This window comes from Capricornis sumatraensis, chromosome 3 (genome assembly GCF_032405125.1).
Source record: "Capricornis sumatraensis isolate serow.1 chromosome 3, serow.2, whole genome shotgun sequence".
NCBI lineage: Eukaryota > Metazoa > Chordata > Mammalia > Artiodactyla > Bovidae > Capricornis > Capricornis sumatraensis.
The window spans coordinates 6,462,993-6,605,355 of NC_091071.1; the positions used below are offsets into that span (position 1 = coordinate 6,462,993).

Here is a 142,363-nt window from a genome sequence, read left to right on the forward strand (position 1 = left end):
CCTCCGCCGTGGACCTCGGCTCCACACGCGCTCTGGCCAGCCCCTCAGACACACCCACCCCCACCCCCACGGCCTCGGCCACGCCCACGGCCTCGGCCACGCCCACGCCCGCTCCCGCCGCCACCCCCACCACCGGCATCATCTCCTCCGGCCCCACCACCCACCGCACACACAGCACCTTCCCTGTCCAGGCAACCTCGGCCAGCACGCCGGCCGCCACCTCCATCTTCACCACTCCCCGCAGCACGGCGACTCCCTTCGGCTCCAGCACCATTCCCGCCACATCGCTAGGCGCCTCCTCCCCGGCCTCCGGCAGTACCAGGGCCAGTACCACCGCGGCCGAGGGGGCCAGCCCACCTGCCCCGAGCACCAGTGGGCCGCCCCCGCACCCCACCACCACGGGCACTCCTCCCACTGACGCCTCTAGCCAGCCTGTCGCCACGGAGGTGCCCTCTCCGCCGTCCGTCACATCCTCCGCCACGCCCAGCAGCACACTCTATGCTCCCGCGTCCACCACCTCCACTCCCGTGGCCACCAGTAGCCCGACCTCGTCCACGGGGGTGCCTCGCTCCCCTCCACCCGCCCCCAGCACACAGCCCGCCTCCGCCTCCACCCCGAACACCAGCCCTCTGCCCACCGACATGACCACACTCCCCACCACCCACGCCACTGCCGGCCCCTCGCCTCCCGCCAGCACGCCCACCGGGTCCAGCACGCAGGTCGCCACTCCCAGGGACACCGCAGCCCCGGCCACCTCCCTCACGGCCACTCTGCCCTCTGCCGCCGCTGCACACACCACCGGGGCGGCTAGCACCCTCCGGGTGACCACACCCATGCCCACGGCACCGCCCAGCGCTCCGGTCCTCACCTCTTCCACCATCTACTCCAGCGGGAGCACCCTCACTTCCGCCTTCACCTCACCCCTCCCGGCCTCCGCCACGCTGCACACATCCACGACTCTCCCTCCCTCCTCGGTCAGGACGCGAGCCCCCAGCTCCACGCCCGCCACCACCGAGGCCACATCCACCGGGCCCGCGGCTCCATCCACCAGCGCCCCCTCCGCCGTGGACCTCGGCTCCACACGCGCTCTGGCCAGCCCCTCAGACACACCCACCCCCACCCCCACGGCCTCGGCCACGCCCACGGCTTCGGCCACGCCCACGCCCGCGCCCGCCGCCACCCCCACCACCGGCATCATCTCCTCCGGCCCCACCACCCACCGCACACACAGCACCTTCCCTGTCCAGGCAACCTCGGCCAGCACGCCGGCCGCCACCTCCATCTTCACCACTCCCCGCAGCACGGCGACTCCCTTCGGCTCCAGCACCATTCCCGCCACATCGCTAGGCGCCTCCTCCCCGGCCTCCGGCAGTACCAGGGCCAGTACCACCGCGGCCGAGGGGGCCAGCCCACCTGCCCCGAGCACCAGTGGGCCGCCCCCGCACCCCACCACCACGGGCACTCCTCCCACTGACGCCTCTAGCCAGCCTGTCGCCACGGAGGTGCCCTCTCCGCCGTCCGTCACATCCTCCGCCACGCCCAGCAGCACACTCTATGCTCCCGCGTCCACCACCTCCACTCCCGTGGCCACCAGTAGCCCGACCTCGTCCACGGGGGTGCCTCGCTCCCCTCCACCCGCCCCCAGCACACAGCCCGCCTCCGCCTCCACCCCGAACACCAGCCCTCTGCCCACCGACATGACCACACTCCCCACCACCCACGCCACTGCCGGCCCCTCGCCTCCCGCCAGCACGCCCACCGGGTCCAGCACGCAGGTCGCCACTCCCAGGGACACCGCAGCCCCGGCCACCTCCCTCACGGCCACTCTGCCCTCTGCCGCCGCTGCACACACCACCGGGGCGGCTAGCACCCTCCGGGTGACCACACCCATGCCCACGGCACCGCCCAGCGCTCCGGTCCTCACCTCTTCCACCATCTACTCCAGCGGGAGCACCCTCACTTCCGCCTTCACCTCACCCCTCCCGGCCTCCGCCACGCTGCACACATCCACGACTCTCCCTCCCTCCTCGGTCAGGACGCGAGCCCCCAGCTCCACGCCCGCCACCACCGAGGCCACATCCACCGGGCCCGCGGCTCCATCCACCAGCGCCCCCTCCGCCGTGGACCTCGGCTCCACACGCGCTCTGGCCAGCCCCTCAGACACACCCACCCCCACCCCCACGGCCTCGGCCACGCCCACGGCCTCGGCCACGCCCACGCCCGCGCCCGCCGCCACCCCCACCACCGGCATCATCTCCTCCGGCCCCACCACCCACCGCACACACAGCACCTTCCCTGTCCAGGCAACCTCGGCCAGCACGCCGGCCGCCACCTCCATCTTCACCACTCCCCGCAGCACGGCGACTCCCTTCGGCTCCAGCACCATTCCCGCCACATCGCTAGGCGCCTCCTCCCCGGCCTCCGGCAGTACCAGGGCCAGTACCACCGCGGCCGAGGGGGCCAGCCCACCTGCCCCGAGCACCAGTGGGCCGCCCCCGCACCCCACCACCACGGGCACTCCTCCCACTGACGCCTCTAGCCAGCCTGTCGCCACGGAGGTGCCCTCTCCGCCGTCCGTCACATCCTCCGCCACGCCCAGCAGCACACTCTATGCTCCCGCGTCCACCACCTCCACTCCCGTGGCCACCAGTAGCCCGACCTCGTCCACGGGGGTGCCTCGCTCCCCTCCACCCGCCCCCAGCACACAGCCCGCCTCCGCCTCCACCCCGAACACCAGCCCTCTGCCCACCGACATGACCACACTCCCCACCACCCACGCCACTGCCGGCCCCTCGCCTCCCGCCAGCACGCCCACCGGGTCCAGCACGCAGGTCGCCACTCCCAGGGACACCGCAGCCCCGGCCACCTCCCTCACGGCCACTCTGCCCTCTGCCGCCGCTGCACACACCACCGGGGCGGCTAGCACCCTCCGGGTGACCACACCCATGCCCACGGCACCGCCCAGCGCTCCGGTCCTCACCTCTTCCACCATCTACTCCAGCGGGAGCACCCTCACTTCCGCCTTCACCTCACCCCTCCCGGCCTCCGCCACGCTGCACACATCCACGACTCTCCCTCCCTCCTCGGTCAGGACGCGAGCCCCCAGCTCCACGCCCGCCACCACCGAGGCCACATCCACCGGGCCCGCGGCTCCATCCACCAGCGCCCCCTCCGCCGTGGACCTCGGCTCCACACGCGCTCTGGCCAGCCCCTCAGACACACCCACCCCCACCCCCACGGCCTCGGCCACGCCCACGGCCTCGGCCACGCCCACGCCCGCGCCCGCCGCCACCCCCACCACCGGCATCATCTCCTCCGGCCCCACCACCCACCGCACTCACAGCACCTTCCCTGTCCAGGCAACCTCGGCCAGCACGCCGGCCGCCACCTCCATCTTCACCACTCCCCGCAGCACGGCGACTCCCTTCGGCTCCAGCACCATTCCCGCCACATCGCTAGGCGCCTCCTCCCCGGCCTCCGGCAGTACCAGGGCCAGTACCACCGCGGCCGAGGGGGCCAGCCCACCTGCCCCGAGCACCAGTGGGCCGCCCCCGCACCCCACCACCACGGGCACTCCTCCCACTGACGCCTCTAGCCAGCCTGTCGCCACGGAGGTGCCCTCTCCGCCGTCCGTCACATCCTCCGCCACGCCCAGCAGCACACTCTATGCTCCCGCGTCCACCACCTCCACTCCCGTGGCCACCAGTAGCCCGACCTCGTCCACGGGGGTGCCTCGCTCCCCTCCACCCGCCCCCAGCACACAGCCCGCCTCCGCCTCCACCCCGAACACCAGCCCTCTGCCCACCGACATGACCACACTCCCCACCACCCACGCCACTGCCGGCCCCTCGCCTCCCGCCAGCACGCCCACCGGGTCCAGCACGCAGGTCGCCACTCCCAGGGACACCGCAGCCCCGGCCACCTCCCTCACGGCCACTCTGCCCTCTGCCGCCGCTGCACACACCACCGGGGCGGCTAGCACCCTCCGGGTGACCACACCCATGCCCACGGCACCGCCCAGCGCTCCGGTCCTCACCTCTTCCACCATCTACTCCAGCGGGAGCACCCTCACTTCCGCCTTCACCTCACCCCTCCCGGCCTCCGCCACGCTGCACACATCCACGACTCTCCCTCCCTCCTCGGTCAGGACGCGAGCCCCCAGCTCCACGCCCGCCACCACCGAGGCCACATCCACCGGGCCCGCGGCTCCATCCACCAGCGCCCCCTCCGCCGTGGACCTCGGCTCCACACGCGCTCTGGCCAGCCCCTCAGACACACCCACCCCCACCCCCACGGCCTCGGCCACGCCCACGGCCTCGGCCACGCCCACGCCCGCGGCCGCCGCCACCCCCACCACCGGCATCATCTCCTCCGGCCCCACCACCCACCGCACACACAGCACCTTCCCTGTCCAGGCAACCTCGGCCAGCACGCCGGCCGCCACCTCCATCTTCACCACTCCCCGCAGCACGGCGACTCCCTTCGGCTCCAGCACCATTCCCGCCACATCGCTAGGCGCCTCCTCCCCGGCCTCCGGCAGTACCAGGGCCAGTACCACCGCGGCCGAGGGGGCCAGCCCACCTGCCCCGAGCACCAGTGGGCCGCCCCCGCACCCCACCACCACGGGCACTCCTCCCACTGACGCCTCTAGCCAGCCTGTCGCCACGGAGGTGCCCTCTCCGCCGTCCGTCACATCCTCCGCCACGCCCAGCAGCACACTCTATGCTCCCGCGTCCACCACCTCCACTCCCGTGGCCACCAGTAGCCCGACCTCGTCCACGGGGGTGCCTCGCTCCCCTCCACCCGCCCCCAGCACACAGCCCGCCTCCGCCTCCACCCCGAACACCAGCCCTCTGCCCACCGACATGACCACACTCCCCACCACCCACGCCACTGCCGGCCCCTCGCCTCCCGCCAGCACGCCCACCGGGTCCAGCACGCAGGTCGCCACTCCCAGGGACACCGCAGCCCCGGCCACCTCCCTCACGGCCACTCTGCCCTCTGCCGCCGCTGCACACACCACCGGGGCGGCTAGCACCCTCCGGGTGACCACACCCATGCCCACGGCACCGCCCAGCGCTCCGGTCCTCACCTCTTCCACCATCTACTCCAGCGGGAGCACCCTCACTTCCGCCTTCACCTCACCCCTCCCGGCCTCCGCCACGCTGCACACATCCACGACTCTCCCTCCCTCCTCGGTCAGGACGCGAGCCCCCAGCTCCACGCCCGCCACCACCGAGGCCACATCCACCGGGCCCGCGGCTCCATCCACCAGCGCCCCCTCCGCCGTGGACCTCGGCTCCACACGCGCTCTGGCCAGCCCCTCAGACACACCCACCCCCACCCCCACGGCCTCGGCCACGCCCACGGCCTCGGCCACGCCCACGCCCGCGCCCGCCGCCACCCCCACCACCGGCATCATCTCCTCCGGCCCCACCACCCACCGCACACACAGCACCTTCCCTGTCCAGGCAACCTCGGCCAGCACGCCGGCCGCCACCTCCATCTTCACCACTCCCCGCAGCACGGCGACTCCCTTCGGCTCCAGCACCATTCCCGCCACATCGCTAGGCGCCTCCTCCCCGGCCTCCGGCAGTACCAGGGCCAGTACCACCGCGGCCGAGGGGGCCAGCCCACCTGCCCCGAGCACCAGTGGGCCGCCCCCGCACCCCACCACCACGGGCACTCCTCCCACTGACGCCTCTAGCCAGCCTGTCGCCACGGAGGTGCCCTCTCCGCCGTCCGTCACATCCTCCGCCACGCCCAGCAGCACACTCTATGCTCCCGCGTCCACCACCTCCACTCCCGTGGCCACCAGTAGCCCGACCTCGTCCACGGGGGTGCCTCGCTCCCCTCCACCCGCCCCCAGCACACAGCCCGCCTCCGCCTCCACCCCGAACACCAGCCCTCTGCCCACCGACATGACCACACTCCCCACCACCCACGCCACTGCCGGCCCCTCGCCTCCCGCCAGCACGCCCACCGGGTCCAGCACGCAGGTCGCCACTCCCAGGGACACCGCAGCCCCGGCCACCTCCCTCACGGCCACTCTGCCCTCTGCCGCCGCTGCACACACCACCGGGGCGGCTAGCACCCTCCGGGTGACCACACCCATGCCCACGGCACCGCCCAGCGCTCCGGTCCTCACCTCTTCCACCATCTACTCCAGCGGGAGCACCCTCACTTCCGCCTTCACCTCACCCCTCCCGGCCTCCGCCACGCTGCACACATCCACGACTCTCCCTCCCTCCTCGGTCAGGACGCGAGCCCCCAGCTCCACGCCCGCCACCACCGAGGCCACATCCACCGGGCCCGCGGCTCCATCCACCAGCGCCCCCTCCGCCGTGGACCTCGGCTCCACACGCGCTCTGGCCAGCCCCTCAGACACACCCACCCCCACCCCCACGGCCTCGGCCACGCCCACGGCCTCGGCCACGCCCACGCCCGCTCCCGCCGCCACCCCCCACCACCGGCATCATCTCCTCCGGCCCCACCACCCACCGCACACACAGCACCTTCCCTGTCCAGGCAACCTCGGCCAGCACGCCGGCCGCCACCTCCATCTTCACCACTCCCCGCAGCACGGCGACTCCCTTCGGCTCCAGCACCATTCCCGCCACATCGCTAGGCGCCTCCTCCCCGGCCTCCGGCAGTACCAGGGCCAGTACCACCGCGGCCGAGGGGGCCAGCCCACCTGCCCCGAGCACCAGTGGGCCGCCCCCGCACCCCACCACCACGGGCACTCCTCCCACTGACGCCTCTAGCCAGCCTGTCGCCACGGAGGTGCCCTCTCCGCCGTCCGTCACATCCTCCGCCACGCCCAGCAGCACACTCTATGCTCCCGCGTCCACCACCTCCACTCCCGTGGCCACCAGTAGCCCGACCTCGTCCACGGGGGTGCCTCGCTCCCCTCCACCCGCCCCCAGCACACAGCCCGCCTCCGCCTCCACCCCGAACACCAGCCCTCTGCCCACCGACATGACCACACTCCCCACCACCCACGCCACTGCCGGCCCCTCGCCTCCCGCCAGCACGCCCACCGGGTCCAGCACGCAGGTCGCCACTCCCAGGGACACCGCAGCCCCGGCCACCTCCCTCACGGCCACTCTGCCCTCTGCCGCCGCTGCACACACCACCGGGGCGGCTAGCACCCTCCGGGTGACCACACCCATGCCCACGGCACCGCCCAGCGCTCCGGTCCTCACCTCTTCCACCATCTACTCCAGCGGGAGCACCCTCACTTCCGCCTTCACCTCACCCCTCCCGGCCTCCGCCACGCTGCACACATCCACGACTCTCCCTCCCTCCTCGGTCAGGACGCGAGCCCCCAGCTCCACGCCCGCCACCACCGAGGCCACATCCACCGGGCCCGCGGCTCCATCCACCAGCGCCCCCTCCGCCGTGGACCTCGGCTCCACACGCGCTCTGGCCAGCCCCTCAGACACACCCACCCCCACCCCCACGGCCTCGGCCACGCCCACGGCCTCGGCCACGCCCATGCCCGCGGCCGCCGCCACCCCCACCACCGGCATCATCTCCTCCGGCCCCACCACCCACCGCACACACAGCACCTTCCCTGTCCAGGCAACCTCGGCCAGCACGCCGGCCGCCACCTCCATCTTCACCACTCCCCGCAGCACGGCGACTCCCTTCGGCTCCAGCACCATTCCCGCCACATCGCTAGGCGCCTCCTCCCCGGCCTCCGGCAGTACCAGGGCCAGTACCACCGCGGCCGAGGGGGCCAGCCCACCTGCCCCGAGCACCAGTGGGCCGCCCCCGCACCCCACCACCACGGGCACTCCTCCCACTGACGCCTCTAGCCAGCCTGTCGCCACGGAGGTGCCCTCTCCGCCGTCCGTCACATCCTCCGCCACGCCCAGCAGCACACTCTATGCTCCCGCGTCCACCACCTCCACTCCCGTGGCCACCAGTAGCCCGACCTCGTCCACGGGGGTGCCTCGCTCCCCTCCACCCGCCCCCAGCACACAGCCCGCCTCCGCCTCCACCCCGAACACCAGCCCTCTGCCCACCGACATGACCACACTCCCCACCACCCACGCCACTGCCGGCCCCTCGCCTCCCGCCAGCACGCCCACCGGGTCCAGCACGCAGGTCGCCACTCCCAGGGACACCGCAGCCCCGGCCACCTCCCTCACGGCCACTCTGCCCTCTGCCGCCGCTGCACACACCACCGGGGCGGCTAGCACCCTCCGGGTGACCACACCCATGCCCACGGCACCGCCCAGCGCTCCGGTCCTCACCTCTTCCACCATCTACTCCAGCGGGAGCACCCTCACTTCCGCCTTCACCTCACCCCTCCCGGCCTCCGCCACGCTGCACACATCCACGACTCTCCCTCCCTCCTCGGTCAGGACGCGAGCCCCCAGCTCCACGCCCGCCACCACCGAGGCCACATCCACCGGGCCCGCGGCTCCATCCACCAGCGCCCCCTCCGCCGTGGACCTCGGCTCCACACGCGCTCTGGCCAGCCCCTCAGACACACCCACCCCCACCCCCACGGCCTCGGCCACGCCCACGGCCTCGGCCACGCCCACGCCCGCGGCCGCCACCACCCCCACCACCGGCATCATCTCCTCTGGCCCCACCACCCACCGCACACACAGCACCTTCCCTGTCCAGGCAACCTCGGCCAGCACGCCGGCCGCCACCTCCATCTTCACCACTCCCCGCAGCACGGCGACTCCCTTCGGCTCCAGCACCATTCCCGCCACATCGCTAGGCGCCTCCTCCCCGGCCTCCGGCAGTACCAGGGCCAGTACCACCGCGGCCGAGGGGGCCAGCCCACCTGCCCCGAGCACCAGTGGGCCGCCCCCGCACCCCACCACCACGGGCACTCCTCCCACTGACGCCTCTAGCCAGCCTGTCGCCACGGAGGTGCCCTCTCTGCCGTCCGTCACATCCTCCGCCACGCCCAGCAGCACACTCTATGCTCCCGCGTCCACCACCTCCACTCCCGTGGCCACCAGTAGCCCGACCTCGTCCACGGGGGTGCCTCGCTCCCCTCCACCCGCCCCCAGCACACAGCCCGCCTCCGCCTCCACCCCGAACACCAGCCCTCTGCCCACCGACATGACCACACTCCCCACCACCCACGCCACTGCCGGCCCCTCGCCTCCCGCCAGCACGCCCACCGGGTCCAGCACGCAGGTCGCCACTCCCAGGGACACCGCAGCCCCGGCCACCTCCCTCACGGCCACTCTGCCCTCTGCCGCCGCTGCACACACCACCGGGGCGGCTAGCACCCTCCGGGTGACCACACCCATGCCCACGGCACCGCCCAGCGCTCCGGTCCTCACCTCTTCCACCATCTACTCCAGCGGGAGCACCCTCACTTCCGCCTTCACCTCACCCCTCCCGGCCTCCGCCACGCTGCACACATCCACGACTCTCCCTCCCTCCTCGGTCAGGACGCGAGCCCCCAGCTCCACGCCCGCCACCACCGAGGCCACATCCACCGGGCCCGCGGCTCCATCCACCAGCGCCCCCTCCGCCGTGGACCTCGGCTCCACACGCGCTCTGGCCAGCCCCTCAGACACACCCACCCCCACCCCCACGGCCTCGGCCACGCCCACGGCCTCGGCCACGCCCACGCCCGCGCCCGCCGCCACCCCCACCACCGGCATCATCTCCTCCGGCCCCACCACCCACCGCACACACAGCACCTTCCCTGTCCAGGCAACCTCGGCCAGCACGCCGGCCGCCACCTCCATCTTCACCACTCCCCGCAGCACGGCGACTCCCTTCGGCTCCAGCACCATTCCCGCCACATCGCTAGGCGCCTCCTCCCCGGCCTCCGGCAGTACCAGGGCCAGTACCACCGTGGCCGAGGGGGCCAGCCCACCTGCCCCGAGCACCAGTGGGCCGCCCCCGCACCCCACCACCACGGGCACTCCTCCCACTGACGCCTCTAGCCAGCCTGTCGCCACGGAGGTGCCCTCTCCGCCGTCCGTCACATCCTCCGCCACGCCCAGCAGCACACTCTATGCTCCCGCGTCCACCACCTCCACTCCCGTGGCCACCAGTAGCCCGACCTCGTCCACGGGGGTGCCTCGCTCCCCTCCACCCGCCCCCAGCACACAGCCCGCCTCCGCCTCCACCCCGAACACCAGCCCTCTGCCCACCGACATGACCACACTCCCCACCACCCATGCCACTGCCGGCCCCTCGCCTCCCGCCAGCACGCCCACCGGGTCCAGCACGCAGGTCGCCACTCCCAGGGACACCGCAGCCCCGGCCACCTCCCTCACGGCCACTCTGCCCTCTGCCGCCGCTGCACACACCACCGGGGCGGCTAGCACCCTCCGGGTGACCACACCCATGCCCACGGCACCGCCCAGCGCTCCGGTCCTCACCTCTTCCACCATCTACTCCAGCGGGAGCACCCTCACTTCCGCCTTCACCTCACCCCTCCCGGCCTCCGCCACGCTGCACACATCCACGACTCTCCCTCCCTCCTCGGTCAGGACGCGAGCCCCCAGCTCCACGCCCGCCACCACCGAGGCCACATCCACCGGGCCCGCGGCTCCATCCACCAGCGCCCCCTCCGCCGTGGACCTCGGCTCCACACGCGCTCTGGCCAGCCCCTCAGACACACCCACCCCCACCCCCACGGCCTCGGCCACGCCCACCGCCTCGGCCACGCCCACGCCCGCGGCCGCCGCCACCCCCACCACCGGCATCATCTCCTCCGGCCCCACCACCCACCGCACACACAGCACCTTCCCTGTCCAGGCAACCTCGGCCAGCACGCCGGCCGCCACCTCCATCTTCACCACTCCCCGCAGCACGGCGACTCCCTTCGGCTCCAGCACCATTCCCGCCACATCGCTAGGCGCCTCCTCCCCGGCCTCCGGCAGTACCAGGGCCAGTACCACCGCGGCCGAGGGGGCCAGCCCACCTGCCCCGAGCACCAGTGGGCCGCCCCCGCACCCCACCACCACGGGCACTCCTCCCACTGACGCCTCTAGCCAGCCTGTCGCCACGGAGGTGCCCTCTCCGCCGTCCGTCACATCCTCCGCCACGCCCAGCAGCACACTCTATGCTCCCGCGTCCACCACCTCCACTCCCATGGCCACCAGTAGCCCGACCTCGTCCACGGGGGTGCCTCGCTCCCCTCCACCCGCCCCCAGCACACAGCCCGCCTCCGCCTCCACCCCGAACACCAGCCCTCTGCCCACCGACATGACCACACTCCCCACCACCCACGCCACTGCCGGCCCCTCGCCTCCCGCCAGCACGCCCACCGGGTCCAGCACGCAGGTCGCCACTCCCAGGGACACCGCAGCCCCGGCCACCTCCCTCACGGCCACTCTGCCCTCTGCCGCCGCTGCACACACCACCGGGGCGGCTAGCACCCTCCAGGTGACCACACCCATGCCCACGGCACCGCCCAGCGCTCCGGTCCTCACCTCTTCCACCATCTACTCCAGCGGGAGCACCCTCACTTCCGCCTTCACCTCACCCCTCCCGGCCTCCGCCACGCTGCACACATCCACGACTCTCCCTCCCTCCTCGGTCAGGACGCGAGCCCCCAGCTCCACGCCCGCCACCACCGAGGCCACATCCACCGGGCCCGCGGCTCCATCCACCAGCGCCCCCTCCGCCGTGGACCTCGGCTCCACACGCGCTCTGGCCAGCCCCTCAGACACACCCACCCCCACCCCCACGGCCTCGGCCACGCCCACGGCCTCGGCCACGCCCACGCCCGCGGCCGCCGCCACCCCCACCACCGGCATCATCTCCTCCGGCCCCACCACCCACCGCACACACAGCACCTTCCCTGTCCAGGCAACCTCGGCCAGCACGCCGGCCGCCACCTCCATCTTCACCACTCCCCGCAGCACGGCGACTCCCTTCGGCTCCAGCACCATTCCCGCCACATCGCTAGGCGCCTCCTCCCCGGCCTCCGGCAGTACCAGGGCCAGTACCACCGCGGCCGAGGGGGCCAGCCCACCTGCCCCGAGCACCAGTGGGCCGCCCCCGCACCCCACCACCACGGGCACTCCTCCCACTGACGCCTCTAGCCAGCCTGTCGCCACGGAGGTGCCCTCTCCGCCGTCCGTCACATCCTCCGCCACGCCCAGCAGCACACTCTATGCTCCCGCGTCCACCACCTCCACTCCCGTGGCCACCAGTAGCCCGACCTCGTCCACGGGGGTGCCTCGCTCCCCTCCACCCGCCCCCAGCACACAGCCCGCCTCCGCCTCCACCCCGAACACCAGCCCTCTGCCCACCGACATGACCACACTCCCCACCACCCACGCCACTGCCGGCCCCTCGCCTCCCGCCAGCACGCCCACCGGGTCCAGCACGCAGGTCGCCACTCCCAGGGACACCGCAGCCCCGGCCACCTCCCTCACGGCCACTCTGCCCTCTGCCGCCGCTGCACACACCACCGGGGCGGCTAGCACCCTCCGGGTGACCACACCCATGCCCACGGCACCGCCCAGCGCTCCGGTCCTCACCTCTTCCACCATCTACTCCAGCGGGAGCACCCTCACTTCCGCCTTCACCTCACCCCTCCCGGCCTCCGCCACGCTGCACACATCCACGACTCTCCCTCCCTCCTCGGTCAGGACGCGAGCCCCCAGCTCCACGCCCGCCACCACCGAGGCCACATCCACCGGGCCCGCGGCTCCATCCACCAGCGCCCCCTCCGCCGTGGACCTCGGCTCCACACGCGCTCTGGCCAGCCCCTCAGACACACCCACCCCCACCCCCACGGCCTCGGCCACGCCCACGGCCTCGGCCACGCCCACGCCCGCGGCCGCCGCCACCCCCACCACCGGCATCATCTCCTCCGGCCCCACCACCCACCGCACACACAGCACCTTCCCTGTCCAGGCAACCTCGGCCAGCACGCCGGCCGCCACCTCCATCTTCACCACTCCCCGCAGCACGGCGACTCCCTTCGGCTCCAGCACCATTCCCGCCACATCGCTAGGCGCCTCCTCCCCGGCCTCCGGCAGTACCAGGGCCAGTACCACCGCGGCCGAGGGGGCCAGCCCACCTGCCCCGAGCACCAGTGGGCCGCCCCCGCACCCCACCACCACGGGCACTCCTCCCACTGACGCCTCTAGCCAGCCTGTCGCCACGGAGGTGCCCTCTCCGCCGTCCGTCACATCCTCCGCCACGCCCAGCAGCACACTCTATGCTCCCGCGTCCACCACCTCCACTCCCGTGGCCACCAGTAGCCCGACCTCGTCCACGGGGGTGCCTCGCTCCCCTCCACCCGCCCCCAGCACACAGCCCGCCTCCGCCTCCACCCCGAACACCAGCCCTCTGCCCACCGACATGACCACACTCCCCACCACCCACGCCACTGCCGGCCCCTCGCCTCCCGCCAGCACGCCCACCGGGTCCAGCACGCAGGTCGCCACTCCCAGGGACACCGCAGCCCCGGCCACCTCCCTCACGGCCACTCTGCCCTCTGCCGCCGCTGCACACACCACCGGGGCGGCTAGCACCCTCCGGGTGACCACACCCATGCCCACGGCACCGCCCAACGCTCCGGTCCTCACCTCTTCCACCATCTACTCCAGCGGGAGCACCCTCACTTCCGCCTTCACCTCACCCCTCCCGGCCTCCGCCACGCTGCACACATCCACGACTCTCCCTCCCTCCTCGGTCAGGACGCGAGCCCCCAGCTCCACGCCCGCCACCACCGAGGCCACATCCACCGGGCCCGCGGCTCCATCCACCAGCGCCCCCTCCGCCGTGGACCTCGGCTCCACACGCGCTCTGGCCAGCCCCTCAGACACACCCACCCCCACCCCCACGGCCTCGGCCACGCCCACCGCCTCGGCCACGCCCACGCCCGCGCCCGCCGCCACCCCCACCACCGGCATCATCTCCTCCGGCCCCACCACCCACCGCACACACAGCACCTTCCCTGTCCAGGCAACCTCGGCCAGCACGCCGGCCGCCACCTCCATCTTCACCACTCCCCGCAGCACGGCGACTCCCTTCGGCTCCAGCACCATTCCCGCCACATCGCTAGGCGCCTCCTCCCCGGCCTCCGGCAGTACCAGGGCCAGTACCACCGCGGCCGAGGGGGCCAGCCCACCTGCCCCGAGCACCAGTGGGCCGCCCCCGCACCCCACCACCACGGGCACTCCTCCCACTGACGCCTCTAGCCAGCCTGTCGCCACGGAGGTGCCCTCTCCGCCGTCCGTCACATCCTCCGCCACGCCCAGCAGCACACTCTATGCTCCCGCGTCCACCACCTCCACTCCCGTGGCCACCAGTAGCCCGACCTCGTCCACGGGGGTGCCTCGCTCCCCTCCACCCGCCCCCAGCACACAGCCCGCCTCCGCCTCCACCCCGAACACCAGCCCTCTGCCCACCGACATGACCACACTCCCCACCACCCACGCCACTGCCGGCCCCTCGCCTCCCGCCAGCACGCCCACCGGGTCCAGCACGCAGGTCGCCACTCCCAGGGACACCGCAGCCCCGGCCACCTCCCTCACGGCCACTCTGCCCTCTGCCGCCGCTGCACACACCACCGGGGCGGCTAGCACCCTCCGGGTGACCACACCCATGCCCACGGCACCGCCCAGCGCTCCGGTCCTCACCTCTTCCACCATCTACTCCAGCGGGAGCACCCTCACTTCCGCCTTCACCTCACCCCTCCCGGCCTCCGCCACGCTGCACACATCCACGACTCTCCCTCCCTCCTCGGTCAGGACGCGAGCCCCCAGCTCCACGCCCGCCACCACCGAGGCCACATCCACCGGGCCCGCGGCTCCATCCACCAGCGCCCCCTCCGCCGTGGACCTCGGCTCCACACGCGCTCTGGCCAGCCCCTCAGACACACCCACCCCCACCCCCACGGCCTCGGCCACGCCCACGGCCTCGGCCACGCCCACGCCCGCGGCCGCCGCCACCCCCACCACCGGCATCATCTCCTCCGGCCCCACCACCCACCGCACACACAGCACCTTCCCTGTCCAGGCAACCTCGGCCAGCACGCCGGCCGCCACCTCCATCTTCACCACTCCCCGCAGCACGGCGACTCCCTTCGGCTCCAGCACCATTCCCGCCACATCGCTAGGCGCCTCCTCCCCGGCCTCCGGCAGTACCAGGGCCAGTACCCCCGCGGCCGAGGGGGCCAGCCCACCTGCCCCGAGCACCAGTGGGCCGCCCCCGCACCCCACCACCACGGGCACTCCTCCCACTGACGCCTCTAGCCAGCCTGTCGCCACGGAGGTGCCCTCTCCGCCGTCCGTCACATCCTCCGCCACGCCCAGCAGCACACTCTATGCTCCCGCGTCCACCACCTCCACTCCCGTGGCCACCAGTAGCCCGACCTCGTCCACGGGGGTGCCTCGCTCCCCTCCACCCGCCCCCAGCACACAGCCCGCCTCCGCCTCCACCCCGAACACCAGCCCTCTGCCCACCGACATGACCACACTCCCCACCACCCACGCCACTGCCGGCCCCTCGCCTCCCGCCAGCACGCCCACCGGGTCCAGCACGCAGGTCGCCACTCCCAGGGACACCGCAGCCCCGGCCACCTCCCTCACGGCCACTCTGCCCTCTGCCGCCGCTGCACACACCACCGGGGCGGCTAGCACCCTCCGGGTGACCACACCCATGCCCACGGCACCGCCCAGCGCTCCGGTCCTCACCTCTTCCACCATCTACTCCAGCGGGAGCACCCTCACTTCCGCCTTCACCTCACCCCTCCCGGCCTCCGCCACGCTGCACACATCCACGACTCTCCCTCCCTCCTCGGTCAGGACGCGAGCCCCCAGCTCCACGCCCGCCACCACCGAGGCCACATCCACCGGGCCCGCGGCTCCATCCACCAGCGCCCCCTCCGCCGTGGACCTCGGCTCCACACGCGCTCTGGCCAGCCCCTCAGACACACCCACCCCCACCCCCACGGCCTCGGCCACGCCCACCGCCTCGGCCACGCCCACGCCCGCGGCCGCCGCCACCCCCACCACCGGCATCATCTCCTCCGGCCCCACCACCCACCGCACACACAGCACCTTCCCTGTCCAGGCAACCTCGGCCAGCACGCCGGCCGCCACCTCCATCTTCACCACTCCCCGCAGCACGGCGACTCCCTTCGGCTCCAGCACCATTCCCGCCACATCGCTAGGCGCCTCCTCCCCGGCCTCCGGCAGTACCAGGGCCAGTACCCCCGCGGCCGAGGGGGCCAGCCCACCTGCCCCGAGCACCAGTGGGCCGCCCCCGCACCCCACCACCACGGGCACTCCTCCCACTGACGCCTCTAGCCAGCCTGTCGCCACGGAGGTGCCCTCTCCGCCGTCCGTCACATCCTCCGCCACGCCCAGCAGCACACTCTATGCTCCCGCGTCCACCACCTCCACTCCCGTGGCCACCAGTAGCCCGACCTCGTCCACGGGGGTGCCTCGCTCCCCTCCACCCGCCCCCAGCACACAGCCCGCCTCCGCCTCCACCCCGAACACCAGCCCTCTGCCCACCGACATGACCACACTCCCCACCACCCACGCCACTGCCGGCCCCTCGCCTCCCGCCAGCACGCCCACCGGGTCCAGCACGCAGGTCGCCACTCCCAGGGACACCGCAGCCCCGGCCACCTCCCTCACGGCCACTCTGCCCTCTGCCGCCGCTGCACACACCACCGGGGCGGCTAGCACCCTCCGGGTGACCACACCCATGCCCACGGCACCGCCCAGCGCTCCGGTCCTCACCTCTTCCACCATCTACTCCAGCGGGAGCACCCTCACTTCCGCCTTCACCTCACCCCTCCCGGCCTCCGCCACGCTGCACACATCCACGACTCTCCCTCCCTCCTCGGTCAGGACGCGAGCCCCCAGCTCCACGCCCGCCACCACCGAGGCCACATCCACCGGGCCCGCGGCTCCATCCACCAGCGCCCCCTCCGCCGTGGACCTCGGCTCCACACGCGCTCTGGCCAGCCCCTCAGACACACCCACCCCCACCCCCACGGCCTCGGCCACGCCCACGGCCTCGGCCACGCCCACGCCCGCGGCCGCCGCCACCCCCACCACCGGCATCATCTCCTCCGGCCCCACCACCCACCGCACACACAGCACCTTCCCTGTCCAGGCAACCTCGGCCAGCACGCCGGCCGCCACCTCCATCTTCACCACTCCCCGCAGCACGGCGACTCCCTTCGGCTCCAGCACCATTCCCGCCACATCGCTAGGCGCCTCCTCCCCGGCCTCCGGCAGTACCAGGGCCAGTACCCCCGCGGCCGAGGGGGCCAGCCCACCTGCCCCGAGCACCAGTGGGCCGCCCCCGCACCCCACCACCACGGGCACTCCTCCCACTGACGCCTCTAGCCAGCCTGTCGCCACGGAGGTGCCCTCTCCGCCGTCCGTCACATCCTCCGCCACGCCCAGCAGCACACTCTATGCTCCCGCGTCCACCACCTCCACTCCCGTGGCCACCAGTAGCCCGACCTCGTCCACGGGGGTGCCTCGCTCCCCTCCACCCGCCCCCAGCACACAGCCCGCCTCCGCCTCCACCCCGAACACCAGCCCTCTGCCCACCGACATGACCACACTCCCCACCACCCACGCCACTGCCGGCCCCTCGCCTCCCGCCAGCACGCCCACCGGGTCCAGCACGCAGGTCGCCACTCCCAGGGACACCGCAGCCCCGGCCACCTCCCTCACGGCCACTCTGCCCTCTGCCGCCGCTGCACACACCACCGGGGCGGCTAGCACCCTCCGGGTGACCACACCCATGCCCACGGCACCGCCCAGCGCTCCGGTCCTCACCTCTTCCACCATCTACTCCAGCGGGAGCACCCTCACTTCCGCCTTCACCTCACCCCTCCCGGCCTCCGCCACGCTGCACACATCCACGACTCTCCCTCCCTCCTCGGTCAGGACGCGAGCCCCCAGCTCCACGCCCGCCACCACCGAGGCCACATCCACCGGGCCCGCGGCTCCATCCACCAGCGCCCCCTCCGCCGTGGACCTCGGCTCCACACGCGCTCTGGCCAGCCCCTCAGACACACCCACCCCCACCCCCACGGCCTCGGCCACGCCCACCGCCTCGGCCACGCCCACGCCCGCGGCCGCCGCCACCCCCACCACCGGCATCATCTCCTCCGGCCCCACCACCCACCGCACACACAGCACCTTCCCTGTCCAGGCAACCTCGGCCAGCACGCCGGCCGCCACCTCCATCTTCACCACTCCCCGCAGCACGGCGACTCCCTTCGGCTCCAGCACCATTCCCGCCACATCGCTAGGCGCCTCCTCCCCGGCCTCCGGCAGTACCAGGGCCAGTACCCCCGCGGCCGAGGGGGCCAGCCCACCTGCCCCGAGCACCAGTGGGCCGCCCCCGCACCCCACCACCACGGGCACTCCTCCCACTGACGCCTCTAGCCAGCCTGTCGCCACGGAGGTGCCCTCTCCGCCGTCCGTCACATCCTCCGCCACGCCCAGCAGCACACTCTATGCTCCCGCGTCCACCACCTCCACTCCCGTGGCCACCAGTAGCCCGACCTCGTCCACGGGGGTGCCTCGCTCCCCTCCACCCGCCCCCAGCACACAGCCCGCCTCCGCCTCCACCCCGAACACCAGCCCTCTGCCCACCGACATGACCACACTCCCCACCACCCACGCCACTGCCGGCCCCTCGCCTCCCGCCAGCACGCCCACCGGGTCCAGCACGCAGGTCGCCACTCCCAGGGACACCGCAGCCCCGGCCACCTCCCTCACGGCCACTCTGCCCTCTGCCGCCGCTGCACACACCACCGGGGCGGCTAGCACCCTCCGGGTGACCACACCCATGCCCACGGCACCGCCCAGCGCTCCGGTCCTCACCTCTTCCACCATCTACTCCAGCGGGAGCACCCTCACTTCCGCCTTCACCTCACCCCTCCCGGCCTCCGCCACGCTGCACACATCCACGACTCTCCCTCCCTCCTCGGTCAGGACGCGAGCCCCCAGCTCCACGCCCGCCACCACCGAGGCCACATCCACCGGGCCCGCGGCTCCATCCACCAGCGCCCCCTCCGCCGTGGACCTCGGCTCCACACGCGCTCTGGCCAGCCCCTCAGACACACCCACCCCCACCCCCACGGCCTCGGCCACGCCCACCGCCTCGGCCACGCCCACGCCCGCGGCCGCCGCCACCCCCCACCACGGCATCATCTCCTCCGGCCCCACCACCCACCGCACACACAGCACCTTCCCTGTCCAGGCAACCTCGGCCAGCACGCCGGCCGCCACCTCCATCTTCACCACTCCCCGCAGCACGGCGACTCCCTTCGGCTCCAGCACCATTCCCGCCACATCGCTAGGCGCCTCCTCCCCGGCCTCCGGCAGTACCAGGGCCAGTACCCCCGCGGCCGAGGGGGCCAGCCCACCTGCCCCGAGCACCAGTGGGCCGCCCCCGCACCCCACCACCACGGGCACTCCTCCCACTGACGCCTCTAGCCAGCCTGTCGCCACGGAGGTGCCCTCTCCGCCGTCCGTCACATCCTCCGCCACGCCCAGCAGCACACTCTATGCTCCCGCGTCCACCACCTCCACTCCCGTGGCCACCAGTAGCCCGACCTCGTCCACGGGGGTGCCTCGCTCCCCTCCACCCGCCCCCAGCACACAGCCCGCCTCCGCCTCCACCCCGAACACCAGCCCTCTGCCCACCGACATGACCACACTCCCCACCACCCACGCCACTGCCGGCCCCTCGCCTCCCGCCAGCACGCCCACCGGGTCCAGCACGCAGGTCGCCACTCCCAGGGACACCGCAGCCCCGGCCACCTCCCTCACGGCCACTCTGCCCTCTGCCGCCGCTGCACACACCACCGGGGCGGCTAGCACCCTCCGGGTGACCACACCCATGCCCACGGCACCGCCCAGCGCTCCGGTCCTCACCTCTTCCACCATCTACTCCAGCGGGAGCACCCTCACTTCCGCCTTCACCTCACCCCTCCCGGCCTCCGCCACGCTGCACACATCCACGACTCTCCCTCCCTCCTCGGTCAGGACGCGAGCCCCCAGCTCCACGCCCGCCACCACCGAGGCCACATCCACCGGGCCCGCGGCTCCATCCACCAGCGCCCCCTCCGCCGTGGACCTCGGCTCCACACGCGCTCTGGCCAGCCCCTCAGACACACCCACCCCCACCCCCACGGCCTCGGCCACGCCCACCGCCTCGGCCACGCCCACGCCCGCGGCCGCCGCCACCCCCACCACCGGCATCATCTCCTCCGGCCCCACCACCCACCGCACACACAGCACCTTCCCTGTCCAGGCAACCTCGGCCAGCACGCCGGCCGCCACCTCCATCTTCACCACTCCCCGCAGCACGGCGACTCCCTTCGGCTCCAGCACCATTCCCGCCACATCGCTAGGCGCCTCCTCCCCGGCCTCCGGCAGTACCAGGGCCAGTACCACCGCGGCCGAGGGGGCCAGCCCACCTGCCCCGAGCACCAGTGGGCCGCCCCCGCACCCCACCACCACGGGCACTCCTCCCACTGACGCCTCTAGCCAGCCTGTCGCCACGGAGGTGCCCTCTCCGCCGTCCGTCACATCCTCCGCCACGCCCAGCAGCACACTCTATGCTCCCGCGTCCACCACCTCCACTCCCGTGGCCACCAGTAGCCCGACCTCGTCCACGGGGGTGCCTCGCTCCCCTCCACCCGCCCCCAGCACACAGCCCGCCTCCGCCTCCACCCCGAACACCAGCCCTCTGCCCACCGACATGACCACACTCCCCACCACCCACGCCACTGCCGGCCCCTCGCCTCCCGCCAGCACGCCCACCGGGTCCAGCACGCAGGTCGCCACTCCCAGGGACACCGCAGCCCCGGCCACCTCCCTCACGGCCACTCTGCCCTCTGCCGCCGCTGCACACACCACCGGGGCGGCTAGCACCCTCCGGGTGACCACACCCATGCCCACGGCACCGCCCAGCGCTCCGGTCCTCACCTCTTCCACCATCTACTCCAGCGGGAGCACCCTCACTTCCGCCTTCACCTCACCCCTCCCGGCCTCCGCCACGCTGCACACATCCACGACTCTCCCTCCCTCCTCGGTCAGGACGCGAGCCCCCAGCTCCACGCCCGCCACCACCGAGGCCACATCCACCGGGCCCGCGGCTCCATCCACCAGCGCCCCCTCCGCCGTGGACCTCGGCTCCACACGCGCTCTGGCCAGCCCCTCAGACACACCCACCCCCACCCCCACGGCCTCGGCCACGCCCACCGCCTCGGCCACGCCCACGCCCGCGGCCGCCGCCACCCCCACCACCGGCATCATCTCCTCCGGCCCCACCACCCACCGCACACACAGCACCTTCCCTGTCCAGGCAACCTCGGCCAGCACGCCGGCCGCCACCTCCATCTTCACCACTCCCCGCAGCACGGCGACTCCCTTCGGCTCCAGCACCATTCCCGCCACATCGCTAGGCGCCTCCTCCCCGGCCTCCGGCAGTACCAGGGCCAGTACCACCGCGGCCGAGGGGGCCAGCCCACCTGCCCCGAGCACCAGTGGGCCGCCCCCGCACCCCACCACCACGGGCACTCCTCCCACTGACGCCTCTAGCCAGCCTGTCGCCACGGAGGTGCCCTCTCCGCCGTCCGTCACATCCTCCGCCACGCCCAGCAGCACACTCTATGCTCCCGCGTCCACCACCTCCACTCCCGTGGCCACCAGTAGCCCGACCTCGTCCACGGGGGTGCCTCGCTCCCCTCCACCCGCCCCCAGCACACAGCCCGCCTCCGCCTCCACCCCGAACACCAGCCCTCTGCCCACCGACATGACCACACTCCCCACCACCCACGCCACTGCCGGCCCCTCGCCTCCCGCCAGCACGCCCACCGGGTCCAGCACGCAGGTCGCCACTCCCAGGGACACCGCAGCCCCGGCCACCTCCCTCACGGCCACTCTGCCCTCTGCCGCCGCTGCACACACCACCGGGGCGGCTAGCACCCTCCGGGTGACCACACCCATGCCCACGGCAACGCCCAGCGCTCCGGTCCTCACCTCTTCCACCATCTACTCCAGCGGGAGCACCCTCACTTCCGCCTTCACCTCACCCCTCCCGGCCTCCGCCACGCTGCACACATCCACGACTCTCCCTCCCTCCTCGGTCAGGACGCGAGCCCCCAGCTCCACGCCCGCCACCACCGAGGCCACATCCACCGGGCCCGCGGCTCCATCCACCAGCGCCCCCTCCGCCGTGGACCTCGGCTCCACACGCGCTCTGGCCAGCCCCTCAGACACACCCACCCCCACCCCCACGGCCTCGGCCACGCCCACCGCCTCGGCCACGCCCACGCCCGCGCCCGCCGCCACCCCCACCACCGGCATCATCTCCTCCGGCCCCACCACCCACCGCACACACAGCACCTTCCCTGTCCAGGCAACCTCGGCCAGCACGCCGGCCGCCACCTCCATCTTCACCACTCCCCGCAGCACGGCGACTCCCTTCGGCTCCAGCACCATTCCCGCCACATCGCTAGGCGCCTCCTCCCCGGCCTCCGGCAGTACCAGGGCCAGTACCACCGCGGCCGAGGGGGCCAGCCCACCTGCCCCGAGCACCAGTGGGCCGCCCCCGCACCCCACCACCACGGGCACTCCTCCCACTGACGCCTCTAGCCAGCCTGTCGCCACGGAGGTGCCCTCTCCGCCGTCCGTCACATCCTCCGCCACGCCCAGCAGCACACTCTATGCTCCCGCGTCCACCACCTCCACTCCCGTGGCCACCAGTAGCCCGACCTCGTCCACGGGGGTGCCTCGCTCCCCTCCACCCGCCCCCAGCACACAGCCCGCCTCCGCCTCCACCCCGAACACCAGCCCTCTGCCCACCGACATGACCACACTCCCCACCACCCACGCCACTGCCGGCCCCTCGCCTCCCGCCAGCACGCCCACCGGGTCCAGCACGCAGGTCGCCACTCCCAGGGACACCGCAGCCCCGGCCACCTCCCTCACGGCCACTCTGCCCTCTGCCGCCGCTGCACACACCACCGGGGCGGCTAGCACCCTCCGGGTGACCACACCCATGCCCACGGCACCGCCCAGCGCTCCGGTCCTCACCTCTTCCACCATCTACTCCAGCGGGAGCACCCTCACTTCCGCCTTCACCTCACCCCTCCCGGCCTCCGCCACGCTGCACACATCCACGACTCTCCCTCCCTCCTCGGTCAGGACGCGAGCCCCCAGCTCCACGCCCGCCACCACCGAGGCCACATCCACCGGGCCCGCGGCTCCATCCACCAGCGCCCCCTCCGCCGTGGACCTCGGCTCCACACGCGCTCTGGCCAGCCCCTCAGACACACCCACCCCCACCCCCACGGCCTCGGCCACGCCCACGGCCTCGGCCACGCCCACGCCCGCGCCCGCCGCCACCCCCACCACCGGCATCATCTCCTCCGGCCCCACCACCCACCGCACACACAGCACCTTCCCTGTCCAGGCAACCTCGGCCAGCACGCCGGCCGCCACCTCCATCTTCACCACTCCCCGCAGCACGGCGACTCCCTTCGGCTCCAGCACCATTCCCGCCACATCGCTAGGCGCCTCCTCCCCGGCCTCCGGCAGTACCAGGGCCAGTACCACCGCGGCCGAGGGGGCCAGCCCACCTGCCCCGAGCACCAGTGGGCCGCCCCCGCACCCCACCACCACGGGCACTCCTCCCACTGACGCCTCTAGCCAGCCTGTCGCCACGGAGGTGCCCTCTCCGCCGTCCGTCACATCCTCCGCCACGCCCAGCAGCACACTCTATGCTCCCGCGTCCACCACCTCCACTCCCGTGGCCACCAGTAGCCCGACCTCGTCCACGGGGGTGCCTCGCTCCCCTCCACCCGCCCCCAGCACACAGCCCGCCTCCGCCTCCACCCCGAACACCAGCCCTCTGCCCACCGACATGACCACACTCCCCACCACCCACGCCACTGCCGGCCCCTCGCCTCCCGCCAGCACGCCCACCGGGTCCAGCACGCAGGTCGCCACTCCCAGGGACACCGCAGCCCCGGCCACCTCCCTCACGGCCACTCTGCCCTCTGCCGCCGCTGCACACACCACCGGGGCGGCTAGCACCCTCCGGGTGACCACACCCATGCCCACGGCACCGCCCAGCGCTCCGGTCCTCACCTCTTCCACCATCTACTCCAGCGGGAGCACCCTCACTTCCGCCTTCACCTCACCCCTCCCGGCCTCCGCCACGCTGCACACATCCACGACTCTCCCTCCCTCCTCGGTCAGGACGCGAGCCCCCAGCTCCACGCCCGCCACCACCGAGGCCACATCCACCGGGCCCGCGGCTCCATCCACCAGCGCCCCCTCCGCCGTGGACCTCGGCTCCACACGCGCTCTGGCCAGCCCCTCAGACACACCCACCCCCACCCCCACGGCCTCGGCCACGCCCACCGCCTCGGCCACGCCCACGCCCGCGGCCGCCGCCACCCCCACCACCGGCATCATCTCCTCCGGCCCCACCACCCACCGCACACACAGCACCTTCCCTGTCCAGGCAACCTCGGCCAGCACGCCGGCCGCCACCTCCATCTTCACCACTCCCCGCAGCACGGCGACTCCCTTCGGCTCCAGCACCATTCCCGCCACATCGCTAGGCGCCTCCTCCCCGGCCTCCGGCAGTACCAGGGCCAGTACCACCGCGGCCGAGGGGGCCAGCCCACCTGCCCCGAGCACCAGTGGGCCGCCCCCGCACCCCACCACCACGGGCACTCCTCCCACTGACGCCTCTAGCCAGCCTGTCGCCACGGAGGTGCCCTCTCCGCCGTCCGTCACATCCTCCGCCACGCCCAGCAGCACACTCTATGCTCCCGCGTCCACCACCTCCACTCCCGTGGCCACCAGTAGCCCGACCTCGTCCACGGGGGTGCCTCGCTCCCCTCCACCCGCCCCCAGCACACAGCCCGCCTCCGCCTCCACCCCGAACACCAGCCCTCTGCCCACCGACATGACCACACTCCCCACCACCCACGCCACTGCCGGCCCCTCGCCTCCCGCCAGCACGCCCACCGGGTCCAGCACGCAGGTCGCCACTCCCAGGGACACCGCAGCCCCGGCCACCTCCCTCACGGCCACTCTGCCCTCTGCCGCCGCTGCACACACCACCGGGGCGGCTAGCACCCTCCGGGTGACCACACCCATGCCCACGGCACCGCCCAGCGCTCCGGTCCTCACCTCTTCCACCATCTACTCCAGCGGGAGCACCCTCACTTCCGCCTTCACCTCACCCCTCCCGGCCTCCGCCACGCTGCACACATCCACGACTCTCCCTCCCTCCTCGGTCAGGACGCGAGCCCCCAGCTCCACGCCCGCCACCACCGAGGCCACATCCACCGGGCCCGCGGCTCCATCCACCAGCGCCCCCTCCGCCGTGGACCTCGGCTCCACACGCGCTCTGGCCAGCCCCTCAGACACACCCACCCCCACCCCCACGGCCTCGGCCACGCCCACCGCCTCGGCCACGCCCACGCCCGCGGCCGCCGCCACCCCCACCACCGGCATCATCTCCTCCGGCCCCACCACCCACCGCACACACAGCACCTTCCCTGTCCAGGCAACCTCGGCCAGCACGCCGGCCGCCACCTCCATCTTCACCACTCCCCGCAGCACGGCGACTCCCTTCGGCTCCAGCACCATTCCCGCCACATCGCTAGGCGCCTCCTCCCCGGCCTCCGGCAGTACCAGGGCCAGTACCACCGCGGCCGAGGGGGCCAGCCCACCTGCCCCGAGCACCAGTGGGCCGCCCCCGCACCCCACCACCACGGGCACTCCTCCCACTGACGCCTCTAGCCAGCCTGTCGCCACGGAGGTGCCCTCTCCGCCGTCCGTCACATCCTCCGCCACGCCCAGCAGCACACTCTATGCTCCCGCGTCCACCACCTCCACTCCCGTGGCCACCAGTAGCCCGACCTCGTCCACGGGGGTGCCTCGCTCCCCTCCACCCGCCCCCAGCACACAGCCCGCCTCCGCCTCCACCCCGAACACCAGCCCTCTGCCCACCGACATGACCGCTAGCTCCAGTATTGTGCAGACATCCATGAATGTTCCTGCATCCTCTGACAGTGCCGAGGTGTCTACCCTGTTACCAGCCACCACCCTGTCCACATTCATGGATTCTGCTGGTTCCTCCACCTCCAAGTCCGACCTCAGCTTCACACTTTCCCTGTCTAGCACTTCCCCCCGCACCACAGATAATATCCCATCTTTCCCCACTATGCATAATACAGGAAGAACCTCTAATATCATGACACTCTGCGCCACTAGGCCTAGTGAGACATGTGTGTCCCCTAACATCCTAAGTACAGCTACTCCCTTCCTCTCTACCAACATTCCAGTTCCATCTTTAGGTCCTTCTCTCATGCCTAGCAGCAATGCCTGGACCACTCAGGCAGAGAGCATCACCTCAGATGCAATTAGCATGTCTAGTTCAATGCAGGAAATGGCTGAAACCACTTTGGCACCCATCACTTCTGATCTATACCTGTATCAGTCCAGTGCCTTGGGACTGTCCTCCACTGCAGCTTCTACACAGACAGCCAGGACGAGGGACACCACCCTGCTTGCTTCATCTGCTTTGAGAACCACAGCTACTCCTATCAGTACCGTTTCTGTAGAGTCTCTGACAACAGATGTTACTTCTATTTCTCCCATCACATCCTCAGCCACTCAAACAAGTACAGTCCAATTTCAGACCTCTCCAGTCTCTACGCCAGTGACCAGTGGTACCTTGACAGCACCCAGCTCGCCTGTATCATTTCCATCTTTCACAACCACAGAACCAGTACCCACTGAGACCACAGCCCCCACCCCTCCGTTTACCCTACCCACGATCCCTGCCGCCCAGTCCACGTCCACCCCTCCATCTCCGACTGGGACGTTCACCACAACCAGGACTGAGGTCACCACTCCCACGCATACGTCTCCCCCTGCCACCTTGATCACAGCGTCCTCTCGCACTCCCTCAACCCCAGAAGCTGCCAAGACGGGGACCACACAGATGGCAACAGCACCCGCCTCCATAGCAGCTCTCAGTACTTCAGGCGTCTCTCCCTCTTCAGCTTTCCCTATACTGATTACTTCTACTAATGCAATAAGTACCCCTTTTGGTACCATCATCTCCTCTTCAATACCTGGAATAATGTCGTCTTCCACTATCCCAGGTTCAGAGGTCTCTATGACAAGTAGTTCTTTTTCTACCTCCTCTCATATGTCCAGTGCAGAAAACACAGGCGCTTCCTCTGTCACTGCTTTTCCCACCTTTTCATCGACTGAAACGACGAAAACTTCTTCCACCATGAGTTCCCTAATGACATCTCCTACCCAGACGACCGCCATGCTGACTCTGTCTTCCCCCAGCCCGTGTCCAGAGTCCGTATCAGTTACAATAGTGTCTGCCTCTCCCACGACACCATGTATCGAAGTGGGCCCAAATGCTGAAGTTACCTCGATGCCCACTGTCCCGTTATCAGTTTTCACCTCTACTACTGAGATGGCCACCTCTCCCAATCCCACAACCACGACAACTCTGTTCCCTGATAAACTGGGTGCTTCTCCTCCCATGCTGGACACTAACCCCTCCAACAAGACTGCTGCTCCCAGTTCTATCAACATTGGAAGACTTCCCATCAACCCGGTTTTCCCAAGCACACGAAGGCCTAATAGTGGGACCTGGATCAACTCCAACTTTGTAAATACTCGGCCTGTGCCTGGCTTCATTACCTTCCCACGCATCATGAAACGTAGAAGGAGATCTTCATCTTCCGTGATGACTACACGCCAGTTGACACCTCAAAGCCTACCGATCACCAGAGTTCCACGGATACCGGTGGACACCAAGACTCTCTCTACGCATACATCTCGCAGGACAACTTTGACCATGACTCAGATGGCCACACAGTCTAGGTTTATCAGCAGCCCAGGTTGGATCTCCTGCCTCTTTCTTAGCCCTTCTCATTCCCCTACTGAATTCCATGACCATGGTCAGTCCTGGCCTGAACTTCCCTTTTCACTCGCTACCCAGGCATTTGTGACAATGGTGGCACCTGGACGCAAGGCCACTGCTTCTGTCCCCGAACTTTCTATGGCTCCCACTGCGAGTTGGCTGCCAGAGAGATATATCTGGGTGAGTTGCTTTTTGCACTTTCTCTTGGGAGGTGTCACTTTAATGAGACCAACCATTTGGCAGATCTCTTTATCCCTGTTTTCTCCCTCATGCTCTCTTCTACCCCATACCATACCTATCCTCCCCTCTTACCTCCAGGAGGTCACTGGGGTCACTCTCTTTCCTAGGATTTCCTCCCAGTCTGTGTTGCTAATTTCTGTTGTATCAGATTACCACAAACTCAGCAGATGAACCATGCAAATTTATTACTGTAGAATTTTGTAGATTAGAAGTCCAACCTGAGTCTTGCAGGGCTAAAATCAAGGTATTGGCTAGGGCTGGGTTCTTTCTGGTAGCCCTAGGGGAGAATCCATTTCTTTGCCCTTTCCACATTCTCCAGCCTCCTACATTTCTTCCTCAAGGCCCCCTGGCTACATCTTTGATGCCAGCCACATTGCATGTCTGTTCCTTTTTTCCATACTTAACATCATCCTCTGAGTGGTTCTCATTTCTTCTGAGTCCCTCTTCCCCTGCTAAGGATTCTTGTGATTACACTAGGCTCAATCAGATATTCCACGTTAATTTTCCCATATTAAAGCCAGCTGATTAGTACCCTTAATTCCTTCTGCCACTTTAGCTCCTCCTTGTCATGTAGCATAATATATTCCCAGGTTCTGGGGATTATACATAGACATCTTTGGGGCCACTATTCTTCTTCCCACTGGGGCAGACTAGAGAGAGACTACAGAACTGACTGTGGGACATCCCAACTTCCAGTATTTCTCACAACTCAGGACAACACATCCCAGAAATCCTACCTTCTCCCTTCTGCTATTCAGTCATTCCTCAGGGAACATGGAGAGGGGCAGTGGGAGCAGCTTCTGGGTTAAGGTGGTGGTGGTGACATCAGACAGGAACAGACATTGAAGTGACCAGAGCAGGGCATGTTGTGTACAGATATGGTGGACAGTGAAGTGGGCATGGAGGTGTCTGTCAACCAGGAGTTTTCCGCGGACCTCAAGGACAACAGTTCTAAGGTCTACAGGGATTTCGTGAACACATTCCAGGATCAGGTGAGGAGGAAGTAGGGGGGAATTCAAAACTCAAATGACCTTGGAGTGGAGCTTGGGCCCGGGGGTGCCCTCTGGTTGGAGGTTCCGATGTGAGCCGGGATCCTTTGTATTTCAGATAAAGAAGATTTACCAAAATGTGCAGGGATTCAAGGAGGTGCAGATCCTTTCTCTAAGGTAGGACCCCTTTCCGGGGCTGTGGAGGCAGTGTCAGGTGTGTGTGGCGGTGGGTGGGGGGCACAAAGAAGGGCCATCCCTTGCTTTCAGAATCATTCAATGTCATAAAGAGAGGGATGGACAGAGGAAGCAAGAAAACTACTCCATGAAGGGTGTTTGGGGATCACTTTCAGGATTCATTCCTCTGTAGGAGGGATGTCTCCCCTCTCCCTGAAGCAGCTGGATGCAGAATGATTGGGATCTATGGGGAGGTGGTGCCTGAGGCCTGGTGCCTGGTGTCGGGACCATGGCTGGTCTCTCTGGTTGGCAACTGGTCTAGTGGACGGGTCAGCAAGAGGGAGGCAGAGAGCCCAGAAGGGCCTGGTTTGATTACAGCTTGAGGGAACACAAAGAGAATGTCAATCATTCCTTGTTCCGCCTACCCAGGCTGCCCAAGGCAGAAGCTAGTAGCCCCTTCTGGACATAATCAGTCCGGAATCCCATCTCATTGCCTCTGCCCCTTCCTGCCAACACTCGCATAGCTGTGGCTGGTCTGGAAATGCCCTTCTACAGTTGTATGGTGGCTTGGGCCTGGGCACCTTTTAAGGCTCTCTGCACCCCACCCCCGCCCCCAGGAATGGCAGCATCGTGGTGGAATATCTAGTCCTGCTGGAGTTACCCTTCAGCCTCCAGGTGGAGGAGGAGTATGAGAAGGTGAAGGTGGCCTTGAAGGAGGAGCTCCAGAATGTCAGCCAGGATGGGAACAGCTGCCAGAATGACCAGGGTGAACAGAGGCTGGGGGCCTGGGGCTGGAGGGAGGGGTCAGGGTCACAGCCACCATCCCAGCCTGCTCCAACTCACACAGGGGTCTACGGGGGGAGGGGGCAGGTGTCAGCCATGTGGTACCTCAGGCAGGACAGGAGAAGAGAGACAGGTCCACAGAAAGCCGGGTCAAGGGTGAGCCTAAGGAAGGGTTGTCAGAGCCTAGGAGCTGCGGGAGAGAGAGCTGCTCAAGGTCTCCCGGGTGGCTGAGGACCCCTGGCTATTCAGTGGACATGAGGGAGGCCCAAGGAGCCTTCCTTCATGGCCCATCCAAACCTCCCCCGTACTGACAGAGCGCTCTCTGTCCCTTCCTGTGCCTCCCCCGATTCCACCCGTGCCCGTGGCCCTCCAGTCCTGTGTTTCAAGCCTGACTCCATCAAGGTGAACAACACCACCAGGACGGAGCTGTCACCTGAAGGTGAGAGGTGGGGCAAAGGGCTGAGTGGCCCCAGGTGGCCGGGACCCCTCCCACAAGGGATATCTGTCCATTGAAATTCCCAGGGAGGAGGGGAGACCTTTTGGGGAGGCAAGTGGTACTGACCTGGCAGGGCTGCCTCTCAGGTCCATGTTAGTAGCTTCCACGTGGGGAAGGATCACCAGAGAAGGTGAGGAGAGTGTGAGGAGCCTCCCTGCACTCATCTAATTCCACGGTCTACCCGCTGACATGCCACCTGCGGAAATGCAGTCCTCTATCCATTTTGAGAATTACCATAGCCAGGCCCCAGAGTAGAATGGATGAGGTCTTTACGTCTGCAATCCCCTACCTACCCCCCAGCCATCTGTCGCCGCGCTGCTCCCAAAGATTTTGAGGATTTCTACTTCCCTTTCCTGGAGGAGAACCAGCTCCGCTGTGTCACCAAATGCATAGCGGGTGTGGAAGGCGCCATTGACTGCCATCAGGGCCAATGCGTTCTGCAGAGGAGTGGTCCTTCTTGCCGGTGAGGCCCCGCCCACAGCCCGCTGGGACAATCATCAGGCCCCTCCGGTCCCGCCCACTCATCTCCTGGTGGAGCCCCGCCCACCTGCCAGGACCTGGGTTGTCTAGGGGTACTAATGGTCCTGGCGCGGGAGGTGGTGAGGGTGTTGACCTGGAACCCCCTCCTCCAGCTGCTTCTCCACGGACACGCACTGGTTCTGGGGCCCGCGCTGCGAGGTGGCCATCTCCTGGAAGGCGCTGGCTGGGGGCCTGGCGGGAGCCGGGGCCCTGCTTCTGCTGCTGCTGGTGGTGGCGCTGAGCGTGTTCGTCGTGCGCTCCCGGAGGAGGGATAGGCAAGGCCGAGGCAGGTGAGTGAGCTGGGGGTGGATGGGTGAGGGGAAAGGCTTCCCGGACCAGGTTACCCTGCTCTGACAACATGGTGGCCTTCTGGCAGGTCCAGGGACGATAGGAAGTTATTCGAGACCTGGGATGAGAGTGCAAAACTGGCTTTTTCTAACTTTGCCTTCCAGCAGGACAGAAGAGGTGAGTCTTGTCTCCTGGAGAAGGTCGGGGCTGGAGGGTGCTTCCCTGGGAACCATTTTCGGTCTGGGCAGACCAGAGTACTTTTCTTGTCCAAGACAGGCGTCTAGCTCCTGCCCTAGAGTTTGCTTCGCTGTTTCCATGCCCCCCTCTAAGGCCCAGGTCCTCCACAGGCCCTCCCTGCAGGGCAGGCCCAGGGGCCCAGGAACGCCCTGAGGCCCTGCCTTCCTCACGATTTCTTCCCTGCCCCTCTTACTCTCCACCTCTTCCTCTTCTTCCCCGTTCTCTTTTCTTTCTCAGTTAAAGATAAAAATTTCTCTGTGGCCTTGGACACTGTGGACACCAATGCCAGGGTGCCGGGTCAGGGATGGATCGATGGTAAGGAGCTGTCACAGTCCAGCTCTCGCTGGCCTCCCTCCCAGGGCAGGGGGCTGGCTGGGACAGGAGGCAGTGACCTCCTAGCCAGGCCCCTGCAGTGTGGTTCCCTGTTCTCACTCCCCGTCTTGTGAATTCTGTGGCAGGTGCATATTCACAGACCTGAGGTGGTCTCGTCCTCACTGTGAGCCCCACTGCCCTCTCCACCTGCCCGGACAGCGGAGAGAACCATGCGCACCGCCTTTGGAGAGATGGCCGCGGGCTCGTGCGGCTCAGTCTCCTGGTTTCCTGGGGCATAACAGACCTCGCCTACCCTCATCCTTCCCCCATCTTGGGTGAAACCCACCTGGAGACCCAGTTCAAATCCACGCTCTTCCACTGTGGGACGTTGGGCAAGTCAGTAACTTCTCTGAACTTTGGTTTTGTCACCTGTAAAATGCAAGTGGCCCACTGCTCCTGATACCTCCTGTTGGTTATAGTGAAACCAGATGTCTTGGGTCCGACCTCTGTCCGGATGCACCTTCCTGTGTCGGCCTTCAGGCTCATATGGCTTCACTCACATCCCCAGTCCCCATGTCCTCAGGCCTCTGCCTCTCCTTTTCCTGTGTGCATCCTTACTGCCAGCCAGGTCCTCCCCACCCCCGCCCCCGCCCCCGCCGCCCCCCTCCGCCGCCACCCTCCCCCGTACCTGTAAGCAGCCTGCAGCCTGTCCCAGCCTCCTCCCCTGTCCTTCTGTAACTCCCTGCTGCGCCCCTCCACCACTTCTTAACCCTCTCCCCTCTGAACCCACTTCTTCTTAGGTCCCTCCTCCCCCACACTCCCGCCCTGTGTCTCCCTGTTTCCATTCTTTCCCCTTCCTCATCTTTTTACCCTCAACCCTCAATCCCCCTGCCCCCCACATCTGCATGCCCCCCTCCTAAATCCTCCCATCTCCCCACCCTCCCTCCCTAGGTAGGTACAGATGCCCTCTGCATCTTAGGACCCCCAACTGGGGTTCCCTAGACCAGGTCCCCCGTTCTGAGTCCCCATCCTTCCTGTCACCCCTAAGGGCCCTGGATCCTGGTGGGTGGGGGTGGCCAGTAGGTTCCCAGGTCCCTGAAGATGAGGGGAAGAGGGGCCCTGAGGTGGGAAAGCTCCCTCTGCCCCTCCTCCCCATTCCCCTAACTCTCCCTCCTCTCCCGTAGTGCCCCCACTTCCTACCCCTCCCCCACCTCCCCTCCCCCTTCCTCTCCCTGGCTCATCCCCATCTCTGCTGTAACCTGTGAAGCCAGAAGCCCAGCCTCCTTTGCAGGAAGACCTCACCTGGGGACAGGATGTCTGCAAGTCTCCAGTTCACCCAATTGATCATAATACAGCATTGTAGTTTAATATAGCATTTTCAAAGAAACTGCTGTATGTCTTTTTCTTTCTAATGCTGTGGTCTCTTCACTCAGTTGAGGAGCAAGGATATCAGAGGATATGTTTAGGGGCCTCAGAGTGCTGGTTTCTCCCACTGGGGAAGGAAGGGGTCCATGGCTGGCTCTCTGGGTCCATGACCATCCTCAAAGGGAACATCAAGATTGGAGGACCCATTTTTCTCAAGGAGCGGGTGGGAGCAGGGGCTGGGAGTCTGTTGGGTTTGTTGTCTGTTCCCCCAGACGTTAAGAGCTCAGGGCTGGCTCAAGGAGGTGGGTGACTCAGGCTAGGTCAGTTTCCATTGGTTCTGATGGGTAAGCCTAGCTCTTCCTCCAGAGACCTGGAGACTCCGTAAGACCATGGGGTCAGGGTGAGAGCTGCGAGGGTATTGCCCCAGCATTCTGAGGGGCAAGAGCCAGGGCAGGATGAGCTCTGGGGCAGAAGGACAGGTAATGCTTGCTCTCTGCAGTTTCCAGGGACCTCACACCTCCACCCAAGTCCCACACCCAGAGAACTCTCCAGACGGCAGGAGATGACAGCAGGATACTGCCCTCCTCTGCCAGGCCAGGGCCTGAGGGCATGGGATCCTCAGACCTCGGCTGTGGTCAGAGAAGGTTAGCGTTTTCTGAGCAGCTCATAGGACCCACAGTCCAGCACAGCCCCAGGTCCCAACTCTCCGACCCCTCCCTGACCACTGATGCAATACTGCCTAGTTCTTTTGGTTTAGAGAGGAACGTGTTCTCTTTCTTTGCTCTGAGTGAGTGAGTGAAGTCGCTCAGTCGTGTCCGACTCTTTGCGACCCCATGGACTGTAGCCTGCCAGGCTCCTTTGTCCATGGGATTTTCCAGGCAGTAGTACTGGAGTGGATTGCCATCTCCTTCTCCATTCTTTGCTCTAATGCATGGTAATGTTTGTGGATGTTCTGTTGGCAGCTGCTAAAGAGATCTATTCTCTGTTTTCAGGATGCAGTATTCATTATATAAATCAACTGGACTTGGCCTATCATGTTATTTAGGCTCTTTTGATTCTGTCAGACCCTTTCTACTTTTATTTCTTTTTTGATCCATTTGATTTTTCCTGGGCTTAGAGAAATGAATTAGTTTTCTATTGCTCATATGCTTCTGTCTGTTCCTTCTTCTATTCTGTATAAGTATAGCTCTAAAAACATTAATGCTTTGCAAATTGGCACATAGATAACTTTCTTATCATCATTGTGAATTGTACACCCTGCTATTAGAATGCATCTTTTGTGGTACCCAAAATGCCATCTGTAGAAGGAAAAAATTGATAAATAGGGCTTTGTCAAAATTAAAACCTTTGCTCTCTGACAGACACTGTTAAGAGAGTGAAATAAACTACAAAATGGGAGAAAATATTCACAGATCATGTATCTGACAAGGAGCTTATATTCAGAATACATAAAAGCACTCTCAAAATTCAACCATAAGAAAATAAATAAAAAATGAGTAAGACTTGAACATATACTTCACCAAAGAGGATATATAGGTAATAAGTAAGAATAGCAAAAGATGTTCAACATCATTAGTCATTAAGAAGTGCAAATTAAAACCGCAATGAAGTACCATTACACGCCTATGAGAATGGCTAAAATCAAAAAGCACTGACAGTTGGTAAAGCGTTGATGGGGATGAGGAGCAAAACTCCTATACATTGCTGCCAAGGCGCAAAACGCTACAGCCACACTCTGGAGAAGAGTTTGGCAGTTTCTTACCAAGTGTCATCTTAAAAAATATTCACCATCTAAACATCGAGAGTTAATTTTATTCGGTGGGAATTTTTAGAGGAGACAGCATCTCAAGTAACCCTGAGAGAACTTCTCCGAGGAGGTTTAAGGAAGGAGCCGGGTTATATAGAAGTTTTGCAACAAAAAGGGCAGGTGGGTCTCAACAACAAAAGATTCTTGTTAATTAAAGGAAGCCAGAGATCCCAAGTTAGGGAAGTTAGCGTTTTTCTAGGTATGGGAAGATGCGAGGGTCTGGGCTCCCTGGAATCATTCCTCTCATATCCATCTCAGCAATCCAGGGCCAGTAGCCTGTTTTTTGTTTTGTTTTACATCCTGAGCTCCCTTGGGGCTCACTGGTAGGGATGGCTGCAGCCTGCGATGACTGCTAAGTCTCAGGTAGTTTTCTCCTTTCTGAGTGTCCTTAGGGCTCCAGGTTAGATATTTACAACTGGCCTTCCGTTTGCATTTCATGGGACAGGAAGAAGTGAGCTTCAGGCTGGATACTTACAACTGTTAGAATTTCCTGAGACAAGAGTTAAATGGGCTCCAGATAAGGCATTTACAATCAGCCTCCTATTTGCCCTCTGAAAAGGAAGTAACAACAGAAACTGGGTAAATAGCCAGCCTTTTTTTCTTGTAAACATCCTAAGGTAATAGTCATGGCAGGGACAACGAGGGGCAAAAACCCTGTTTGAGTAAAGGATTAAGGAATCTCCACTTACCCCCTTTTGGGGACAAGGCTCCTTGGAGGTCAAAAGTCAGGGGATATCTCATTACACGCCATTACACGCCTATGAGAATGGCGTAATGAGTCTTGCTCCAGGCCATAATGAGTCTTGCTCCTCCCAGAAGCTGTCACTTTGAGATCCATCTTGGCTGAGGGGTAGGTGCCCATCCAGGGTAAATCAGATGTGGCAAAATAAACCAGATAACTGGCCCGAAGGAAGACAAAGACCCAGAAGAACTGACCTCCATGAATGACTTAACTGCCTCTTTAGGGCTTCCTTGATAACTCAGTTGGTAAAGAGTCCTCTTGCCATGCAGGAGACCTGGGTTTGATCCCTGGGTTGGGAGGATCCACTGGAGAAGAGATAGGCTACCCACTCTAGTATTCTGGCTTGGAGAAGTCCATGGACTGTATAGAGCCCCAAAACTCACAAAGGGTCGGATGCAACTGAGCCACTTTTACTTTTATACAGCGCTGCCCCTCGCTAGGGGTAACGCCCACACCCTTTCTCTCTAGGTGCGCCTCTCTGCCTTTGGTTCCTATTCTAACTGAGCAAACTGTTCTTCCATGTGCTCTCCCACTTGTGCCATGTCTCAGGTAATGAACTTAGTACCTGCATTTACAGTTTCTGCCTCTGTGATAAATGCATTTTTCATTAGGGGCAAAGATTCAGGGAAACACAGCTTCTAGCCTCTGGCCCTTGCTAGTCTGGCGGCTGGGATTCCTGGTTTTCATCCAGGCTGAGAGTGAAAAGTGTAGTAGCTCCGTCATGTCCAACTCTTTGCGATTCCATGGACTGTAGCCTGCCAGGCTCCTCTGTCTATGGGATTTCCCAGGCAAGAATACTGAAGTGGGTGGCCATTTCCTTCTTCAGGGGATCCTTCCAACTCAGGGACCGAGCCCTGGTCTCCTGCGTTGCAAACAGATTCTTTACCATCTGAGCCACCGGGGAAGCCCCACTCAGGTTCAATTCCTGGGCAAGGAATTAAGATCTCGCTTCAGGCCATCACTCACTGCTGCCTCACCAAGATCAATATGGCAGGAAATATTCCATTTCTCACAAGTAAATTAAATATGCACTAACCATATGACCCCATCAATCCATCTCCTGGGTGTTTGCACGAGAGAAGTGAAATCTTCAGTTCTCAAAGAAATGCCACACACTGGAAACAATTCAAATGTCCATCCAGCAGTGAATGAATGAACTGTGGTATATCCATATTGTAGACTACACCAGCGATAAAATGAAAGATCTAATATTGACACAGCTTTCCAGGTGCTCTGTGGTAAAAAAATCTGCCCACCAAGCAAGAGATGTGGGTTCAATCCCTGGGTCAGGAAGATCCCCTGGAGAAGGAAATGGCAATCCACTCCAGTGGATTCTTGCCTGGGAAATTCTATGGACAGAGGAGCCTGGCAGGCTACAGTCCATGGGATCACAAAGAGTCAGACTTGATTAGCGATTAAACAATGAAATTTTAATATAAGAATTATAACCAGAGTACATTTCAGTCCTTGGATTTTTTCCCTCTTTTCCTTTGTATTGCAACTATATCTGTGATCGACACACTGGATCTTTGCTTCCTTTCAAAACATTGTGCTGTAACTGCTCACACTCAGATTGCCAAAACTGTTAGCACTGGGTGCCCTGGCAGATATGCCAAAGAAAAATAATAAACATTTATAGAAAGAAATGAAAGAATAAAAGAAGAAGAAGAAATCGGTTAATATTATGACCTTTGCTTTCTTGTTTGCGTTTGTCTAGGAGACGTTTGGCCATCAAAAGTTTCTGAATCGATAGAAGAATCTGAAAAACAATGATATATGTACATGCATAACTGAATCACTTTGCTGTGCACCTGACACTAACACAGCATTGGAAATTGACTAGGCTGCAATCCAATTAAAGTATTTTTTTTAAGTTTCTGAATCACTTTGTCTGAGATGTTTCTTTTGAATACAATAGAGTTGAATTTTCCTTTGTGTGCCAATATTAAAGTCTTAAAAAAGTGTGTGAATGTGTAGTCGCTCAGTAGTGTCTGACTCTTTGCGACCCCATGGACTGTAGCCTGCCAGGCAAGAATACTGGAGTGAGTAGCCATTTCCTTCTCCAGGGGATCTTCCTGACCCAGGGATCGAACCTGGGTCTCCTACCTTGCAGGTGAATTTTTTCACCATCTGAGCCACTGGGGAAGCAGCTAATCTAAATTCACTTACTTTTATTTATAGGACAGCTGTTTTCTTTCCTTACATTTTTCCCCCTCTATGGTTTATAACTTAAAAACACTTTTATTGTTTGGATTCTGCTTTCTTTTCTGTATGTTTCTTCTGATAATTTGGAATATCGGGCAATTTTATTGTGGTCACTATTGTAGAATATGGACCTTATATGTAATTCTGTTTCTTTAGGATTTAATTCCCCACTATGAGCAATAATGAGGTCAATATATTGATACTTTTCTTCTTCTGGCTTCCCATCCTTCACTTCCTTTGCTTGTATATATTATATTCTCATTTTCTAATTTTTTAGTTCTTTTAGTATAGTTGATTTACAATGTTGGTTTAGATTCCAGTGTACTGGAAAATGATTCAGATATATATATATATATATTTTTTTTTTCTTTCTCATATTCTCTTTCATTATAGGCTATTACAAGGTACTGAATATAGTTCCCTGTGCCATGCAGTAGGACCGTGCTGTTTATCTTGTTACTTTTCTTAATATTTACCTTTGTATTGTTAGATACTTTTGGAAGTTTATTACTCATTAGTTTTAAATGATGTATATAAATCTCTGGCTGTAAAAGGTAAGGAAGTCATGCCTCCTCTTCCCCTCCCAATTAACAAAACATTATTTTTATGCCACTAGGTTTTATAATAAAAGCATTGTCTTTTAACCATAGCCCTCATATTGCTTTTAGTTTTACTTCATCAATTAGAGAGATTCAGTTAGAGTTAGATTCAGATTAGATTCAGTTAGATTCAGATCAGAGTTACTAGCTTATCCACTCATCTCTTGGCTGACTTTCGGTTGACCAATTTTTTTCTTTCAATATTTTTTAAAAAGGCTCATGAGAACAGTATTTTCTAATATTTTCCTCACTCCCATCCCCATCCAATATTTACTAGTTTTTAAAAACATTTATTTATTGAGCTGGACTATATAATTCAGCTTTCTAGTGTGGACAATTCAGTGGTTTTTAGTATATTCACATAGCTGTGCAACTGTTGAAAGCTTTAATTGCTCAGTCGTGGCCAACTCTTTGCAACCCCATGGAAGGTAGCTCACCAGGCTCTTCTGTCCGTGGGATTTTTCAAGGCAAGAATACTGGAGTGGGCTTCCATTTCCTTCTTCAGGGGATCTTCTCTACCCAGGGATAGAACCCAGGTCTCCTGTACTGCAGGCAGATTCTTTACTGTCTGAGCCACCAGGGAACCCCAGTGCAACTATTACCCCAGTCAAATACAAAGAAACGCAAAAGCACAGCTACAGCACCACCAGACAGGGCTGCGGGGTGGGGGAGATGCCCCCAATTCAGGAAACTTTCATGGTGACAGAATACACACCTGCTGAGCTTATGGATATAGGTGCTAAATTCTAGCCAAAGACTAGGGAAAGGTAGCAAAGTTAGCAGGCATGGGATCTGCGGAGCAATGGTTTCACTGATCCAAAGGAGGCAGAGACAAAGTACAGAATCAATCAATATCATCTGACAAGCCCGCACACTGCTGGCAGTGAGGGTCAAGGACCTCAGTTCCTCATAGGTCAGATTATTCTACCCTGCAGGAGGCTTGCCCAATAACAGGAACTTTCCTGGGCATGTGGGGCCCTGGAAGTCTATAGGAGAGGTGCAACAAATTCATTAAGAGCTGGAAATGGGACAGGCAGCCTATGCCCCTGTCTTCAGAGGCCCTGATTGGGCCATCCTCACTGCAGGAATGAGAGCTAACATGCTCCCGTCCGCCCTCACTACCTGGTGTGGGAAGGGTTAGCCATGCTGAGCCCAGTTGTGACTCACGATATTTATGACGTTGGGCCACCCTTTGCTGATCTGGTGGAAACTGACAAATCCCAGGAATGGGTATAGCCTGGGGGAAAGACCAGAGATGGAGAAGTGGCTCAGAAACCTAAAGTGGCTATGCTAATGGGCTCTAAAGGGTCAGGGGAAAATGACCTGGAAGCACATGTGGTTTGACCTCATAAATGTGGGGACCCTACTTGAATAGCTGGACCAACAATATATTGCCGGGTGGGTCAACCTGTAGAAAGTCTTAAAACCTGAACAGCAGCTGAGATCTGCCCCCTGTGCTCCAACTGTCCCTCCCCCATGGACTGAGAAGGGAAAGAGTGAGGGTGGAGGGAGTGAAGAACAACAAGTTTCCATTTCGGTACCCCTCCCGGCTGCAGCTGGAAATGAAACTGAGGACAGGCCCCAGACTCCAAAGTCCAAGGTCTTGGCCAAGTGAGTTCTCTGTCCAGTCTTGCAAGTTCTTGGTGGGGGGCCAGCAGAGGGAAGGGCAATGTCCTAGGAACTGCGCTGAGTGGCCCAGGCAGCCTGGGGTTTGAGCTCTTCCTTGGTGACACCCCCTGGGCTTGTCTTATCTTCTAGGTAGTCCACCCTCCCTACAGCAACATCAGATCCAGAGAAGGGGTGGAGGGAAAGGGGGTAGGTGGAGCCCTGCAAAGGTGAAGTTATGCTTAGCTACCACGCCCAGCAGGGCAGATAACTTCATTTGGTGCCGTCTCCCTGCTGCAGTCCCCTGTGCTGGCGCTGGCCCTGCTCCCAGCCTCCGTGGCGCCTCCGGACCCATGCAGCTGTTCAGGGTGCTGCGTCTCCTCTGGATGCTCAGGGCCTTCCTGGGGTCCACAGGTGAGGAGGCGCGGTGGGGGAGGGCTGCGGAGACCGTCCTGATGTCCCAGGACAGAGTGTGTGTGTGTTTGCGGGGGGGACTCTGAGATCTAAGGAGCCTGAGGAGGGGTCCCTCAGAGCTCTCTGTGCGGCCAGAACCAAGGTGGGGAGGGGAGGGAAGCTGGGTCCCAGGGGTGCTGCTCTCCCCCGGGACCGAGCAGTTTTGCAGGAGTCTGCGTGCGTCAGTTGGATGGGATAACCTCTTTCTGGAAGAGTGCTCTTCCCACTTGGACTCAGTTTTCGGAGCCCCTTCGCCCTGTTGCTCCTGCTCCCCCAGCTCTGATGCTCCCTCCAGCCTGGATCCTCTCCCTCTGTGCGTGCCTGCTCAGTCGCTCCAGTGTTGTCTGCCTCTTGGCAACCCCATGGACTGTAGCCCGTTGGGCTTCTCTGTCCATGGGATTTCCCAGGCAAGAATACAGGAGTGGGTTGCCATTTCCCTCTCCAGGGGATCTTCCCAACGCAGGGATCGAACCCACGCCTCCTGCGTCTCCTGCATTGCAGGCAGATTCTTTACCATTGAGTCCCCGGGGAAGCCCCACCCCTCCCTTTACTTCCATCCATTCAGCCCTCCTGAGGGACCTGCATCTGCCCTAGGAACCCCTCCTTTCTCTGGGCATCTCCACTTTTGGTCACGGTGGCCCCTCCTCCAGCTCTGCCCCTGACTCTCCTACCCCAACCCAGCCCGCGTTTCTGGACACAGCTGTCCTTGGCAGGGTGGTGGGGGCAGATCCTGATGGCTCCCAAAGGGTGATTCTGAGACCAGCTGGTATGGGGTCTCTCCCTCTCCTTAGGAACCTTGGAATTCCTCTGCGCTTCCCTTCCCTCTGCTCTTGCCCCAGGCTCTATTCCTGAGTCCCAGTCCTAGGCCTTCCCAACACAGAGGTCCCCCCAGTCCACCCTCTCACTTATCTCCAGGGTTGGCTCTTGGCGACCAAGGCTCTGGGCCAGGAATCTTCAGAATCCCCTGCCTTACCTCCGTGACACCCCAGCAAAGCTGAGAAGTGAAATCCCAGGTCTCAAAGACGTGATGAGTCTAGTTGAGGACACTAACCCCAAGAGGACAGGAGGTCTGGGTGTTTCCTGCTTGTAACTGCTGTGTCTGCTGGTTACCCTCAGCGTCATGAGATCTTTGACCCTCACTCTTACCACCTACAAGGTGGGGTTGACAATATCTGTAGGGAGGGACTCGTGTTTGTAAACTAATTAATCCCTTGGCTTAAATAGAATAAGTGATAGAAAATGTATCTGTGTTTATTATCAACACTCAAGGCTGCGACTTAAAGTCTCAAGGATTCATGCCTGCCTGCTGAGGTGTCTCTTTCTGGAAGTTTCCTTTCTGTCCTGACCCTCAGCAGTGTGTGGTCCAGTCTCCTTGCCCCTCAAACTCAATGAAGTCTGAGCTTCAGTCTGTTTTCCCCTTTGGTATTCTCTTTGAGATTGCTGCTCTCTGATCCCTCGTCTCCTGAATCCCATGATGTGTCTCCACCCCAGGTTTGGCTGGGTTCTCTGTCTCTCTCTCCAAAGAGGAGAGTCAGCCTAGACAGCAGTGGATCACAGGGAGGGGCAGAGGTGGGCCAGAGGGTGGGGCACAGAACCAGAAGGGACGAGGACTCTGGGCAGCAAGAGAAGGTGAGAGGAGCAGAGTAAGGGGAACGTGGGTGTGTGAGGAGGAAGGGAGGGAGAGGCGATGGGAGGAGGTAGCATGCTGAACCTGCGTGCTCAGCACCGCCATCCTGATACTGACCAGGGTTCTTGGATTTCTCCAATCCATAGACATTGACAAGAGGCCAGAGCAAAATTTCAGGCAAGACTTTACTGGGGCCTCTGCTGCAGAAGGGGGAAGCGAGAATAAATAGCAGGTTCCCTTGCTTGCTATTGATAACTCCCCGAGGAGGGGGAGGCAAGCTTGTACCTTATGTGGGGTGATGGTACATGTGTGTCCAGGGGGTGGGCTGGAGCGGTGGTTTAGGTGTTTTGCCCACCGCTTAAGTGGCGTTGTGTGAAGGTGGCATGCGCAGGACCCTGCTCTTTGCTCCTGACTCCCTGCTTTTGCTTCTTTGTTCTGGGCTCTTTAAAAATGGCGCTTGAGTTTTTGGTCTCTTTGTATCTTTTGTGCGTAATATTGCCCCAACTGCCAATGCATGCAGTTATTTTAATTCCATATAATAGTCCCATATGGGCTTCCCTGGTAGCTCAGACAGTAAAGAATCCACCTGCAATGTGGGAGACCTGGGTTTGATCCCTGGGTCAGGAAGATCCCCTGGAGGAGGACATGGCAACCCACTTCAGTAGTCCCGCTTGGAGAATCCCATGGACGGAGGAGCCTGGAGGGCTATAGTCCATGGGGTCCACAAAGACTCAGACCCGCCTGAGTGAGTAAGCACAGAGTAGCGCAGTAGTCCCATATGGTTTCTTTTTTTTTTTTTGTCCCATATGGTTTCTCCGTATTTTGTTGCCCAGGGAGAGCTGTCTCTAGGTGAAATCATTGCAGCACTGAGGTAAAGGGTCCCCGGTCCCTGTCTGTCTCAGTCCCAAGGCTGGAAGACACGTGGGCAAAGGATTAAGGTTTCCTTCCCATCCCAATTTCCCTTGGTGAGGCTACCCTGGGGAGCAGACAGATGTTGGCCTTTAGAACCCGGAAGGACCCCGGCCCCAAAGTGCTCTGCTGGGGGAATAACTGGTGGCACTTCCTACCTTCTGTGACACGTACCTGGAACATGGGGAAGCGAGTAACCTATGTGGTGTTAAGGTGACAGGCCGACCCACCACTGAGGTCCTCTGTTCTACCGCCAATACAGGAACTTCAGCCACGGCCACATCCACCTCTAATGAGCTCTGGCGCACTGCTCTGAGGAACCCCACACACTCCAAAGGCACAGCAAAGTGGCCACTGAACAGCCCCCAAACTTCTCCCACTCCTGATGCGAGGGAAAACATACCCAAGACTGTCAGCACCTCCCTCCACTTGAAATCCCTGTCTGAAACGGTGCTCAAATCACCCATCAGTTCCAACCCCCCAACAAGCCCCACGTCCAAGTTTGTCTTCAAGGTTGAAACCAGCCCACCTACCATGATCGTCTATATGGGCTCGACAGAGTGCGTCAGTCCGACGAGCCTCATAATCACCACCACTTACCCCACCACCACCTGCGTGAGCCAGACCCAGGTGTCCTTCCCCAGCTCTCACACCACCACCCCTGGGACAGAGACACCACGGACAACCATCAGCAGTACTTATCCCGTGTCAACAACCAAGAGAGTCAGCTCCGCCGTGACCCGTCCCCCCACAGTCACCACTGCAGGGAAAACTCCCACAACCATGGCCCCACCCTCCTCCTCTGTAGCCACTGCAGAAATAGGCGAGACAAGGGACCCAACATCTCATGCTTCTTCCACCAAGAAAGCCACATTTCTTACAACCACTGATGTTTCTACAGAATCTGTAATGACAGAGATTACTTCTGCGGCCCCAGTCACATCCTCAGACATACCTACAAATACAGACAATTATCCGACAACCATTGCTCCCACTTCAGTGACCACCAATACCTTGACATCACCCATCAGTAAGCCTCAGTCTTCACCTGCTCTGACCACAGAACCAGTCCCCACTACAGCCTCAAACACTTCCCCTCTATCCAATCTGATAATAATGACCACCCAGGCTACGTCCACCCCTCCACTTCCCACTACTACTATGACCATGACCCCAACAGAAGTCACTACTCCCACCTCTATTTCAAACCCAGTCACCTCAGTTACAGCAACATGGCCAACCACCTCAATTACAGAAGTAGACAAGACTGGGACTCCGAACATAGTAACACCCACATCAATAGCATCACAAAGAACCCCAGGTATCACATCTTCAACCAGCTTCTCTACAGGAAGGAAAACCACGCTAGCCACAACTGAATCCATGTCCAGGAGCACCACTGTCTCAGGGGCCTCCACCACCAACCTCAGCTCCACACGAGCTCTCTCTAGCACCTCACCTACAAGCACAGACACAAATATCATTTCATCTTTTGCCACTACCCAAGATAGAGACACAACCGTCAGTGTTGAAGCAACTTCAGCCACCTGGTTGAGTACAACATCCATGTTCATGGGTGTCCACAGCACAGCGACTGCCTTCCCCTCTAGCAGCACTCAAGCACCATCTCTAGGCACTTCTTCTGTGTCTACCAGCACTACCAGGACCGCTCAGGCAACGAGTGAAACCTCACCAGGCACCAGCACCAGTGCACTGCACACACCCACAGCGACTCCTCCCAGTGACACCTCAACAGAGTCTGTTATGACACAGGTGTTTTCCCCTCTCGCAGTCATATTCTCGGCCACTCCCACCAGCACACTATATTCTCCCGCACCCACCACCTCGAATCCCATCGCCACCGATACCCTCACCTTGTCTACAGGGACGCCTCACTCTTCACCTGCTCCCAGCACAGATCCCACTTCTCCGTCGAACGCGAACACCAGCCCTCTGCCATCCAAGACGACCACACTCCCTCCCACCCACACCAGTGCCGGCACGTCGCCTCCCACAAGCACTCCCACTGGGTCCACCACCCAGGTCGCCACTCCTCCGGACACCTCGTCCACCTCCATCACAACTGTGCCCACTACTTCTACCGAACAAACCACCAAGGGCTCTAATACTCATTCGGTAACCACATTCGTCCCAACAACATCACAAACCACCACAGCCCTCACCTCTTCAACCATCTACTCCACCAGCAACACAGCCTCATCTCCATTCACATCATCCCTCCCAGCCGCCACCAGCCTGCAGACATCCACGACTGCACCTCCCTCCTCTGTCAGTCCCGAAACCCCTACCCTGACACCAGCCACCACTGAGTCCACACCCACGAGCACCACTGGCTCAGTGAGCTCCACGGGTGACCACAGCTCCACACCTGTGCTCTCAAGCACCTCACCCACCACCACAAATAACATCCCATCTTCCCCCCTCACGCAAATGACAGACACAACCTTCAGTGTGGTCACAAACTCAGTCACCATGCCTACTGAGACATCCACCTTCACTATCACCCACAGCACAGTGACTCCCTTCTCCTCTACCACCATTCAAGCTCCATTTCTACGCACTTCTTCTGCGTCTACCGGCACTACCAGGACAACTCAGGAAGACAGTACCACCTCACGGGCCACCAGCACCAGTGCCCTGCACACGACCACAGCGACTCCTCCCAGTGACACCTCCAGCCCGCCTGTCACCACGGAGGTGTCCTCTCCTCCATCAGTCACATCCTCGGCCACTCCCACCAGCACACTATATTCTCCCGCACCCAGCACCTCGAATCCCATCGCCACCGATACCCTCACCTTGTCTACAGGGACGCCTCACTCTTCACCTGCTCCCAGCACAGATCCCACCTCTCTGTCGAACCCGAACACCAGCCCTCTGCCATCCAAGACGACCACACTCCCTCCCACCCACACCAGTGCCGGCACGTCGCCTCCCACAAGCACTCCCACTGGGTCCACCACCCAGGTCGCCACTCCCACGGACACCTCGTCCACCTCCATCACAACTGTGCCCACTACTTCTACCGAACAAACCACCAAGGGCTCTAATACTCATTCGGTAACCACATTCGTCCCAACAACATCACAAACCACCACAGCCCTCACCTCTTCAACCATCTACTCCACCAGCAACACAGCCTCATCTCCATTCACATCATCCCTCCCAGCCGCCACCAGCCTGCAGACATCCACAACTGCACCTCCCTCCTCTGTCAGTCCCGAAGCCACTACCCTGACACCAGCCACCACTGAGTCCACACCCACGAGCACCACTGGCTCAGTGAGCTCCACAGGTGACCACAGCTCCACACCTGTGCTCTCAAGCACCTCACCCACCACCACAAATAACATCCCATCTTCCCCCCTCACGCAAATGACAGACACAACCTTCAGTGTGGTCACAAACTCAGTCACCGTGCCTACTGAGACATCCACCTTCACTATCACCCACAGCACAGTGACTCCCTTCCCCTCTACCACCATTCAAGCTCCATCTATACGCACTTCTTCGTCTACTGGCACTACCAGGACAACTCAGGAAGACAGCACCACTTCACTGGCCACCAGCACCAGTGCCCTGCACACGACCACAGCGACTCCTCCCAGTGACACCTCCAGCCCGCCTGTCACCACGGAGGTGTCCTCTCCTCCATCAGTCACATCCTCGGCCACTCCCACCAGCACACTTTATTCTCCCGCACCCAGCACCTCGAATCCCATCGCCACCGATACCCTCACCTTGTCTACGGGGGCACCTCACACATCTTCACCTGCTCCTAGCACAGAGCCCACCTCTCCCTCGAACCCAAACACCAGCCCAGTGCCCATCAAGACAACCGCACTTCCCACCACCCACACCACTGCCAGCACCTCGCCTCCCACAAGCACTCCCACTGGGTCCACCACCCAGGTCGCCACTCCCAAGGACACCTTGTCCACCTCCATCACAACTGTGCCCACTACTTCTACCGAACAAACCACCAAGGGCTCTAATACTCATTCGGTAACCACATTCGTCCCAACAACATCACAAACCACCACAGCCCTCAATTCTTCAAGCATCTACTCCACCAGCAACACAGCCTCATCTCCATTCACATCATCCCTCCCAGCCACCACCAGCCTGCAGACATCCACGACTGCACCTCCCTCCTCTGTCAGTACCAAAGCCACTACCCTGACACCAGCCACAACTGAGTCCACACCCACGAGCACCACTGGCTCAGTGAGCTCCACAGGTGACCACAGCTCCACACCTGTGCTCTCAAGCACCTCACCCACCACCACAAATAACATCCCATCTTCCCCCCTCACGCAAATGACAGACACAACCTTCAGTGTGGTCACAAACTCAGTCACCGTGCCTACTGAGACATCCACCTTCACTATCACCCACAGCACAGTGACTCCCTTCCCCTCTACCACCATTCAAGCTCCATCTCTACGCACTTCTTCTGCGTCTACCAGCACTACCAGGACCGCTCAGGCAACGAGTGCCACCTCACCGGCCACCAGCACCAGTGCCCTGCACACGACCACAGCGACTCCTCCCAGTGACACCTCCAGCCCGCCTGTCACCACGGAGGTGTCCTCTCCTCCATCAGTCACATCCTCGGCCACTCCCACCAGCACACTATATTCTCCCGCACCCACCACCTCGAATCCCATCGCCACCGATACCCTCACCTTGTCTACAGGGACGCCTCACTCTTCACCTGCTCCCAGCACAGAGCCCACCTCTCCGTCGAACCCGAACACCAGCCCTCTGCCCTCCAAGACGACCACACTCCCTCCCACCCACACCAGTGCCAGCACCTCGCCTCCCACAAGCACTCCCACTGGGTCCACCACCCAGGTCGCCACTCCCACGGACACCTCGTCCACCTCCATCACAACTGTGCCCACTACTTCTATCGAACAAACCACCAAGGGCTCTAATACTCATTCGGTAACCACATTCGTCCCAACAACATCACAAACCACCACAGCCCTCAATTCTTCAACCATCTACTCCACCAGCAACACAGCCTCATCTCCATTCACATCATCCCTCCCAGCCGCCACCAGCCTGCAGACATCCACGACTGCACCTCCCTCCTCTGTCAGTCCCGAAGCCACTACCCTGACACCAGCCACCACTGAGTCCACACCCACGAGCACCACTGGCTCAGTGAGCTCCACAGGTGACCACAGCTCCACACCTGTGCTCTCAAGCACCTCACCCACCACCACAAATAACATCCCATCTTCCCCCCTCACGCAAATGACAGACACAACCTTCAGTGTGGTCACAAACTCAGTCACCGTGCCTACTGAGACATCCACCTTCACTATCACCCACAGCACAGTGACTCCCTTCCCCTCTACCACCATTCAAGCTCCATCTCTACGCACTTCTTCGTCTACTGGCACTACCAGGACAACTCAGGAAGACAGTACCACTTCACTGGCCACCAGCACCAGTGCCCTGCACACGACCACAGCGACTCCTCCCAGTGACACCTCCAGCCCGCCTGTCACCACGGAGGTGTCCTCTCCTCCATCAGTCACATCCTCGGCCACTCCCACCAGCACACTTTATTCTCCCACACCCAGCACCTCGAATCCCATCGCCACCGATACCCTCACCTTGTCTACGGGGGCACCTCACACATCTTCACCTGCTCCTAGCACAGAGCCCACCTCTCCGTCGAACCCGAACACCAGCCCTCTGCCATCCAAGACGACCACACTCCCTCCCACCCACACCAGTGCCGGCACGTCGCCTCCCACAAGCACTCCCACTGGGTCCACCACCCAGGTCGCCACTCCTCCGGACACCTCGTCCACCTCCATCACAACTGTGCCCACTACTTCTACCGAACAAACCACCAAGGGCTCTAATACTCATTCGGTAACCACATTCATCCCAACAACATCACAAACCACCACAGCCCTCACCTCTTCAACCATCTACTCCACCAGCAACACAGCCTCATCTCCATTCACATCATCCCTCCCAGCCGCCACCAGCCTGCAGACATCCACGACTGCACCTCCCTCCTCTGTCAGTACCGAAGCCCATACCCCGACACCAGCCACCACTGAGTCCACACCCACGAGCACCACTGGCTCAGTGAGCTCCACAGGTGACCACAGCTCCACACCTGTGCTCTCAAGCACCTCACCCACCACCACAAATAACATCCCATCTTCCCCCCTCACGCAAATGACAGACACAACCTTCAGTGTGGTCACAAACTCAGTCACCGTGCCTACTGAGACATCCACCTTCACTATCACCCACAGCACAGTGACTCCCTTCTCCTCTACCACCATTCAAGCTCCATCTCTACGCACTTCTTCTGCGTCTACCGGCACTACCAGGACAACTCAGGAAGACAGTACCACCTCACGGGCCACCAGCACCAGTGCCCTGCACACGACCACAGCGACTCCTCCCAGTGACACCTCCAGCCCGCCTGTCACCACGGAGGTGTCCTCTCCTCCATCAGTCACATCCTCGGCCACTCCCACCAGCACACTTTATTCTCCCGCACCCAGCACCTCGAATCCCATCGCCACCGATACCCTCACCTTGTCTACAGGGACGCCTCACTCTTCACCTGCTCCCAGCACAGATCCCACCTCTCTGTCGAACCCGAACACCAGCCCTCTGCCCTCCAAAACGACCACACTCCCTCCCACCCACACCAGTGCCGGCACGTCGCCTCCCACAAGCACTCCCACTGGGTCCACCACCCAGGTCGCCACTCCCACGGACACCTCGTCCACCTCCATCACAACTGTGCCCACTACTTCTACCGAACAAACCACCAAGGGCTCTAATACTCATTCGGTAACCACATTCGTCCCAACAACATCACAAACCATCACAGCCCTCACCTCGTCAACCATCTACTCCACCAGCAACACAGCCTCATCTCCATTCACATCTTCCCTCCCAGCCGCCACCAGCCTGCAGACATCCACGACTGCACCTCCCTCCTCTGTCAGTCCCGAAGCCACTACCCTGACACCAGCCACCACTGAGTCCACACCCACGAGCACCACTGGCTCAGTGAGCTCCACAGGTGACCACAGCTCCACACCTGTGCTCTCAAGCACCTCACCCACCACCACAAATAACATCCCATCTTCCCCCCTCACGCAAATGACAGACACAACCTTCAGTGTGGTCACAAACTCAGTCACCGTGCCTACTGAGACATCCACCTTCACTATCACCCACAGCACAGTGACTCCCTTCCCCTCTACCACCATTCAAGCTCCATCTCTAGGCACTTCTTTGTCTACCGGCACTACCAGGACAACTCAGGAAGACAGTACCACCTCACTGGCCACCAGCACCAGTGCCCTGCAAACGACCACAGCGACTCCTCCCAGTGACACCTCCAGCCTGCCTGTCACCACGGAGGTGTCCTCTCCTCCATCAGTCACATCCTCGGCCACTCCCACCAGCACACTATATTCTCCCGCACCCAGCACCTCGAATCCCATCGCCACCGATACCCTCACCTTGTCTACGGGGGCACCTCACACATCTTCACCTGCTCCCAGCACAGAGCCCACCTATCCCTCGAACCCAAACACCAGCCCAGTGCCCATCAAGACAACCGCACTTCCCACCACCCACACCAGTGCCGGCACCTCGCCTCCCACAAGCACTCCCACTGGGTCCACCACCCAGGTCGCCACTCCCAAGGACACCTCATCCACCTCCATCACAACTGTGCCCACTACTTCTACCGAACAAACCACCAAGGGCTCTAATACTCATTCGGTAACCACGTTCGTCCCAACAACATCACAAACCACCACAGCCCTCACCTCTTCAACCATCTACTCCACCAGCAACACAGCCTCATCTCCATTCACATCATCCCTCCCAGCCGCCACCAGCCTGCAGACATCCACGACTGCACCTCCCTCCTCTGTTAGTACCGAAGCCCCTACCCTGACACCAGCCACAACTGAGTCCACACCCACGAGCACCACTGGCTCAGTGAGCTCCACAGGTGACCACAGCTCCACACCTGTGCTCTCAAGCACCTCACCCACCACCACAAATAACATCCCATCTTCCCCCCTCACGCAAATGACAGACACAACCTTCAGTGTGGTCACAAACTCAGTCACCGTGCCTACTGAGACATCCACCTTCACTATCACCCACAGCACAGTGACTCCCTTCCCCTCTACCACCATTCAAGCTCCATCTCTACGCACTTCTTCTGCGTCTACCAGCACTACCAGGACCGCTCAGGCAACGAGTGCCACCTCACCGGCCACCAGCACCAGTGCCCTGCACACGACCACAGCGACTCCTCCCAGTGACACCTCCAGCCCGCCTGTCACCACGGAGGTGTCCTCTCCTCCATCAGTCACATCCTCGGCCACTCCCACCAGCACACTATATTCTCCCGCACCCAGCACCTCGAATCCCATCGCCACCGATACCCTCACCTTGTCTACAGGGACGCCTCACTCTTCACCTGCTCCCAGCACAGAGCCCACCTCTCCGTCGAACCCGAACACCAGCCCTCTGCCATCCAAGACGACCACACTCCCTCCCACCCACACCAGTGCCAGCACCTCGCCTCCCACAAGCACTCCCACTGGGTCCACCACCCAGGTCGCCACTCCCACGGACACCTCGTCCACCTCCATCACAACTGTGCCCACTACTTCTACCGAACAAACCACCAAGGGCTCTAATACTCATTCGGTAACCACATTCGTCCCAACAACATCACAAACCACCACAGCCCTCACCTTGTCAACCATCTACTCCACCAGCAACACAGCCTCATCTCCATTCACATCATCCCTCCCAGCCGCCACCAGCCTGCAGACATCCACGACTGCACCTCCCTCCTCTGTCAGTACTGAAGCCACTACCCTGACACCAGCCACCACTGAGTCCACACCCACGAGCACCACTGGCTCAGTGAGCTCCACAGGTGACCACAGCTCCACACCTGTGCTCTCAAGCACCTCACCCACCACCACAAATAACATCCCATCTTCCCCCCTCACGCAAATGACAGACACAACCTTCAGTGTGGTCACAAACTCAGTCACCGTGCCTACCGAGACATCCACCTTCACTATCACCCACAGCACAGTGACTCCCTTCCCCTCTACCACCATTCAAGCTCCATCTCTACGCACTTCTTCTGCGTCTACCAGCACTACCAGGACCGCTCAGGCAATGAGTGCCACCTCACCGGCCACCAGCACCAGTGCCCTGCACACGACCACAGCGACTCCTCCCAGTGACACCTCCAGCCCGCCTGTCACCACGGAGGTGTCCTCTCCTCCATCAGTCACATCCTCGGCCACTCCCACCAGCACACTATATTCTCCCGCACCCACCACCTCGAATCCCATCGCCACCGATACCCTCACCTTGTCTACAGGGACACCTCACTCTTCACCTGCTCCCAGCACAGAGCCCACCTCTCCGTCGAACCCGAACACCAGCCCTCTGCCCTCCAAGACGACCACACTCCCTCCCACCCACACCAGTGCCAGCACCTCGCCTCCCACAAGCACTCCCACTGGGTCCACCACCCAGGTCGCCACTCCCACGGACACCTCGTCCACCTCCATCACAACTGTGCCCACTACTTCTACCGAACAAACCACCAAGGGCTCTAATACTCATTCGGTAACCACATTCGTCCCAACAACATCACAAACCACCACAGCCCTCACCTCTTCAACCATCTACTCCACCAGCAACACAGCCTCATCTCCATTCACATCATCCCTCCCAGCCGCCACCAGCCTGCAGACATCCACGACTGCACCTCCCTCCTCTGTTAGTACCGAAGCCCCTACCCCGACACCAGCCACCACTGAGTCCACACCCACGAGCACCACTGGCTCAGTGAGCTCCACAGGTGACCACAGCTCCACACCTGTGCTCTCAAGCACCTCACCCACCACCACAAATAACATCCCATCTTCCCCCCTCACGCAAATGACAGACACAACCTTCAGTGTGGTCACAAACTCAGTCACCGTGCCTACTGAGACATCCACCTTCACTATCACCCACAGCACAGTGACTCCCTTCCCCTCTACCACCATTCAAGCTCCATCTCTACGCACTTCTTCGTCTACTGGCACTACCAGGACAACTCAGGAAGACAGTACCACTTCACTGGCCACCAGCACCAGTGCCCTGCACACGACCACAGCGACTCCTCCCAGTGACACCTCCAGCCCGCCTGTCACCACGGAGGTGTCCTCTCCTCCATCAGTCACATCCTCGGCCACTCCCACCAGCACACTTTATTCTCCCACACCCAGCACCTCGAATCCCATCGCCACCGATACCCTCACCTTGTCTACGGGGGCACCTCACACATCTTCACCTGCTCCTAGCACAGAGCCCACCTCTCCCTCGAACCCAAACACCAGCCCAGTGCCCATCAAGACGACCGCACTTCCCACCACCCACACCACTGCCAGCACCTCGCCTCCCACAAGCACTCCCACTGGGTCCACCACCCAGGTCGCCACTCCCAAGGACACCTCATCCACCTCCATCACAACTGTGCCCACTACTTCTACCGAGCAAACCACCAAGGGCTCTAATACTCATTCGGTAACCACATTCGTCTCAACAACATCACAAACCACCACAGCCCTCAATTGTTCAACCATCTACTCCACCAGCAACACAGCCTCATCTCCATTCACATCATCCCTCCCAGCCGCCACCAGCCTGCAGACATCCACGACTGCACCTCCCTCCTCTGTCAGTACTGAAGCCACTACCCTGACACCAGCCACCACTGAGTCCACACCCACGAGCACCACGGGCTCAGTGAGCTCCACAGGTGACCACAGCTCCACACCTGTGCTCTCAAGCACCTCACCCACCACCACAAATAACATCCCATCTTCCCCCCTCACGCAAATGACAGACACAACCTTCAGTGTGGTCACAAACTCAGTCACCGTGCCTACTGAGACATCCACCTTCACTATCACCCACAGCACAGTGACTCCCTTCCCCTCTACCACCATTCAAGCTCCATCTCTACGCACTTCTTCTGCATCTACCAGCACTACAAGGACCGCTCAGGCAACGAGTGCCACCTCACCGGCCACCAGCACCAGTGCCCTGCACACGACCACAGCGACTCCTCCCAGTGACACCTCCAGCCCGCCTGTCACCACGGAGGTGTCCTCTCCTCCATCAGTCACATCCTCGGCCACTCCCACCAGCACACTATATTCTCCCGCACCCAGCACCTCGAATCCCATCACCACTGATACCCTCACCTTGTCTACAGGGACGCCTCACTCTTCACCTGCTCCCAGCACAGATCCCACCTCTCCGTCGAACCCGAACACCAGCCCTCTGCCCTCCAAGACGACCACACTCCCTCCCACCCGCACCAGTGCCGGCACGTCGCCTCCCACAAGCACTCCCACTGGGTCCACCACCCAGGTCGCCACTCCCCCGGACACCTCGTCCACCTCCATCACAACTGTGCCCACTACTTCTACCGAACAAACCACCAAGGGCTCTAATACTCATTCGGTAACCACATTCGTCCCAACAACATCACAAACCACCACAGCCCTCAATTCTTCAAGAATCTACTCCACCAGCAACACAGCCTCATCTCCATTCACATCATCCCTCCCAGCCGCCACCAGCCTGCAGACATCCACGACTGCACCTCCCTCCTCTGTTAGTACCGAAGCCACTACCGTGACACCAGCCACCACTGAGTCCACACCCACGAGCACCACTGGCTCAGTGAGCTCCACAGATGACCACAGCTCCACACCTGTGCCCTCAAGCACCTCACCCACCACCACAAATATCATCCCATCTTCCCCCCTCACGCAAATGACAGACACAACCTTCAGTGCGGTCACAAACTCAGTCATCGTGCCTACTGAGACATCCACCTTCACTATCACCCACAGCACAGTGACTCCCTTCCCCTCTACCACCATTCAAGCTCCATCTCTACGCACTTCTTCTGCGTCTACCGGCACTACCAGGACAACTCAGGAAGACAGTACCACCTCCCTGGCCACCAGCACCAGTGCCCTGCACACGACCACAGTGACTCCTCCCAGTGACACCTCCAGCCCGCCTGTCACCACGGAGGTGTCCTCTCCTCCATCAGTCACATCCTTGGCCACTCCCACCAGCACACTATATTCTCCCGCACCCAGCACCTCGAATCCCATTGCCACCGATACCCTCACCTTGTCTACAGGGACGCCTCACTCTTCACCTGCTCCCAGCACAGATCCCACCTCTCCGTCGAACCCGAACACCAGCCCTCTGCCCTCCAAGACGACCACACTCCCTCCCACCCGCACCAGTGCCGGCACGTCGCCTCCCACAAGCACTCCCACTGGGTCCACCACCCAGGTCGCCACTCCCCCGGACACCTCGTCCACCTCCATCACAACTGTGCCCACTACTTCTACCGAACAAACCACCAAGGGCTCTAATACTCATTCGGTAACCACATTCGTCCCAACAACATCACAAACCACCACAGCCCTCACCTTGTCAACCATCTACTCCACCAGCAACACAGCCTCATCTCCATTCACATCATCCCTCCCAGCCGCCACCAGCCTGCAGACATCCACGACTGCACCTCCCTCCTCTGTCAGTACTGAAGCCACTACCCTGACACCAGCCACCACTGAGTCCACACCCACGAGCACCACTGGCTCAGTGAGCTCCACAGGTGACCACAGCTCCACACCTGTGCTCTCAAGCATCTCACCCACCACCACAAATAACATCCCATCTTCCCCCCTCACGCAAATGACAGACACAACCTTCAGTGTGGTCACAAACTCAGTCACCGTGCCTACCGAGACATCCACCTTCACTATCACCCACAGCACAGTGACTCCCTTCCCCTCTACCACCATTCAAGCTCCATCTCTACGCACTTCTTCTGCGTCTACCAGCACTACCAGGACCGCTCAGGCAACGAGTGCCACCTCACCGGCCACCAGCACCAGTGCCCTGCACACGACCACAGCGACTCCTCCCAGTGACACCTCCAGCCCGCCTGTCACCACGGAGGTGTCCTCTCCTCCATCAGTCACATCCTCGGCCACTCCCACCAGCACACTATATTCTCCCGCACCCACCACCTCGAATCCCATCGCCACCGATACCCTCACCTTGTCTACAGGGACGCCTCACTCTTCACCTGCTCCCAGCACAGAGCCCACCTCTCCGTCGAACCCGAACACCAGCCCTCTGCCATCCAAGACGACCACACTCCCTCCCACCCACAGCAGTGCCAGCACCTCGCCTCCCACAAGCACTCCCACTGGGTCCACCACCCAGGTCGCCACTCCCACGGACACCTCGTCCACCTCCATCACAACTGTGCCCACTACTTCTACCGAACAAACCACCAAGGGCTCTAATACTCATTCGGTAACCACATTCGTCCCAACAACATCACAAACCACCACAGCCCTCAATTCTTCAAGCATCTACTCCACCAGCAACACAGCCTCATCTCCATTCACATCATCCCTCCCAGCCGCCACCAGCCTGCAGACATCCACGACTGCACCTCCCTCCTCTGTCAGTCCCGAAGCCACTACCCTGACACCAGCCACCACTGAGTCCACACCCACGAGCACCACTGGCTCAGTGAGCTCCACAGGTGACCACAGCTCCACACCTGTGCTCTCAAGCACCTCACCCACCACCACAAATAACATCCCATCTTCCCCCCTCACGCAAATGACAGACACAACCTTCAGTGTGGTCACAAACTCAGTCACCGTGCCTACTGAGACATCCACCTTCACTATCACCCACAGCACAGTGACTCCCTTCCCCTCTACCACCATTCAAGCTCCATCTCTACGCACTTCTTCTGCATCTACCGGCACTACCAGGACAACTCAGGAAGACAGTACCACTTCACTGGCCACCAGCACCAGTGCCCTGCACACGACCACAGCGACTCCTCCCAGTGACACCTCCAGCCCGCCTGTCACCACGGAGGTGTCCTCTCCTCCATCAGTCACATCCTCGGCCACTCCCACCAGCACACTTTATTCTCCCGCACCCACCACCTCGAATCCCATCGCCACCGATACCCTCACCTTGTCTACGGGGGCACCTCACACATCTTCACCTGCTCCCAGCACAGAGCCCACCTCTCCGTCGAACCCGAACACCAGCCCTCTGCCCTCCAAGACGACCACACTCCCTCCCACCCACACCAGTGCCGGCACCTCGCCTCCCACAAGCACTCCCACTGGGTCCACCACCCAGGTCGCCACTCCCACGGACACCTCGTCCACCTCCATCACAACTGTGCCCACTACTTCTACCGAACAAACCACCAAGGGCTCTAATACTCATTCGGTAACCACATTCGTCCCAACAACATCACAAACCACCACAGCCCTCACCTTGTCAACCATCTACTCCACCAGCAACACAGCCTCATCTCCATTCACATCATCCCTCCCAGCCGCCACCAGCCTGCAGACATCCACGACTGCACCTCCCTCCTCTGTCAGTACTGAAGCCACTACCCTGACACCAGCCACCACTGAGTCCACACCCACGAGCACCACTGGCTCAGTGAGCTCCACAGGTGACCACAGCTCCACACCTGTGCTCTCAAGCATCTCACCCACCACCACAAATAACATCCCATCTTCCCCCCTCACGCAAATGACAGACACAACCTTCAGTGTGGTCACAAACTCAGTCACCGTGCCTACCGAGACATCCACCTTCACTATCACCCACAGCACAGTGACTCCCTTCCCCTCTACCACCATTCAAGCTCCATCTCTACGCACTTCTTCTGCGTCTACCAGCACTTCCAGGACCGCTCAGGCAGCGAGTGCCACCTCACCGGCCACCAGCACCAGTGCCCTGCACACAACCACAGCGACTCCTCCCAGTGACACCTCTAGCCAGCCTGTCACCACGGTGATGTCCACGCCACCATCAGTCACATCGTCCTCCACTCCCACCAGCACACTATATTCTCCCGCACCCAGCACCTCGAATCCCATCACTACCAGAACCTTGATCTCGTCCATGAGTGTGCCCTCATCCCTTCCTAGCACTACCACAGAGCCCACCTCCACTTTCACCAGAATCACTAGGCCTGCATCCAGCATCCCCACTCCCTACCCCACTTCCGTCCCTTCACCTTCCAGCAGTACTTCCACCAGGTCCATGACAGAAATCACGACTCCCACGGACACTGCAGCCCCCACCTCGACCACAGCCCCTCTGCCCTTGCCCTCCACTACAGAAACCAACCAGGCTGCCAGGACACACTTGGTGACCACATTCACCCCCACAGCAGTGCAAACCACTGTGATCCTCACCTCTTCAACCACCTACTCCCCTGGGAGCACGGCCACGTCTGCATTCACTACAACCCATCCTGGCTCCACGATCCCGCAGACATCCACGACTGTACCTCCATCCTCTGTCAGTACAGAAGCCTCTACTCCAACAGCAGCCACCACTGAGTCCACATCCACGAATCCCATTGGTTCCTCAACCTTCACACCCGACCTCAGCTCCACACTTGCACCATCTAGCCCCTCGCCCACTAGCACAAATATCATATCTTCTTCCTCCACCACCCATAATACAGACACAGTCTCTAATATTGTCACAACCTTGGCCAGTAGGCCTAGTGACACATCCGTGTTCCCTTCCACCCAAAGTCCAGCAAGTGCCTTCCTCTCTACCAGCATTCCAGCTACATCTTTAGGCCTTTCTCTCATGCCTACCAGCAGTACCAAGACCTCTCAGGCAGACAGTACCACCTCATCTGCCTTTAGGACGTCTAGTTCAATGCAAGAAACAGCTGAAACCACGTTGGCACCCACCACCACTGATATAGATACGTATCAGTCTAGTTCCATGGGACTGTCCTCCACTGCAGCTTCTACACAAACAGCCAAGACGAGGGACACAACCCTGCTTGCTTCATCTGCTTTGAGAACCACAGCTACTCCTATCAGTACCGTTTCTGTAGAGTCTCTGACAACAGATATTCCTTCTATTTCTCCCATCACATCCTCAGCCACTCAAACAAGTACAGTCCAATTTCAGACCTCTCCAGTCTCTACGCCAGTGACCAGTGGTACCTTGACAGCACCCAGCTCGCCTGTATCATTTCCATCTTTCACAACCACAGAACCAGTACCCACTGAGACCACAGCCCCCACCCCTCCGTTTACCCTACCCACGATCCCTGCCGCCCAGTCCACGTCCACCCCTCCATCTCCGACTGGGACGTTCACCACAACCAGGACTGAGGTCACCACTCCCACGCATACGTCTCCCCCTGCCACCTTGATCACAGCGTCCTCTCGCACTCCCTCAACCCCAGAAGCTGCCAAGACGGGGACCACACAGATGGCAACAGCACCCGCCTCCATAGCAGCTCTCAGTACTTCAGGCGTCTCTCCCTCTTCAGCTTTCCCTATACTGATTACTTCTACTAATGCAATAAGTACCCCTTTTGGTACCATCATCTCCTCTTCAATACCTGCAATAACAATATCATCTCTGTCTTCTACTGGCCCAAGTTCAGGGGTCTCCACGACAAGCAGCTCTTTTTCTACCTCCTCTCAAATGTCCAGCACAGAAAACACAGGCCCTTCTGTCACTACCTTTCCTACTTTTTCATCGACTGAAACGACCAGAACTTCCCCAACCGTGACTTCCCTAATAACCTCTCCTACCCGAACGACCACCGTGCTGACTCTGTCTTCCACCACCCCGTGTCCAGAGTCCGTATCAGTTACAATAGTGTCTGCCTCTCCCACGACACCATGTATCGAAGTGGGTCCAAATCCTGAAGTTACCTCGATGCCCACTGTCCCGTTATCAGTTTTCACCTCTACTACTGAGATGGCCACCTCTCCCAATCCCACAACCACGACAACTCTGTTCCCTGTAAAACCGGACACTTCTACTTCCATTCTGGACACTCACCCCACCAACCAGACTGCTGCTCCTAGTTCTATCAGCCCTGGGACCACTCCCATTAGCACGGTTTTCCCGAGCACACAAAGATCCACCACTGGGACCTGGATCAGCACCAACTTTGTAACTACCCCACACGTAACGGGCTTCACTAGCCTCCCACTGACCACGAAACCAAGTAGCAGCTCTTCATCTTCCATGGTGACTACAAGCAAGTTGACAACCCCCAGCCCACCCATCAGCAGTGCTTCAGGGATACCAGCGGGCACCACCACGACGCTCTCCACCGTTACGTCATCCAGGACAACTTCACCCGCAACCCAGATGACCACACAGTCCAGGGAGACCACCACCCCAGGTCTGGACCACCTGCTTCCTTGTTGCCTCTCCTCCCTCTCCTGCTAAATTCCCATGACCAAGGAGAGTCCTGGCCTGAACTTCCCCTTTTTGCTCGCTACCCAGGCTTTTGTGACAATGGTGGCACCTGGACGCAGGGCCGCTGCTCCTGCCCCAGCACTTTCCATGGCTCCCATTGTGAGTTCGCTGTGGAAGAGTTAAATATGGGTGAGTTGGTCTCTGCACTTTCTCTCAGGAGGTGCCACCGCCTCAAATGGGCCCAGTCATTTTGCCAAATCTCTTCTGCTTTCTCCCTCGTGCTCTCCTCAACCCCAGACCATGACTGCTCTCCACCCTTAACTCCAGGAGGTCCCTGGGGTCACTCTCTCTTCTGACATCTCCTCCCAGTTTGTGTTGCTTGGAGTTGTATTAGGTTCTAATTTCTCCTGTAGCAAATTACCATAAACTTAGCAGATGAACAATACAAATTTATTATTTTGTTATTCTGTTGATTAGAAGCCGGATATGAGTCTTGAAGGGCTAAAATTAAGGTGTTGCCTAGGACTGGTTCTTTCTGGTGGCCCTAGGGGAGAATCCATTCCTTTGCCCTTTCCCAGACTTGAGAGCTGCCCATCTTATTTGTCACAAGGCCCCCTGGCTCCCTTTGATGCCAGCAGCATTACATGTCTGTTCCTTATTTCCATACTTACATCATTCTTTGAGTGATTCTGACCTTTCTGCCTCCCTCCTCCTCTCTCTATGTACCTTATGATTATACTAGGCCCACTGGATATACCTTGTTAATTTTCCAATATTAAATCAGCAGATCAGTACCCTTAGCTCTATCTGCCACTTTGATTGCTCCCTGTCATGTAGCGTAACATATTCCCAGGTTTTGGGGACTAGACATAGGCACCTTTGTTATTTTGCTTCACACTGGGAGAGCTGAGAGACTACAGAACTGACTGCTGGACACCCCGACTTCCAGTGTTTCTCACATCTTGGAACAACACCTTCCAGAATTCCTACCTCTCTTTCTCCTGCAATTCAGTCAGTCCTCAGGGAACATGGAGAGGGTCCGTGGGAGCAGCTTCTGGGTTAGGGTGGTGGTAGTGATGTTGGACAGGAAGAGATTGTGAAATGACCAGAGCAAGGCATGTTGTGCAGACAAAGTGGACGCTGAAGTGGGCATGGAGGTGTCTGTCAACCAGGAGTTCTCCCCGGACCTCAATGACAACAGTTCTCAGGTCTACAAGGATTTCACGAAAGCCTTCCAGGATCAGGTGAGGAGGAAGGGGGCAAAATTCAAGGGTATGCCCTTGGAGTGGAGCTTGGGCCCGGGGGTGCCCTCTGGTTGGAGGTTCAGATGTGAGCCGGGATCCTTGGCATTTCAGATAAAGAAGATTTACCAAAACGTGCAGGGATTCAAGGAGGTGCAGATCCTTTCTCTGAGGTAGGACCCCTTTCCGGGGCTGTGGAGGCAGTGTCAGGTGTGTGTGGCGGTGGGTGGGGAGCCAAAGAAGCCATCCCTTGCTTTCGGAATCATTCAATGTCATAAAGAGAGGGATGGATGGAGGAAGCAAGAAAACTACTCCATGACGGGTGTTTGGGGATCACTTTCAGGATTCATTCCTCTGTAGGAGGGATGTCTCCCCTCTCCCTGAAGCAGCTGGATGCAGAATGATTGGGATCTATGGGGAGGTGGTGCCTGAGGCCTGGTGCCTGGTGTCGGGACCATGGCTGGTCTCTCTGGTTGGCAACTGGTCTAGTGGACGGGTCAGCAAGAGGGAGGCAGAGAGCCCAGAAGGGCCTGGTTTGATTACGGCTTGAGGGAACACAAAGAGAATGTCAATCATTCCTTGTTCCGCCTACCCAGGCTGCCCAAGGCAGAAGCTAGTAGCCCCTTCTGGACAGAATCAGTCTGGAATCCCAACTCATTGCGTCTGCCCCTTCCTGCCAACACTCGCATAGCTGTGGCTGGTCTGGAAATGCCCTTCTACAGTTGTATGGTGGCTTGGGCCTGGGCACCTTTTAAGGCTCTCTGCACCCCACCCCCGCCCCCAGGAATGGCAGCATCGTGGTGGAATATCTAGTCCTGCTGGAGTTACCCTTCAGCCTCCAGGTGGAGGAGGAGTATGAGAAGGTGAAGGTGGCCTTGAAGGAGGAGCTCCAGAATGTCAGCCAGGATGGGAACAGCTGCCAGAATGACCAGGGTGAACAGAGGCTGGGGGCCTGGGGCTGGAGGGAGGGGTCAGGGTCACAGCCACCATCCCAGCCTGCTCCAACTCACACAGGGGTCTTCGGGGGGCAGGTGTCAGCCCTGTGGTACCTCAGGCAAGACAGGAGAAGAGAGACAGGTCCACAGAAAGCCGGGTCAAGGGTGAGCCTAAGGAAGGGTTGTCAGAGCCTAGGAGCTGCGGGAGAGAGAGCTGCTCAAGGTCTCCCGGGTGGCTGAGGACCCCTGGCTATTCAGTGGACATGAGGGAGGCCCAAGGAGCCTTCCTTCATGGCCCATCCAAACCTCCCCCGTACTGACAGAGCGCTCTCTGTCCCTTCCTGTGCCTCCCCCGATTCCACCCGTGCCCGTGGCCCCCCAGTCCTGTGTTTCAAGCCTGACTCCATCAAGGTGAACAACAACACCAGGACGGAGCTGTCACCTGAAGGTGAGAGGTGGGGCAAAGGGCTGAGTGGCCCCAGGTGGCCGGGACCCCTCCCACAAGGGACATCTGTCCATTGAAATTCCCAGGGAGGAGGGGAGACCTTTTGGGGAGGCAAGTGGTACTGACCTGGCAGGGCTGCCTCTCAGGTCCATGTTAGTAGCTTCCACGTGGGGAAGGATCACCAGAGAAGGTGAGGAGAGTGTGAGGAGCCTCCCTGCACTCATCTAATTCCACGGTCTACCCGGTCTACCCGCTGACATGCCACCTGCGGAAATGCAGTCCTCTATCCATTTTGAGAATTACCATAGCCAGGCCCCAGAGTAGAATGGATGAGGTCTTTACGTCTGCAATCCCCTACCTACCCCCCAGCCATCTGTCGCCGCGCTGCTCCCAAAGATTTTGAGGATTTCTACTTCCCTTTCCTGGAGGAGAACCAGCTCCGCTGTGTCACCAAATGCATAGCGGGTGTGGAAGGCGCCATTGACTGCCATCAGGGCCAATGCGTTCTGCAGAGGAGTGGTCCTTCTTGCCGGTGAGGCCCCGCCCACAGCCAGCTAGGCCAATCCCGGACCCCTAACCGTCGACCATTCCAGAGGCCCCGCCCACTTGCCCAGGATGGAGCCCCGCCCACCTGCCAGGAGCAGGATGGTCCAGGGGCGCGATGGACCAGACCTGGGAGGTGGTGAGGGTGTTGACCTGGGACCCCCTCCTCCAGCTGCTTCTCTACGGACACACACTGGTTCTGGGGCCCGCGCTGCGAGGTGGCCATCTCCTGGAAGGCGCTGGTCGGGGGCCTGGCGGGAGCCGGGGCCCTGCTTCTGCTGCTGCTGGTGGTGGCGCTGAGCGTGTTCGTCGTGCGCTCCCGGAGGAGGGATAGGCAAGGCCGAGGCAGGTGAGTGAGCTGCAGATGGATGGGTGAGACGAAAGGCGTCCCGGACCAGGTTACTGTACCCTGACGACGCGGCGCCCTTCTGACAGGTCCGGGGACGACAGGAAGTGGTTTGAGACCTGGGATGCGAACACTGCGGGGACTTTTTCTAACTCAGGCTTCGAAGATGACAGTGAGTCTTGACTCCTGGCGAAAGTGGGGGGTGCTGCCCAGGGCCATTTCCTCCCGGGGAGACTAGAGAACTTCTCTTGTTCAAGACAGGAGTTTACCTCCTGCCCTTGCTGCTTCCATGCACCCCCCTCTAAGGCCCAGGTCCTGAACAGGCCCTCCCTGCAGGGCAGCCCCAGGGGCACGGAAGCCCCCTGAGGTCCTGCCTTCCTCACTTTCCTTCCCTCCCCCTTTTACTCCCACCTCTTCCTCTTCCTCCCCCTGTTCTCTTTTCTCTCTCTCTAGTTAACGAAGAAAACTTCCCTGTGGCCTTGAACACCGTGGACACCAATGCCAGGGTGAGGAGTTGGGATGGGTCGATGGTAAGGAGCTGTCACAGGTCCAGCTCCTGATGCCCCTCTCCCAGGGCAGGGGGCTGGCTGGGACAGGAGGCAGTGACCTCCTAGCCAGGCCCCTGCAGTGTGGTTCCCTGTTCTCACTCCCCGTCTTGTGAATTCTGTGGCAGGTGCATATTCACAGACCTGAGGTGGTCTCGTCCTCACTGTGAGCCCCACTGCCCTCTCCACCTGCCCGGACAGCGGAGAGAACCATGCGCACCGCCTTTGGAGAGATGGCCGCGGGCTCGTGCGGCTCAGTCTCCTGGTTTCCTGGGGCATAACAGACCTCGCCTACCCTCATCCTTCCCCCATCTTGGGTGAAACCCACCTGGAGACCCAGTTCAAATCCATGCTCTTCCACTGTGGGACGTTGGGCAAGTCAGTAACTTGTCTGAACTTCGGGTTTGTCACCTGTAAAATGCAGTGGCCCACTGCTCCTGATACCTCCCGTGGGTCATAGCGAAACCAGATGTTTTGGGTCCGACCTCTGTCCGGATGCACCTTCCTGTGTCGGCCTTCAGGCTCATATGGCTTCACTCACATCCCCAATCCCCATGTCCTCAGGCCTCTGCCTCTCCTTTTCCTGTGTGCATCCCTACTGCCAGCCAGGTCCTCCCCACCCCCGCCCCCGCCCCCGCCGCCCCCCTCCCCCGTACCTGTAAGCAGCCTGCAGCCTGTCCCAGCCTCCTCCCCTGTCCTGTAACTCCCTGCTGCGCCCCTCCACCACTTCTTAACCCTCTCCCCTCTGAACCCACTTCTTCTTAGGTCCCTCCTCCCCCACACTCCCGCCCTGTGTCTCCCTGTTTCCATTCTTTCCCCTTCCTCATCTTTTTACCCTCAACCCTCAATCCCCCTGCCCCCCACATCTGCATGCCCCCCTCCTAAATCCTCCCATCTCCCCACCCTCCCTCCCTAGGTAGGTACAGATGCCCTCTGCATCTTAGGACCCCCAACTGGGGTTCCCTAGACCAGGTCCCCCGTTCTGAGTCCCCATCCTTCCTGTCACCCCTAAGGGCCCTGGATCCCGGTGGGTGGGGGTGGCAGGTAGGTTCCCAGGTCCCTGAAGATGAGGGGAAGAGGGGCCCTGAGGTGGGAAAGCTCCCTCTGCCCCTCCTCCCCATTCCCCTAACTCTCCCTCCTCTCCCGTAGTGCCCCCACTTCCTACCCCTCCCCCGCCTCCCCTCCCCCTTCCTCTCCCTGGCTCACCCCCATCTGTGCTGTAACCTGTGAAGCCAGGAGCCCGGCCTCCTTTGTAGGAAGACCTCACCTGGGAACAGGAAGTCTGCAAGTCTCCAGTTCAACCAGCTGTACATAATGTAATATTTGTTGTAAACAAAACAAAACAGAAATCCTGCTCTGTGCCTTTTTTTTCCTCACGCTCCCATCAGTTGAGGAGCAAGCACATTGGAAGAGAGGCTGTGGGGCCTCTGGGAGTGCTGGTTTCTTCCACTGATCAAGGAAGGGCTCTCTGGCCAGCTCTCAAGAGCCACGACTGGCTTCAAAGGAGATGTAAACAGTGGAGGACCCTGTTTTCAGGAAGCGGGTGGGAGCAGGGGGTGGGAGCCTGTGAAGTTTGTCATCTGTGCCCCTTAATGTTAAGAGCTCAGAGCTGGCTTTGGGTGGTGGGTGACTCCGGCAGGGTCACCCACCGGAGTGGTGACTGCCGCCACTGGCCATAATGGTCAGAGCCGCCTTTGGCTCTGATGGGTAAGCCAAGCATCCCCAAAGACCTTGAGACTAGAAGCCTCGGTGGCAGACACACACCTGCCAGAGCCTGCTGTACCTGGGGCCCTCTCATTCCCACTACTGTGGGCAGCCAGGCCCGTCAGACCAGAGCTGAGGGGGGTCAGGGCTGGCACAGCCTGCTTCCTTGGGTGGGGGTGTCAGAAAGCCCCTGGGACTTTTGTTCGGGACAGAAGAGGGTACTGGCAGTGGCCACTGTGAGGGTGGAGACCAGGACCATAAAGCCTCAGGTGTGAGAGGCAGCCCCACCCGGGAGAGGCACTAGTGGTCAGAGGCGGCCTGGGGGAGGAAGCCACTGCCCTTCTTCGGAAGGGGCCAGCATTGGGTGGATGACGGGGAAAGAAGACCAGAAGTGAAGCCTCTCAGGGGCAAAGGTAGAGGGTTCTTCCCTTGGCCTGGCGTGGCCTGCAGCTCCTGCCAGGGCTCTGGCACCCCTCCCTCCACAGTCACCATCTTCCTGGCATTTGTTGGCCCCTGCCTCTTGGCAACCGTCATATACTCTGACACCTCTGACTGCCTGTCCCTCCCTCCTGCCCTGCCCCACCCGTGACTCTGGTTTCCGTTGTCTAGAGACCCTGCGGAGGCTGGTTCTGGTCTCTTAGAGAGAAGGAGGGTGGCCCGGCTGCCCTTTGACCACCTCCCCCTGGTCAGCATGTGTCACCTACTCAGCCCTATACGCTCACCTCCACCCTGGGCCAGACACTGTCCTTCCCAAGGCAAAGGTCTCCAGGGTGCTTTATATAGCTGATCCCTCCCTGGGAAGCACTCATTTCTTAGTCTCTCCTGATGTGGGCAGACCCTACAGCCAGGGCCTCACGCTCAGGGAGATGCTGGTGACCTGGATCCTGCCGATGGTTTTCTGGCTCTGGGTACCCATCACTGCCTCATCCACGGCCATTACCACCTCTGTATCATTGGGTGAGTGAGACCCGGCCCTGGTCCCCAGTGGTCCTGGTGTGTGCTGGCCTCAGGCAGGGCTTCAGGGGGCTCACCTCTCTTCTTTCTTCCCTCCTTCTCTTTTCAGGGGAGGGGGCTGCTCAAGGGATGGACACCCCGGCCATGACCTCATCCTGTCTTTGGGAGCTAAAGGGGCCACCCTGGAGACCCATGGGTGCCGAGGGAGGGGCCTGGGATGTGCTATGTTGTTGATGGTTTGCTGGAATCCACCCTCCCCAAGGGGGCTTTTTCTTCATCTGGGCGGTAGTCTCTGCCTGCCTTCATCCTGGGGGTTGCATCGGCCTAAGTGTCGGGTCAGCTCTTTCCAAATTTCATGGAGACACTGCACAGGCTTCTGGCCCTGACCGAGAGGGCAGGAGCCCAAAGGGTGTCCAGTAGCTTCCCTCCTGGCCTGGGGAGAGCCTCAGGGGTGCCAGGGATAGCCCCTCTAGTTAGAGATCGTGGAAGGGCTTGAGGGGGAGGCAGGCTCTGAGGTCCTTGTTATAGCTTGTCATGGAGGGACTGCCCTGGTAGTCCAGTGGTTAAGACTCTGGGCTTTCAATGTTGGGGGCACAAGTTCAGTCCCTAAGTGGAGAAGCAAGATCCAGAAAGAAGCTCAGGGCAGCCAGAAAGAAAACAGACAAACAAAAAAACCTTGTCACGGCCATTTGTCTGGGAAGAGACTGGCTATAAGCTGATTCCCATGGGTTCAGACTTTCCGATTCCCTAGCAACAGGGAAGCACCCTGGGGGAAGGGGTGGGAAAAGTGGGTGCTCCCGTGAGGGGCACTGGGGGAGTGAACCCAAGGTGCCAGCCAGTTGAAAGTGGCATCGCATGAGTTGAATGGGCCTGCAGGGTATGTCGTGAGGGGTCACGGTGGGTTGAGGGTAGGGGCTGAAGGTGGGGGTGTCTCTGGAGGTCTTCAAGCGCAGCCGTGAGATAGCCCACATGGGAACTTAGGTCCTTAGAGGCAACCTCAGTCCACCATGCCTTGATCCACTTCCTTCTCCTCTACCAGGATGCGGTGGGGGTAGTGGCTCTGGCAGGGAGAACCTGAGGGGAGAGGGGGCAGGACTGGGGGTGTAAACTTAGTGGATTTAGGGACATTATGAAAATACATTAATTACAGACATATTAGCTCTAAGGTAATATACAGAGAAAAGGAAGCTATGGCGGGGGTCAGCCATAGGAGGGGTCCGCCCGTCCCAGCTCCCCAACCAGAAGCTGAGGGCAATGACGATGAGGAAGGATCCAGAAGTCAGCAAGTGTGTTGCCTCTGTGCCTCCTGTCATGCCTTAGAGATCCCATCCACACAAGCAAAGACTCCTGTTGGCAAGATGCTCATAACTGTGAGGAAAAACATCATGTTGGATCCATTAGCACACTAAGGAGTCGAAAAGCATCTGTCCTGATAAGTGCAGACAGCTGTCAGGCGTGAAGAGGTCAGGCAAGTAGGGCCATTCCAGGGAACTCCAGGTCTCAGGACACCCCACGACCCACTGCCCCCGACTCAAAGAAGGATCTGCTATTTACAAAGACATTTCACAGCATGCAGTCTGTATGACTTTTTTTAGGAAGATTGTGAAAGGAAAGGAAGGCAGACAGGAAAGCAAGGGTCAGAGAGGGTGAGTGACTTACCTGGGAACAGTGTGACTGGTAATCATATGACGATCACCACGACCTCACTCATCTGACTCTAGGTTTGTGCTGCCCTTGAGTCCACACTGGAGGCCCTCAGCCCTCTGCAATACCTCCACCCCCCTGCATGTATTCTGGGTTCTCGGGGGGGTGGGGTTCAGACATCAGAGCAGACACCAAGGGTGGCATCTGTGGTTTTCTTTGTTTCTCATCTGCTCCCTCCTCTGGGTTCCCCAGTTCCCACCATGAAGACTGATGAGGTCCTGGACAAGTGAACAGTAGGGACAAGGAATGCCAGCCGGAGAAAGTAGAAAAACACTGCAGGGCTATGCAGGGGAGTCAAGGTGTAGGAATGCCCTGAAGGTGAGGGGCATGTGCCCGGTAGGGAAGGCGTGTTGGTGCGAGAGCATCTTCAGGCAATAGGAGCATTAAAACCAGATGGAGACACCAGAGAACGTCCAAGGACAGAGCAGGGGTGGGTCACCCTGGTAAGACAGACATACTGAGAACCCATCTGGTTTGGCAGGAAGGGAGACCCCTTCCAGGGCCTGAGAGTGGGCTCCTGCTTATCACTCAGAATTGAACTGCTTGAGGAGACACACGATCTGACGCAGCAAGAGACTTCATTGGGAAGAGGCGTCCGGGTGCAGAGCAGTAGGGTAAGGGAACCCAGGAGGACTGCTCTGCCACGTGGCTCCCTGGCTCGGGTTTTTTGGTGATGGGATTAGTTTCCAGGCTGTCTTTGGCCAACCGTTCTGACTCAGGGTCCTTCCTAGTGGCTCAGCCAAGATGGATGCCAGAAAGAAGGATTCTGAGAGATGATTGGACCTGTGGTGTCTCCTTTTGACCTTTCCCTAATTCTTCTGGTTGGTGGTGGCTTGTTAGTTCCATGTTCCTTACCAGGACCTCCTGTCATGAAATAACATGCAAATGCTTACTATGGTGTATGGCCAGGTGGGTGGTTTCTGTCAGTGTCCTTCCCCTAACACTGGCAGGAGGCCGTGAGGGTCTGTCTGGGAACCCAACACCCCTGGAAATGGAGAGGTGTTTCCTCTCGAGGATGGGCTGTGGAGGCACCAAGATAGATGGTTTTAGAGCCTGCGTGACTCAAGAAGCAAGAGACTTTCTGATGGTTGACAGTGGGCTCCAGGCAGGCCTGTTGAGCTTGGGGTGAGCATGGAATTTCTGGATGGAGCTTTCCTAGAGGTCTGGGCTCAGGAAGGAGGACAAAGACAGGGACACGGTCTAGATTCTCCAACAAAGTTGGAGAACAAAGTTCCTACTATGAGGACTGGAGTCATTCCTGTCCTGCAGACGCGAAGTTCCAAAGTGTTTTTAGGAAGGGTGGGGGAGGGGAGCTGCTCGGAATGGCAGCGGAGAACAGGGACTGAGTGTCTCTCTTGGAAGGGCTGCCTCAGGGGCCCCAAGTGGTCCGGGGAGTTCTGGAACCTAGAAAGGCCAAAGTGGAAGCGGAAATGTTCGATGTTATAAAACTGTGGTGAAGACCAGAATGGATTTGTTCACAATAGCCAAAGGGGTAATCCAACCTTTGGAATGTAGGTGATGTAAATTTAGAGCAATTAAAAAGAAGTGATGTTTTATGCAGAGTAATAAATTTACTCATTCTGCAAACACAGGAGGCTTGGCTCTGCCCAGGCAGGTGCTCTGAGCCAGACAAGATGAATAAGCCAGTTTATAGTCTTGTTGATTAGATGGAAACACGGGAATTAGGCAGAAAGAACCACAGCCTAAGGCTGGTGGGGAGGCTCGGCCTGCAGAGTGGCCTCAAAGAGCTAGACACAACTCAATGACTAAATGACAACTACAGTAATAGATATTCAAACACTTTAGACAATTTCAGAACTGACAAAGCCATACATAGCTATGGACGCAACTGGAATATTGACAACTGAATCTTCTGGGTCTAACAATTCGGAAAGTCACAACTCCTTGTAGCCTGTGCTCAGCTGCTTAATCCTGTCTGACTCTGTGACCCCATGAACTGTAGCCTGCCAGGCTCCTCAGTCCATAGGATTTTCCAGGCAAAAATACTGGAATGGGATGCCATTTTCTTCTCCACCCTGTAGCCTGAGTATGACCCTAATGCTCAAAATTGCTGGTGTTCGTTGAGGGCCTACTATGTGCTAAACAGTGTTCTAAATGATATCTGTTATTTAAATTTCCCAGCAACCCCGGAAAGAAGTACTGTTACTGATTTTCCATTTTATGCATGGGGAAACTGAGGCATGGAGACATGAACTAAGTAGTTGAAGGTTTCCATCCATCAGGTGGAGGAGTCGGGATAGGAACCCACAGCGTCAGGCTGCAGAGCCCACTTTCTTTACCACTTGCTCTAAGTGGGGGTGTCTGTGTGTGTGTGTTTCTTGGGGCTGCTGTAACAAATGACCATAAACTTGGTGGTTTCAAACAACAGAAGTGTATTCTCTCATAGTGATGGAGGCCGGAAGTCTGAAACGAGATACCACCAGGGTCCAGTCCCTCCAAAGTTTCTCATTGCCCCCTCTGGATTCCGGTGCTTCGTGGCATTCCTTGGCTGTGTGGCATCACTCTAGTCTCTGCCTATCTTCTCATGGTCTTCTCCCCTGAATTTGTGTCAAATGCCCCTTACCTTTCTCTTATAAGGATGCCAGTCATGGGATTTAAGGCCCAACCTAATTCTAGAAGGATCTGATTTTGAGATTCTTAGTTATATCTATACTATATTTCCAAATAAGGTCACACTCAAGCATACAAGTGTTAGGACTTGGACATATCTTTTATTGTTGTTGTCTAGTGGCTAAGTTGTGTCCAACTCTTTGTGACCCAATGGCCTGCAGCCCACCAGGCTCCTCTGTCCATGGGATTTCCCAGGCAAGAATATTGGAGTGGATTGCCATTTCCTTCTCCAGGGGATCTTCCCAACCCAGGGATTGAACCCACATTTCCTGCATTGGCAAAACACAATTCAACCCTCTATACCATGCTTCTGCAGCAATCAGAGCAACTGCTGTCTTTTCAGGAAGGCAGTGGGCAGGGGCAGGTGGCACTGGCTGCTGATGCTAGAAAACCAGGAAGCCCATTCATTCCCCACAGGTGTGTCCAGGGCGGGGGGTGGGGGGGGCGGGGCAGGGACAGAGCCAAGGTGGCTCCCACCCAGTGTCACCTCGGTGGTGACACTGCCGGGTGGGCATGACTTTACAGAAGAGGAGATGGGCCCAAGTCACTGAGGCTGTGAGTGGCAGGGCTGAAAGTACACCCAGGGCTGAGGGACACAGCCTAGTGGTCGCCACACTGCTTCTCTTGGGTGCTATTCTAGAATGAGCAGAGTGGTGAAGGCAGGCATCAGTCACCTCCATGTTCTGGAGGAAATGGAAGCTCAGAGAGGTTAACTATATGAGATCCCGGACCTGGGTAGCACCTGCCCTGACAGGTGTGCCCCCCACTCCACACTCCACCCTTCAGGACTGTTCCCATGTGTTTTGAAGATATTATAGTAGGAGGGGGCCATCTTCTATCAAGACGGTGGTCTTCAGACTTGTCCCAAGGTGCTTTTGAGGGCTCTTCCTCAAGAATGTTACAGAGTGAAAAACTTGCCTGGCAAACCAGCTGCCTAACTCAAATGATTATCTTTTAAAAAAGAATTTAGTTTATTCTTATTTTTTTGACTGAACTGGATCTTTCTTGTGATGAGTGGGCTTAGTTGCCCCACGGCATGTGGGAGTCTTAGTTTGCAACCAAGCATTAAACCTGAGCCCACTGCATTGGAAGATGAACTCTTAACCACTGGACCACCAGAGAAGTCCCTAAAATGATTATGTTTTAAAGAAAGAGGCAATAAGAACTGTACACAGGGCAAGAAATTTTATCAAACCAATTTTACCTGTTTGATAGGAGACCTGGTGTCTTGGATGGCTAGTGTAACACTAAAATGACATTTTCTAGCAACATAAAAATGACATCAAGATCATTTTTGTTAAGCATTTTGACCACAAGAGTGTGGGGAATCCCAGCTTGGGAATTATTAGTGATTTTGCCTGGGTTCTCCAAGGTGCAGGGCACACCTAAGGTTTTATTTTTATAGCATATACTTTTACTGTGTTTAAACATTATATCAGGAATGCCTCTTTATGGTACAACATTTAGAAAATATAGACAGACCAAAGGAGGAAAATCTCCCTTAACCCTGCCACTCAGATAAACATTGTTAACATTTTGGTCTTTTCCCAAATAACTATTTAGATTTATTCTATGGGCCATTTCTATTCTAATGACTGATCAATATTCAATTTTATGGAATACCCTAGCCATCTAACCAGTCTCCTATTCTTCTATTCTTAGACAGGCTTTCCCCAATTTTTCATTATAATAGATAATGATGTAATAGACATTGCTGTAAAGAAATTTTTTTAACGAAAATCTGCATCAGAGTCCTTTACTTTAGGGTTAGTAACTAGAAGAATAATCATTGAAATGGTATGACTCAGCCCATGATCCCTAAGGTACATTTTCAAATTATCCCTTAGAAATAAGATACTCAGTAAACGCCCATTAGCATCTTATTCCCCAACCAATACTAGCTGCATCGCTTAACATCACAGAGGGGATGTCATGTGATAAGTAAAGATAAATAGTATCTTGCTTTGTTTTGAAAATCTTTGCTTTCTAGTGAAGTTGACCATTTGCTTCTTGTAGGCTTATTGGCCATGTAAATTGCTCCTTTGGAGAACTTCTGTGTTTTTCCTTGGCTCAGCTTCCTAGTGGAACACTGACCCTGACCCTGGAGGTTGAGTCTGGGAAGGACTTTGCTCAAGTTCTCTGCCACATCCTTTGGAGATGTTGTGGCCACCAGAATTTTGGGCTGGGAGGGTTCTGAAGCACTTCACTAGGGCAGGGCTGTCTAGGGGGCCTACTTCCTTTTTTAAATATTTATATTTATGTATTCATTTTATTTGGCTGGGCTGGGTCTCAGTTGCAGCACTTGGGATCTTTAGTTATGGCATGTGGGATCTAGTTCCCTGACCAGGGATTGAACCCGGGACCCCTGCATTGGGAGCAGGGAATCTTAGCCATTGGACTACCAGAGAAGTTCTCTATGGTGCCTTATCCTTGTCCCTCCCAGAAATGAGTCAAAGCCTTGGGCACAGACAGGATTGCTGCTGGGAAGATGAGGGATATGGCAGAGCCTTTATCTTAAGGGTTTCACTTGGATGTTGTTGTTGTTCAGTTGCTAAGTCACATCCAAGGCTTTGCCACCCCTTGGACTGCAGCACACAAGGCTCCTCTGTCCTTCACTATCTCCTGGAGCTTGCTCAAATTCCTGTCCACTTAGTCAGTGATGGTATCTAACCATCTCATCCTCTGCTGCTCCCTTCTCCTTTTGGCTTCCATCTTTCCCAGCATCAGAGTCTTTTCTACTCTGCCCACTTAGATACTGAGCAGGAAAGAACAGCACGAGGGAGGAGACAAAGGGTGATTAGGAGGCAGTGGTGCCTTAGAATCTGAAGGAGATGAGAGATTCCAGGAGGAAGGGCAAACTGGTGAAATGGACAGTGATTGGGGTACTCAAGCTGGTCGCAAGTATAGTGGACATGTGTGGCAGCAAACTGGAGTAAACGGTGTGGATTCAGGAATAAAGACAAAAGAAAGCCTGTTCAGAGACTGTACCAACATGTGTCCTGGACTTCACTGGGGCCCCTAGTGAAGGCGCTACCATGGGCTCATTGATCATCCCCTGCCCTCACCACCCCTCCTCTCCAGGTTCTGCTCCTAATGCACAGTTGTGGCCGTGGCCTTTTCTGGACACTCTTCACTGTTGCTGAGTCAATCCAGAGCTGGCTTCACACTCACCTTGACAGCCTTCCCTCTGCCTCCTCTGGTCTCTCAACATCCAGCTTCAACCCAAACACATACTCTGAGCCTCCACACATGCTGTTCCCTAGACTTGAAAACGTTTCCTTGTTCTTCTCCTCTTTGCAAACCCCTTCCTTATGCTGAAAGTAAAAGCTACCTTCAGATTGTGCTTGAATTCTATCTTACCAGTTGGGTGAACTTGAAAGATATTTAACCCTTAGAGCCTCAATTCAGTTGTGAAACAGGAATAGTCACGTCTTCCTCCCGAGATGACATGAAATAACTAACAAAAAGTATCAGACAGACTTTTCAGTGTTCATTAACTCCTTTATCCAAGACCTCCTCATGGAGCATCTGCTCTGGGTCTGGCTGAATATGGCAGAAATGTTTCCTCTGTTATCAGAAAGGAGCTAAGGCAATTACATACACGGTCATTGAATTATAGTGTGATACAACTACTCAGGAATTTGATAGGCAGCCAATAAATGTCACCTCTCCCCACCTCTACTCATTCTTATGATTCAGTTAGGGATCATAAATTGCCTTTATATGCTTTCTCATTCTTGACGTGTCACAACAAAAATAGTCTACTTTTATAACTTTAAAAGTCTGGTAAAACTTATAATACCTAAGTCCACAAAACCCTTTCTTTTTAAAGAAGGAAAGGAAAAGATAGCTTGGCTTTTACTTTCATTTTGAAGCCTTCCGAGAAAGGCAGAGGGACAGTTCTTTCCCTTCTCCTCCCCCTCCCTGCCCCCGTTTGGCTTCTATGTTTCTTAAATGGGCCTTGACTGCTCTAGAATTGCACTGGTCGGGGGGAGGGCCAGGAGCATCCTTGAGGGGTGGGGGCCCATTTGTCCACCAGCCTGGGTTTACTCTGAGCCATGTTACAGTTTGTTTTGGGTTGACTAAAGCCGTCAATGTATACGCTCTCTCTCTTTCTGATCCTTCCTATACCCAAGACTCAAGGATGCCCCCACCTCCACCCTTGGCAGCCTCTCAGCTCAGCCCCTTCTCTTTCCCTTGGTAGGCAAGTTGTTGTTGTTCAATTGCTCAGTCATGTCGAACGCTTTGCGACCCCGTGGAGTGAAGCATGCCAGGCTTCCCTGTCCTTCACTATCTCCCAGAACTTGCTCAAACTCATGTCTATTTAGTTGGTGATGCCATCCAACCATCTCATCCTGTCATCCCCTTCTCCTCCTGCCTTCACTCTTTCCCAGCATCAGGATCTTTCCTAATGAGTCAGCTCTGTGCAAGAGAACTGGACCAAACAAATATATCTACTGACTTAAAAACAACCAAGTAATCTTGTCAAGTTTTTTCCATTAATTTAGAATCCTACAAACCATAGGCATTATGGCATCTTTGACTTGAACTGCCTTAATCAACGATTTGATATCACTTTTCCCCTAAAGTTCTGATGAAAGCTCTGCAAAGCCAGTGATCCAGAACCACTGGTGTGAACGACATGTCTTCACTAGTGGTCCACTCCCATGGCCTCCAGTCCTGGTCCAGCTCCGGGTTTCACCCTGAGACTGTCTGCCTCTTTAAGGACCCTCTGAAAATGGGAGCATCTGGGATGGTAGAGGGTGCTGCTGCCCTGATGGCTTCCACTGTCCCCTCTGCCAGGGGCCAAAGACCACCTTCCTGAGAGATGAGAAACATGCAGCCCCAGGGAGTCTTTGCAGAGGAGTGGGGGACTGATAGGAGGGACGAGAGGCCACATTCCCTGACCTCTCTAGGAAGTTTCCTATACACTATCCTGTGGAATTCCTAATAAACCCTAGATTTATGGTGTAACTGTCTCAAAGATCCTTTCCATATTTAATCTGATTCGCTTTACAGGCACAGTGAAGAGGAGCCAGGGGTTATAGTTTCACCTTACATAGGAAAATAGAGTTCCACATGTACAGCCACAGGTTCTAAGTGGCCCAGAGAACACAAAAGAAGCCCTCCAGCCCCAGGGTGTAAGCCCAGCTCCCATTATTAGAGAGTTGCAACTCGTTGAGTGGGCTGTGGGACCAGGGTGGGGGAAGAGCTGACCTGGGCAGTTGTGATGAATACAGGACAGCCAGGTAGAGGTGGCAGCATTCCAGTAGAGTGGCTAGACCCTGTGGAAGTGTCTGGAGAGAGAGGACAGGCAGTGAATTGTCCAGGGTAACAGCTCTCCTATTCCTTCAGGGTCAGTAGGAAGTATTGGGGTAGAGGAGGAACCTCAGATGTAAAGGATGGCAAGAGAGACTTGTCTGACTAAGTACTGGCCAGAGGATGGGAGGGGATCGTGTGGCCTGCAGATCACAAAATGTGAGGGGCAAAAGGAATGTGCAGGGGGCATTTGTGTGAGTACAACTATCTGCTAGAATTTATGCCAGATACCCAAGGAGACGCACATGTCCCAGGGTGCCCAGGGAGGAATGCACAGGCAATATTGGGCAAAAGTATATATATATACTTGAAGTGGAGGCATTCTCAGTTCAAGTGTTTGCAGATGACACTATGGATTGAGAAAAATGACATATAGGTAGATGTGTGTGTGTATTTATGTATGTGTGAGTATATATATATATAGGCTTCCCTCGTGGCTCAGCAGTAAAGAATCTGCTGCAGTGCAGGAGTTGAAGGAGATGCAGTTTCCATCCCTGGATCAGGAGGAGAACATGGCAACCCACTTCAGTATTCTTGCTGGGAAAATCCCTGGGACAGAGGAGCCTGGCAGGCCATAGTGCGTAGGGTCACATAGAGTCAAACACGACTGAAGTCATTGAGCATGCACACATGTATATATATGTGTGTATCAGTTCAGTTCAGTTCAGTTGCTTAGTCATGTCCGACTCTTTGCAACCCCATGAATCGCAGCACACCAGGCCTCCCTGTCCATCACCAACTCCCGGAGTTCAGTCAGACTCATGTCCATCGAGTCAGTGATGCCATCCAGCCATCTCATCCTCTGTTGTCCCCTTCTCCTCCTGCCCCCAATCCCTCCCAACATCAGAGTCTTTTCCAATGAGTGTATATATATGTGTATATATGTGTGTGTGTATATATATATAATAAATATATGTATATATACAAATCTGCATGTTTATATAATATATATAAACATACAGATTTGTCAAAATCCACAGCCACAGCCATAACTAACAATTCAAGTCATAAATCACAGTCAGCTCCCAGAACATTAAAGAAAGAAAGTGAAGTCACTCAGTCATGTCCAACTCTTTGTGACCCAATGGTCTGTAGCCCACCAGGCTCCTCAGTCCATGGGATTTTCCAGGCAAGAATACTGGAGTGGGTTGCCATTTCCTTCTCCAGGGGATCTTCCTGACCCAGGGATCAAACTCAGGTCTCCAGCATTGCAGACAGACGCTTTACCCTCTGAGCCACCAGGGAAGCCCAGAACATTAGCTAGAGATATTAATATCTTGCCCCATAAAATTTTCTATATTTAACAGAAGAGACCAAATTTCTAGATTACCATTGGTAAATTGTTCAAATCTACAGATGCTCTGACACTTCCTAAACCCTTGGAAAGGAAAGCCATGCTTCAGTGTAACAGACTGACCAGCTATGTCCCAGGCAGCCTGGGACAGACTGCCACTAAATGCAATAACAAAATCATAGACCATAATAGTGTCATCTCTGAGTTTTCCCAACTCATGATGTTCTCTACAAACATCTCAACCAAAAATGCCCCCACAAGTCCTAGTGACACCCACACGTCTAGGGTGATGGACCATCAGCCATATTGACTAGAAGGCAATTCATTTTTCCTAAAACAATCTAAGAATTATCAAATCTTTCAGCTCTATCTGCCTCCTTAAATACCACTGATAATATAAAAGCTTCAGTATATTCTGGTCCTGGTGAATCAGGCAGCACTCAAGACTCTAGACAAACAGTGACTACATTCAATAAAGACACTCTCTACACACATATCATATTTGTTCAAAATAATAGTCCTTTGAAGCTGAATACATCAAAGATGAAAAAAAACTGCATCCCTTTCAAATCCTGACAAACTGCAACTTCTTTTATTTCAGGGACGACAACAACAGATTACACAACTACTTCTGATAAAAGCACAGTCCCTGAAACTTCCACCACGACTTCCAGTTCATCTGTATCTTCAGGCTTTTCTGAGGGATCCCTCATCACAGACTCTAGAAGCTTTGACACCACAACTGGCCACTATAAATCCACAGACTCTTCTGGGAGTTCCCACACCACATATGCTAAATCTGAATCCACAATCACTCCTGAGGGTTCCACCACCAAAATCCCTGTGAGATCCACCACCACATCAGTCCTGTCAGAATCCACAGTGTCTTCTGAGGGTTCCCAATCCACAGTCCTACTGAGCTCAACTACTGCACTTGATCGGTCTGAAACCACAGTCTCTTCTGAGGGTTCCCGGACAACAGGCCATGGTAGCTTCACCAACACATCAGTTCCGTCAGAATCCACAGTGTCTACTGCAAGTTCCCACACCACATCTGATCAGTCAGAATCCACAGTCTCTTCTGAGGGTTCCCCCAAAACATTACCTGGAAGCTTCACAACCACATCCGGTCTAACAGAATCCACAGAGTCTTCTGAGGGTTCCCAAACAACAGCCTTACTGAGCTCCACCACCACATTTGACCAATCTGAATCGACAGTCTCTTCTGAGGCTTCTCCAACCACAATTTCTGGAAGCTCTACCACCATATCAGTTCTGTCTGAATCTACAGTCTCTTCTGAGGGTTCCCCTACCACAGTCCCTGGGAGCTCCACCACCTCATCAGTTCTGTCAGAATCCACAGTGTCTCCTGAGAGCTCCCACACAACATCGGGTCAGTCTGAACACACGGTCTCTTCTGAAGGTTCCCCCACCACAGTCCCTGGGAGCTTCACCAGTTCATCAGTTCTATCAGAATCCACAATGTCTTCTGAGAGTTCCCACACCACATCTGGTCAGCTTGAATCCACAGTCTCTTCTGAGGCTTCTCCAACCACAATTTCTGGAAGCTTTACCACAGTATCAGTTTTGTCTGAATCAACACTCTCTTCTGAGGGTTCTCCCACTACAGCCCCTGGGAGTTTTATCAGTACATCTGATCAGTCTGAACCCACAGTCTTTTCTGAGGCTTCTCCTACGGCAGGGCCTGGAAGCTCCACCGCCACATCAGTTCTCTCAGAATCTGCAGTGTCTTCCGAGGATTCCCTAACCACAGTGCAACTGAGATCCACTGCCACATTTGATAAATCTGAATCCACATTCTCTTCTGAGAGCTCGCACACTACATCAGGAAAGTCTGAATCCACAGTCTCTACTGAGCAGTCCCCCACCGCAGGCCCTGGGAGCTCCACCACCTCATCAGTTATGTCAGAATCCACAGTGTCTTCTGAGAGTTCCCACACCACAACTGATAAGTCTGAATCCATAGTCTCTTCTGAGGGTTCCCCCACCACAGTCCCCGGGAGCTTCACCACCTCATCAGTTATGTCAGAATCCACAGTGTCTTCTGAGAGTTCCCACACCACATCTGGTCAGTCTGAATCCACAGTCTCCTCTGAGGCTTCTCCCACCACAGATTCTGGAAGCTCCACCACCACATCTGTTCATTCTGAATCCACAGTCTCTTCTGAAGGTTCCCCCACCCCAGTCCCTGGGAGCTCCACCACCTCATCAGTTCTGTCAGAATCCACAGTGTCTCCTGAGACTTCCCACACCACGTCTGGTCAGTCTGAATCCACAGTCTCTTCTGAGGCTTCTCCAACCACAATTTCTGGAAGCTCTACCACCATATCAGTTCTGTCTAAATCTACAGTCTCTTCTGAGGGTTCCGCCACCACAGTCCCTGGGAACTTCACCACCTCGTCAGTTCTGTCAGAATCCACAGTGTCTCGTGAGACTTCCCCCACCACATCTGATCAGTCAGAATCCACACTTTCTTCTGCAGCTTCTCCCACCACAGTCCCTGAGACTTCCCACACCACATCTGGTCAGTCTGAATCCACAGTCTCTTCTGAGGCTTCTCCAACCACAATTTCTGGAAGCTCTACCACCATATCAGTTCTGTCTAAATCTACAGTCTCTTCTGAGGCTTCTCCCACCACAGATTCTTTAAGCTCCACCACCACATCTGTTCTTTCTGAATTCACAGTCTCTCCTGAAGGTTCCCCCACCAAGGTCCCTGGGAGCTCCACCACCTCATCACTTCTGTCAGAATCCACAGTGTCTCCTGAGACTTCCCACACCACGTCTGGTCAGTCTGAATCCACAGTCTCTTCTGAGGCTTCTCCAACCACAATTTCTGGAAGCTCTACCACCATATCAGTTCTGTCTAAATCTACAGTCTCTTCTGAGGGTTCCCCCACCACAGTCCCTGGGAGCTTCACCACCTTATCAGTTCTGTCAGAATCCACAGTGTCTCCTGAGACTTCCCCCACCACATCAGATCAGTCAGAATCCACACTCTCCTCTGCGGCTTCTCCCACCACAGTCCCTGGGACTTTGCTCACCACATCTAGTCAGTCTGAACCCACGGTCTCTTCTGAGGCGTCTCCCACCACAGATTCTGGAAGCTCCACCACCACATCTGTTCTTTCTGAATCCACAGTCTCTTCTGAAGGTTCCCCCACCACAGGCCCCGGGAGCTTCACCACCTCATCAGTTCTGTCAGAATCCACAGTGTCTCCTGACACTTCCCCCACCACATCTGGTCCCTCTAAATCCACAGTATCATCTGAGGCTTCTCCCACCACAGTTCCTGGAACTTTTATCACCACAACTAGTCAGTCTGAACCCATGGTCTCTTCTGAGGGTTCTCCAACCACAGATTCTGGAAGGTCCACCACCGCATCTGTTCTTTCTGAATCCACAGTCTCTTCTGAAGGTTCCCCCACCACAGTCCCTGGGAGCTCCACCACCTCATCAGTTCTGTCAGAATCCACAGTGTCTCCTGAGACTTCCCACACCACATCTGGTCAGTCTGAATCCACAGTCTCTTCTGAGGCTTCTCCAACCACAATTTCTGGAAGCTCTACCACCATATCAGTTCTGTCTAAATCTACAGTCTCTTCTGAGGGTTCCCCCACCACAGTCCCTGGGAACTTCATCACCTCGTCAGTTCTGTCAGAATCCACAGTGTCTCCTGAGACTTCCCCCACCACATCTGATCAGTCAGAATCTACACTCTCCTCTGCGGCTTCTCCCACCACTGTCCCTGGGACTTTTCTCACCACATCTAGTCAGTCTGAACCCACGGTCTCTTCTGATGCTTCTCCCACCACAGATTCTGGAAACTCCACCACCACATCTGTTCTTTCTGAATCCACAGTCTCTTCTGAGGTTTCCCCCACCACAGTTCCCGGGAGCTTCACCACCTCATCAGTTCTGTCAGAATCCACAGTGTCTCGTGAGACTTCCCCCACCACATCTGATCAGTCAGAATCCACACTTTCTTCTGCAGCTTCTCCCACCACAGTCCCTGAGACTTCCCACACCACATCTGGTCAGTTTGAATCCACAGTCTCCTCTGAGGCTTCTCCAACCACAATTTCTGGAAGCTCTACCACCATATCAGTTTTGTCTAAATCTACAGTCTCTTCTGAGGCTGCTCCCACCACAGATTCTTTAAGCTCCATCACCACATCTGTTCTTTCTGAATTCACAGTCTCTCCTGAAGGTTCCCCCACCACAGTCCCTGGGAGCTCCACCACCTCATCACTTCTGTCAGAATCCACAGTGTCTCCTGAGACTTCCCACACCACGTCTGGTCCGTCTGAATCCACAGTCTCTTCTGAGGCATCTCCCACCACAGATCCTTTAAGCTCCACCACCACATCTGGTCTTTCTGAATCCACAGTCTCTTCTGAAGGTTCCCCCACAACAGTCCCTGGGAGCTTCACCACCTTATCAGTTCTGTCAGAATCCACAGTGTCTCCTGAGACTTCCCCCACCACATCAGATCAGTCAGAATCCACACTCTCCTCTGCGGCTTCTCCCACCACAGTCCCTGGGACTTTGCTCACCACATCTAGTCAGTCTGAACCCACGGTCTCTTCTGAGGCGTCTCCCACCACAGATTCTGGAAGCTCCACCACCACATCTGTTCTTTCTGAATCCACAGTCTCTTCTGAAGGTTCCCCCACCACAGTCCCCGGGAGCTTCACCACCTCATCAGTTCTGTCAGAATCCACAGTGTCTCCTGACACTTCCCCCATGACATCTGGTCCCTCTAAATCCACAGTATCATCTGAGGCTTCTCCCACAACAGTTCCTGGAACTTTGATCACCACAACTAGTCAGTCTGAACCCATGGTTCCTTCTGAGGGTTCTCCAACCACAGATTCTGGAAGCTCCACCACCGCATCTGTTCTTTCTGAATCCACAGTCTCTTCTGAAGGTTCCCCCACCACAGTCCCTGGGAGCTCCATCACCTCATCACTTCTGTCAGAATCCACAGTGTCTCCTGAGACTTCCCACACCACATCTGGTCAGTCTGAATCCACAGTCTCTTCTGAGGCTTCTCCAACCACAATTTCTGGAAGCTCTACCACCATATCAGTTCTGTCTAAATCTACAGTCTCTTCTGCGGCTTCTTTCACCACAGTCCCTGGGACTTTTATCACCACATCTAGTCAGTCTGAACCCACGGTCTCGTCTGAGTCTTCTCCCACCACAGATTCTGGAAGCTCCGCCACCACATCTGTTCTTTCTGAATCCACAGTCTCTCCTGAAGGTTCCCCCACCACATTCCCCGGGAGCTTCACCACCTCATCAGTTCTGTCAGAACCCACAGTGTCTCCTAAGACTTCCCCCACCACATCTGGTCCCTCTAAATCCACAGTCTCTTCTGAGGCTTCTCCCACCACAGATTCTGGAAGCTCCACCACCTCATCAGTTCTGTCAGAATCCACAGTGTCTCCTGAGACTTCCCACACCACATCTGGTCAGTCTGAATCCACAGTCTCTTCTGAGGCTTCTCCAACCACAATTTCTGGAAGCTCTACCACCATATCAGTTCTGTCTAAATCTACAGTCTCTTCTGCGGCTTCTCCCACCACAGATTCTTTAAGCTCCACCACCACATCTGTTCTTTCTGAATCCACAGTCTCTCCTGAAGGTTCCCCCACCACATTCCCCGGGAGTTTCACCACCTCATCAGTTCTGTCAGAATCCACAGTGTCTCCTGAGACTTCCCCCACCACATCTGGTCCCTCTAAATCCACAGTCTCTTCTGAGGCTTCTCCCACCACAGATTCTGGAAGCTCCACCACCACATCAGTTCTTTCTGAATCCACAGTCTCTCCTGAAGGTTCCCCCACCACAGTCCCTGGGAGCTCCACCACCTCATCAATTCAGTCAGAATCCACAGTGTCTCCTGAGACTTCCCACACCACGTCTGGTCAGTCTGAATCCACAGTCTCTTCTGAGGCTTCTCCAACCACAATTTCTGGAAGCTCTACCACCATATCAGTTCTGTCTAAATCTACAGTCTCTTCTGCGGCTTCTTTCACCACAGTCCCTGGGACTTTTATCACCACATCTAGTCAGTCTGAACCCACGGTCTCGTCTGAGTCTTCTCCCACCACAGATTCTGGAAGCTCCGCCACCACATCTGTTCTTTCTGAATCCACAGTCTCTCCTGAAGGTTCCCCCACCACATTCCCCGGGAGCTTCACCACCTCATCAGTTCTGTCAGAACCCACAGTGTCTCCTAAGACTTCCCCCACCACATCTGGTCCCTCTAAATCCACAGTCTCTTCTGAGGCTTCTCCCACCACAGATTCTGGAAGCTCCACCACCTCATCAGTTCTGTCAGAATCCACAGTGTCTCCTGAGACTTCCCACACCACATCTGGTCAGTCTGAATCCACAGTCTCTTCTGAGGCTTCTCCAACCACAATTTCTGGAAGCTCTACCACCATATCAGTTCTGTCTAAATCTACAGTCTCTTCTGCGGCTTCTCCCACCACAGATTCTTTAAGCTCCACCACCACATCTGTTCTTTCTGAATCCACAGTCTCTCCTGAAGGTTCCCCCACCACATTCCCCGGGAGTTTCACCACCTCATCAGTTCTGTCAGAATCCACAGTGTCTCCTGAGACTTCCCCCACCACATCTGGTCCCTCTAAATCCACAGTCTCTTCTGAGGCTTCTCCCACCACAGATTCTGGAAGCTCCACCACCACATCAGTTCTTTCTGAATCCACAGTCTCTCCTGAAGGTTCCCCCACCACAGTCCCTGGGAGCTCCACCACCTCATCAATTCAGTCAGAATCCACAGTGTCTCCTGAGACTTCCCACACCACGTCTGGTCAGTCTGAATCCACAGTCTCTTCTGAGGCTTCTCCAACCACAATTTCTGGAAGCTCTACCACCATATCAATTCTGTCTAAATCTACAGTCTCTTCTGAAGGTTCCCCCACCACAGTCCCTGGGAGCTTCACTACCTCGTCAGTTCTGTCAGATTCCACAGTGTCTCCTGAGACTTCCCCCACCACATCTGATCAGTCAGAATCCACACTCTCTTCTGCAGCTTCTCCCACCACAGTCCCTGGAACTTTTCTCACCACATCGAGTCAGTCTGAACCCACGGTCTCTTCTGAGGCTTCTCCCACCACAGATTCTGGAAGCTCCGCCACCACAACTGGTCTTTCTGAATCCACAGTCTCTTCTGAAGGTTCCCCCACCACAGTCCCTGGGAGCTCCACCACCTCATCAATTCTGGCAGAATCCACAGTGTCTCCTGAGACTTCCCACACCACATCTGGTGAGTCTGAATCCACAGTCTCTTCTGAGGCTTCTCCAACCACAATTTCTGGAAGCTCTACCACCATATCAGTTCTGTCTAAATCTACAGTCTCTTCTGCGGCTTCTCCCACCACAGTCCCTGGGACTTTTTTCACCACATCTAGTCAGTCTGAACCCACGGTCTCTTCTGAGGCTTCTCCCACCACAGTTCCTGGGACTTTTATCACCACATCTAGTCAGTCTGAACCCACGGTCTCTTCTGAGTCTTCTCCCACCACAGATTCTGGAAGCTCCGCCACCACATCTGTTCTTTCTGAATCCACAGTCTCTCCTGAAGGTTCCCCCACCACAGTCCCCGGGAGCTTCACCACCTCATCAGTTCTGTCAGAATCCACAGTGTCTCCTGACACTTCCCCCACCACAGCTGGTCCCTCTAAATCCACAGTATCATCTGAGGCTTCTCCCACCACAGTTCCTGGAACTTTTATCACCACAACTAGTCAGTCTGAATCCATGGTCTCTTCTGAGGTTTCTCCCACCACAGATTCTGGAAGCTCCACCACCGCATCTGTTCTTTCTGAATCCACAGTCTCTTCTGAAGGTTCCCCCACCACCGTCCCTGGGAGCTCTACCACCTCATCCATTCTGTCAGAATCCACAATGTCTCCTGAGACTTCCCACACCACATCTGGTCAGTCTGAATCCACAGTCTCTTCTGAGGCTTCTCCAACCACAATTTCTGGAAGCTCTACCACCATATCAGTTCTGTCTAAATCTACAGTCTCTTCTGCGGCTTCTCCCACCACAGTCCCTGGGAGCTCCACCACCTCATCAGTTCTGTCAGAATCCACAGTGTCTCCTGAGACTTCCCACACCACATCTGGTCAGTCTGAATCCACACTCTCTTCTGAGGCTTCTCCAACCACAATTTCTGGAAGCTCCACCACCATATCAGTTCTGTCTAAATCTACAGTCTCTTCTGAGGGTTCCCCCACCACAGTCCCTGGGAACTTCACCACCTCGTCAGTTCTGTCAGAATCCACAGTGTCTCCTGAGACTTCCCACACCACATCTGGTCAGTCTGAATCCACAGTCTCTTCTGAGGCTTCTCCAACCACAATTTCTGGAAGCTCTACCACCATATCAGTTCTGTCTAAATCTACAGTCTCTTCTGCGGCTTCTCCCACCACAGTCCCTGGGACTTTTTTCACCACATCTAGTCAGTCTGAACCCACGGTCTCTTCTGAGGCTTCTCCCACCACAGATTCTGGAAGCTCCGCCACCACATCTGTTCTTTCTGAATCCACAGTCTCTTCTGAGGGTTCCCCCACCACATTCCCCGGGAGCTTCACCACCTCATCAGTTCTGTCAGAATCCACAGTGTCCCCTGAGACTTCCCCCACCACATCTGGTCCCTCTAAATCCACAGTCTCTTCTGAGGCTTCTCCCACCACAGATTCTGGAAGCTCCACCACCACATCTGTTCTTTCTGAATCCACAGTCTCTCCTGAAGGTTCCCCCACCACAGTCCCTGGGAGCTCCACCACCTCATCAATTCTGTCAGAATCCACAGTGTCTCCTGAGACTTCCCACACCACGTCTGGTCAGTCTGAATCCACAGTCTCTTCTGAGGCTTCTCCAACCACAATTTCTGGAAGCTCTACCACCATATCAATTCTGTCTAAATCTACAGTCTCTTCTGAGGGTTCCCCCACCACAGTCCCTGGGAGCTTCACTACCTCGTCAGTTCTGTCAGATTCCACAGTGTCTCCTGAGACTTCCCCCACCACATCTGATCAGTCAGAATCCATGCTCTCTTCTGCAGCTTCTCCCACCGCAGTCCCTGGGACTTTTCTCACCACATCGAGTCAGTCTGAACCCACGGTCTCTTCTGAGGCTTCTCCCACCACAGATTCTGGAAGCTCCGCCACCACAACTGGTCTTTCTGAATCCACAGTCTCTTCTGAAGGTTCCCCCACCACAGTCCCTGGGAGCTCCACCACCTCATCAATTCTGGCAGAATCCACAGTGTCTCCTGAGACTTCCCACACCACATCTGGTGAGTCTGAATCCACAGTCTATTCTGAGGCTTCTCCCACCACAGATCCTTTAAGCTCCACCACCACATCTGTTCTTTCTGAATCCACAGTCTCTCCTGAAGGTTCCCCCACCACAGTCCCTGGGAGCTCCACCACCTCATCAGTTCTGTCAGAATCCACAGTGTCTCCTGAGACTTCCCCCACCACATCTGATCAGTCAGAATCCACACTCTCCTCTGCGGCTTCTCCCACCAGAGTCCCTGGGACTTTTCTCACCACATCTAGTCAGTCTGAACCCACGGTCTCTTCTGAGGCTTCTCCCACCACAGATTCTGGAAGCTCCACCACCGCATCTGTTCTTTCTGGATCCACAGTCTCTTCTGAAGGTTCCCCCACCACAGTCCCTGGGAGCTCCACCACCTCATCAGTTCTGTCAGAATCCACAGTGTCTCCTGAGATTACCCACACCACATCTGGTCAGTCTGAATCCACAGTCTCTTCTGAGGCTTCTCCAACCACAATTTCTGGAAGCTCTACCACCATATCAGTTCTGTCTAAATCTACAGTCTCTTCTGAGGGTTCCCCCACCACAGTTCCTGGGAACTTCACCACCTCGTCAGTTCTGTCAGAATCCACAGTGTCTCGTGAGACTTCCCCCATCACATCTGATCAGTCAGAATCCACACTCTCTTCTGCGGCTTCTCCCACCACAGTCCCTGGGACTTTTCTCACCACATCTAGTCAGTCTGAACCCACGGTCTCTTCTGAGGCTTCTCCCACCACAGATTCTTTAAGCTCCACCACCACATCTGTTCTTTCTGAATCCACAGTCTCTCCTGAAGGTTCCCCCACCACAGTCCCTGGGAGCTCCACCACCTCATCAATTCTGGCAGAATCCACAGTGTCTCCTGAGACTTCCCACACCACATCTGGTGAGTCTGAATCCACAGTCTATTCTGAGGCTTCTCCCACCACAGATCCTTTAAGCTCCACCACCACATCTGTTCTTTCTGAATCCACAGTCTCTCCTGAAGGTTCCCCCACCACAGTCCCTGGGAGCTCCACCACCTCATCAGTTCTGTCAGAATCCACAGTGTCTCCTGAGACTTCCCCCACCACATCTGATCAGTCAGAATCCACACTCTCCTCTGCGGCTTCTCCCACCAGAGTCCCTGGGACTTTTCTCACCACATCTAGTCAGTCTGAACCCACGGTCTCTTCTGAGGCTTCTCCCACCACAGATTCTTTAAGCTCCACCACCACATCTGTTCTTTCTGAATCCACAGTCTCTCCTGAAGGTTCCCCCACCACAGTCCCTGGGAGCTCCACCACCTCATCAGTTCTGTCAGAATCCACAGTGTCTCCTGAGATTACCCACACCACATCTGGTCAGTCTGAATCCACAGTCTCTTCTGAGGCTTCTCCAACCACAATTTCTGGAAGCTCTACCACCATATCAGTTCTGTCTAAATCTACAGTCTCTTCTGAGGGTTCCCCCACCACAGTCCCTGGGAGCTTCACTACCTCGTCAGTTCTGTCAGAATCCACAGTGTCTCCTGAGACTTCCCCCACCACATCTGGTCCCTCTAAATCCACAGTATCATCTGCGGCTTCTCCCACCACAGTCCCTGGGACTTTTCTCACCACATCTAGTCAGTCTGTACCCACGGTCTCTTCTGAGAGTTTCCTCACCACAGTCCTTGGGAGTTTCCCCACTATAACCAGTGTGTCTGAATCCACAGTGTCTTTTGAGTATTCCCATACCACAGTCCCTGGAAGCTTTCTCACCACTTCTGGTCAGACTGAACCCACAGTCTCTTCTGATGGTTCCCACACCACAGTCCCTTGGAGCTCCACCACTACTACTGGTTTGACTGAATCTGCATTCTCTTCTGTGGGTTTCCTCACCACAGTCCCTTGGAGTTCCACTCCCGCATCTGATCTCACTTTATCCACAGTCTCTTCTGAGAATATGCACACCACATCTGGACAGTCTGAATTCACTGTCTCTTCAGAGGGCTCCCGCACGACAGGGCTTGGGAGTTCCTCCACTCCTTCTGTTCAGTCAACATCCACAATCTCTTCTGAGGGTTTCCATTCAACAGTCTCTGGGAGCTTAACCACCACATCTGGTCAGTTTGAATCCACAGTCTCTTCTCAGGGTGCCCATACCACAGCCCCTGGGAGCTCCACTTTTACTTCTGTTCAGTCTGAATCTACAGTTTCTTCTGAGGGTTCCCTCATCACAATTCCTTTGAGCTCTGTCAGCACATCTAGTCAGTCTGAATCCACAGTCTCTTCAGAGGGTTACCTCACCACATATGGTCAGTCAGAATCCACAGTCTCTTCTGAGCGTTCTCACACAACATCTGGTCAGTCTGAATCCACAATCTCTTCTGAAGGCTCCCACACTACAGTCCTTGGGAGCTCCACCACTATTTCTGGTCAGTCTGAGTCTACTGAATCTGCTGAGGGTTCCCTCACCACAGTCTCTTGGAATTCTACCACCACGTCTGGTTGGTCTGAATCCATCGTCTCTTCAGAGAGTTCCCACACCATGTCTGGTCATTCTGAATCCACAATCTCTTCTGAAGGTTCCCTCACCACAGTCCTTGGGAGTTCCCCCGCTCCTTCTGTTCAGTCAGAATCCACAGTCTCTTCTGAGGGTTCCCACACTACAGTTCCTGGGAACTTTATCACCACATCTTCTCTGTCTGAATCCACAATCTCTCTGGATGGTTCCCGTACCACAGTTTCCATGCCCAACCCAACCACTTCTGGTCTGTCCAAATCCACAATCTCCTCTGAGGATTCCCACACCACAGTCCCTGGAAGCTCCACCACTTTATCTGGTGGGTCTGACTTCACAGTGTCTTCTGAGGCTTCCCTCACCACAGTCCTTTGGAGATCCCCCACTACTTCTGGTGGACCTGAATCTACAGTCTCTTCTGAGAGTTCCTACACTGCAGTCCCTGGGAGCACCATCACCACATCTGATCAGTCTGAATCCACAGAATCTTCTGAGGGTTCCTACACCACATCTGGTCAGTCTGAATCCTCAGTGTCTTCTGCAGGTTCCCACACCATGGGACCTGGGAGCTCTACCACTACTGGTCTGTCTGAATCCACAGTGTCTTCTGATGGTTCCCATACCACAATTCCCTTATCCTCCCGAACCACTTCTGGTCTGTCTGAATTCACCATGTCTCCTGAGGGTTCCCTCACCACACGCCCTGGGGGTTTTGTCACTACTTCTGGGTGGTCTGCATCTAGCGTTTCTTCTGAGAGTTCCCACACAGGAGTTGCTGAGAGCTCTACAGCCCCATCTAGCACTGGAGAGATATCTTCCAGTTCGTCTGGTTCAGTACAGTCTACCACTTCTGTCACTCAGAAATCCACAGATCACAACACAATATCTGATTTTTCTCAAGTCACGGACTTGCCTACATCGACAACTTCTCAAGAGGATGGAAGTCCTGTGTCCACTTCAAGTCCAGCTGAATCCATTACCTCCTCCTCTGGTGATGAAGAAAGGACCACGTATTCTCCTCCTGAAGCCACTGTGTCCACAATAGTCTCAGCAACATCAACAGATACAGTCTCCTCTTACACCTCAACATTTTATATACCTTCAAACTCTGAGGGACTTTCTACCACTACCTCCAGGACTGGACTCAGTACAACAACAATTACTGAGATATCCTCTGTCCTTTCAACCATTTCTGAATCTTCTATGTCAGCTTCCTATCCCAGCCATAGTAGTAGCCTAGCTTCCTCTTCAATTCCCAGCCTGCTGTCTACCACCCCCTCTGTCTCCACACAGACAATCGCAGGCCTCACAGAGGGACTCACTCTTGCTACTTCCACCCCTGATTCATCAAAACCTACAGGCACCTTGAGCAGCACTGTTACTGCAGGGAATGAAATTTCTGCTTCAACATCAAGGCCTGGAGAATCCTTAACCACTTCCACTGGTGATGGACACGTGACCACATCTTCTTCTCTGGGATCCACTCTCTACACCAGCTCCTCAGATGGGTCCTTGCCATCATTCTCTACCCATTCTTTGCACAGTACAAAGGGTGCAAGTCCTTCCTCATCAAGCCCCAGTGAGACCTCCACCCACACTGTGGTCTCACAACACACCACCACGACTGCCAAAGAGGAGTCGACTTCTGGTTTTTCTTCTCCTGTGGCCTCCACTTCACCTGGCTCCACTGGAACTCCAGTCCCTGGATACAATACCACTTCAACCCTGCATCCCCCATTCACTAGGACACAGACAACTGTGAGGACAACCCACTCTTCAACTACGACACCATGTAAGTCTGCTTGCATATCACTCTACAGGCTCCTCCTGTTCGTCTCCCTTATCAGCTAATCCGTTTTGTCCTCCGTGTGGTCTTGTTCCACACTTCCAGTACCATCTTGTTGCCAGTATACATCATCCAAGTGGATGGCGTGCCTGTCTTTTGAGTTGTAGGACTCTTGATTTCTTTGAGTGTCCTCTTTCATCTCTTGCTTCCTTCCATTCTGTTGTTCTTTTTCCTTTCCCCACTATCTCCTGGGGATTGAAATGGTGGCAGAGGGCTCTCAGTTACAGCATGATTATCTAGTCCCATTTCCATCTTTCAGTGCAATGTCTGAATGATGGGACTTGGAATGAGAGTTGGTGCTTTGTGTCTTGGGCTTCCATGGTAACCTCTAGAATGTTCTACCTCTTTGCAGTGCAGTGCTACAATAACGCCACTTGGAATGGAAAAGAATGTGTCTGTGCCCAAGGCTACTCTGGTTACCAGTGTAAATACGTCAAGGAATACTTCTTCATAGGTAAAGACCATTTTTGAGACTTGTAGATCACTTCCACATCCCTTAACCATTCAAAATAGGAGGGCAACATTGGAAGGTTCGTTTGCTACCATTGGCTAATTGTGCAGGTCGAGGAGAAAATGTGACTTTCACCCAGGCCAAAATGCAGGTAGAGCATGGGTTTCCTGCATCCCACTTTGGGGAGGATGAGCCCTTTTCACTAGTTAACTTGCCTCTCTCATCTGAATGATCACCTGGTGCCCTCCAGTCAGGTCTCACTGAATCAAGATTCTGACCAGTAGCTCCTCCTGGTATTCAGAGACAAGGGGCAGATGTTTCAGCTACTCCTACCTGCCTTTTGAGTTTCTGTCTGCCTCCCTACACACTTTCTCCTCTCCCACAAAGCCAACAAATGAAGAATTAGCCATTCCTGGAAGGCATTTCTGTGAGGTTGCTGTCTCATGCATAATATGTCCTGTTTCCATAGAGACCCCCCAAAAAATTAATGCCACTATAGACCTGAGAGTGAAAGTGACTAACAGGAATTTCACAGATGACCTAAATGACAAATCCTCTGATGCATACAAGAACTTCGTTCAAGTATTCAAGAGTCGGGTAAGAGGAGAGGAAGCCTAGATTCCCTGATGTGAATCCTGGAAGAGGGGACATCCCTGTGCACCCCCTTCCTTCTTTCCTATGGGCGGGTGGCATCACTGAATGGGCATGGATTTGGGTGGACTCCAGGAGTTGGTGATGGACAGGGAGGCCTGGCATGCTGCGGTTCATGGGGTCACAAAGAGTCGGACGTGACTGAGCGACTGAACTGAATACAGGGACTCCTTGGGGAAAGGAGGTTCTGAGGGACTGCCCCCAGCACAGAGAACAGGGGTTGCTGCACACTCCAGGCTTCTATGAACTCAGCTGTCTTGTTTCTTTCAGATGGATAAAGTTTACAGGGGCAACAACTTTCCCCAATACAGAGGCGTGAATGTCATAAGACTGCTGTGAGTATGGGGGTGGGAAGGTTTATAGACTGTGGGAAGCTCTTCTCTCTTGCCTGCTCTCCTGCCTCCTCCTATCGTAAATGGTTAGAGTATCAGTACCTGGCTGGGTTAAAAAAAAAACAACACCTGAGGGCTCTGAGACCATGCATTCATTCATTCAGCATTCATCCACTTATCAAGCTAATATTGGAAGTCCACCCTGTGCTAGGTGCTGGGAACATTGGGTTCTGCTCTTCATGGTGCTTAGAAGGGCAGAGCACAGGTAGCTAGTGTTATGGTAGTTATGATAACTCAGTTACTGAGGTTAGAGTTATGATAAGAGACACAAGGTATGGAGGGAGAGGTCCTGAATGCAGGGTCAGTGAGACTGAGGGAAACCTTCCTGGAGGAAGTTACAGCTAAGCTGAGGCTTGAAGGATGAGGAATGGGCCAACTAGAGGCAAGGGAGGGGGAGAGTGTTACAAGAGGAAATCCATGATGTGCCTACAGGTAAGAGAAAGGAGCGCGGACTCTAAGAACATAAAGCACACTTGGCTTCTTAAAGACAAAGGGGCTGTGGTGGGAGAGGAGGTTGGAAAAGTGACACGTGCTCATTTACACGTGAAGCATCGGCAGTTGTGGCCCATGTGGCAGAGTAAATGCTTTGCACTGCAGACCGTGCAATCTGTCTCCAGGGTTGAGAATGGATGGACAGAGGAGGGAGACGATAGTAGCCTGGGCCTGAGAGGTGTTAATAAAGGAAAGTAGTCCAGTGTGAAAGGTCTTTAAGAGGCAGGACCAGCAGATCATTGGATTTTGATGGGTGTTTGGAGAAAAGGAGGAATGACATCAGATTTCTGGGCTGCTGGGAGTGTGGGTTGCCCTTGGCTGAGATGAGGAACATCAGAAGGAGCAGGACGATAGAAGAAGATAATGAGTTTGACATGGGTCTTGTTAAGCCTCAAGTGTCTGGGGCTCAGCCCTGTGGAGTGATGGAGCAGCTGGTTGTCAAATGTATGATAGTAAGGGTCTATAGCAGAGACATGGGCATGGATGTCCCTAGATAGGCATCACTGGAAGCTCGGGGAGTAGACCAGATGGCTGGGGCAATTGTCACAGCATGGAAGTGAAGCTGTCCCTGGGCAGAAGCATGGGAAACATCCATAGTTAACGGATGGTCAGGAGAAGCAGAGCTCCCAGAGGAGAATGGGAAGAAGCAAACAGAAGGGTGACGAGGGAACCTGGGGCATGTCAGTTACTGACATATCAAGAACCCATGGTGCTCCATAACCCAACATCCTCCACCCACACCCAGCCTCAGCCATGGTCTCTGTCTCCATTCTGACTCAGGATTTTGTTGGGTTAGGTCCTCCTGCGTCCTGCTTCTGACTTCTTTGTCACAAGGACTGTGGGTAGTGATGGACCTTGTCTCAGGAGCTCTCTGGTCAGAGCATTGCTGACCATCTAACAAGAAGCTTCTGGGTTGGAATCCAACATTTCTAAAGTGCCCTCATGTTTCTTCATACCTAAAAGTTTACTTATTTGGTTTTCAGAATACAGTCCATTAGCTTCTGTCTTAAATTTTTAAATTTAAAACATTTTCATTGTGGCGAAATACCCATAATATAAAATCTGTCATTAGCCACTGAATTCACCCTGTTAAGTATATGGTTTAGCAGCATTAAGTAAATTCACATTGTTGTACAACCACCACCACTGTCCATCTCTAGAACTTTTTAATTCCATTTTTGGGGGGGTCTTCATTGGTATGGGGGTCTTTCTCTAGTTGAGGCAAGCAGGGTCTGCTGTCTCATTGTGACCCATGGGCTTCTCATTGCATGACTTCTCCTATTGCTGAGCATGAACTCTTGCACAAGCGAACTTGAGTAGTCTCAGGCTTAGTTGCCCCACAGCATGTGGAATCTTCCCAGGCCAGGAAGGACCACCAGGGAAGTCCTCCAGAACTTTTCCATCTTCCCAAACTGAAACTCTGTACCCATAAACAGTAACTCCCAATTCCCCCTCATCTCACCTTTGACAATCACCTGCTGCCTTCTGCCTCTATTCTGAGTTTGATTACTTCAGGGATCTCATGTACTCATCCAGTATTCATCCTTTTTTGACGGGCCTATTTCACTTAGCATAATGTCCTCAAGGTTCATGCATGTTGCAGCAGGTCTCAGAATTTCCTTTCTTTCAGAGACTGAATAATATTCCATTGTATGTAATACTCCATTGCATTTTGTTAATCCAGTCATCCACTGACGGGCACTTAGATTGATTGGTTCCACTGTTTAGTTATGAATAACATGGCTATGAACATGGGTGTATAAATATTTCCTCCTGCCCCTGCTCTCAGTTCTTTGAGGTGGATACCCAGAGGTGGAATTGCTGGATCACATGATCATCCTATATTTCATTTTTTGAGGAACCATCATACTGTTTTCCACAGTAGCTGTACCAGTTTGCTTTCCCACCAGTGATGCACAAGGGTTCCATTTCTCCATGTCTTTGCCCAACAGCCTCCATTTTTGGGAAAGAATTTCACCCATTGGCGTATATTGTAAACCCAGGCTTATATTGTAGCCTCCCTCTAGGTTGTTAACTGCTGGAGGGAAGAGTCCATATTCTGTCCCGCCCCTGGGTCACATGACTATTTGTTTCTCATCACCCCTCTTGTTTCTTGGGCCCCACTTGCTGGGAGGGCAACAAGGGTTGACTGATGACTCCTGGTTCCAGTCCTGGCAGCATCGTGGTGGAACATGAAGTCATCATGGAGGCCAACTATACTTCGGGGTACCTGGAGCTGTTTGGAAACCTCACTAAGATTGTAAAGGCCAAGATTATGAATGAGACCACACAGCTACACGGGAATTCTGAAGACTGCAAAAGTAAGCCCCCCAAAAACCCCTTGATGTTGGTGGTAAAAGGATGGGTAGGGCCCCTTAGGGAGGTCTCAGGCCCACCCCCGCATCCTGCATCTCTCATCTCTTCTGGAACTCCAGAGACCTCCCTCGAGGAATCCAGAGGTCAAGCCTGGGTACCTTCCCTATAATCTGCGCTGCTCCCGGCAGCCCCTCTCAGTCCCGGGCTGAGGTGGGGGCTGAGTCCCGGGCAGCCCCAGTGACCCCCTCAGAGCCAGCTCAGAGCCTCAGCTGCATCTACTAGTCTTGGCCACAGCAAGGAGAAAAGGGGAGGCTGACTACCCCCAGCGGGCAGTGGGAGGCATATCTGTTTTTCTCTTTCTCACCACCCTGGGCAGACCTCTCACTTCTGTGCTACAATGAGACGGCCACCATCGTGAACCCCGTGAAGGTCGGCTTTGACCCGCAAGGTGAGCAGCTCCATGGAGAGTGGATGGTAAACCTGTGGGGTGGGGGCGCCTAGGGACGGGTTCATCTGGCTGACACTTCCTGCCCGCCCCCCACCTGTCCCCAGAGCAATGCACTAAGAATTCTGCGAAGGGATTCGCCCAGTTCTACTACATAGAGGAGCTGGATGGGAAGCTGGCCTGTGTGACCAAGTGCACTGCAGGGACGAAGTCGGAAATGGACTGTCACCACGGCAGGTGCCAGCTGCAGCAAAGCGGCCCCCGTTGTCTGTAAGTGCTTGCTCCCTCTAAGGCCAGCGTCTGCCCTCTCTAGCAGCAGGGTCCCGCTCTCCCCAGAGGTCACCCAAGGGTGCAGGGTGAGGGTGGACAGAGCTCACAAGGCACCTCCAGCCCAGCCTCTACATCCCTCTTTCCTCTACCCAGGTCTCCCACCTCCCGCTCCCATAAACCATGGGAGCTGTTTGAAAACCATGAGAGTGGGAGGTGCAGAGTACGTACACAGGCCTCATAGAACAGCAGTCCCCTTTCTGAAAAAGTTCCAGTTATCAATTGCAAATCTGTATCTATGGACCTCTCTCTTCATCTATCATTCATGTCCCTAACAACATCCCAGCCACCATGCCATTATCACCTCCTTGCTGGCGCGCTACGTCTTAAACTAAAGTACAAAATATAAAACATGGTGACAGGCCATCCAAGTCCCAGCTGCTTAGCGACTACGCGCTTAGCGATTACGTGGGTGAACATTACGTGCGTGAGATGAGGTGCGTGGCCCTCTCAGATTCTACTCTGTGGCTCTGCGGTCCCTGCACCCACTCACCACCCCTTAGACTTGGGGAGTCAGGGAGGGTGCCCAGCAACTGCCCTCAGTGGGTGAGATGGTTTCCTGTGCTTTGACATTGATCTTTTTTTTTCAGGGGCAGGGGGCGGGGGAGGGGGGCAGAAATTGGGTGGGTGAGGGAAGCTGGCGGAATGGCCTGAGCTTGTGTGTGTCCCCAGATGCCTGAACTCAGACACACACTGGTACTCGGGGGAGACCTGTGAATCCAGCACCAGCAAGAGCATGGTATATGGGATTGTGGGGGCCGTGGTGGCGCTCCTGGTGGTCTTGGTGGTGGTCCTGACCTTCTTACTCGGCCGATCCCAGAGAAAACTGAATAGGTAAGCTTCTGGGGCTGGGCCTGGGGGAGAGGGAAACATAGTCAGAATATCCTGAGGCCCTGCTGTGAGGCCCAACAGGGGTGGGTGAGGCCCTGCCCCCCACCCCCGAGTCCCTCCTAGTTCCTGCTGGCCCCTCCCAGCTCTGTGTCTAGCAGAAGACAGCCTGCAGATATGATAAGACATATCCGCTTGGCAGAGAAATGGAAACAGAGACTTAAGTACTGAAACTGGATTGTGTAATGAAATTACCTGGTGCTTCTTATCACCTTGGCTGCCACAGAGCAGCACTGTCACTCTAGGGCGCTGGGAATGATCTCTCTCTTCCTGGCTGTGAGAGGCTGAGTCGCGTTCTGTACAGAGCCCGGCAGGCAAAGGAAGCTGCCCTGACTCTAGTCCGATGCCCCCAGCTCACAGATCAGGTCACTGAGGCCCTCTGAGGGGTGGGGGTTGGGGGGCAGGCGATGGGGACATCCTCAGGATGTCTATTCGGTTTCTACCCCTGCCACTGGGGGCAGGCCCCTCCCTCCCTGACTCAGGGCTTGGCCAGAGATAACTCTTCTGGAGGCTGAGGGTCAGAGGTCTCTGAGCCCTTCCCCTACCTCTCCGTCATTAGCTGCTCACGTCATTTCTGTTAGCAGGCAAGAGTACGACGTGTCTCGAGAGTGGCAAGATGCAGGCTACCCTGGCAGTTTTGAGAACACAAGCGTCTGGGAAGGTAGATCTTATCAGGGGCCAAGGCGGGGCAGGCTGGCAGGGGTGGAGGGGGCGTGGAGAAGTGCCAGTTAGACTCCCAGTGGTTGTGGGTGACACGTACACACGTCCTGCCAACCAGTCCTGCGTCTGCCACAACAGCCAGACAGTCTGCAGCCTCCTGACCCCGAGTTCCCATGGGCAGCCCTGCTGACCCTCCAGCCTTTACTTGGCTTCTCCCCAACAAGTTCCCTGCACTCCAGTCTGTGGCCCACCACTTTGTAGAGACTGTGCTGCTTCCAGCCGTCTGAACCTCTGCACATCTCCATCCCACTGCTTCCAAGATCCAGTTCACATGCGGTCCTTCCACGGAGCTCCCCGTGGGCTCAGCCTGCGCTGGCTGCCAGAGCTGCTCACAACGGCTGAGAGCCTGATCCTACCCCAGAGCCCAGCCCCAGTGTGCCACACACACAGTGGGATGACCGGCCATGGCAAAATAAGGCCTTGTCCCAGGATGGGAAGGGAGAGGGGCTTTCCAGGCAAGGGTCCCTGCTTAAAAAAGGGCGTGGAGGTGGGGAAGAAGTGGCCTGTAGGGAACCAAGGGCGGGTCAGTGGGACGGGAGATGACAGAGCTAGGTCAGGGCTGGTCAGTGGACCATGGTGGGGGGGGGACCCACTGGAGGAGCTTGAAGGGAGGGGGACCAGACGTGCATTTTGGGTGGCTCATTCAGGAGGATTTGAGGGGGACGCACGAAAGTGGGGAGTTCAGGGAGCGAACAGCACTCTAATGCAGGCCAGGGACGACGAGGCTGAGTGGGGGGACAGTGGGGACCAGGAGGCATGGACAGCAGTCAGCATAGTTCAGATGCCAGTGAGCTAGCTGGCAGAGCCTGTTGTTTGCAGGCTCTGGGAGGGGATGATGGAGACGGGATGCAGTGGGGAGAAGCCGCAGGTGGGGCATACTGGGGGGGCAGTTAAGTGCGGAGGGGAAGATACCCCAGATCTGGCCAGTCTGAAGTCTGCAGAGAGGCCGTGGCCTACGGGCAGTGCTGGGGAGTCAGCTCAGCTCAGCCCACATTGTTGGGGAGAGCGGGCGAGGCGGGCAGACGGGGGGAGGATCTTGAGGGAGGGAGCAAAGGAACGATCGGGAAGATGCCAGGTGGACCTGGAACCCGGCTCTGAAGGCTGAGGAGCGAGTTTATCTGCATGACGGAGACGGGGGTGCTGGACTCATGCCAACTCACACAAGAAGATTCCAGGCACAGTTGCTTCTGTCTGTTGTCGCTACTGTTGCTATGAGGAAGTGTGCCCGTTGACCCCAGGCAGTCTCGCCCTCCTACCCCACCTAAACCAAGTGACTCCTTGGGGACCCACTCACCAGGCCTTGACTTTTGACCGTGGCGCATATCAGAAGGCAGCTCCCGTCCCCTCCTGTCCCTGCGTCACCCGAGGCCACCTCCCCAGCCCCTCTTCCGCATCCCTGATGACCTGGGCTTGGGGGAGGATGGGCAGTGGGAAAGGAGTTTAGTGCAGCTCCAGGGCCGACTCCCCAAGCCCATCCTTTTTACTGCGAACAATCCATCCTGCGTGTCTCTTCTGCTTCCCCCAGGCTCACTCTCACCCCAGTACCTCTCCTTACAGGTGAGGATCTGAAGGGGGACACATTTGGCCTTGAAAACATCTACAGAAACTTCCAGCCCTCCTTGGGGAGTGTGGACCCCACTACAGAGGTGACTCAGGAACCCCCAACTCCCCGCACCCTCCCCCCCACAGCTAGGGGCTTCTCCCCTCTGTCTACTGCCTGGGGCTGCTTGGGGAGGGTGGGCCCCCCTCGGCCCAGAGGCAGCTCACTCCCCCTGGACACGGCCATCACTGGGGCCCCCCTTGGTCTCACCTCCTCTCTCCCACCCGCCCCAGCTCCACATTCAGAAGCCCACAGTGGTGACCACTGCTCCGTGACGGGGACAGGGACTGCCACCCCTCTCTCAGATCTGGGTGATGAGGCTGCGGCCAGCAGAGCCCTCCGCGGCCCCAGGCTGCCAAGAGGAACCTGAAGTCTGAAGTCGTCAGGCCCGAGGACGACCCTCTCAGGGCGAGCGGGCTTGCCCCGTCCTCACTGCTGTGCTCCCTTGCCCTCCAGCCAGGAGCCCGGAGGCATCTCATTTACTCCACTTGCGTTTACTCCACTGGTTTACGCCACTTGCGTTTACGCCACTTGCGTTTACTCCACTGGTTTACTCCACTTGTGTTTACTTCACTTGTGTTTACTCCACTTGTGTTTACGCCACTGGTTTACTCCACTTGTGACACCCATGCGGGAATTTCCTGCCAATAAAGGACAAGTCTTATAGAGCTGAGCGTGGCCAGAGCAGTCTCCTCCCCTCCCCTGCAGGGGGCCTGCAAGTCTGGGAAGGTCTTTCTCCGAAGAGCACTGCAGGGTTGGACACCACATCTGGGCCCCTTCCCATGCCCACGTGTGGAGCCCGGGGCCCCTCATCTGCTCCAAGCGCGGGCCAGATCAGACCCACCTCTGCCTGAGGGTTCTGTGGCAGCTGAGCTTGGGGTCACATCCGGGAGTGGACCTCGGGCCAAGGGAAGGAGGAGCGGGAGTCCCCAGAAGGCAGAAGAGTGAGCATGTTGCCCTGCTGACCTTGAGAGGGGCCAATGTCACTTCAGATGACCCCAGGGGCTGTGCTTACCTGCGAACCCCTCAGACCCAAGAATTCTCAGCCCTCCTGGGGCTGGGCACTGTCCTGCACCCATGACCTGGTGGGGTACACTGAGCAGAAGTAAAGCCAGCTTGAGAAGAGGGGAGGAGGTCTCCACTCCCGAGGTTGGAGTCAAAAGCACCCTCTCCTTGCAAGCTCAGGCCCACCCTCTCCTCCGCCTGCTGCTTCCCTCCAGCGCCCCCTAGTTCTTCCAGGCCACTTCAGGCCCTGTTCCCGACAGATCTGATGGCCTGTGTGCCTATGTGCTGTGCGGCCAGGGAGGACCTCCCCTTCCCTCTGCCCTTTGGCCTGAAACAGGGCTTCTCGTGCTCCCATTCATCAGTGAAGCTTCCCAGACTGCCTTAGGTGGGCCCCAGCTCTCCAGTGTCTCCAGGATCAAAGGGCTTGGGGCCCGTTTATTTCTGGGGTTCCTTGACCAATGTTTGTTTCACCAATTCCCTGAAGTGTGAAGGGCAGGTGCGCTGCCCTCCAGGCTCTGAAATCGAGACTGGTGACAATGACGCTCCATCTGCTGCCTCTGTTCCTTTGGCTCCTGCCCCTCTCCATGGTGACTGACCCCACTCCATTGCTCTCACAGCCACAGCCCTGCGGGGTCCTGGACCTGCCCATGCCCAGGGAAGGCTGCATCCTGGGGGCCCAGGAGGGGGTACTCTCAGCCTCCTACCCTTTGCCTACTCCTCTCTCCTCCCCAGCAAGGTCTGGAGGAAGAGCCAGGGCTTTAGGCTTCATCTGAGTTGGCGTCTTGGAGCCTCAGTTTCCGTTCCAAAAAGGGAGAATAAGAAATCTGACTTGTCAGGGCTGGAGAATCAGACAGAAGCCCCCAGACAAATCCCCAGGCACATGAGATGCTCAGCCAGTGCTGGGACCTGTCCTTACCCCGAGAGTGTGCCCCTCCTCTCCCCTCTCCCCTCCACCCCTGCCCCAGATGCCCAGGGTCTCTCATTGTGGTTGTTCAGTCACTCAGTCGCGTCCGACTCTTGGCGACCCCATGGACTGCAGCACGCCAGGCTTCCCTGTCCTTCACCATCTCCCAAAGTTTGCTCAAACTCATGCCCCTCAGGCCGGTGATGTTATCTAAACATCTCATCCTCTATTGCCCCCTTCTCCTTTTGCCTTCAATCTTACCCAGCATCAGGGTCTTTTCCAGTGAGTCGGCTCTTCCAATACCTCACACCTCTGCTCTCTCCAACTCTTGCCCTGACCATGTCTGCATCACCCTACCCCTACCTTGTGCCCCAAGGATATCACAGAGCTGTCAGACAACCCTAAACCAGGTAAAAGGCTGCTGCTGGAGCCAAATGGACACAAGATAGGGTTTGGGAACAAACCCTAACCTTACCTAACATAACCCTAACTCCAACCCTGCCTGGAGGCAGCTGTGTGCCATAGGGCAACTCAGGTTGTCTCTGGCCTCAGTTTCTCCCACTGAAGAACAAAGGTTGGGACCTCTAGGACTCCTTCCAGTTCAGCCTTTCTGGGCTCCATGGCCATGGACCTGGGCTCAACTCAGCAGAAGATGATAGCAGGTCCTAGCTGGACCCTCCAGGATCCCCTCTGCCCCTTGTCTGCTCCCAGAGAAAGAAGGAAGGGGACAAAGGTCAAAATCAAACTGTGGGCTTCAGGACTCCTACCCCACCTTGGGTTGTCATCCTGGGATTGCCTGGGTGGGAGGGAAGGGAGCTTGGGGCAGATGTGGGGGCTCATGCTGGGCCCTGTCAATGTCATTCAAACAGCCACGTCCTCGACTTTGTCCTGCCCTGAGCTCACGGCCCCAGAAGCAGGGGTTGGCGGTGCGGGGCTCCTATCCCCTTGCCCCAGACTGTGGACAGCTCTCCTTTAAGGCGGAAATGGAGTGAAGGAGGGGGAGAAAGTACCCCCTGAGCGTAATCAGGGAGACCATGGCCTCCTTGGTCCAAACCTGCCCGCAGGAGGCAAGGCCTTCTTTGGGAGCCAACCTGAGAGCTGATGGATGGAGGTGGGAAGAGGGGGAGGGAGGCTGGGCAGAGTAGGACAGCAGCTTGGCTTGCTCTAAAGGGCAGATTCATCACTGATTTGAATTCTGCTGTTGCTTGGCACAGATGTTCCCAGGATAACATCACCAGAAGCTGATATCTTATCAGTAGTAAGAATGGCACCCTCCCTCCCAGTCCTGGCATTTTCAATGCCTTCCAGACAATGGTGGCATCTGGGGCCCCATGATACACCTTAGGGAATACCTTTCTGGGTCCCTCTTATCCCTCTGCCCCCTGCCCTTTTCCTTTCTTCCTGCTCCTGCATGCCCTCTTTCTGGCCCTCTCTTCCTTTCCCTCTCCCTTTCTTCTTTTCTTTCCACCTTCCCCGATCACCCTTTAGCCTCTAACCACATTCTGGACTCAGGGACTCATTGCATCTCTGGTTTCAGTCTCCCCGTCTGTGAAATGGAGCCTTTCAGACTCTGCTCCTGGATTCTGTCATCCTCTCTCTGGGCCTGGCATCCACTAGTCTGGAGACCCCTGGCCAGCCTTGAGTGGCATCTGACCCTCCCGTGGTTTTTCTCTGGGGATCCAGAGCCACATATACTTTCTCAGGCTGCATGGCTGAGGCAAGGGCCTTAAGGAACATTCTAGTGGCCTCTGCCCGGCCTTGCCCTGTCCCAGCAGACACACCCGCTCCCGCTGCCTTCCCTTGTAGCACACCCCTGGTTATACTGGACATGAAAGAAACACAATGTCCTTTCAGCCCAGGGCAGGCATGTCCAGGCTTGCCAAGTGCCTTCTCCTTGCCCACACCCCGGCATGAATGGGACCCAGGACTGGTTGCTAAGCCACAGTTGGCTTGTGGCCACATCACCTGTTGTCTCCGTTTACCTTCATGTGGCCTTTTGTGTCTGCGTTCAAACTCCCCCTTTTTACAAGGGCACCAGTCATTTTGGATTAGGGTCCCACCCTACTCCAGTGTGACCTCATCTGAGCTAATTATATCTGCAATGACCCTATTTCCCAACGTTAGCATCTGTGGTACTAGGGGTTAGGACTTCACTGTCTGAATCTGGGGAGGGGGGACACCATGCAACCCGTAACAGAGGCCCCGAGGAGTTTGCGGCACAGAAGTCACTTGCCAAATGTGTTTTGAAGCAATCGCTCTAGGTGTGATGTAGAGGACTGTTCGGGGTGGAGGCCCAAATGGGAAGCAAGGAAGTGGGTGGGTGGGGATGATACCAAAAACTCAGCCTCTTTGCCCTGGGGCCGAATTGAAACTCAGAGACAGACTTTGGGTAAATTAAAAAAGAACAGCTTTATTGCTTTGCCAGGCAAACATGGAAAAGGTGTGCTTCTGCCCTTGGAAACCAACCTGTCCCAACCTGTAGGGATTTGGTGAGAAGCTTTATAGAAATCAAAGTACTAGTTGCTCAGTCATTGTGGCTATTTGTGACCCCATGGACTGTAGCCCGCCAGGCTCCTCTGTCCATGGGATTCTCCAGGCAAGAATACTGGAGTGGGTTGCCATTCCCTTCTCCAGGGGATCTTCCCAACCCAAGGATCAAACCTGGGTCCCCTGAGTCTGAGCCTGGTGGGCCACAGTCCATGAGGTCACAAAGAGTCGGACAAGACTTAGCAACTAATACTTAATAGAAATGATTAGGGTGGGGTTGCTGATAAGGTTTAGGGTGTGTGAAGGCCTGCACTCCTTTAATTGGTCTTTATTTATTGATTGACTGCATCGGTTCTTAGTTTCATCACTGGGAATCTACATTGTGGTTTGTGGGCTCTCTAGTTGAGGTGTGCGGTTTCAGTAGTTGTGGCAAGCTGGCTTAGTTGCCCACCCACCACCCTTCCAGCATGTGGGATCTTAGCTCCCCTACCAGGGATCGAAGAGGCAAAAAAAAAAAAAAAATCAAACTACACAGCAGTCCTCTCTTTAATCCATTTCCTGGCTCTACCAGTTTCCTAGGGCTGCAGCAACAAAGTATCACAAACAGATGACTTAAAACAACAGAAATTTATTGGCTCACAGTTACAGAGGCCAGAAGTCCAAAGCCAAGGTGTCAGCAGGGCCGTGCTCCCTCCAGAGGCTGCAGAGAAGGATCTGTTCCAGGCCTCTCCCCCGGCTTTTGGTGATTTGCCAGCGATCATAGGGCTTCCCTTGTGGCTCAGACAGTAAAGAATCTGCATGCGATACCTGGACCTGGAAGATATCCTGGAGGAAGAAATGGCAACCCACTCCAGTGTTCTTGCCTGGAGGGTCCCATGGACAGAGAAGCCTGAGCCTGGCGGGCTGCAGGCCTGGGGTTGCAAAGAATGAGGCACAACTGAGCAACTGACACTTGCGCTTCTGGTGTTCCTTGGCGTGCAGCCACATCACCTTGACCTCTGTCTCCATCTTCTCGTCCTTCTCCATGCGCATGCGTGTGTCCAAATTTTCCCCTCTGAGAAGGACGCCAGTCGTTTGGGGTTATGGTGAGAAATGGATGAAGCACAAGCTGGAATCAAGATTGCTGAGAGAAATATTAATACCCTCAGATATACAGATGACACCACTCTTATGGCAGAAATCGAAGAGGAACTAAAGGACTTCTTGATGAAAGTGAAAGAGGAGACTGAAAAAGCTGGCTTAAAACTCAACATTCAAAAAATGAAGATCTCGGCATCCAGTCCCATCACTTCATGGCAAATAGATGGAGAAACAATGGAAACAGTGACAGACTTTATTTTCTTGGGCTCCAAAATCACTGCAGATGGTGACTGCAGCCACAAAATTAAAAAAACGTTTGCTCCTTGGAAGAAAAGTTATGACCAGCCTAGACAGCATAGTAAAAAGCAAAGACATTACTTTGCTGACAAAGGTTCCTCTAGTCAAAGCTATGGTTTTTCCAGTAGCCATGTATGGAAGTGAGAACTGGACCATAAAGAAAGCTGAGCACTGAAGAATTGATGCTTTTCAACTGTGGTGTCGGAGAAGACTCTTGAGAGTCCCTTGGACTGCGAGGAGATCATTTGTCAATCCTAAAGGAAATCAGTTCTGAATATTCATTGGGAGGACTGATGCTGAAGCTGAAGCTCCAATACTTTGGCCACCTGATGCCAAGAGTCGACTTATTAGAAAAGACCCTGATGCTGGGAAAGATTGAAGGCAGGAGGAGAAGGGTGACACAGAGGATAAGATGGTTGGATGGCATCACCAACTCGATGGACATGAGTTTGAGCATGCTCCAGGAGTTGGTGATGGGCAGGGAAGCCTGGTGTGTGCTACAGTCCATGGGGTTGGAAAAACTGAACTGAGAAATGGAGTATTTCCTGCCGTATCAGTACACAAGGATGTCACAGTCATCAGAGATAGCAGCTCTCGGTTGTGAGCTCCTAAGTCCTCAGGAAAGAGAGGAATACCTGCTATCCAGCAGCCATCAGACGGCAGCCCTCCCCACCCCTACAGTAAACCCTGAGAAAGGAAGCATAGGATGTGAAAAACACAGGATACCAGTCCCAATAGCTGAGATGCATATAAAAGGAATGATTTTAGTGAGCCCAGACTCTTGCATATTCCTGTACATGCTCTGTGCCTCAGTCATGTCTGACTCTTTGTGATCCCGTGGACTGTAGCCCGCCAGACCTCTCTCTCCATGGGATTCTCCAGGTGAGAATACTGGAGTGGGTTGCTGTTTTCTTCTCCAGGGAGTTTCCTGACCGAGGGATCCAACCTGTGTCTCCTGCGTCTCCAGCATTGACAGATGGATTCTTTACCACTGAACTACCTGAAAAGCCCTTCCCATACATAGTGAAATTCACTCAGTTGTGTCCGACTCTTTGTGACCCCATGGACTATACAGTCCATGGATTTCTCCAGGCCAGGATACTGGAGTGGGTAGCCTTTCCCTTCTCCAGGGGATCTTCCCAATCCAGGAATTGAACCTGAGTCTCCTGCATTGCAGGCGGATTCTTTACCAACTGAGCTATCAGGGAAGCCATTCCCATACACAGAAAAGTGCTAAGTCCCTTAACTTGGGATATCTGGTTTTCTTTAATTATCAACAATCTTTCGATGTTCAGACTAGCTGCCCTTTGTCGCAAAGCTTCTGTACAACCTGGCTCCTCCTCTCGTCCCCTCAGAGCAGTTCTCTCAGGGTTACTGGAGATGCTGCCTCCCAGGCTTGAAGTCCTAAAAATTCCCACTGAATAAAACTTAACTCTCAATTTTTAGGTTGTGAATATCTTTTTTATGTCGATGGGGTTTATCCTAAGGACCTCATTTTAACATCATTACTTCTGTAAGACCTGTCTCCAAAGAAGGTCACATTCTGAGGTACTGAGGGCTAGAATTTCAATGCATCCTTTTTTGAGGCGTGAAGGGACATTTCAATATATAACGGTTGCCAAGAATCAAAAAGCTAGCTAGTGCATTGAGTGTGGGAAACAGGCCCAGCCACAGAGGGGTAGAGGGAGTGTAACTGGTACCATGCTGCAGAAAGAAGTAACACAACATTACTCATGCTCTTTCACAGGGCAGTTCTGATGTTTAGGAATTTACCCCACAAGTACATTCAAAAACCCATCCAAGGTCACTTGGACAAGGAAATTCAGATAGCCTTCAACAAAGAACAAGACCTGACTCTATTGGTTTTCTATCGCTATCCTGACAAAGTACCACACATTTAGTTCACCCTTTGATTATCCAATAGTTTTGTGGATCAGAAGTCTGGGCACAGGGGTGGTTCTGCTGAGTTTTCAGCTTAGACACTCATCAGGCTGAAATTAGGAAGTCAGCCAGGCTGTGTTCGTTGCTGGGGGCTCCGTGGAGGAATCCACTTCCAAATTGATTCAGGTTATAGGCAGAAGCGAGTTTGCGAGGAGATCCCCTCCACCTGAAGAGCCAGCATCGGCGTGCCCTCATGCTTCAGATTTCTCTGATTTCCTCTCCGCTGTTTCCTCTGCTTTTGAGGACTCATGTGATAATACTGGGCTTGCCCTGATAATCCAGGATGATCTCCCTATTTTAACTGACTAGCCAGCTGATTAGTAACAGGAATGCTGTTACTCTATTTTGGCCAGAAGCAGAAGGACAATCACTTTGTTGAAAGCCTTTGATTAGTGTTTATTTTACACTCTTGGGCTTCCCAAGTGGCTAGTGGATAAAGAACCTGCCTTCAATGCAGGAGACAAAAGAGACACATGGGTGATCCCTGGGTCAGGAAGATCCCCTGGAGAAGGGCATGGCAACCCACTCCAGTATTATGGCTGGAGAATCCTGTGTACAGAGGAGCCTGGCGGGCTGGAGTCCATAGGGTTGCAAAGAGTTGGGCACGACTGAAAAGACTGATGCAACTGAGCACATTCCTGGCTAGTCAAATTCCATGAAATGTTTTCAGTTGCATTTATAAAATTAATACATTACATTTCCTATTTAAAGATTTCCATCTTTTTTGATGAATAAACAAAAGCTTTCCAACTACCCAAGAAGCTCCGTAAATCTAATACAATTAAATGTTTTTTTTTTAAAGCTTTCTCCACACTTAATTTTACAAACCCAATAAATTAAATGCACCTATATGAAGACCCCTGGAGAAGGAAATGGCAACCACTCCCATATCCTTGTCTGGAAAACCTCATGGACAGAGGAGGCTGGCAGGCTACAGTCCATGGGGTCTCCAAAAGTCAGACACGACAGAGCGCCTACACAGCACAGAACAGCAGGATAAACCTCAAGTTCTCTTAAGTGTTCCAACCCTGTTTACAACCTCAGCAAGATTTAATATATAATCACAAGTCTAAATCAATCACTCAGTTATATACTTTAAACTAAATCAAGGTGGACATTCCAACAGGCCAAATTCTCTTGAGTGTTGCAAACATATTAAATCCCAAATGTAAGGAGATTGTTTGATCTAAAAATATTAATACTAAAAATCTGAACTTCTTTAGGATGACCAATGGCTCAGCGGGTAAAGAATATGCCTACAATGCAGGAGACACAGAAGACATAAGTTAAATCCCTGGGTCAGGAAGATCTCCTGGAGGAGAAAATGGCAACCCACTTCAGTATTCTTGCTTGAAAAATCCCATGGACAGAGGAGCCTGACAAGCTACATTCCAAAGGGTCCCAAAGAGTTGGACATGACTGAGGACAAGACAAGAGTAATTCTGTTAAATATCTGTTCCTCAGATTAAACAATACCCTCCCCTGTAGCAGTTAGGATATTTTAAAATCTGCTGTAACAAATATGCCCCAAATGTATAATGGCTCAACCACAATAGAATATTTTATTTTCTTGCTTGTATAACTGTGCTCCTGATTGGCAGGTAGCTTTCTTCCATGTGGCGATTCAGGGATCTAGGTTCCTTCTTCAAAGCTTTGCTAGTCCCTTGGGTCTCCTCACCATGTGTCTCTACCTGGAAGGGCAATCAGTACCCCCAGGGAAGTTGTATGGATCAGGCCCAGAAGTGGCATCCATCATTTTGCTCACATTCCAGTGGAAGGAACTTAGTCATGTGTATTTACTAACTTCCCTGAAATCCAGCTCCTGAATTGGGTGTGAGCTCCCTTTCTCATAGCTGCACAATTAGACATTATCCCCACCTCCCTGAACACTTACAAGGCCTCATCCCCTACCCCTAGCTTCTTGCTTCGCTTCTATGTGTATTAAGTCCTGATGCCAAATTTCTAGGCTGTGAGACAAGCAATGTGGTACCAAGGCCCTTCCAGAGAAAAGTGGGTGAACTCATGGAAGTTGTGAGAGAATGAAGGACCCCCTAGAATGGGAAGGAGAATTATAGTTTCCAGAGACTAACTTCCCTTTCTCTCCTTCAGATCTCAGGGAAGACAGGGTGTCTGGGATGGAGGAGGGTGTGTATCCCAAGAGGACCCCCAGTGCCAGTAGCTATGGAAGAGCTATAAAGTGAGGTACTGGGGCTCTGGGGGTACTGAGAAGGGGGCACCTTCATGCAAAGGGATTGGGACAGTCCCCAGTAAGCTAGCAAAGGAATCAGACTTTATAGTCCAGAACTACTTGTCTTCTGGGGCCTTACAAAGATTCCTCAAGGGCAGAAGGAACGCAACCTGGGACTGTGGAGGGGGTTTCAGGCTCATCTCAATTCAGAACAGATTAGAAGAAAAGGCAAGAGAGACCCAAATATGCCTGGAACAATTACTGTCACGGCAAAGGCCACAACTGGTGTTGGTCATCTCTCTGAAGGTGATGGTCCGACCTGTCTTTCTGTTCTCCACTTGTGCTTACCAACGGGGAAGAGGAGATAGACCACAGTGCTGGGAAACTCTCAAACAGAAACACCATGGAAGCTCCGATAGGTGCAGCCCTCACATTCATTCCAGGAAGCTTGTGACACCTGCCAGATCAGATTCAGAACCAAGGACAGCGCCCCAATCACTTTCGCTTAGAGCCCAGATCCCTTAAAATACTGGCCTGAACTTGCCATTAAACAAAATGCTCGTGTAAGATTCACTGCATTTCATTGTTATGAAAAACCTATGTTTTTAAGCACAGATAATTGTCTTCTAATATATCAGTTCAGTTCAGTCACTCAGTCGTGTCCGACTCTTTGCGACTCCATGAATCGCAGCACTCCAGGCCTCCCTGTCCATCACCATCTCCCAGAGTTCACCCAGACTCATATCCATCGAGTCCATGATGCCATCCAGCCATCTCATCCTCGGTCATCCCCTTCTCCTCCTGCCCCCAATCCCTCCCAGCATCAGAGTCTTTTCCAATGAGTCAACTCTTTGCATGAAGAGTTATTTTTATCTGCAAGTTCTGATTTTTTTTGTTAGTCCATATCAAGAGATGGGAATACCAGACCACCTGACCTGCCTCTTGAGAAACCCATATGCAGGTCAGGAAGCAACAGTTAGAACTGGACATGGAACAACAGATTGGTTCCAAATAGGAAAAGGAGTATGTCAAGGCTGTATATTGTCACCCTGCTTATTTAACTTATATGCAGAGTACATCATGCCTTGCCTGGAGAATCCCAGGGACAGGGGAGCCTGGTAGGCTGCCATCTATGGGGTTGCACAGAGTTGGACACGACTGAAGCGACTTAGCAGCAGCAGCAGCAGCAGAGTACATCATGAGAAATGCTGGGCTGGAAGAAGCACAAGCTGGAATCAAGATTGCCAGGAGAAATATCAATAACCTCAGATATGCAGATGATACCACTCTTATAGCAGAAAGTGAAGAGAAACTAAAAAGCCTCTTGAAGAAAGTGAAAGAAGACAGTAGAAAAAGTTGGCTTAAAGCTCAACATTCAGAAAACAAAGATTATGGCATCTGGTCCTGTCACTTCATGGGAAATAGATGGGGAAACAGTGGAAACAGTGTGAGACTTTATTTTTTGGGGCCCCCAAATCATTGCAGATGAGGATTGAAGCCATGAAATTAAAAGACACTTACTCCTTGGAAGGAAAGTTATAATCAACCTAGACAGCATATTCAAAAGCAGAGACATTACTTTGCCAACAAAGGTCCGTCTAGTCAAGGCTATGGTTTTTCCTGTGGTCATGTATGGATGTGAGAGTTGGACTGTGAAGAAGGCAGAGCGCTGAAGAATTGATGCTTTTGAACTGTGGTGTTGGAGAAGACTCTTGAGAGTCCCTTGGACTGCAAGGAGATCCAACCCGTCCATCCTAAAGGAGACCAGCCCTGGGTGTTCATTGGAAGGACTGATGCTGAAGCTGAAACTCCAATACTTTGGCCACCTGATGCGAAGAGCTGACTCACTGGAAAAGACCCTGATGCTGGGAGGGATTGGGGCAGGAGGAGAAGGGGATGACAGAGGATGAGATGGTTGGATGGCATCACTGACCTGATGGACGTGAGTTTAACTGAACTCCGGGAGTTGGTGATGGACAGGGAGGCCTGGCACGCTGCGATTCATGGGGTCGCAGAGTCGGACACGACTGAGCGACTAAACTGAACTGAACTGAACCGATCATCATCTCTATCTAATAAATACAAACAAGAAAAACAGCTTCGTTAAATTTTTCATGGTTCCCAGGCCTTTCTCCAGTCAGCGCCCTATGCAAGCTTCTGTTTCTCACCCACAGTCTCTCTCCTCATCTCCTCTGGGATATAGATTCTGATAAGTTTGGCCTCCAGATGACAATAGGCAAGTATGAAGCCAGGAACCACGCCAGTCCCTGACCTCCCCCTTCATCATTTGCTGAGCCCCAAGGACGCCACAAGTGAGGCAGGGCCACACATGCTCACATGATAGATACGCACTTCCTCATGCAAGGAAGCTAAGTTCTCTTTCTGGAAATGGGCTCATGTGTCTTTACATAGATCTGAAAAGATAGAGTCCTGGGTTCTCTTTCCAGCTTTCTGATCAACTCCCTGAGTTACCTTTGGGAAAAATTATATTTGACCATTTGGTCACAATTTTGCGTTCTGTTGTATTAAAAACTAGGTTTTTATAAAGCATCCCTTATGGATGTCATTTTTAACATTTTTAGGATGTTTTATGACTGTTCTTGCCATGCAGCTCAAGATTCATTTTGTTCTGGAAGGTGTCTCCCACAGGCCGTACCAGTTAGACCTTAACCTAAGAAAGAGGCTAAGCTCTGGTGCCCCCTCATGGACATTTGGAGCATCTGCAGGCATCCTTCAGCTTCTCCCCCGTGAGAAATCTTTAGCCTTCACTTGCTTCTTTCTCCTATTTGCCATCCAACTACCCAGATCCTAAAACTGGGCTGTCTTTGTCCATTCTGACTTCTATAACAGAATGCCAAGAAAACTAGGTGACTTAAAAACAACAGATATTTATTTTTTACCATTTTGAAGGCTGGGGAATCCAAGATCAAGGAGCTGACAGGTTCTGTGTCTTGTGAGGGCCCACTTCTTGGTTCAAAGACAGTTGTCTTTTTGCCAACCTTCCCACATCTTCCTCTCTAGGACCTGACTCATCCTGAAACTCCAGTTCCACTTCCTCCAGGAAGTCTTCTTTGATACAACTCTTCACAATTAATAGCTCTCACCTATGTCTTTCTGTCTTAGCTCTGGCTGCTACAACAAAATACCATACCCTGGGTGGCTTAAACAACGAATTTTGATTCTCCCACAATTCTGGAGGCTGGAAGTCCAAGACCAAGGGGCTAACAAGATCTCTTTCTGGTGAAGGCTCTCTTCCTGGCTTGCAGAAGGCCCCTTGCTCGCCATATGCTCACATGACCACTTTTTCTGTGCATGCCCACACCAGAGGTGGGGGAGGGGCCAAAAAGCAAGCTGTCTGGTGTCTCTTCTAAGAGCTCTAATCCCACTGGGCCAAGGCCCTGCCCTCATGACCTCATCTCACTCCACCTCCCAAAGGCCCCATCTCCAAAAACCATCACACTGGGGGCTGGGGCAGGGAGTGCACAAGTTTTCAATCCACAGCACTCCCTAACAGCGCTATATACTCTTACATCACCTTCATGATTTTCCCTTATGTCTGTCCCCGCAGGGTGAGGTCGTTTCTTTGTTCCCCTCTCTGCTCCCACAATGCCTGACGCAGGGCCATGTGCACAGAGGATGCTACTGATGCTTGTTACATTTAATCGAATCAAGATGCATCTCCACAAAGTCTTTAAAAGCATCCCCTGCCGCATTCATCCATCCTTCTTCAGCCTCCTTCTGGGCTTGTCTCAACGTGATGAACCAGAATTCTGATTTGTTCTCTAATCGCGTCATACATGGGTATCTCCCCATCCTTCAGAAAGCACCGTGTTTGAAGCACTAGAACCAATTCAGGCCATGCAAGTACAGGGCACTTGTACTTCCTTCCCTCTCACAGCCAAGACCTGCCCTCACTGGAAAAGAAGGAACCGTCAGAAGAGCTTCTTCTTTAATCACAGCGGGGGCTGGGGTTTCGAGATAAGTAAACATTCTCATCTTCTTCCCTCTCCTTCTCTGGCTCTTTCCAGATCACTTTCAGATACTCAGAGACCCTGGGAATGGGTCAAGTATAAAATAAAGCTGGAAGTTCAAGGACTATCTCCTGATGATAAACTAAGACTAATGCCACTAGCCCACTCTCAAAATGTGTAGAGACGAGGGAGATTTTCCAAAGCATCCTCTAAAATGCAGCTGTAAAAGATTATAGTATAATCTTTATACTAATAGCAAGGGTCTGGGCATTTAGAACCCCAGAGATTTTACTAGACCTGGGAAGACGTGACAGTTGTGTTTTGCTGCTGAGGGTGATGTGACTGTCGATGGTGTTTAGATTACACCCCCAGGTTGGGCAAGCCTGATTCATCTGTGATGATACGGCAGGCGGCAGGCAGGGAGCTGGCGGCTTCCTAAGTCGGGCTGCCTGACAAGAGGCAGGGCTCGCAGGGGAGCCTGGCGGCTGAGGAAATTTACTGCGCGTGGTAGCCAAGAAAAGTGAAATTGGACCTGGGCGATAATCAGCCTGATTAGCTCAGGGCCTCCTGGAGAGAGCCAAGGGCAGGGAGGCAGTGCCGGGTGGGGGTAGGGAGGACAGGTCAGCCAGCACCGAGGTGGAGACCCAAGGGCTGGGGTTTGCTAAGGTCAGGAGCATCGGGGGCCCAGAGAAGTGTGTGGAGCGGGAAATTCAGAGAAAACAAGCCCCATGCCCAGTCATGGGAGTGAGGGTGACTCAAGAGCAGCAATCAGGCTGAAGGCGAAGAGTGGGGATGTGTGGGCGTGGTGAGGGGGAGCCAGGATGGAGGAGGACAGTGGGCAGAGCCAGGGTGCCCATAGCGTCCTCTCACTGCGCCCTGGTCAAGGGGTCGCTCCTAGCCAAGTTAAAGGCTGACAACCCACCATCAGCAACCCCCCAGCCTCAGACCCCCCCTCGGAGACCCCGGTGTGTGTTCAGAGCAGAGATCAGCAGCACTGATCTTGGGGGCGGTCATGAGGTTCTTGTGCTGTGGCTGCAGGAACCCCAGCCACTCTGGTTTGCAAGATAAAGCAGCAGGCTGCTGCTGACTCTGCCCTCTCCCTCCCACCCTGCTTCTTGCTGTTGTGGTTCAGTCCCTCAGTCGTGTCTGACTCTGAAATCCCACAGACTGCAGCACGCCAGGCTTCCCTGTCCTTCACCATCTCCCGGAGTTGGCTCAAACTCATGTCCATTGAGTCGGTGATGCCATCCAACCATCTCATCCTCTGTCGCCCCCTTCTCCTCCTGCCCTCAATCTTTCCCAGCATCAGGGTCTTTTCCAATGAGTTAGTTGGCTTTTCACATCAGGTGGCCAAAGTATTGGAGCTTCAGCTTCAGCACCAGTCCTTCCAATGTACATTCAGGGTTGATTTCCTTTAGGATGGAATTCTGGTTTGATCTCCTTGCTGTCCAAAGAACTCTCAAGAGTCTTCTTCAGCTGCTGGCTCTCTCATGCCCAAGGCTGAGCTTCTGAGGTGGGGAGGAGGGGGAGGAAGGTTAGATACTCAGCTGTTTTCTCCTCATCTTCCTCCCTTACTGGAATGGGGCTGTCTGCACTGCAGAGACCGATGCTGAGAAGATCCAGGTCTGGGATTTGGTCCAATAAGTCAGGGACGCCTGATTTGATGCTAGAGCAACCAAGCATTTCCTGTGCCTTCGTCCCCGCTTAAACTTGGAGAGCAGGCTGAGCCCAGGAAGCCTGATGCTCTTCTTGAGAACAGCCCCTCCCTCAGCCTGGTTAATCTCCCGCAGACTCATCACCAGGCACCAGATCAAGATGCCCCGCACACACACACTCCAAGGAGAGGCCAACTCCCTGTATTTGTTTCCCAGGGCTGCCATAGCAAAGCGCCACAAAGTGAGCAGCTAACACGCAGAAACGCATTCTGCAGCAATTCTGGAGTTCAGAAGCGGTGTCAGATCCAGGCGTTGGCAGAGCTGGTTTCTTCTGCGGGCCTTGGGGAAGACTCTGTTCCCTGCCTCTCTCCTGGTTTCTGATGGTTGGCTGGCAATCTTGGCATTTCTAGGCTTGTAGAAGCATCGCCCCTTCTGCTTTCGTCTTCAGATAGCGTTCTCCTGTGTGCATCCAAATTTCCCCTTTGTATAAGGGCACCGGTCCTCTTGGATGAGGGCCCAGTGGATTCCACTGTAACTTCATCTCAGTTTAACTAACTATATCTGCAAGACCCTATTTCCAAATGAGGTCACATGCTGGGGTAGTGGAACTTAGGTTGGAGTCCAAATAGGAATGGGGCGGGGGCACGATCCAATCCACAGCACGGCTCTTCTCTTGCAACTGTTCTCACACTTGGGTGAGGATCGGAATCACCATCGGTGGCCTCCCACGCTCACAATCTTTGCTTATTTTTCTTCAGGGTGCTTGTCATTTTAAAACTGATTTGCAGGAGTTTATTGATTATGAATCCTTCATCAATTTGAGATATTGCAGGTGTCTTTTTTCAGCTACAGTGCCCTCTGTTGAACAGAAAAAAATTTTTTTTCCTATACGTGGTTTGTGTTTTGAAGCTCCAGTTCAAAAAGTCTCCTAAACAAAAATCTCAAAGACACTTTCCTGCACAATCTTCTGTTAGTTTTGTAATTTTATTTCTCACATTTAGATTTGGACCTATTGGGAGTTCACTTCTGTATATGGTGAGTCAGAGGTCTGCATCAGCTTCCCATTGCTGTTGAAACAAATTACCATAAATTTAGTGACTTAAAAACCGTGCACATTTATTATTTTACAGTTCTGGTGGTCAAAAGTCCAAAATGAGTTTTTTTGGGGCCTATAACCTAGGTATCAGCAAGGCTGTTGTCGTCTAAAGATTTTAAGGAGAATCTATTTTCTTACATTTTCCAATTTCTAGAGGCCAGCTGCATTCCTTGGCCTGTAGCCCTTTCCTCGATTCCAAAAAACAGAAAAACTGATGCTATGCTTCTCTCCTTCTACCCACAGGTAAGGTTTTCCACTTTGAAGGAATCATGTGATTAGACTGGACCCAAGATAAGAAGTGAAGTGAAAGTTGCTCAGTCGTGTCTGACTCTTTGCGACCCCATGGACTATCCAGTCCATGGAATTCTCCAGGTCAGAATACTGGAGAGGGTAGCCTTTCCCTTCTCCAGACAATCTCCCCCTTTTACAACTTAATCACTTCTACAAAATCCCATCTGCCATGGAAAGTAACATTGCCACAGGTTCTGGGAATTAGGATGTGGCATCTCTGACGTGAAAGTGAAGGTGTTAGTTGTTCAGTTGTGTCCGACTCTTCACAACCCCATGGACTGTAGGCCACCAGGCTCCTCTGTCTATGGGATTCTCCAGGCAAGAATACTGGAGTGGGTTGCCATTCCCTTCTCCAGGGGATCTTCCTGACCCAAGGATCAAACCCAGGTCTGCATTGCAGGATCCAGCTTGACTTTTTTGCTCCATTTGCTGAAACGGTGTTCCCAGTGGCATCTGCCAACAGCCAACTCCCCTATCGATTTGTGGTGTCATACCTTCCATATGCCAAGTAGCTGCGTCCACACAGATCTAATTCTGACCTCTCACCTCTGTTCCATTGCCAGCACAAGTATCAGTGTGTGCTGGTTGTTGTTTTGTTGGGTTTTTTTCAGCTTCGGTTTTATAAAATATTTTTTTTTTAACCAGTAGAGTGAGTCCTCCTTTTCAACATTTCCTTAACCGTATAAGGACTTTATTCTGCCATATAAACTTAGGATTACATTTAATAGATTAACTTGGGGGAGAATTGCCATCTATGCAGTGCTAAGTCATCATACCCATGAGGATAGTATATTTTGCCTTTTATTCAAATCTTCTTTAAAGTCCCTCAAGGGAATTTAAGCCTTTTCTCTAAGGAGTAAAGGTTTTGTTCATCAAACTCCTATGTGTGTGTGTTGAGTTTTCCCCATATCAACAAGCAATTATTTGACACCAACTGGGTGTGTCTTACTATTCAATTCAATTCTGACACTGTCTACCTGGAGACAGCATCTGATTCTCCAGGTAAAACATTCACTCTCACAAGGCTGCCCTCCACTTCGGATGCTAATCCCAAGTCCAGGTTGTCATCTCCACTTCTCATCAACTAGGTATAAATCAGAGGTTCCCATGACTTCCTCCTTGCTGCTGCTGCTGCTGCTAAGTCACTCAGTCGTGTCCAACTCTGTGCGACCCCATAGACAGCAGCCCACCAGGCTCTTCCATCCCTGGGATTCTCCAGGCAAGAACACGAGTGGGTTGCCATTTCCTTCTCCAGTGCATGAAAGTGAAAAGTGAAAGTGAAGTCACTCAGTCGTGTCCGACTCTTAACGACCCCATGGACTGCAGCCTACCAGGTTCCTCCGTCCATGGGATTGGCCAGGCAAGAGGACTGGAGTGGGGTGCCATTGCCTTTTCCTCCTTAGGTTCGTTCAATTAACTTGCTAGAGTAGCTCAAGGAACTCAGGAAACATTTATTCAGTAGATTACCGGTTTATTACAAAGGACAATAAAAGATACGGATCAATAGCCAAATGAAGAGATACGCAGGACAGGTTCCTGAATAAAGGAGCTTCTGTCCCCTTGAAGTCTGGGGCTGGCACAGCAGCATGTGGAAGAGTTCTGGTTCACCAACTTGGAAGCTCTCCAAACCATGTCCTTTGGGGTTTTTATGGAAGTTCCATTACGTAGGTGTCATTGATTGAATCACTGCCATTGACAGTTGATTCAACCTCCAGCCCCTTTCCCCTCCCTGGAGGTCAGGGAGGTGGGACTGAAAGTTTCAACCCTTTAACCACCTGGTTGGTGCTTCAGGCAACCAGCCCCCAACATAAGGTGGGGTCCAAAATTCACCTCTGGAACCTAACAAAAGACACTTGCAAGGCTCTAATCACTTAGGAAATTTCAAAGATTTTAGGAGCTCTGTCCCTGGAACTGTGGACAAAGATCCAATATATATTTCTTGGTCTAAACCACGTTGCAAGAGGTCACACAGAGCTCACTGATGGCAACATTGGGCGGGCATTCCCCAGTTGTTTTCCACTAGGTACTTTTCCTGGATCTTACCACCTTCTCACACTTGGAATGGTGAGTGACAGCTATTTGTCTGGATCTCTTGAATGATGGAGCTAACCATTAAAAGGCTTTGAATACTGAGATTTATGACTCTTCTCCCTTTGTCCTGGGCAGTGTGAGGGAATGGTTGGAAGTGCCTCTGACGTTTAGGGTCAGGAAGATAGGATAATCCAGAAAAGATGTGGGGAAGGGAGTAGGAAGACAGCTAGGGATCCAGGAGGCCGACACGCGAAGAGGAAAGTTTCAAGGAGCGTGGATCTCCTCTGCCAGACGCGGAATAAGAGGAGCACAGACGAGGTGAAGGTCGTTGGTGACCTTGACCAGAGCCGCTTCCCAGGGAGCGTTGAGAACAAAAGCCCAATTGTAGTCAGTTTCAGAGGAAAAGGAAAACAAGACAGAGAGGGGTAGGGCAGGCGAGGTCAGGCGGGGGACTGGTTTTCTTTTGTTTTAAGACAGGAAATATGCTAAAGAAGCATCCAGGGGCGAGAAGAAAGGTGATTCTGCAGGGGAGAGGTGAAAACAGAAGCCATGTCCTTGACTAAGTGGTGGGGGGTGAAACCCAGCTGTGCCTGGCTGAGCCAGATTGAAGCCTGAGACCAAAGGAAAAAAATCAGTAATACTGATTCCGTCTTGACTTAAATTTTTGATAATTTGTTCATGATGTATTTTTGCATTCATAGTAATTATTAAAATATCATATATGTTGATTAATGACATTTAGGGGGTTCTTTTAGATTTTGCACTGAGAAAGAAATCTTTGAGAGAGACATTCTAGTATAAGAGGGAGTATGCAGGAAGGGAGTGTATAAGAATAAGGGGGCAAGGGCCTCTGATGATTGGCAAGGGCAGCCCTCAGGTTGACAGGCACTAGCAAAGCCCAGAAAGAAACAAGGAGAGGTGGTTTGTACCCTCCGCAAGGCGGTGGACCGTATTCCAGAATGCAGCTTCAGCAGGGTTAGAGCTCCCCCTGGTGGGCCTAGGTGGGAACGACAGCTCAGAATGGATGGGGCGGGGAGCCTAAGGCTCGCCCTGGCTCGCAGAGACCAGAATGCACCAATCCGCTCCCTCCCCGAGAAGGGGCGTGGTCCCAGAAGGAGGGGGAGGAGCAGTCGAGAGCAGAGCAAATTTTGAGAAAGCAGGGATCAACAGTTTGAATAGTCAGAATAGTCTTAGGTGCCTCCTTGAATTTTGGCCTGTTTGCATAGGTGCAGCAAGAGGTGAACATTTAAGCCAGTCAACCTCTTCAGGTATGCGGTATTGCACAAACTAAGATGAAAAGCTTTACCTTTTATGTGCAAATATTCTAAAGGAATCTTGGCGTGGACCTTTAAAAGTCTTGATTATTTGCCCTTTTCTCCTGTCTAGGATCAAGGTCAAGAAAGTCCCTTCACACATGTCACCTGCAGCGCCTATGTGTGGAAGTGAAGTTCTATCTCAGAGATGCTGCCGACATTTTACGAGGTTCTATCAAGGAGCAGTCTTCTTTACCACTGTGAGGCTGGGACATTTTTTAAAAAATAGATTTTAAAAAGTATTACTGAAGTCGAGGAGTGTGAAAGGTAAAAGGAACCGACTATCAACCTGGGTAGCCAGGCAGGTTTGGCTGTCTCTGGGCATCTGATCCCAGGGTCTTTGATGCTGGGCTATGACGGCTGTCTGATCAGAGATCAGATGGAGTTTGAATGACTCAGAGCAACTTTGGTTGCTATAAGACTGAGTGACTCCAAGACTCACATCATCAAGAAAATTGGGACTGCATTGGCAGTTTGACATAAAGAAGGTGAGCAGGCATTTGGAGACTGCGACCTGACTTGCTTGGACAGCGGGAGGTAGGATTCCTTTGGAGCAAGAGATAAGCATCAGTCATGCTTCTCAGAGAAAGTGGACACCTCCAGCCTGATGGGTTCAGGATACAGGCAAACCTAAAGCAGACAGCCAGCCCATGTTGTCACAGGGCCCCAGGTGAGGTCTGCCTCTATAATTTTACTTTTAAGTGACTATTATCCAATAATTTCATTTGAAACTATTTTGGAAGCATAACTACTTCCAGAATGTAATGGTTCTTTTTAATGATACTTGTCTGGGATGTAATATTGCTAAGTATTCCGTGAGATGAGATGGTTAGATAGCATCACTGACTCAATGAATCATGAATCTGAGGAAACGCGGGGAGATTGTGAAGGAGGGAAGAGCTTGGGGTCACAAAGAGTAGGACCCGACTTAGCGACTGAACAACAATGTCTTGTGAGACCTGCACGTCCGTTTCCTCTGCAAAACTGAGGGGAGCTGGCAGAAAGCAAAAACCAGGGGAAACATCTTCATATTTCAAAAGGTTATTAGCTTTTGCTATTCAACAACAACAAAAAAATAATAAAACCCTCATAACTTGTTTGGAGAATTTCAATGTTTTTCATTTGTCGTTATAAAAATCAAGGGCCATTTTGTAACTTTTACAAGTATGTAGTTGTTACATGTATGGTAATATGTCTTTAGTGATAAACTCCTTTTAAGGAAAGGTTTTCTCTTTGACTTAAACATGCTGTTTAAATAAATTTCTCATTTAAAATTTAATAAAAAATAATAAAATAAAAAACATAAACAAAAGAAAAAATAAAAAATAAAATTAAGAAAAAAATTAAATTTAATAAAAAAATAAAGACATTCTCAGATAAATACAAACAGAAGTCGTTGCTAGCCAACCTGTTTTACAGAAGGAAGTCCTTCGAATTGATAAGGAAGGACCCTGGATGGTGGGTTTAAGTGGCAGGAAAGAAGAATACAGGAAATGCTAAACTCATGGGTAAATCAAAACACTGATCTATATCTTTCCTTCCTTTACTGTCTTTTAAAAATGAAGTTGTTTAAATAATTATTATAAGGCTGTATTGCTGGGTTTTTAACACACGTAGATGTGGGAGATATGGCAAAAGTAGAATAAAGAAGGGGAAGAAATAGAACTACATTGCTATATATTTATTGGATTTAAGTCATTATAAATCTGAAATAGTTTCTCATAAGTTAAAGAGCATATTGTAGTTCCTAGAGCAATCACTAAGAAATGAGCTTAGAAACATAGAAACAGTGGAATTAAAATAAAACAGTAGAAATGTTTTAAAGAATTTCTCAGTTACACCATATATATATATATATTGGATGATCTGGGTTTCTGTTGCAGCATGCAGGGGCTTCCCTAATTGGATTCTCTAGTTGTAGCCCCTGGGCTTAGTTACCCCACTAAATGTGGGCTCTTAGTTCCCTGACCAGGGATAGAACTTGTGCCCTCTGCATTGGAAGGTGGATTCTTAACCACTGGAACATCAGGAAAGTCCCAATAAAAATATTTTTAACACAAGAGAAGGCAGTACAGAAGGAACAGGTTTTTTGTGTTAATGCAACAGTTCTGTGTCTTGATTATTGTGGTGGTTGCATGGTGGTTATACTTGTGATAAAATTGCATAGAACTAATACCCAGTAACAGGGGGCTACCCAGGTGGTGCAGTGGTAAAGAATTCGCCTGCTAATGCAGGAGATGCAAGAGATGGGGGCTCTATCTCTGGGTTGGGATGATCCCCTGGAATAAGAAATGGCAACCCAATCCAGTATTCTTGCCTGGAAAATTCCATGGACAGAGGAGCCTGGCAGGCTACAGTCCTTGAAGTCATAAAGAGTCAGACACGAAGTGAGCTGCTGAGCACACACACGTACAACATAGGCACGCACACTTGAGTGCATGTGAAAACTGGTGAAATCTGCACAGGGTCTCAGTCAAGTTCACAGCGTCGTGCCAAGGTCAATTTCCTTATTTTTATATTGGACTATTGTATAGTGTAATTGTGTTGGTAATTATTTAACTGTATACTTTGGCAAGACTCATTGAGCTCTATATTTAAATTGATGATTTTCATCGTACATAAATTATACCTCAGAAAGCTAATTTTAAAATATAAAACAATTTTAAAAATAAACAAAAGAAACTATAAAACCATAAATACTACAGTCACCTAAAAAAGGAGGAAGGAAGGGAAAGAGAGGGGAAGGAAACCACAGCTTGGAAGTAACAGATATTGTGCAAGACGAAGAAAACTCTCTCACACACACACACACACACACGTCGCACACACCACCACCACCAACCACAGCAATGACAATAACAATACCGTCATTTACATCCTCAGAGAAGTAAACGATAAAAGGAACTCGTGAATTAGCATCGTGGCAGCAGATTCGAAGGAAAGCACAAGGACTGAAAGTTTAAGTTAGAGGAAACCTCCCAAAAAGCAGTACAAACAAAAAAAAGAAAGATTAGATATAAAATTAGAAGACCATCTGGGAGATGCAAAAACCGAATAATGGAAGTTCCAGATGGGAAAACAGAGAAAGCAAAGGGGAAAGAAGCAACGAAATACTTGAGGAGAATTTCCCAACCCTGAGACGCATGCGTGTTGAGATTGACGAGTAGACAAAAAGTACATGTACACTATATATACAACTATGTCAAATATGTATAAATATATATACACAGCTGTGTGAAATATACTCACAAGGACAGAGGCCAGAGGAAATACACATAGCGAAAAAAGAGTTATTTTGTTATAATGATGATATGAGTCTTTTAAATTTTATTTTAAATTATGCATATTTGTATAAATTAAGATCAAAAACCTTTGCTTTTAATCTCACCCCCAAGTGCCTGCAGAAAGAGTCCAAACTTGCCTAATAAAAATTCTAAAATGGCTCCCCATTACCTTAAGGTCTTTCAGGATTCTCAACAAGAAATGGTGAAGTTCGTTCTGCCTGCATGCTCCCATCTCCTGCCACGTCCCTCCACCCACCCGCACTCCCATCTTATCGGAACACCCAGCAGCAGAGGCTTCTTGAGGAAACCCCAGCATCTGGCAGGAACTCCTCCTTCTCCCCAGGTCTCCATGGTAACACTTAACCACTCGGTTGTAAGCGGAGTTATCCCTTGATTTGGATGCCTGATTTCAAGCAGAAGAAACCAATTTCCTGAAGTCTGCTTCACACTGTAGGCACTTTAAACAACTGTTCGATATTTGGGGTGAGGGAAGGGCAATCATTACAATTCTGCTTCTTTCATGAAGCCTTCCTGATTCCCACACAACCACCACCACCACCTCCGCCATTCCAGGAGAAATCAAACTTTCCCTCTGTGTTGCCACAGCATTTTGTGTGACCTTGGGTGACTTATTCTATTACTCAGTTTCCTCATCTGTAAAATGGGTGCAAGAATGCTACCTACCTTATGAGGTTACTGTGAGGATTAAATCAGGTTATGTTTGGTGCCTTAGGGGTAAAGAACTCACCTGCCAATGAAGGAGATGTGGGTTTGATCCCTGGGTTGGGAAGATCCCCTGGAGAAGGAAATGGCAACCCACTCCAGGGGTATCTTAGTTCCCCAACCAAAGATCGGACCTGTGCCCCCTGCAGTGGAAGCACAGAGTCCTAACCACTGGACCACCAGGGATTATAAACTGCCCCTGGGCTCCGTCATGTCTGACTCTTCTGCAACCCCATGGACTGTGGCCCACCAGGTTCCTCTGTCCATGGGATTTCCCAGGCAAAAATACTGGAGTGGGTTGCCATGCTCTCCTCCAGGGGATCTTCCAGACCCAGGGATCAAACCCACCACGTCTCCTACATTGGCAGGTGGATTCTTTACCACTGAGCCACTAGGTAGCCATCCAGAAAATCTTCCTTGACTGTGCAAGGACAAGCACACACGGGGTCTGTACGCATGTGCAGGTGTGTACACACACTTGGGGACACACGTGGTCAGTATGTTTTTCTGTGCTCATTATGGCTGACCGTCCAGTCTGCAGCATTTGGACCGCGATGACTGCCTCCCCCTTCTGAAGGTGCAGCATCCTCCAGCCGAGGTTTCTGGGACCTTCTCTCTCTTGGATTTCCACCTACGTCTCTGGAAGTACCCCTCAGCCTCTTCTCGCCCCAGGCCCTTCCCCCACTAGCCCTTGAACGTGTTTTCTTAGTGCCATCTCAGCCCTGCTCTTCTCACTTTGGACTCTGCTGGGCAAACTTCATCAAAACCACAGATTCATTGGAAAAGTCCGGAAAAGTCACAAGCCTGGGTCATCACCCGCTGAGCCCTCTGTGCTGACCTCCAGGTCTGCAAAACCCGAAGGACTTCCTTCTCTCCTGTCATCTCCCTCACAGGGCCAATTACAAGACCTCAGCTGCTGTCACCTGTACCAGCTTGCTCACACCTGAGGCTCCCCTCTTCCACCCCCAACCCTGCCCCTAGTGGTGCTGTGTCAGCTCAGACCCCTCCACTTTCCACCTGGAAAACAAGCTCCCCTCTGTTCTCTTGGCTGATGCCAGAGTGAATTCTCACCGGTTGTGTTTCTTCCTGAAATCCTGTCCCTGTGAATAAATGGATGCCTACCTGGGTAGCTGTATGATGAATCAACTATGGCAAGGTGTTAACTGCAGAAACTAGGGGATAGACATGGGGGTGTTTGTTGCAATTCTTTCGACTCCTTTGTGCTTCATAATTTCCAGAAGGTGTTGGGGGAAATATCCTTCGATGGCTTCTTTTGGCTTTGGGGAAGACTCTGTCTTATCTCAGACTCTGTCATGCAGACCATAAGACTCTCTGTGATCCAGCCGCTGCTTCCTCAGTGACATCATCTGCTACTACTGACACGTCCCTTTCCCACACATTGTTCCTTTTTTATTTTTTAACTTTTTTTATTTTGTACTGGGGTACAGCCCATTAGCAATGTTGTGATAACTTCAGGTGGACTGCAAAGGGCCTCAGCCATAAATATACACGTATCCGTGCGTGCGTGCTCAGTCATGTCCAATTCTTCGTGACCCCACGGACTGTGGCCTGCCAGGCTCCTCTGTCCATGGGATTCTCCAAGCAAGAGTGCTGGAGGGGGTTGCCATTTCCTCCTCCAGGAGGTCTTCCCCTGGAAGATAGAACTTGCGTCTCCTGCATCTCCAGCACTGGCAGGTGGATTCCTTACCACTGCTCCACCTGGGAAGCCCATGTACATGTATCTAATGCCTCCTAAACTTCCCTCCAGTCCAGGCTGCCACATAACATTGAGTTCCCTATGCTATACAGTAGGACCTTGTGGGTTGTCCATTTTAAACATGGCAGTGTATACATGGCAGTGTACACACGCCCGTGCCCAGCCTCCCTATCTCTTCCCCCATCCTTCCCCCTGGCAACCGTAATTTCTCCCACAAACCATCCTGAATTACTTGGGAGCCCCCGCAGAGTATGTGCTGTCTCATTCCTCTGGGCTCACCTCGCTGTTCCCAATTCCTGGAATGCCCTTCCCTGCGTTCTCCTCTGGCGATTCCCCGACCCCTTTGCACTCTTCTGACTCATCTCAAGGGACACCTCCTCCAGGACCCCCTCCAGAATCTCAGCAGAGAATTGTGGTAGAAGGGCCTCACCTAGGGCTGGATGCCGCAGCCCTGGAAGCCTGGCCCGAGGCCGGGGCTCTGGTTACCCTGCGTCTCCGGGAATCACCTAAGATCTCTCATTTCTTCCCTTAGAGGATACATCCTCAGGCAGCTGCCCTGCCCTTGCGACAGACACACTTAGCAGGCTGAGCAAATCCCCCGGCTCAAGCGGACAGGCCGACCTCGGAGACTCCAGCCGCGATAGCTGACCCAGCCCGCACGAAGCCCGGGAGCCTGCGGGCGGGGACTGCGCCCCGCCGATGGGGGAAGGCCCCCCGCCCCCTCCCGAGGAAGAGGTCCCGGCTGGGGAGGGAAGAGGGCGGGGCCTGCGGCGGTTCTAGTCCGGGTCCCGGGCCTGGGACGGAAGTTGCAGAAGTACAATTAGTTTCAGTTTTGTTTCTCTCTCGGGAGCCCGGCAACAGCCGCATCAGGGTCTCCGAGGGCTGGGGCGGGGGGTCCCCCAGCTCTGGGTCCTGGAGCCCAAGCTAGGTAAGGAGGGGGCTTGGGGGGCGGCCAGAGGGAGAGGTGGACTGGAGGGGCTGGGGGAAGGGAGACGGCCGGAGGAAGAGGACGGGAGGGGAGGGGGACAGAGACCCAGAGGGCGGGAGCAGAGGGGAGGCGCCTCTCTCCGGGGCCCGAGAGCTGAGGTCTCCCTGGGAAACCCCCTTCCCACTCTCTCAGCGCTGCCCGCCCCGACCCTCGACCCAGCCGCTACTTTCTGGAAGTTTGGGGGGAAACGCCCCAAATTTCTTTATCAAGTATTTCACTGGCCACTGTGCCGGATGCTGGGGGCATTTGCAGACGGAGCCTCACGTGACTCCGACCCTCCAGAGGCTCCTCGGAAAGGAGGAGGCCTCCAGCAGCAAGACGGGCGGAAAGAAAAGGGCTGGGGGAGCCGGGGCTCGGACCCGGAATCCGAGAAGCTGAAAGGAAAGAGCCGGGCAGCCCCTTCCCCTCAGCCGCCCCTCTGACTTCTCCAGAGCCCATTGCGGGGGCCGTCGGGGCAGGAAGTTGGAGGGCCCCCAGTTCCTGTGATGCTGCTGCGGAGGGGGAGGGGGGCGGTCCGGGAGGCAGGTGTACCCGGCCCTGGGACTTGGGGCCCTGGGACTTGGGGCCCGGCAATTGAAGCCCGTTGTTCCGCCCCACCTGCCAGGAGTCAAGGGGACTCTGCCCCCGTAGACCCTCTGCTGTGTCCTCCCTGCCCGCCCCCCGCCCCGCCAGCTCACACACGGCAGGGTCCTCAGGGTCTGTTCACACCAGACTCTCACCCCATGTGCCACAAGGCCTGTCAGCGGCAGGGCAGGCGGGCAGGCGGGCAGGGGCACCCATCATTACCCCATGGGCTCTCTAAGGCCTGGCCCCTTGATCTCTTCCGATCTCACAGGGCCTGACACGCGCGAAGGCAGCTTTTACTTTTTCACATTTCTGAACGTGTGTACGGAGGAGGGAGGCGGTTCTTTAGCTCCAGAGACGACAAGAAAATACCCAGCCATTCAGGTGAGACCCCAGACCTGGTGGGGCTTGAGTATGGGGCAGAGGTGGGAGGACAGAGGACGGCCACTTCAGGAGTGCCCTCGACCTCTTGCTTGCAGGATGGTTTCCCAGGGCTCCTCACCATCCCTCCTGGAGGCCCTGAGCAGCGACTTCCTGGCCTGTAAAATCTGCCTGGAGCAACTGCAGGTGCCCAAAACGCTGCCCTGCCTGCACACCTACTGCCAGGACTGCCTGGCACAGCTGGCCGAGGGCGGCCGCCTCCGATGCCCTGAGTGCCGCGAGTCTGTGCCCCTGCCGCCCGCGGGCGTGGCCGCCTTCAAGACCAACTTCTTTGTCAACGGACTCCTGGATTTGGTGAAGGCCCGGGCCGGTGGCGACCTGCGGGCAGGGAAGCCGGCCTGTGCCCTGTGCCCCCTGATGGGGGGCGCCAGTGCCGGGGGGCCAGCCACCGCCCGCTGCCTGGACTGCGCCGATGACCTGTGCCAGGCCTGTGCCGACGGACACCGGTGCACCCGACAGACCCACAGCCATCGGGTGGTGGACCTGGTGGGCTATAGGGCCGGGTGGTACGATGAGGAGGCCCGGGAGCGCCAGGCGGCCCAGTGTCCCCAGCACCCGGGGGAGGCCCTGCGCTTCCTGTGCCAGCCGTGCTCCCAGCTGCTGTGCCGAGAGTGTCGCCTGGACCCCCACCTGGACCACCCCTGCCTGCCCCTGGCTGAGGCTGTGCGCGCCCGGAGGCCCGGCCTCGAGGAGCTGCTGGCCGGCGTGGACAACAACCTGGCCGAGCTGGAGGCCACCCGGCTGGCTGAAAAGGAAGCCTTGGCCCGGCTGCGGGAGCAGGCGTCCAAGGTGGTCACGCAGGTGGAGGAGGCGGCCGAGCGAGTTCTCAGGGCCCTCCTGGCCCAGAAGCAGGAGGTGCTCGGGCAACTGCGAGCCCACGTGGAAGCTGCCGAGGAGGCTGCTCGGGAGCGCCTGGGAGAGCTGGAGGGCCGGGAGCAAGTGGCCAGGGAGGCGGCCGCCTTTGCCCGTCGGGTACTTAGCCTGGGGCGCGAGGCTGAGATCCTCTCGCTGGAGGGGGCGATCGCCCAGCGGCTCCGGCAGCTGCAGGGCTGTCCCTGGGTGCCTGGGCCCGCTCCCTGCCAGCTGCCCCAGCTGGAACTGCATCCCGGGCTCCTGGACAAGAACTGCCACCTGCTGAGGCTCTCCTTTGAGGAGCAGCAGCCACAGGACAGCGAGAAGGGTGGAGCCCGAAGCGAGGGAAGTGATGCAACCCAGCCCCAGAGCAGGGATGGAGTTCAGACCCCCGATCAGGACAGAGCGCAGACACCCCAAGAGGACGAAGCCCAGCCCCTCAAGGCGGAGAGAGCCGAGACTCCCGAGGAAGATGGAGCCAAGACCCCGAAAGAGGGCAGAGCCCAGACACCCCAGGAAGATGGAGGAACCCAGGCCCGGGGGGGCGGCAGGTCCAACAAGAAGAGGAAGTTCAAAGGCAGGCTCAAGTCCATCTCCCGGGAGCCCAGCCCTGCCCCCGGGCCAAACCTGGAGGGCTCCGGCCTCCTCCCCAGGCCCATCTTTTTCTGTTCCTTCCCCACCCGGATGCCTGGGGACAAGCGCGCCCCCCGGATCACTGGGCTCTGTCCCTTTGGCTCCCGGGAGATCCTGGTGGCGGATGAGCAGAACAGGGCCCTAAAGCGCTTCTCTCTGAATGGCGACTACAGGGGCGCGGTGCCTGTGCCCGAGGGCTGCTCCCCATGCAGTGTGGCCGCCCTGCAGGACGCCGTGGCATTCTCAGCGGCCGCGCGGCTCTATCTCATCAACCACAACGGCGAGGTGCAGTGGCGCCGGGCGCTGAGCCTCTGCCAGGCCAGCCACGCTGTGGCTGCCATGCCGAGCGGGGACCGGGTGGCGGTCAGCGTGTCCGGACACGTGGAGGTGTACAACATGGAAGGCAGCTTGGCCACGCGGTTCATCCCTGGGGGCAAGGCCAACCGGGGCCTGCGGGCGCTGGTGTTCTTGACCACCAGCCCCCAGGGCCATTTTGTAGGGTCCGATTGGCAGCAGAATAGCTTGGTGGTCTGTGATGGGCTGGGTCAGGTGGTTGGGGAATACCGGGGACCCGGTCTGCATGGCTGCCAGCCGGGCTCCGTGTCTGTGGATAAGAAAGGCTACATCTTTCTGACCCTTCGTGAGGTCAACAAGGTAGTGATCCTTGATCCGAAGGGCTCGCTGCTTGGCGACTTCCTGACGGCCTATCACGGCCTGGAAAAGCCCCGGGTGACCACCATGGTGGACGGCAGGTACCTGGTCGTGTCCCTCAGTAACGGGACCATCCACGTCTTTCGGGTCCGCCCTCTTGACAGTTAAAGGGCTGGGACTGGGGAGGGACTGGGTGGTGGGGTGGGGGGGGGAGGAAAAGGGTGGGGAGAAGGCAGGCAGGGCCGCCCAGGAGATGTGGCGGCCAAGGGCATTTTCTCAGAGAGCAGGGGTTGACAGCTTTTCACAATGTGAGGTGCCAAACCCCTCATCAGGTGCAGGGATAGGGACCAAGCAGGGTTGGCATGACCATAATTCTCAGAAGCAGAGGAGGAGGGGTTGGAGAGGTGCTGGGCATTAATGCCTCTTGCTTTTGAGTTGGGGTTGGGGGGGTGGTGACTGCCACTGCCGCTACTATAGAGTCTAGGTTTCCAAGATATGTAAACTAGTTGTGGTTTGCGTTCTTCAAAACCATTCCTGATGGGGTGGCCTGGGAGGGGCTTGGGGAGGTGGGTAGAGACGGTCCTTGGAGCCAAGAAGGGTTCAGGGTATGTCGATTATGCACTTTGCGGAAGAGAGCTGAGAACCCACTCTTCTCCAGCTGGAAGGAGACAGGCTAGGTTAGCAGGGGCCTGAGATTTTGAACCCGGCAGTCAATGGCATCTTTCGCCGCAGAGGTGGAAGGGCTGAGGTCATTCATTGCCTTCAGCCACAGCCGGGAAATTGAGGCTCCTCCTCCGATAGTGGCATCCCCCAGTGAAGAATGGGGTGGGCTTTGTGGGGGACCAAGTACAGACACTACCCCAGGGCAATGCATGTTTACCTCAAAGCCCTGAAGAGAATGTGCTGTTAGAAAACGGAGCCTGGTAGGGCTGGAGTCTAAAACGCAGGGCTTACCTGGGGCTAACCCTCCCAACTTCCCTCACCTCTCACCTCCAAGCCAGCCTGAGGTCGGACCTCTGTAGAATATAAAGTATCTTCTGTTTTGATGTCTTAATACTTCCTGGAGTTTATTTTTAGCCCCTCCTTAGTTTCCCAGCACAGTTCCTTTTGAGAAATTCTGGCTGAACTAAGGTGTTAAAGGCATTTGTCTGTATTGCTATTATGGCTGGGGAACACACCTAATCCTAGAGGCTAGGTGTGGAACTCAGGGGCCAAACCAGTTGGAAGACCTGAGAAGTCAGTAGTGGGGCTGACATGGGTGGAGCAGTGGACATTGTATGGAGGGGTCGTGTCAGAAGTGAGCCGTAACCACAGGCCCTTTGCATGGGCTGTGGCAGTGGTGGAACTGAGGTGGCCATGGTTAGCCAAGGGCTGTTGAGAGATGACCAAATGGAATCTTAATGTAAGGATCACGGGCTGTGAGTGGTCATGGGAACCAGACAGATTTTGGACAAGTCCAGATGGAAAGTACAGGACGTTAGGTGGAGGGAAAAGAAAATCTTTTTCCAGGGAGGCCATTGATTTGTTTCATGAAGTGAAGGGGGAAATAGTCAAAGTCGAGTGGATGGATTCAATTATATAAAAATTTGAGATGTGCGCACAGCAAATCATAATGAAGATTAAAGGAAAAATCGATGAGGGGAGGAAATTACAGAGTGTTGATCTGAGAGCTGAGTCTCCAGGGTATACAGTGACTTAAAGAGATCTACTTGGTTCAAAGGACCAAATAAGTTGGGTCCCCAGAAGGGAATCCACACAGGCCAGGACACATAAATTGAAAAAGAAAATCAACCATTTGCATTATCAAAAAAATATTTTTGAAGCTATATCATGGGGAAATAGGCTCCTGGCATGATAAATGCTGCTTCCTGGAGATGGGTTTGGCAGGACTTGACAGGAGTGAAAGAAATGATTGTAAGATGAAGTTACTTCACATTGGGGAATACGTTCTGGGGAAAGAATTGAAAAAGGATTTGCAGATAGGTATTTGTGACCGCGCTGTATTATAGTCATTGACAGGAAACAGCTCAGCTCTGGAAGGAATAGCCAAGTTGATTGTGGTCTAGCAGGACAGTGAGTTACTGCCTTCATGTATGACAACTATGAGAACTATTTAGACGAGTGTGATGTTCTGTGATGCAATCATAAGCAAAAAAAAAAAAAGCTTTTGGATTTCTGATCACATCATTATAGCAACAAGGTAAAACCATGTCTGAATAGTTTACTGAGTGTAAACAGGTTCAAAATGTGTAAATAGTGACAGGGGAGGTTGGGTTCTTTTTGAGTTATTTCATGCTGTTATTCATATATGCACATTTCTACTTCAGTTACTATTGTCCATTAAATAACATATATGCTTAACTGTTTACTGCAGAAAAATACACCTCTATAAATGATATTCAAGAATAACTCCTGGATTTGCAAATGAATGTCAGAATAAATGAGACTGTTCTGGTGGGGGTAGGGGTAGAGCAGGAGCGAGGGGGAGAATCCCAGTGAGTCTGGACCCAGCAGGGAGGAAAGGCCAGCAGATCAGGGGCCTGTTTGGTGGCTGACCATGGAATGTGCCCTGGGAAGGTTTGCAGTGGTCAGGCATTCCCATGGATGATCTGTCATTGTGGAGTGTCCAGAGGCAAGAGACGGTCTTACTGAGTTCACCAGCTCATTCAGACCAACTGGAAACCGAGTTGTGGTTCTATGGAACCAGGTGGTATAGGGTGAGTTGCGCGAGCGGGGAGACTGCGTCTGTCTTCTTCAGAGTCAGCACAGTGACGGCTCCTAGTAGGTGCTCAGTAAACATCTGTGGAGTGAATTGGTGTCTAGTAAATGGCACCCCACTCCAGTACTCTTGCCTGAAAAATCCACGGATAGAGGAGTCTGGTAGGCTGCAGTCCATGGGGTCGCTAAGAGTCAGACACGACTGAGCGACTTCACTTTCACTTTTTACTTTCATGCATTGGAGAAGGAAATGGCAACCCACTCCAGTGTTCTTGCCTGGAGAATCCCAGGGACGGGGAAGCCTGGTGGGCTGCCGTCTTTGGGGTCGCACAGAGTTGGACACGACTGAAGCGACTTAGCAGCAGCAACAGCAAATGGTGGGACCCACCAAGGTGTCCAAAACCTTGGCTTGTGGGAAATCTCCAGTAGGGGGCACTGTGGACTCAGCCTATCTTAAGCCTCCAGGAGCGTGACTCAACTCTGAGTCATAAAAGAGATGAAATCGGGGTGTCCTGCTTATGTGTCCTGGGGCGTTCTGGCCTCTAAGGGATAAATACCTTCAGGTTAGAACAACAGTTTTGCAGAGCTGCAGGGGAACTGTGTGCAGAGAGCCAGGCTGGTGGAATGGCTCCAGCCAGGAGGTGGGAATAGAGAACTTCAGAGGGGAAATACCACCTGGATACAGGAAGAGACTCCCACAGATATTGTAAAGAGGAAGCAGTTGCAGGGGACACCTGGGAGGTCAGGCTTGGGGCGATTGACAGGTGAAGGGCTTGGTCGAGGTGGCGAGGCACGCGGCACTGGGGAAATGTGAAGTGGACGGGAAGTATAGCACTTGAGCATCATTTTGAAAGGAAAATCCCCAGCCTCCCAACTGTGACCTGGGAATCCTAACATCCTGGTGCCGAAAGCATCACCCAGCACCGGGACAAAGAGTTCTTGCTTCAACTACAGATGTTAAGAAATCAGGAACATCGTGAAAGATACGACATCCCCCCATCACACCCCCGCAGTGGACAGTGACAATTAACATGATCCATCATTCCTTTTCCTGTTTGGGACTTCCCAGATTGTGTACAAAAGGAGGATGCCATTTAGGTAGAGAAAAGAGGAGTAGAGAACCTCGTCCGTATTTTTGTGCCTCGAAATGAGAGAGGCAGTGGAGATCTGGGTTGAGTGCTGGCTTCCCTGGTGGTTCAGCTGGTGAAGAACCCACCTGCAATGTGGGAGACCTGGGTTCAATCCCTGGGTTAGGAAGATCCCCTGGAGAAGGGAAAGGCTACCCACTCCAGGATTCTGGCCTGGAGAATTCCATGGCCTGTATAGTCTATGGAGTCGCAGAGAGTCGGACACGACTGAGCGACTTTCACTTTCACCTTCTTCCAGCTAAACAGCTGTGTAATATTGGTCAAGCTCCCTAACCTCTGTGGACCTGTTTCTACATCAGTAAAATACCCATCATAATATCCACTGTGCCAGCCTCACAGGGTTACCGTGAGGACTGGCTGAGAGGCGTGGAGAAGAATTTTGTACACCCTAAAGCTCAAACTGGAGGTCTTGGTTAGGAAAAATTTTAACCGACTTGTATTCATAGTACTGAGTTAATGCTTTTTTGTCAGGGCAAGCCTGAAAGGGGATGTGGTGTGCATGTATTGTGAGGGAGAGACTCGAGAATGTCTGGGAAGAGCTGTTACCTGCTTCTCGGTTGAAGGAGACTCTTCAGTTCTGCTTTCCAGCATTGATTTGAAGAAGCCATTTGCTGAGACTCAACAGTGACCGTAGGTGCAGAAGGACTGATGGCCATCTTGCTAAGGCTCAGTTCTGCTCCTAAAAGCCAGCTGAGAATCAGGCTATACTAAACCTGTATACTAACATGTAGAAGAAATGGCAAGAGTAGCCCAGTTTTTTGTTTTGGCTAAGAGAAGATAACAATTTAGGAGGGAGTTGCTCTCCGTTTGCCTTAGTCTTATTATTACTGTATCTATAAAGCCATTCATAGGATAATCTACAGAGATAATATTCCGGTGGGACCGATGTCCAAGAGAGAAGTCAGAAATCTTCCAAGGAAGTTGATGAGGTTGGTGACCTGAGCTGGGCAGGATGTGGTAAGTGCGTGCCAATATCAAGGTATTTTGATCATCTCTCCTGAGCTTCCCTGGTGGCTCAGCGGTGAAGAGTTCACTTCCTGGGTCAGGAAGATTCCCCTGGAGAAGGCAACGGCAACCTACTCCAGTATTCTTGCCCAGGGAATCCCGTGGACAGAGGAGCCTGGTGGGCTATAGTCCGTGAAGCCTCAAGAGTCAAGACACAACTTAGCGACTAAACCACAACCCCGGCGGGTTAGCTGAGAACTAGAGCCACCTGGAAGTTAAGTGGGAGGTTGGACGGAGGGACAGAGTTCTGTCTGGGGGAGAGGGTAGCCTTGGACTAACCGGGGCAGGGAGCTTCGAGAGACACTGCTCAAGAAGTTGCTCCCAACAAGAGAAAGGTCAAGTTCAGATGTAGGCTTCGAGAAATAGGTGACTTGACCAAACCAGCCCAACCGGTTCATGAATGTAGTTCATTTAAACGACTGCAGATGGGAATAGAGTGACTGGGAGAGTGGAGAAGGCTCAGCAGGGTCTGGCTGACCTCACCCAAAGCCTAGGTGAGGAATCGGACCAGGCAGAGAAGGGCCGTAAAGGCAATTGGGAAGTAGTTTGGGGAGGTTTGGAAGGCAATCTGACTTCTCTTTGGAGGAAGTTTCGAGCTGGTTGGGTTAGCAGCCAAGAGAAATGGGATGGAAAATGGAATTGGGGCCTCCGTACCCTTGGTGTCGGCCCAGCAAATATTTCTTAGTTGCCACTGGCCTGAAGAAGCTATGTTGTAAACTCTTTCATTCCTTTAATTGTGTACTTTATATCTTTTTTCCCCCCTGTTTCTTAATAAATTCCTTTGAAAAATGTGAACCTTTTCTCAGATGGCTCATGTGTGTGGGAAACGATCAACACCCAGGTAGGGAAGGGAATCAGATAGTATGGCCCTTCTTGCTATAACTGCGAAGATGCTACCTGGAGTCCTTGGAGACACTTCAGCCGCAGGGTGATCGGCCCTGTCATCGTCTGTGGTTCCCCCATCCTCGTCCCAGGCCACGCCTGCCTCTGTGGGACAGAGGGGCCCTCTGGGCAGAGGTCTGCATCTTCCAGGCTCACATTTTGTGGGAGGGAGCCAGCAGGTGATCTGGCCCAGCAGGACCCCCGAAGTTGTGTGTAAAGGAGGTGAGTGAGGGCGCAGGTCAGGGTGGCTGTGCCCATCACTGGTCTCTGCTTGTTTTCTGGTTTGCGGGCTCCACCTGACCTGCTGTGTCTGTGATACCACGGTGGCCACTGCCGGGCTGGGAGCTATCCACCTACTGGCCAAACCTACCTCCTCTGACCTGCTCTCCAAAGTCCCTCCAGGAGTCCCTGACCCTCCTCTCTCAGTCCTGAGCAGGAAGAAGGAAGATCTCCGGTCCTTCCTTCCAATTCACTCAACCTCTGTCCTCCCCCATCAAATGCAGGGGTCACAGCAGTTACCGAAGTTTCCCTCCCTGTGCTTCACATCCATCGACCGCCAAAATGGAAGTGGCCACCACCAACACTGTGTTAGAGACGCGGAACCCTAGACCTGGGAGGTTTGCTCATTAGAAGCAGATTTTGTTTCTGACCCCAAAGCTGCCCTTTCGAGCAGCTCTGAATCCTAAGCCCATGTCTGTTTCCTCGTTCATCGATGAGAGAGCTGAACGAATTGAGATCCCAGGTTCTTCCCTGAGCTAACAGGCCAGGACCCATCCCCAAACAGGTCCAGAATCTAGACACAGAAAGGGAAGCTTGGCAATGCCCTGTGCACCCCAAGACCGCCTTGTGCTTGTTGCCAGGGCACCCCCTCCCCCACTTGTCTCTTATGACAAGTGATAAGAGAATGCTCTAAGTGGCCCAGTGGGGAAGCAGGAGGTGGGGATGAGGGCCCACCACTGCTGCGGTGACAGCCTGAATAAGAATTCTGCAATTCATCATCTAATGACTCAGCCTGGCTCTGGACCGGCGCCTCTGTGAGCCCTGGGGAGGGTGACTCAGCAGCTGAGGGGGCCGGGCGCGGGAGAGCCTGCGGGTCCATGTGAGCGCTGAGTGTTGCGAGGACGACTTGTTCTAGCTCCAAAGCCCCAAGGCGGAGCGTCTGTGCCTGTGGTCAGAAACACGCGGCCTCGGTCCCCAGCCATGCGGCCGAGCCTCCTCCCTCAAGCCTGGGTCTCTCCTCTGCACTAGAGAAGTCACCGGCCTGGAGGCAGCAGGCCCGTGGCCTCTGCGCATGGCCGTGGGCCCGTCTGCGAGTGGCCAGGCCACAGACTGCAGGGTGGGGAAGTGGGGCCCTGTCACAGGCCAGGAACACAGCTGGACAGATGGTCTCTTCATCACTGAGGTCGGGGGAGCTGGGCTCCGGGGTCTTGCTTTTGCTTCCGGGTCAACTCAGAAAATGTCTCTTCCCCTTCAGAAAGAGCAGCATCTATTTTCTCTGCCTTGAACCCTACGTTAGGGACAGGCTCATTGGAAGAAGAGAGCCAAAGCAAGGAGCCAGCGAACAGGCTCCAAAACCCAGCGTGGAGGCTGGAGGTCCCTGCGCAGGGTGGCTGCATTCAGACGGCTTGCTTCTCCCCTCCAGCGCCTGCTTCCCCCGCCCCATCTCTGGCCGCCCTGACCACTTTCTCACCTCGATTATTCACCCGCGTCCTCACCTGCAAAACCCTTCAGGTCAAGAACTTCTGATTCACACCGAACATTCCATAATCAGGTGTTCTGTAAATACCGGTGAGTGAAAAGAGCAAATGAGTGAATTTGTGCTAAAACCTCATCCCTATCACTCACTCACATGGTTGGATCGAACAAGGGCAGGAGCTGGAAATGTTGCTGGGGCAGGCCTGCAGGCAAAAAGAATTTATCCCTTTTCCTTAGGAGGAAGCATGAGTAACAGTGAAATGATCCAAATTCTGGAGAAAAAAAGATGGTAGTCTCACTCCTCTGTACTCTTTCTTTGTTTCATAGCACTTTGACCTCCCAACACACTGTTTCATAGGATTATTTATCCTGCCTATGGTTGATCGTTTTGTCTCCTTCCCCAGTTTCTACCCCAGGTACAATGCAAGCCCCAGGACGGGGCATTTTGCCTGTTTTGTGCACTAACACATCCCATGCCTGTAGAAGAGTGTGTGAGGTGCAGTAAACTCTGAATGAATGAATACACAAATGAATGAAAGTTCTGTGTGGACATTTACCCTGAGAGGCAGTTCTCTCTCCATCCGCTCTGCATTTACCTGTATTAATAAAGCCCAGGAGGTACATTTTATGATCACCCTTGATTTAAAGATGGGGATGGTGAGGTTACATTATGTAAACGGGGTCACCAGGAGCTGGGTGAGGAGCTGGGCAGAGGTCAATGCCAGCCAGAGCTGGCTTGGGGCCAACTCGCTACCACTGCCTGGTGAGGTGAGGCACACGACGCCTTCCTGGGAGCCACATCTATTGCTGGCCAAAATCTTGGCTTTCGCTGCCCACCGAAGCCAAATGAAAAATATGGAGACAGGCTTTGGAGGAAATAGAAAGGTGGTTTTAACTCTCAGCCGGCAGAGAGGGGAACCCAGAAGGCTCCTGTGCCTCAAGAACTGCGCCCACGTTCCATGAGGAGTCTCTGTGTGTGTGTTAGTCACTCAGTCATGCCCGACTCTTCAGCTGCACAGACTGTAGCCTGACAGGCTCCTCTGTCCATGCGATTCTCCAGGCAAGAACACTGGAGTGGCTAGTCATTCCCTTCTCCAGGGGATCTTCCCGACCCAGCGATCGAACCCTGGTCTCCTGCATTGCAGGCAGATTCTTTACACATTTGAGCTACAGGGAAGTCCTTTAGGGGAGGAGTCTAGGGGCTTATATAAGATGAGGGCTCGCAGTTGGGGGTCAGTGAAGAGGACCAAAGGTGTTTGGATCTTGTCGAAAAACAGTCCCAGGCCGATGTCAGTAACCCAGTAATTGAGTCGGACAGTTCCATGGCTCTGTGGCCTTCTTTCTGATACGTGACTACAAGGGGAAGGGTGGTGTAAGGGCAAACACCAGACACAGGACGCGTTAGGCACAGAGTCAAAGGAAAACAGGTGCGAAGTGTAGCTCCTGCAGAGTTAGCGGGGAGAAAAGCAAGCTTAGTTACAGACGTGCTGAGTCAGGAGCAGCTGAAGTATCGACTGCCAGGTTGCTCTGTTCATGGGATTCTCCCAGCAAGAATACTGGACTGGGTTGCCATTTCCTTCTCCAGGGGCTCTTCCTGACTCAGGAATTGAACCCGGGTCTCCTGAGCCACTAGGGAAGTCCAAAGTAAAAACAAACAAACAAACAAACAACAACTAACTAGGAATATTCAGGCCTGCTCATTGTTCTCTTTATCGTCTTTGTTCTCAGGAAAGGGAAAGAAAAAAACAACTCATTTCTCTTTTTTCCCGTGTAACTGCAAAAGATCCCAGTCCATCTTTCCTGGGTGAGGCTTTTTTTCTTTCTCTCCATTTCCACCAACTTCCTGCACGACTCCATTCCCACCCAAAGTACAGCTTCTTGTCAGCAGATAGACTTTTCCTGGCAGAAGAACCATGGAGACACGGGAGCAGAAGGGCGGGCCATGGGGGAGACTGGTTCTGGCTCTCCCTGCCTGGGACCTGCAGACCTGGCCCAGGGCTGTACTGTTCCTGCAGCTGGCCCCCACCACCGACACCCCACAGACCACGTGGGAGGCTCCTAGGCCCAAGCCCAGGGCAGCTGGAACTCCCCAGGTCACTTATCTGTGGGAGCTGAGCTAGAACCTAGGGAAGGGCCTATGCAGCCCTAGGCATGAGCTCCAGGCACTGTCTCCTTTCCAGGCCGGCCCTGCAGGGCTCAGGCAGGGGGAACCATGCTCCCCAGTTTCCTTCTCAGCTCCTGTGTCTCCGTGGTTCTCTTCCAGAAAAAGCCTTTTACAGCTGAGAAGACGCTGTACTCTGGGGCAAAGGTATCTCTTGGAGGCGTGTGATGGTGTCCTGTGGGAAGTTAGTGGAAAGGGAGACAGAAAGTAAAACATCTCCCAGGAGAGGTGGACTGGGGTGTGGTTCCCGGGAAGGCATTGTGAGCATCATCGCCCCCGGGGAAAGTGCTGGGAGCTGGCCCCAGGCCTGCTGCTGGCTCCTGTGTGATCCCAGGAGAAGAGAATAGAGACCAGAGAACACCAGGCAGCAGGGGCAAGGCTGCAGAGACTTGAGAACACGCACGTCCACGCTCAGGGAGACCCTGTGCCATTGGTCTCCTCCATCCAAGGCCTGGGGGAGGCAGCTGGAGAGGAAGGGAAGGAGACTGGGATGTCTGAGCATCAGCTGGAAGTGGTCCATCGGGGGAGATGGAAGCTGGATTGGGGTTTGTCGGGGAGAATCTGTGCCCAGATGTTGAGAAGCAGTGAGTGCCACGCGCCGCGTGTGGGTTTGTGCCTGTGGCCGGGCCCGCTGGGCATCTGTGCCGGTGTGTTTAGGTGAGGTGTATGCCTGCTCTCTAGCAAAGCCCACAGGTGTGGGGGACTTGCTGTCAGGGTGTTCCTAGGAAGGGCATCATGCCAACTTTTGCCTCATTAGAGAATCAAGCCTGGAATTTCCCTGAAGCTCATTTCCTACCACTTAATCCTTAGCACAGGATCACAGTGGCCAAGTCTGTCCCCCGCCCCAAGGGCAGATGCTGGGCGTGAGCGAGCAGCAGAGCCCTCCAGGAGTGCCCCGACCTCCCGTCCGCCTCTCCCCACCGAGGCCCCTCTCCTAACACACAGTCACATGTGCCTTCCCCCCTGGCTTCTTCCTCCCTTTCCAAAGAGAACGGGAGTCAAGGCAAGGAGATCCCCATTTAACCCCAGCTCCACCGCTGGCTAAGCAGGTGACCTCTGCAGAGGCTCCTTCACCTCTCTGAACCGCCGTCCCTCATCTGTAAAATGCGTGTGGTACAACAGCACGAAGGCTCTGGGATGAATAGGCAAGATGAAGAACGTACAAAAATAAATAAGTAAAATAGATGACCAACAAGGACCTACTGTATAGCGCAGGGAATGCTGCTGAATAGCCTGTGATAACCTAAATGGGAAAAGCATTTGAAAAAGAAGAGATACATGTCTAACTGAATCACTTGAGACTGCCACAACATTGTCAAACAGCTATGCTCCAATAGAATATATTAATAAACAATTTTTAAAAATAAAAAAGATGAAGGATGTAAACGCACTCAGATAGTGCCTGGCACGTAGAGATGTTTGATCCAAGGCCACCCATTCCCTCCTTCTGTCACCCACCCCTTGGGACCACGGGTCTTCTCTCGATCCTTTGAGAGACAAAACACCCCTTGCACCTATCGCTCAGGCCATTATGCAGCGGGTATTTATTGGGCTCTGCCTCTAAGTAACCAGTGCAAACAGCAAGTGCAAAAATGTCTGGGAATGGGATTTCCCTGGAGGCCCAGTGGCTAAGGCTCTACATTTCCAGTGCAGGGGGCCCAGGGTTTGATCCCTGATTGGGGAACTAGACCCCACGTGCCGAAACTAGAGATTCCGCATGCCACAGCTAAGACCTGGTGCAGCCAAATAAATTAGTTCAAAAAAAAAAAAAAAAAAATCTCCAGGGACGGCATGACCAGGGGGAAGGCTGACCTGTCACCCAGACACAGTGGCTCTAACACGGTGCTTCATCACAGCCCAGCACCTGCTTCTTGGCTACACGTGTGCACCCTGGACCAGCCAATCTCAGGTGCCTGCAATGCAGGAGACCTGGGATCAATCCCTGGGTCAGGAAGATCCCCTGGAGATGGAAATGGCAAGCCACCCCAGTATTCAAAACTGGAGAGTCCCATGGACTGTACAGGCTACAGTCCATGGGATCGCAAAGAGTCGGACATGACTGAGGAACTAACACTTCCACTTTCAACATAAAGTGGACACACAAAAAATAGCTTACAGACCCCAAATACTGGCTTGGACATCCCCAGGCACGTGGACTCATCTCTGCCGGGAGCCTCAGAATGTGGCTTTAGCATGGAAGCAGGAGAAAGCCGGGGTGCCGGATGATCTTAATGGCTAGCTGACAGTCTGGGGCATCCTCGCCACCTCTGGACACACCCTTCCTGGGTCCTGGCCACTGCAGTTG

The 142,363-nt window shown here is 55.7% G+C and overlaps 5 protein-coding genes across 5 annotated transcripts; all 5 read left to right on the forward strand.

Annotated features, from left to right (window-relative positions):
- Positions 1-9,282: 9,282 nt before the first annotated feature.
- Positions 9,283-32,261, forward strand: LOC138075661 (mucin-3A-like). Its single transcript, XM_068967571.1, has 44 exons — positions 9,283-9,615; positions 9,697-10,065; positions 10,225-10,671; positions 10,753-11,121; positions 11,281-11,727; positions 11,809-12,177; positions 12,337-12,783; positions 12,865-13,233; positions 13,393-13,839; positions 13,921-14,385; positions 14,449-14,895; positions 14,977-15,345; positions 15,505-15,951; positions 16,033-16,401; positions 16,561-17,007; positions 17,089-17,547; positions 17,617-18,063; positions 18,145-18,513; positions 18,673-19,119; positions 19,201-19,653; positions 19,729-20,175; positions 20,257-20,625; positions 20,785-21,231; positions 21,313-21,681; positions 21,841-22,287; positions 22,369-22,737; positions 22,897-23,343; positions 23,425-23,793; positions 23,953-24,399; positions 24,481-24,849; positions 25,009-25,455; positions 25,537-26,120; positions 26,504-26,730; positions 27,041-27,901; positions 28,003-28,104; positions 29,041-29,156; positions 29,272-29,330; positions 29,945-30,093; positions 30,484-30,549; positions 30,907-31,069; positions 31,239-31,415; positions 31,502-31,590; positions 31,888-31,965; positions 32,182-32,261. The coding sequence occupies exons 1-44, from the start codon at positions 9,283-9,285 to the stop codon at positions 32,259-32,261; spliced, it is 15,594 nt and encodes a 5,197-aa protein (XP_068823672.1).
- A 1,232-nt stretch (positions 32,262-33,493) lies between these two features.
- LOC138075662 (mucin-12-like) lies at positions 33,494-100,612 on the forward strand. Its single transcript, XM_068967572.1, has 13 exons — positions 33,494-33,629; positions 40,439-40,495; positions 40,586-40,699; positions 92,408-92,509; positions 92,976-93,103; positions 93,428-93,492; positions 96,211-96,362; positions 96,734-96,805; positions 96,910-97,072; positions 97,802-97,963; positions 98,599-98,678; positions 100,295-100,383; positions 100,571-100,612. The coding sequence occupies exons 1-13, from the start codon at positions 33,494-33,496 to the stop codon at positions 100,610-100,612; spliced, it is 1,362 nt and encodes a 453-aa protein (XP_068823673.1).
- LOC138075514 (mucin-3A-like) lies at positions 59,730-64,902 on the forward strand. Its single transcript, XM_068967355.1, has 11 exons — positions 59,730-60,660; positions 60,765-60,866; positions 61,806-61,921; positions 62,033-62,091; positions 62,703-62,851; positions 63,236-63,301; positions 63,668-63,830; positions 64,014-64,190; positions 64,277-64,359; positions 64,641-64,693; positions 64,861-64,902. The coding sequence occupies exons 1-11, from the start codon at positions 59,730-59,732 to the stop codon at positions 64,900-64,902; spliced, it is 1,941 nt and encodes a 646-aa protein (XP_068823456.1).
- LOC138075516 (mucin-2-like) lies at positions 64,945-92,155 on the forward strand. Its single transcript, XM_068967358.1, has 10 exons — positions 64,945-64,975; positions 79,321-79,425; positions 82,897-83,025; positions 83,614-83,835; positions 83,998-84,201; positions 84,526-84,747; positions 84,910-85,113; positions 86,950-87,122; positions 91,955-92,001; positions 92,101-92,155. The coding sequence occupies exons 1-10, from the start codon at positions 64,945-64,947 to the stop codon at positions 92,153-92,155; spliced, it is 1,392 nt and encodes a 463-aa protein (XP_068823459.1).
- Positions 100,613-128,352: 27,740 nt separating the features above from the next.
- TRIM56 (tripartite motif containing 56) lies at positions 128,353-130,617 on the forward strand. Its single transcript, XM_068969523.1, has one exon. The coding sequence runs from the start codon at positions 128,353-128,355 to the stop codon at positions 130,615-130,617; it is 2,265 nt and encodes a 754-aa protein (XP_068825624.1).
- Positions 130,618-142,363: the final 11,746 nt, after the last annotated feature.

Bases quoted from the DNA above. Each gene is read 5' to 3' on its own strand.
- LOC138075661 (XM_068967571.1), top strand. From the start codon at position 9,283: ATGCCCACGGCACCGCCCAGCGCTCCGGTCCTCACCTCTTCCACCATC. The intron at 29,157-29,271 runs GTGAGGAGGAAG...TTTGTATTTCAG, and splicing joins TGAACACATTCCAGGATCAG to ATAAAGAAGATTTACCAAAA. The intron at 30,094-30,483 runs GTGAACAGAGGC...GTGGCCCTCCAG, and splicing joins CAGCTGCCAGAATGACCAGG to TCCTGTGTTTCAAGCCTGAC.
- LOC138075662 (XM_068967572.1), top strand. From the start codon at position 33,494: ATGACCATCCTCAAAGGGAACATCAAGATTGGAGGACCCATTTTTCTC. The intron at 96,363-96,733 runs GTAAGCCCCCCA...CACCCTGGGCAG, and splicing joins GAATTCTGAAGACTGCAAAA to ACCTCTCACTTCTGTGCTAC. The intron at 96,806-96,909 runs GTGAGCAGCTCC...ACCTGTCCCCAG, and splicing joins GGTCGGCTTTGACCCGCAAG to AGCAATGCACTAAGAATTCT.
- LOC138075514 (XM_068967355.1), top strand. From the start codon at position 59,730: ATGGCAACAGCACCCGCCTCCATAGCAGCTCTCAGTACTTCAGGCGTC. The intron at 64,191-64,276 runs GTGAGTGAGCTG...CCCTTCTGACAG, and splicing joins GATAGGCAAGGCCGAGGCAG to GTCCGGGGACGACAGGAAGT. The intron at 64,694-64,860 runs GTGAGGAGTTGG...ATTCTGTGGCAG, and splicing joins CCGTGGACACCAATGCCAGG to GTGCATATTCACAGACCTGA.
- LOC138075516 (XM_068967358.1), top strand. From the start codon at position 64,945: ATGCGCACCGCCTTTGGAGAGATGGCCGCGG. The intron at 87,123-91,954 runs GTTCTTTCTGAA...CCCATTCACTAG, and splicing joins GAAGCTCCACCACCACATCT to GACACAGACAACTGTGAGGA. The intron at 92,002-92,100 runs GTAAGTCTGCTT...CCACACTTCCAG, and splicing joins CTCTTCAACTACGACACCAT to TACCATCTTGTTGCCAGTAT.
- TRIM56 (XM_068969523.1), top strand. From the start codon at position 128,353: ATGGTTTCCCAGGGCTCCTCACCATCCCTCCTGGAGGCCCTGAGCAGC.